This window comes from Patiria miniata, unplaced genomic scaffold (genome assembly GCF_015706575.1).
Source record: "Patiria miniata isolate m_02_andy unplaced genomic scaffold, ASM1570657v1 HiC_scaffold_1, whole genome shotgun sequence".
In the NCBI taxonomy this organism is placed as follows: domain Eukaryota; kingdom Metazoa; phylum Echinodermata; class Asteroidea; order Valvatida; family Asterinidae; genus Patiria; species Patiria miniata.
Window position 1 is genome coordinate 12247610 of NW_024037047.1, and position 144179 is coordinate 12391788.

At 40.0% G+C, this 144179-nt stretch overlaps 4 protein-coding genes across 4 annotated transcripts; 2 read left to right on the forward strand and 2 right to left on the reverse strand.

The window, feature by feature from the left end:
• Nucleotides 1-347: 347 nt before the first annotated feature.
• LOC119723473 (versican core protein-like) lies at nt 348-25729 on the forward strand. The gene is made up of 8 exons (XM_038194149.1): nt 348-387; nt 933-990; nt 1870-1899; nt 2157-2318; nt 2834-2922; nt 7494-7638; nt 7803-7913; nt 24961-25729. Exons 2-8 carry the CDS (start codon nt 939-941, stop codon nt 25041-25043), a joined length of 672 nt encoding a protein of 223 aa, XP_038050077.1. The 5' UTR covers nt 348-387; nt 933-938; the 3' UTR covers nt 25044-25729.
• Nucleotides 25730-37764: 12035 nt separating this feature from the next.
• LOC119723481 (versican core protein-like) lies at nt 37765-54558 on the reverse strand. Its single transcript, XM_038194161.1, has 8 exons — nt 54509-54558; nt 46185-46267; nt 45860-45889; nt 43666-43836; nt 43276-43361; nt 40896-41046; nt 40584-40715; nt 37765-39923 (listed from the first exon to the last, which is right to left on the reverse strand). The coding sequence occupies exons 2-8, from the start codon at nt 46234-46236 to the stop codon at nt 39847-39849; spliced, it is 699 nt and encodes a 232-aa protein (XP_038050089.1). The 5' UTR covers nt 46237-46267; nt 54509-54558; the 3' UTR covers nt 37765-39846.
• A 32338-nt stretch (nt 54559-86896) lies between these two features.
• Nucleotides 86897-99454, reverse strand: LOC119730319 (versican core protein-like). Its single transcript, XM_038203161.1, has 6 exons — nt 99391-99454; nt 99087-99248; nt 98480-98568; nt 93578-93722; nt 93303-93413; nt 86897-87783 (listed from the first exon to the last, which is right to left on the reverse strand). Exons 1-6 carry the CDS (start codon nt 99452-99454, stop codon nt 87701-87703), a joined length of 654 nt encoding a protein of 217 aa, XP_038059089.1. The 3' UTR covers nt 86897-87700.
• Nucleotides 99455-140898: 41444 nt separating this feature from the next.
• LOC119730329 (lactadherin-like) lies at nt 140899-143595 on the forward strand. Its single transcript, XM_038203169.1, has 3 exons — nt 140899-141039; nt 141274-141445; nt 143449-143595. Exons 1-3 carry the CDS (start codon nt 140927-140929, stop codon nt 143593-143595), a joined length of 432 nt encoding a protein of 143 aa, XP_038059097.1. The 5' UTR covers nt 140899-140926.
• The last annotated feature ends 584 nt before the right edge of the window (nt 143596-144179 follow it).

Below are 144179 nucleotides of genomic sequence, written 5' to 3' on the forward strand. Positions count from 1 at the left end.
TTTTTATATCAAAACTACATAAGTAGTACATAGCACATGAAATATGGCTACCATCACAGACATAGGCCTGTCGGTATGCGCTATTCACAACTTCACCATTACTTGCAAAGACACGATAGTAAATTGCTGCTCCTACTTTAATACACGCAAAATTACTATAGACACCTACGACTGTAAATAAGGACCTATCGTTGCAATTGATAGACCTTTAATGGAAAGCCGCTTATATCTTGCTGTCGCTCACTGATTGGCTACAGTAGACCACGCCAATCATTCCCTGGACAGCTAGCCGGATGAATTGTGCGCATGCGTCTCCTATATTCCTCTTTATTAAAGACCCTGCCGTTGATACAGCTGAGCATATCTGGCGATACTACAAACTCTAAGGTAAGTCGGTCGGTCGACTTTTCCGATTCTTGATAGTCTTTAATTGTTGAGTCTGGACTACATGTTAAATTGTTGCATTGTTTTCTTCTTTTAAATTCAACGTTGCTTTAGTCTACTGAGGTTCCTATGTTCCATGTGCTGGAAAATGACTAGCTTATCTATACTATCACAATACATTGCCTGCAGAGAGAAGATCCTTATACAAACCACTTAAAATGAATCAGACATCATATTCATCTTTTCAACTGGACGCTTATTACAAACTTGTGCCTTCTAGAGAAAATGTAATAGTGTTCCTAAAAAAATTCGATGAATAAAAGAAGAAAAAGAGTATGTACATGATGGCAAAATTCGTTTCGGAATGGAAATTATTTTCAGGCGGAGTGAGTTAGGGCGAAAAGCCATTTTCCTCCGTCCCACCCCAGTAGTCCAAAGCAAAGCACTGTACATGTATACCTTATTAACCCATCCGACCAGTGCAAGTATATTACTTGCTTTGATAATCTGCTGCTAGGTTGCAAAATTCGTTCTCCTTAACCCTTCAGACCATCATGGAAGCACCATTGGTTCTTGCTATCATCGTGGGCTGCCTCTTGACTATAGGCAAGTAAACGTTTCATGAATGCTTTGTTTTCAGTAAATCATGCAGTTTTTTATGTCGGGCTCTACTTAACGAATATCAGTTATGACAGACAGTAACGTAACAGTCACGTAACCGATCATGCCACCACTGAATGCTTGGTTACAAATGGGGTCGAAGAAGTGACAATCAGATAAAAGCGAGACTTCTATCCCTACCAATCCTCCTTTGTGGGGTATAAATATTTAAACACAGATACTGAAATTTGTATCCTTGTGGTGACATTTCTTTGTTCTCGTGGTACTTAAGTTTTTTTCGAGTTTGAAAGTACAGTTTTAAAATTCTCATTTTAACTAGAATTAATTTCCTTGGCTGAAATTCGGACTTAATATCCCTTTTCTAAAATTCTGCCATTTGCAACGTATCAACATACCTTGGAAATTCCTAGTTTTTGAGTAAAATCCATATATCTTTTTCGTGAAAACCTTGTGGAGACGCATTCATCTTTAGAAATTGCCCTGTAGAGACGTATACAATCTTTGGGTCCCTATTGTGTGCATGCATCCAGAGGGCACGGTGTATCAGATCGTGTAGAATTGTAGACGTTTACGTCTTAAACATTCAAGGGGTGGAATTTACGGAATGTTATCAGGCTTCGGTCACAACGTTTCCATATTCTGGCTACAACCACGTCGAAAAGATCTAAGCATTTACTCTGATTGGTATACGTGTCATTCAAGTAATGACGAATTGGACTAGATGTGTGTGTTGTCAGTGAGATCACCGAGATGCACTTTGATTAAACAGACGTGTCCTCTCTAATTGATTAATCCTCACCGAATACAGTTATATCTTAGCATCTCTATGCCAATTCTGGTGTTTTACTTTTGCTTCAATTTCAGGTAGCAACCCTGTTGAAGCTAATAACCCTGGTAAGTGATAAAAAGTTCAAGCAGGTTTGGTTGGTCTTGTATTTAACGTTGATGTTGTACTTTTTTTTCATCAACTTCATAAACTTCATCTTTGAAAAGGTAAATTGGTAAATTAAAACCGCAAAGCCGCAATTATCTACACCTAACATTTAAATTCAAGTAATCCAACATTTAAACAAAATTGTACTTCGCCTTTTTTTCTTCACAGCTTTTCAATACTAATTATTTCGTTGAAATTGCTTAATTTTTCTGTGCAGATCCCTGCAACACCGGCTGGCATCACTTCCAGGGCAGTTGTTACCTGTTCTGGACCAAGACTCTAACGGACCGCACTTTTGATGGACATCAGAAGAACTGCATAAACAAAGGTGGCAACTTGGCCAGCATTCACAATCACGCCGAGAATCAATTCATCTATGGTATGTTCCTTTTGCGATCTAGGGATCTGTTCCATTTATGATCAATCGCAAAAATACTAACTTTATTTCTTTTGCATTCTAATGATTTCTCTCGTTGATTAGGTTCACGATGTTGAGCATTTGAACATTCGTATTTACCCTAACTTCTACATCTCTCCAAATTCTTTTAATTTGCCCGATTGATTTGCCACATGGTAGCAGCAGGATTCGTTTGATTGTACATCGGTCGCTACAGCTCATAAATATATTGATAGTGTTGACAAATTTTCTTTTTAATAGTCCAAAGCAATTCCTCAATTTCCCCAAAGTGATAACTTTTCCACCTCTACACTGTTTGTTCAATGTTTGGGTTGAAGCCATCCCTTTTCAATTTCACTGCTAAAACATCCCAATGGCAATCTTCAGGCGGTGGCAAATACACACCAATGACTCTGGGCGGGGTGTATACCTATGTTCCCAAGTACCGATGTTCCCCAACCCAAACCCTAACCTTTGTTTGTTATTGTTCCGTACAGATAAAATAAGGGCTATCGGTGGTTGGTTCTGGCTCGGATTCGAGGACCACAATGGCGATAAGGTCCTGCAGTGGACGGATCGATCGCCGGTAAGCAGTGATCGGCCTACTCTGGAGGCCCGTAAATTAACATCATGGCAATCTCAACAATACGTTTCCGGCAGAATCCTACTCGAATAGATAATGTTAACGTTTGCGGTTAACTCAACACAATACAACACATCATGTACATTAAATGGAATGACAATATAATGTCGTTCCCCAAAAATGGTTGGGCTCCCCTGTTGACTCACTTTCAAGTGGGTACAAACAGATTTTATTTCGATTGCAGTGTAACTCAGGGAATGTAGCATTCAAATTTCACCAAGTTTCGGGAAATTATCTCATGTTGGGATTGGCGTTGAATTGAAAAACCACATTGTTTTTTTAAAACTCATTCTCGCGCTTTGGTCATTCATATTGAGTTCTTGCGAGACTGTATACTGTAACGGACACTTTGTATATCACTTGTTGTTGCTTTGTCCAATAGCCGCCGTCGGAGGGCTTCGGCAGCACATTGCTGGCGCGCGGCGTTAGGTCACAGGTGCGCTGACCTGGGCCCGGCGTTGGGTCACAGGTGCGCTGACCTGGGCCCAATTGGACGGTGCTGCTAAGCACATGATTTTCTGCTAACAGAGCCTCCGTCTATTTCATGGAAACCGTAAGCATAAGCACAGCAAAAGGCACGCTTAGGCCAAAAATAAAGTCTCCCGTTTCTGGTATAAAAAAGTGCCCAAAAAAGTGGTGCGCCGACGCGGCTTTTTTTTTTTTTACCTGACTTTTTTGCTTCAAATGTCGGCTGATGACTGCAAATGGTGCCCGACTAAGCTTAGTGCAAATATATGGGAGTCCAGAGAGGCCACATAAAGCTTATTCTCGATCATAACCTCATTTTAAAACACGTTAAAACTGTGCAGTAGCAGGATTCCAGTCAAACCAGTGAGTTTGGCGGTTTTGAGACATCATCTTTCATTGAAAAACTTTTTCATTTTGTCGACGCAAATGTCTACGGCGACGCGCGCGCATACCAGAAACCGGAGACTTTTTTGGGGGGCCTTACCTCAGAGGAAAAATTTGCTTAACTTAGTGACGTAACAATAGAAATCTCCATGCACGCGCGACCGTTAACACACACGCCGTGAAATAGTGCTTAAGGTTAGCAAATTTTTCTGCTATGCTAAACACAACTTTTCTGCTAACTGTTAAGCAGCGCCTTGAAATCGGGCCCTGGTTCGTTTGTCTGGCTACTAGCGCGCTCTCCGGAAACTGCCTATAAGTAGGTTTCTTTCGTATGCGTGTGTCCCCCTTTCTAGCGTTTTGCTTGACTCGGAGGACAAGAGCCCAAATAGGTTCCCGCTACAATACGTTAAAGCGGAGTAACAGGGCAATGGCTTTGTATCGCTTGGAAAGGCATGAGTAAACTTGTGCATTCGTTGATACTGAAACAACAAAAGCACACCCTCTAAAATACCTGCAACTCATCAGGTCTTTTCATGCCTTTAAAACACAATAATGGAACTTTACAGGTGTTAACGTTCATGCGTGATTTCGATGTTCCTAAAAATAAAATGAAGCCACGAACCAAGACCACGCTCTTTATCCAAGCAAATGAGTCGCACATTCAGCCTGATTCCATGGCCATCTGCACATTGAGAGGTGCAACAAATTAAGAGTCATAACAATAGATTACATTTTTTTTATTCAATAAAAAACCGTAAATTATTTCAAAAACTGTACTTACACTCGAAGAAAAAATAGGCAATATTGGGTAAAATCGTACTCCTTATGACAGTAAGAAGGGAACATGGTCGTTGTGAGGGTAATCTTGACAGAGCTGCTGTTGCGTCAAATTTTAATCCCACACTGTTTACCCATTTTACGCAGAAAAGACGTGAACTTTTACTAAAAAAAAGTGTTTAAAATTTCAGTATACATTCCTAAGTGCACATACAAGTCATTTCTGGCTTGATAACGTCATTAGTCAAAAACGGGAATCGAATACTGATTTAGTTCTGAGTGGATGTTCATTGTAAAGTTAAATAACGTATGAACATTTGGAAAATATAAGTGTATATATTCATAACACCGAACTTCCCGTTTGCTGACGTCACAGTATTTGGAAGCAAAATGTGAACATTGTAATGGTATCGTTATTTGGGCTAAGAAAATTATACGACATGGATCAAATGATAGAATTGAATTTAAAATATGATCGTTGGCAAATTCTCATAGAATTAACTTCCTGTCTGATGACGTCATGAATTTGAAACCGTCCCAAGTTATCTGTGGTTAATCAAAGAATATCAAGGGGCGATTTGGCAAAATTTGAACCTAAGGTTTTAAAATTAAAGAAAGCAAACACTATTTTATGTGCCATGGGGGCGCCCTTTTGGATGATGACGTCATCACACTGTTTTTTGTGTCTAGCATTCGTCACAAAACACTTTCATAATATATATGTCTGTAGTAAAATGCTTCCGCTTTTGAGTTATGTTCGGTTTCTATTGCACTTTCGGTATGATCAAGCGGTTTTGTGTCCGGCTACACGAAATGTTTCTCACGGCATAGTCTACAACCTCACGAAAAGAACGAAAAGAAAATTCTATTTAGTTCAAAAGATATAACGCAAACTATTTTGTCAAAATTTGCCCTTAAATCGCTTGTTATTCGATATCTGATGACGTCGTGATGACGTAACAAAATTTACAACATCTTCGAAACATGGTACAAGTTCACACAAGGTTTTGTGATCATACCGTTAACCGCTCAGAAGAAATTGTGCTTTGTTTTGACTTCAGGCGAACGTCTTCATTTTGAATTCACCTAACTTTGACCTTCTGGTAGACCCGGAAGTAAAGGTCAAGCGAGTTTACGTACACGACAAAAAATGTTAAGCAGTTAAATGGTCTGATTACAGAATACCACCATCATTGATTATTGAGTTCAAGATTTATAAGTGAAAGTAATTGGTCACTTTTCCAGCTAAAATCACTTGTAACTTGACACCCGATGACGCCATTATAACCACTTAGGTTGATGGTCGATATATATTTCAAGTTACAAATCCATACTATAAACCGTTTAGGAGAAACCCGCGTAAACGTGCAGTAGGGAAAAAAGAAAAAAAAATATCGTTACAACTCCAAAGAGTGGTCGGGTTGTGCCCGACCACTCAAATATATCCTTCCATTTACAAAGACTAGCCAGTTTATTGCCCTTTAGATCTTTCTTGCACACGAAAATGTGATTGATAAATGGTTACGCACATTATTACAGTGCGACTCACCAACACACCGGTTTCGCTGTACGTGTTGGATGCCTTCGGTACCTGTGTTGCATTATACACAGCACCGACAGACTGACTCTATTTATATGAGAGTATGGAGTTTTAAGTCATTGCTCTTCAAAGAGCAATGAAAATGAAAACATGGGTAATTAGCATGAAGAATACATGATGATCGCACGTTCACCACGCCAAAATAGTCTACGATGGGTAGAAGGTTACATGTCGTGAGCTAAAACTCTTGTAGTTCAAACTTTCCTTTAAACATGGGGACCAGTTCTGCCAATCTCCACGACGTCAAAGTCTCTCGTTCGTCCTCCATCTTGAACAATCCGCATGCCCCTACAATGCGATGCATACATGACACCGCGAAGTAACACTCCACGTGTTAAACCATATTTTTTCGATATTAAGTTGTTTGCATTTTTAAGCATTATTCATCAAGGCGTACCATTGCACGAAGTTTCAAAGCTTCAAGAGCTTTACTTTCATAATTAAGCTAATTATCCATAACAACTTTTGCTTAAAAGTGACAATTTTTGTTTTCACGAAGTAAACACTCAAGTTCATTTACCAATGCAATGCATGGCGCGAACTCTCCTCAGATGTGAGCAAAAATGTTTTCACGAAGTAATACTCTCTTTGTATTTGTTTGAAACACAAACGGGTGAAAAACAGCAGATTTTATAAATTCAACTCATCAAGTGTCCACAACGAGAAAATCAACTGAAAATACTTTGCCGTTTTGACGCAGTGTTGTTTTAGAAAGCGTTCAACTTTAGATGCCGTTTTCTCCGACTGGTAGTTTTACTGGTATGTGGGAGAGTGTTACTTCGTGGTGTTGGTGACGACATGCAGCGTAAACTTCTGCCCAACTCGGAGTAGGCCTAAACAACAACGCGTTTATCAACAGGCTACGCATTATTAAGTAAAATTTACCTTGTGGAGGGGTAATACACTTGTTTTGTTATTACACAAGCGATGCGTAATAATGTTTTGGGGTTTAAAAATGTACTCAATTTTTAAAAGAAAGTCGAAGAATTTCAAAACTTATCTGACCACATCAAATGACTGATAAAAACAAACAAATTTGCTTTCTGAATTCAACACCAATCTCCGCTTTATAACGAATTCCTCGAAACTTGGACGAAACAAATTGCTATATTGCGAATGACACTGGACTAAATTAGAATGGAACCCAAATGCGTTCTTGAATGAATTTAAAGTATCTTCCCATGTAATTTGAATGATACAGGTCGTCAGGTTAACATCGAAAGACCAATTGAAGGACCTATTTTATTGAAATCTCAAAGACGGGACTGTCTCTTTGTGTTTGTAGGCAGATTACTTGAATTTCGGGAGTTCCAACTTGCCCTCTGGTCGCAGGCTGTGCTCGAACATGCAGTCAAACTCTGACAAATGGAGTGTTTCTCAGCATTGTACGAGCAACGCACAAAGCAGCGTATGCAAGAAACCAGCAAACCGTAAGTTTTATCGTAACTTCTTTCTCAAATCACATAACGTTGACATTACGCATTCATCACTTTTCCACACGTCAGTTTAGTTGTGCTTACGTGTTTGATTTTGATTAACGTGGAAATAATAACTCAATGCTGAGCATAAAATAATGATTTGGATTAAACTGCAGAACTGCCTTGTGAAGCCGCCATTTGCCTGAATGGAGGAATCTGCGTGCCAAGTGGTTCAAGCTACACTTGCAAATGCGAGAAAGGCTACACTGGCAAGTACTGTCAGAAAGGTAATGATAACTAGAGCTAGTCGGTTTGAAAACAGAACACAGGGCTTTTTCGCATTTTACTAATGTTTATGTGTTGTTGGTCCTTTTGCAGTCACTTTGTAGAGTGCTTCATGCAGTTAAAGGTTGTTCAAAATGCTTAGAATAATGTCTAGAATAAAATTTTATTACATGACGCCACATGCCCTGCAATGACGTCATCTTTACAACACTTGTCAATGCACATTTTGTCATTGTGGTCCTGGTTTGTATTAAGTTTGAAGTCAATCCGATGAAAGGAAGTGTTTAATTTGAAAAGCGGAATGTAATTGTAAATATTAAAAATAATCGTAAAATAATCAACTGATGACGTCATGATGGCGTCATTTCAGATTTTGCATACTAGTACCATTATCTAGCTATCTACCAAGTTTCATGACGATCGGACTTTCTCTTATATGTGTTTTCGGAAATCGCATTTTTGATGACGTCACGATGACGTCACACATTTTTCAAAATGTTGTGCATAAACTTATTACATAACAAACCAAATACAAAAAGAGTTTTGAATTTTGCAAGTTGCGTTCGTGAGATATGGCTTCAAGGTCCAACAAATCAAATATTCATATAAAATCACATGATCTTGTCATCATGACGTCACCTTATTTTTCACCTATTACACATCCCGGTCTACCCACATACCAAGTTTCAACCCAATCAGACTAACAGTTCTGTAGATATAGGACTTCAAAATATGCACGTTCATGATGACGTCACGTGTCCCATGATGACGTAATCATGACGTCACTCTTCGGGACATCCACCCATCCACCAAGTTTTATGACGACTGGGCATTACCTTATATTTGTTTTAAAAATTCGCATTTTTGATGACGTCATCATGACGTCACACATTTTGCAAAAATGTGTGCATTATACATTTTCCTAAAATTAAAATGCAAAAAGAATTTTGATTTTAGCATATTGCGTTCGAAGGATGTGGGCAAAGACATCAACATGTTAAAAATATATATAAAATAACATGTTGACGTCATGATGACGTCACTTCAATTTTTATGTAACACATTCCGGCCTACCCCATTCCATGTTTCAACCCAATCAGACTTATCGTTCATGAGATATAGGGGCTTAAAGTATGCACGTTTACGATGACGTCACTTGTGCCATGATGGCGTCATTGTAAAAATACTTGGCAGTCATTAAAGTTTGCACATTTAAGATGACGTCACGTGACCCACGATGACGTGATCATGACGTCAACTCAGTTTTCATCTATAACACATCCCGGTCTACCTACATACCAAGTTTCAACCAAATCAGACTTACAGTTCTGTAGATATAGGACTTTACAATATGCACTTTTTAAATGACGTCACGTGACCCATGATGTTGTCATGATGACGTCTCTCTTTGGGACACAACTTTGCTATGATCTCCGTGCGCTACCAAAAGAGGGCGCCCTTTCACCTAGCAACGACGTCCCAAGGGCGGAACTTTTCGCTGGTTGACGCGCACCGTTCCTGGTGTGTGACGCGCGTACACCAAGGGATTTGTTCTATGTACACGCAGTGGCCGCGCACCCCCAACTGTACTTCCTTTGCCGGTGAGGGGGTACGGATAGGGACTATGGCTGTGGTAACGTTCAATGATGTATGACAAAGATTAATGCCAACAGTGGCACTGAGAAAAAACGTGTACAAAGTGTATGGGATGTAGGCGTCAAAAAGAAATGTAAACTAGAACTGTATGTCTGTCGAAACAGAACACAGGGCTTTTTCGCTCTGGAACCATGTGAGTGTAGCGAGCATAAGGCCGGTGTGGACGGTAATTCTGTCCCCCGGTAAAAGTGTCCGGGGGACACAATTACCTAGGTAAAAGTGTCTCCCCTGTCCCGTTAATTCTGTCCCCCTCCAGGTAATTCTGTCCCCTCCAGGTAATTCTGTCCCCCCTGGTTTTGCACGCATAAATTGTTATATTGATGTTATTATAATAAATTCAGCGCACAGGGTATACATTTTTAGATTTTTCCACCCTTCCTCAATGATTATCAAAATGAAATTAACGTTTAGATGTTAATCAACCGATCTATGTTTCTGCAAGAAAGCAGAAAAGGCACGCGTAGTAATACTCAACCTATCGCTAGCGCGCACGCCCTCCGTAGGTGCGGTACACTCGCGCGCACGCCCACCATGCAAATCGCTCGCTCCCGAAGTCGTCATCAAAACGGGAGTTTTTTGCCGCGCAAAAACAGTTAATAACTTTACTAATAAACAGTCTGGGTGCTAGACTTGTGACGTTGCACGGGGACACATTTACCAGGGGGACACATTTAACGTCGTGCAAGGGGACAAATTTACCTAGAGGAGGGCAGGTTTACCTAGGTAAAAGTGTCCCCCCGGACAGATTTACCGGGTCACGACCCGGTAAATCTGTCCGGGGGACACATTTACCAGGGGGGACAGAATTACCTGCCACACCGGCCCTATGAAGAACGCGAAGTGCTTGTTTTTGTATGAACATATACGTACTGCCACTAGAATGAAAACGTCTTGCAGCACTTCTATTTTATCGTACTGCCACTATTTTACTAAAGCCTACCAATGAAAGAATGAAAACGTCTTGGAGCACCTCTATCTTATTGGTGAGTTGTTCAACAAGGGAAATTAATATTCATGAGTTGACAATGTGGCGCTTGGTCCGTCCGCGCCCTCACGACCACGTGCATGTGTGGTGTATGGGAAGCAGGCGATGCCGAATCTGGTCAATGTATACCCACTTGCGGTTTATGCTTGCTTTGGATGAGTCGGCATTTTTTACTCTCTCTGCCGCAACTCGCGCAAGGCTATTTTTTTTGCCGACGCCGTGTCAACTGTGTGAACAATTTGACAAGCTGGGAACTTGGCACTGTTGAGGCAAATGTTTACGCTATCATTTAATGGGCAATTCAAGATTATATCTGTACGGATTGATTTGTTAGCAATTTTTGAAAAAGAAAAGGTCTTTTCAACGGAACTTCCGATCTAATGACGTCACACGCCTAAAACTTCGCACACGTCTTAAGTGGGTCTAGGTCATCATATACACCAATATTAAGGCGATTTCGACAAACTTCGCCACAGACATCTATTAAAAAAACATTTTTGAAAAGTTTCCACCTTTCGCCAGAGGGCGCTCGAAGATTGCATGACCTCATCGGTAAATGATTTGAAAAATACTATCAGCAAAGAGACTAACACCCTTAAAAGCAAGTTCATATCTAGTACCACTTTTAAATAATAAGCCAGTTCCGGTTTTGGTCTTTTTCGACCGGAAGCAAGGGTCACGTGATTTCACGCACACTAAATGAAATACAGTCCTCAACCTACTCTACCACTTGCCGGCAACAGAATGCTGCGGACGCGTACGGTGGATTTCTTATGCATTTTCAAATATTAAAAGTGTCACAATTTAATTGCCTATAAATAAACACCGGATGACGTCATCGTGACGTCATCATTACTCAATATTGTTTGAATTAGGGTCTTTGCTTGGACAAAGAGTGGTGTAAATGAATTACTGGCAAAGAGACGAAAATGCCCATTGAAAATAGACAATTTTTTTTAAATTTCTGTGTACAAAGTCTATGGGAAAAATTAATATTTGAAATTCTATAATAAATCGCGTGATGACGTCAGCATGACGTAGTGATTCGGCATACATCTGCAGGTGATGTTCTAAGTGTGTGCCTTATGTGCCAGGCTAAGTATGTGCCACGTGTACAAAGTCTATGAGATTTTGTGCAAAAAAGATGTGGAAGAAGAAGAGGAAGAAAGAAAACTAGAAATGTGTTTGTGTACAAACACAAGCTGTTTCGGATATTTGAAATACTCTGTGCACGTGACGAACAATCAGTGACGTCACTATAAATGTCATCTATAACAGCACATTATAATACGTACATGTCAAGTTAAACCAAATCCAACATTATAGTTCTGTAGATATAGGCCTATAAAAGAATAAAATGCCTCTTTAAGCGACGTCATTTGACATTTGATGATGACGTCACTTCAATTTTCATCTATAAACCATCCCTGTGAATGTGCATACCAAGATTTAATCAAATCGGACTTGTACTTTCGAAGTTAAAGCGATTCGAAGAAATGCTAATTTAATGTCACGGCACGTGACACATGATGACGTCATCGTTATGAACTCACTGGGGACCACCTCAGGCTGCTGCTCTTACTAGTGTCTGACAAGTGTAAAGTCAATCAGACAAACATGTATATAAGTAAAAAAGTGTATCAGTTTGAAGAAAAATGTATACAAAACCAATAGGGAAACAATACATCTTTAATATGATGTAACCTGACACCTCATGATGCCACGATGACGACTTTCTTCTAAGACCATCTGTGGGTGGTAGTCTAAGTGGGTTCCAAGTCTAACATGGATTGTATTTACGAAAGGGCCAAAGTATAGTGTTTTAAAACGTGTACAATTAACCCTATGGGGAAAATGCATCTTTAATGTGACGTAACCTGAAACTCACGATGACGACTTTCTTCTATGACCATCTATGGGTAGTGGTCTAAGTGTGTACCAAGTATAAAGTCGATCGAATTTACGAAAGTGCCAAAGTGGAGCGTTTTAAAACATGTACTAAACCAGAGGGGAAAATGTGCATCTTTAATGTGAAGTAACGTGACACCTGATGACGTCACGATCACAAATTTCTTCTAGGACCCTCTGTGGGTGATGGTCTAAGTGTGTATTAAGTGTAACGTCGATTGGATGTACGAAAGTGCCGAAATGGAGCGTTTTAAAATGTGTACAAACCCTATGGGCAAAAATGTATCTTTAATGTGATGTAATCTAACATCTGATGACGTCACGGTCACGAATTTCGTCTAGGACCATCTCTGGGTGGTGGTCAAAGTATGAATTAAATCTAAAGTCGATCGTATTTAGGAAGATGCCAAACTGGAGTGTTTTAAAACGTGTACAAAACATATGGGGAAAAATGCATCTTTAATGTGACGTAACCCGACACCTGATGACGTAACGATCACGAATTTCTTCTAGGACCATCTGTGGGTGGTGGTCTAAGTGTATGCCAAGTCTGAAGTCGATGGCATTTACGAAAATGCCAAAGTGTATGGGTAGAAGAAAAACATGTACAAAACATATGACAAAAAGTGGACAAATAAGAAACTAGAAATGTGTTTGTGGACAAACACAAGCTGTTTCGGATATTTGAAATACTCTGTGCACGTGACGAACAACAAGTAACGTCACTGTAAATGTCATCTATAACAGCACATTATAATACGTACATGTCAAGTTACAACCAAATCGAACATTATAGTTCTGTAGATATAGGCCTATAAAAGAATAGCAATTCAAAGAAATGCTCATTTAATTGTCATGTCACATGACACATGATGACGTCATCATTATGAACTCACTGGGGACCATCTTTGGCTGCGGTCTTACTAGTGTCTGACAAGTGTAAAGTCAATCAGACATATAGAAGTGGAAAAGTGTTTGGTTTGAAGAAAAATGTGTACAAAACCAATAGGGAAACAATGCATCTTTAATGTGACGTAACCTGACACATCATGACGCCATGATGACGACTTTCTTTTAGGACCATCTGTGGGTGGTAGTCTAATTATGTTCCAAGTGTAATATCGATCGGATTTACAAACGTGCCAAAGTAGAGTGTATTAATAAAACGTGTACAATCCCTATGGGGAAAATGCACTTTTAATGTGACGTAACCTGACACCTGATGACGTCACGATGACGACTTTCTTCTAGGACCATCTATGGGTAGTGGTCTAAGTGTGTACCAACTATAAAGTCGAATTTACGAAAGTGCCAAAGTGGAGTGTTTTAAAACGTGTACAAAACCTATGGAGAAAATGTGCATCTTTAATGTGAAGTAACGTGACGGCTGATGACGTCATGATCACAACTTTCTTCAAGGACCATCTGTGGGTGATGGTTAAGGTGTGAACCAAGTGTAACATCGATCGGATTCACGAAAGTGCCGAAAATGGAGTGTTTTAAAACATGTACAAACCCTATGGGGAAAAATGCATCTTTAATGAGACGTAACCTGACACTTGATGACGTCACGATCACGAATTTCTTCAAGGACCATCTGTGGGTGGCGGTCTAAGTATGAATTAAGTTTAAAGTTGATCGGATTTACGAAGATACCGAACTGGAGTGTTTTAAAATGTGTACAAAACATATGGGGAAAAATGCATCTTTAATGTGACGTAACCTGACACCTGATGACGCCACGATCACAAATTTCTTCTAGGACCATCTGTGGGTGGTGGCCTAAGTATGTACCAAGCCTGAAATCAATCGGATTTATAAAAGTGGCAAAGTGGACTGCCAGAAGAATCGTGTGTTAAACCTATGGAGAAAAAGTCTGAAAAAGGAGAAAAAAAAAAAGAACTAGAAATGTGTTTGTGGACAAACACAAGCTGTTTCGGATATTTGAAATACTCTGTGCACGTGACGAACAATCAGTGACGTCACTGTACATGTCATCTGTAACAGCACATTACAAAATGTATAATACGTACATGTCAAGTTACAACCAAATCAAACATAATAGTTCGGTAGATATAGGCCTATAAAAGAATAAAATGCTCTTTTAAGGGACGTCAAATGACATTTGATGATGACGTCACTTCAATTTTCATTTATAAACCATCCCTGTGAATGTGCATACCAAGTTTTAATCCAATTGCGCTTGTACTTTCGAAGTTATAGCGATTCGAAGAAATGCTCATTTAATGTCACGTCACGTGACACATGATGACGTAATCGTTACGAACTCACTGGAGACCATCTTAGGCGGCTGATCTTACTAGTGTCTGACAAGTGTAAAGTCATTCAGACTTACATGTATAGAAGTGGAAAAGTGTATCAGTTTGAAGAAAAACGTGTACAAAATCAATAGGGAAACAATGCATCTTTAATGTGATGTAACCTGACACCTCATGACGCCAAAATGACAGCTTTCTTCTAGGACCATCTGTGGGTGGTAGTCTAAGTGTGTTCCAAGTCTAACGTGGATCGCATTTACGAAAGTGCCAAAGTAGAGTGTTTTAAACGTGAACAAACCCTATGGGGAAAATGCATCTTCAATGTGACGTAACCTGAAACCTGATGTCGTCATCTCTGGGTGGTGGTCAAAGTATGAATTAAGTCTAAAGTCGATCGTATTTAGGAAGATGCCAAACTGGAGTGTTTTAAAACGTGTACAAAACATATGGGGAAAAATGCATCTTTAATGTGACGTAACCCGACACCTGATGACGTAACGATCACGAATTTCTTCTAGGACCATCTGTGGGTGGTGGTCTAAGTGTATGCCAAGTCTGAAGTCGATGGCATTTACGAAAATGCCAAAGTGTATGGGTAGAAGAAAAACATGTACAAAACATATGACAAAAAGTGGACAAATAAGAAACTAGAAATGTGTTTGTGGACAAACACAAGCTGTTTCGGATATTTGAAATACTCTGTGCACGTGACGAACAACAAGTAACGTCACTGTAAATGTCATCTATAACAGCACATTATAATACGTACATGTCAAGTTACAACCAAATCGAACATTATAGTTCTGTGGATATAGGCCTATAAAAGAATAGCAATTCAAAGAAATGCTCATTTAATTGTCATGTCACATGACACATGATGACGTCATCATTATGAACTCACTGGGGACCATCTTTGGCTGCGGTCTTACTAGTGTCTGACAAGTGTAAAGTCAATCAGACATATAGAAGTGGAAAAGTGTTTGGTTTGAAGAAAAATGTGTACAAAACCAATAGGGAAACAATGCATCTTTAATGTGACGTAACCTGACACATCATGACGCCATGATGACGACTTTCTTTTAGGACCATCTGTGGGTGGTAGTCTAATTATGTTCCAAGTGTAATATCGATCGGATTTACAAACGTGCCAAAGTAGAGTGTATTAATAAAACGTGTACAATCCCTATGGGGAAAATGCACTTTTAATGTGACGTAACCTGACACCTGATGATGTCACGATGACGACTTTCTTCTAGGACCATCTATGGGTAGTGGTCTAAGTGTGTACCAACTATAAAGTCGATCGAATTTACGAAAGTGCCAAAGTGGAGTGTTTTAAAACGTGTACAAAACCTATGGGGAAAATGTGCATCTTTAATGTGAAGTAACGTGACGGCTGATGACGTCATGATCACAACTTTCTTCAAGGACCATCTGTGGGTGATGGTTAAGGTGTGAACTAAGTGTAACATCGATCGGATTCACGAAAGTGCCGAAAATGGAGTGTTTTAAAACATGTACAAACCCTATGGGGAAAAATGCATCTTTAATGAGACGTAACCTGACACTTGATGACGTCACGATCACGAATTTCTTCAAGGACCATCTGTGGGTGGCGGTCTAAGTATGAATTAAGTTTAAAGTTGATCGGATTTACGAAGATGCCGAACTGGAGTGTTTTAAAATGTGTACAAAACATATGGGGAAAAATGCATCTTTAATGTGACGTAACCTGACACCTGATGACGTCACGATCACAAATTTCTTCTAGGACCATCTGTGGGTGGTGGCCTAAGTATGTACCAAGCCTGAAATCAATCGGATTTATAAAAGTGGCAAAGTGGACTGCCAGAAGAATCGTGTGTTAAACCTATGGAGAAAAAGTCTGAAAAAGGAGAAAAAAAAAAAGAACTAGAAATGTGTTTGTGGACAAACACAAGCTGTTTCGGATATTTGAAATACTCTGTGCACGTGACGAACAATCAGTGACGTCACTGTACATGTCATCTGTAACAGCACATTACAAAATGTATAATACGTACATGTCAAGTTACAACCAAATCAAACATAATAGTTCGGTAGATATAGGCCTATAAAAGAATAAAATGCTCTTTTAAGGGACGTCAAATGACATTTGATGATGACGTCACTTCAATTTTCATTTATAAACCATCCCTGTGAATGTGCATACCAAGTTTTAATCCAATTGCACTTGTACTTTCGAAGTTATAGCGATTCGAAGAAATGCTCATTTAATGTCACGTCACGTGACACATGATGACGTAATCGTTACGAACTCACTGGAGACCATCTTAGGCGGCTGATCTTACTAGTGTCTGACAAGTGTAAAGTCATTCAGACTTACATGTATAGAAGTGGAAAAGTGTATCAGTTTGAAGAAAAACGTGTACAAAATCAATAGGGAAACAATGCATCTTTAATGTGATGTAACCTGACACCTCATGACGCCAAAATGACAGCTTTCTTCTAGGACCATCTGTGGGTGGTAGTCTAAGTGTGTTCCAAGTCTAACGTGGATCGCATTTACGAAAGTGCCAAAGTAGAGTGTTTTAAACGTGAACAAACCCTATGGGGAAAATGCATCTTCAATGTGACGTAACCTGAAACCTGATGACGTCACGATGACGACTTTCTTCTAGGACTATCTATGAGTAGTGGTCTAAGAGTGTACCAAGTATAAAGTTGATCGAATTTACGAAAGTGCCAAAGTGGAGCGTTTTAAAACGTGTACAAAACCTATGGGGAAAATGTGCATCTTTAATGTGAAGTAACGCGACACCTGATGACGTCACGATCACGAATTTCTTCAACGACCATCTGTGGGTGATGGTATAGGTGTGTACCAAGTATAACGATGATCGGATTTACGAAAGTGCCGAAACGGAGCGTTTTAACACGTGTACAAACCCTATGGGGAAAAATACATCTTTAATGTGACGTAACCTGACACTTGATGACGTCACGATCACGAATTTCGTCTGGGACCATCTGTAGGTGGTGGTCTAAGTATGAATTAAGTTTAAAGTCGATCGGATTTACGAAGATGCCAAACTGGAGTGTTTTAAAACTGTGTACAAAACATATGGGGAAAAATGCATCTTTAATGTGACGTAACCTGACACCTGATGACGTCACGATCACGAATTTCTTCTAGGACCATCTGTGGGTGGTGGTCTAAGTATGTACCAAGTCTGAAATCAATCGGATTTTAAAAAGTGGCAAAGTGGATTGGTAGAAGAAACGTGTGTTAAACCTATGGAGAAAAAGTCTGAAAAAGAGGAAGAAAAAAAAACTAGAGATGAGTTTGTGGACAAACACAAGCTGTTTCGGATATTCGAAATACTCTGTGCACGTCATGAACAATCAGTGACGTCACTAAAAATGTCATCTATAACAGCACATTATATGTACATGTCAAGTTATAACCAAATCGAACATGTAGGTCTGTAAATATAGGCCTATAAAGAACAAAATGCCCCTTTAAGGGACGTCACATGACATTTGATGATGACATCACATGAATTTGTCTATAACCCATCTTGGCATTGGTACGATCACAAATTTCTTCTAGGACCATCTGTGGGTGGTAGTCTAAGTGTGTACCAGGTCTAACGTCGATCGCATAATTTACAAAAGTGCCATAGTAGAGTGTTTTAAAACGTGTACAAACCCTATGGGGAAAAATACATCTTTAATGTGATGTAACCAAACACCTGATGACGTCACGATCACGAATTTCTTCTAGGACCATCTGTGGGTGGTGGTCGAAGTATGTATCAAGACTGAGGTCGATCGGATTTACGAAGGTGCCAAAGTGGAGTGTTTTAAAATGTGTACAAAACATATGGGGAAAAACGCATCTTTAATGTGACGTAACCCAACACCTGATGACGCCATGATTACAATGGACCATCTGTGGGTGGTGGTCTAAGTATGTATTAAGTCTGAGGTCGATCGCATTTATGAAGGTGCCTAGGTGGAGTGTTTTAAAACGTGTACAAAACATATAGGGAAAATGTGCATCTTTAATGTGAAGTAACGTAACACCTGATGACGTCACGATCACGAATTTCTTCAAGAACCATCTGTGGGTGATGGTCTAAGTGTGTACCAAGTGTAACGTCGATCGGATTTACGAAAGTGCCGAAATGGAGCGTTTTAATACATGTACAAACCCTATGGGGAAAAATGCATCTTTCATGTGACGTAACCTGACACTTGATGACGTCACGATCACGAATTTCGTCTAGAACCATCTGTGGGTGGTGGTCTAAGTATGAATTAAGTTTAAAGTCGATCGGATTTACGAAGATGCCAAACTGGAGTGTTTTAAAACGTGTACAAAACATATGGGGAAAAATGCATCTTTAATGTGATGTAACCTGACACCTGATGACGTCACGATCACAAATTTCTTCTAGGACCATCTGTGGGTGGTGGTCTAAGTATGTACCAAGTTTGAAATCAATCGGATTTCAAAAAGTGGCAAAGTGGAGTGGTAGAAGAAACGTGTGTTAAACCTATGGAGAAAAAGTCTGAAAAAGGAGGGGGGGGGGTAAAAAAAAAAAAAAAAAAAAAAAAAAAAAAAAAGAAAAAAAAAAATCTTAACGAAAACAAGAGCTGTTTCGGTGTGTTACCGAAACAGCTAACTAGAAATGTGTTTGTGGACAAACACAAGCTGTTTCGGATATTTGAAATACTCTGTGCACGTGATGAACACTTGATGAAGTCACTTCGAATGTCTAAAGAGAAAAGTCAATCAGACATAATTATAGTCCAAAGTATGAATTGAAGAAAAACGTGTACAAACCCTATATGGTAAAATGCATCTTTAATGTGACGTAACCCAACACCTGCTGACGTCTTGATCACAAATTTCTTCTAGGACCATCTGTGGGTGATGGTCTAAGTGTGTGCCAAGTCTAAAGTACATTGAATTTACGAAGTGCCAAAGTGGAGTGTTTTAAAACGTGTACAAAACATATGGGGGAAAATGAATCTTTAATGTGACGTAACCCAACACCTGATGACGTCACGGTCACAAATTTCTTCTAGAACCATCTGTGGGTGGTGGTCTAAGTACGTATTAAGTCTGAGGTCGATCGAATTTACGAAGAGGCCAAAGTGGAGTGTTTTAAAACGTGTACAAAACATATGGGGAAAATGCATCTTTAATGTGACGTAACCCGACACCTGATGACGTCACAGTCACAAATTTCTTTTAGGACCATCTGTGGGTGGTGATCTAAGTATGTATTAGGTCTGAGGTCGATCGGATTTACGAAGAGGACAAAGTGGAGTGTTTTAAATCGTGTACAAAACATATGGGGAAAAATGCATCTTTAATGTGACGTAACCCGACACCTGATGACGTCACGGTCACGAATTTCTTCTAGGACCATCTGTGGGTGGTGGTCTAAGTACGTACCAAGTCTGAAATCGATCAGATTTTAAAAAGTGGCAAAGTGGACTGGTAGAAGAAACGTGTGTTAAACCTATGGAGAAAAAGTCTGAAAAAGGAGAAAAAAAAAAGAACTAGAGATGTGTTTGTGGACAAACACAAGCTGTTTCGGATATTCAAAATACTCTGTGCACGTGATGAACAATCATTGACGTCACTAAAAATGTCATCTATAACAGCACATTATACGTACATGTCAAGTTATAACCAAATCGAACATATAGGTCTGTAAATATAGGCCTATGAAGAACAAAATGCCCCTTTAAGGGACGTCACATGACATTTGATGATGACATCACATGAATTTTCATCTATAACCCATCTCGGCATTGGTACGATCACGAATTTCTTCTAGGACCATCTGTGGGTGGTAGTCTAAGTGTGTACCAGGTCTAACGTTGATCGCATAATTTACAAAAGTGCCAAAGTAGAGTGTTTTAAAACGTGTACAAACCCTATGGGGAAAAATGCATTTTTAATGTGATGTAACCCAACACCTGATGACGTCACGATCGCGCATTTTTTCTACGACCATCTTTGGGTGGTGGTCTAAAAATGTATCAAGACTGAGGTCGATCGGATTTACGAAGGTGCCAAAGTGCAGTGTTTTAAAACGTGTACAAAACATATGGGGGAAAATGCATCTTTAATGTGACGTAACCGAACACCTGATGACGCCACGATCACAAATTTTCTTCTTGGACCATCTGTGGGTGGTGGTCTAAGTGTGTACCAAGTGTAACGTCGATCGGATTTACGAAAGTGCCGAAATGGAGCGTTTTAATACATGTACAAACCCTATGGGGAAAAATGCATCTTTAATGTGACGTAACCTGACACTTGATGACGTCACGATCACGAATTTCGTCTAGAACCATCTGTGGGTGGTGGTCTAAGTATGAATTAAGTTTAAAGTCGATCAGATTTACGAAGATGCCAAACTGGTGTGTTTTAAAACGTGTACAAAACATATGGGGAAAAATGCATCTTTAATTTGTTGTAACCTGACACCTGATGACGTCATGATTACAAATTTCTTCTAGGACCATCTGTGGGTGGTGGTCTAAGTATGTACCAAGTCTGAAATCAATCGGATTTAAAAAAGTGGCAAAGTGGACTGGTAGAAGAAACGTGTGTTAAACCTATGGAGAAAAAGTCTGAAAAAGGAGAAAAAAAAAAAAAAAAAAAAAAAAAAAAAAAAAAAAAAAAAAAAATCTTAACGAAAACAAGAGCTGTTTCGGTGTGTCACCGAAACAGCTAAAAAGAAAAAAAAAAATCTTAACGAAAACAAGAGCTGTTTCGGTGTGTACACCGAAACAGCTAAAAAGAAAAAAAAAATCTTAACGAAAACAAGAGCTGTTTCGGTGTGTACACCGAAACAGCTAAAAAGAAAAAAAAAATCTTAACGAAAACAAGAGCTGTTTCGGTGTGTACACCGAAATAGCTAAAAAAAAAAAAGAAAAAATTTTTTTTAACGAAAACAAGAGCTGTTTCGGTGTGTACACCGAAACAGCTAAAAAATAGAACTGTATGTCTGTTGAAACAGAACATAGGGCTTTTCTGCATTTATGTTAATTATCAATTTCAAGGCTTCTAATGCAAAAAGAATTTTGAACTTTGCATGTTTTGTCAGTGTGATATGGCAAAAAATATATTTAAAAAATCAAAAATATACATAAATCGTAAAAAATCATAACAAAAAAGGTTATGGCGTCATCATTATCTCATGTAATGATGACGTCATAACATTTATTTTTGCATCTGGGTCTAGCCACATACTAAGTTTCAGCCCAATCAGATTCGCCATTCATAAGATATAAAGGCTAACAGTTTGCCCCTTTAAGATGACATTACATGCTCTGTGATGATGTCATCGTAACAATGCTTGCCATTGCACGTTATTTTATTGTGCTCTTTGCTTGTATCAAGTTTAAAGCCAATCAGATGAATAGTAGTGTAAAATTTGATGAGCAGAATAAAAACTGTAATTTTCAAAAAAAAAAAATTCAAATAATGACGTCATTGTGACGTCATTTCAGATTTTGTGTACTGGTGCTATTATCTACCTACCCACCAATTTTCATGACAATCAGATCTTCCCTTATTTGTGTTTTAAAATATCGCATTTTTGCTGACGTAATCATGATGTCATCCATTTTCCAAATTTTGTGCATATATCTGTTGTTGCCCAGCGAACCTAATACAAAAAATATTTTGAACTTATCATATTGCGTTAGTGAAATATGGCAAAAATCTTCGATGACATGATGATGTCATGATGACGTCATCTCAAATTTTATCTATAACACTTCCCGGTCTAACCACATGTTGAGTTTCAAACCAATCGGACATACCGTTCAGTAGATATAGGGCTTTGAAATATGCAACTTTGCGATGACGTCACATGACCCATGATGACGTCATTATGACGTCGCTCGTCCGCATACATCTATGCTGTATGGACTATGCCTATGCAAACTTTGAACGATATGCAACAAAGTTTAATGACAAAAGTGGCGTGTAAAATAAACGTGTACAAAGTCTATGGGGAAAAAAAAGGGGAAGAAGAAGAAGAATCAGAAACAAAGTTTAATGACAAAAGTGGCGTGTAAAATAAACGTGTACAAAGTCTATGGGAAAAAAAGAAGAGGAAGAAGAAGAATCAAAAAAAGAAAGAAAGGCTTTTCCGCAACAATGTGGAATAGCCAAAAACCAGAACAAAAATAACGGCTTTTTCGCAAACTTGCGAAAAAGCCAATTATATATTCAGTTCATTTTTTCCTTTCAGATTTTAGTAAAAATGTGAACACAAAGGTTTGGTAATACTATGTTTGTTAGGGGTGCATACATATGTTCCCCAATACCGATGTTCCCCAACCCTAACCCTTAACCTAACCCTTTATACCTAACCCCAATCCTAAGGATTTTGGGGAACATCGGTATTGGGGAACATCGGTTAGACCCCGTTTGCTAGTATACAAGTAGCCTTTCGCCAAGGCCATCGTGGCTTAACTTGCATGTCGGCATAAGACAAAGCAGCGAAAGAGGGGAAGCGACTGGAGCGGGAGACCACACACGCGAGTGGCGAAGCCAGGAGGCTTTTCCAAACTTGTCAAGAATTTCTTGTGTGTTTCTTTATTATCTCGATAATTGCTACCCTAAAATTCCAACCAATCTTTAGCCTTTTAGGACACGCGTGCATGGCTACTACCTGGACGCGTCGACGCGCCCGGTTGCTTGCACAACATTTAAAAACAAAACATGCGAGTCTCGTTTTCCACGAGATCGTGACCGCGTAATTGTTCTTTCATAATCTTACTTTAATATTACTAATTAAAGTATTGCAAGAAATTATTAAATTTTGATTGTATAAACTATTTTTTTTTCATCCGAACTTATTGTAAGTTGCTCTTACGCCTTCCTTACTAACCCTTCTTTCACAAATGGAAGCAACTATGCAAAATCCACGTTATGATTGGTTAACCTTTCAACACTCTACTTATTTGTATAAACAATAGGAATGATTCCACAAAATCAAGTTAGAAAAGGCCTCGTGGCTTCGCCACTCGTGTGTGTTGACTTAATCTTTGCTCCAGTCGCTTCGTGATTTCGCAGCTCCGCCGATCTAAGCCATGGCCTCGGCGAAAGTCAAGTATACGAGTCTATTTTGCATGTCAGGGGGCGAACGCCCCGTGCAAAGCAGTGAGTATCCGCACCTTGCAGTCACACGCTGGCTTTCGCAATTATGAGTCTTTTCGTGAGAAACTGACCTAAACTTGTCGATAAAACAACGTTTTCATGAAAATTGACACGTAAGTAAGTGGCATTGTGGTAGTGTGTCTTTATGTGCATAAGGTTGATTTCGAAAAAGCTCAGACGAGGTTATGCTGTAACCCCATGCAACTTGTAGCCCTGCAAATTGTCGGAACCCCATGCTAATTGTTGTAATCCAAGGCAACTTGTTGTTACCAATCGCAACTTGTTGTAACCCCAGGCAAATTGTTGTAATCCCACGCAAAGTCTTGTTACCTCTAGCAAATTGCTGTAACCCCAAATAAATTGTTGTATTAACCTCCCCCAAATTGTTATAACCCAGGGAAAATGGTTGTAACCCCAAGCAACTTCTTGTTATTCCAGGCAAACCTTTGTAACCCCCATTCTTATTGGTTTTGAAGATCCCTCCCTTCGCTTTCCCTCCGTTTATGAAGTTTCACCTATTTCTTGAACCACTGTCGGAATTGACAGGTGACAGGTCTTGCCCATAACAGTTTTAATGGTCTTCCTGTATGCTTAGAGAAGCAGCATTTTGTTTGATTCTGGGTGGACCGATGCCTTTGAAATCTGTTGTACTTTTGGTTTTGGCCTGGTTTTCCTTACTTCTTTGCGGAATGAGATGAAGTCTTTTCAGTACCTTGATGATCATTTCAATAATTCACAAATACAGTACTTGCAATGGCAATTGTACAAGATTGAACTAAAACACAAGGAGTTTAAGATAATTTTTTTGGAACTTTGTTACATGGTGAGTAAATGATACCTTTAATAGTATTAGCATCCCATATGGTGGTTGGATCACTCGATAAGAAGCACTAGGTTTTATTCTCCTGCCACATGCAAGTTTTCTGCAGGCTTTCCAGTGTGTTCAAGTAACGCCTGATAAAACATACGAAAAACCTATCAGAAAACATAGAGCATAAAGTCCTCGTATTCAATGTTATCTTTTGATTTTTTTTCTTTAGATGTTGACGAGTGCAATACGGCCAACTGTAACTCCTCTCATTGCATTGACGGCCTTGGCTCGGCCAAATGCCTGCCGCAGTAAATAAAACCAGACCGCCTTGATATTCAAAATGACGCATTAACATTATTAGGGTCTCGGTATTTGGTTTTTCGTATTTTATTTGTGGATAAGTCAGTGTCTCAACTTTAACTATTTATGTAAAAGGCAAAGTAAGGAAAAGTATATATTGAGCTTGACATTACATCACCCATTTACTAATTCAGAACATTTGCAGATACTCAAAAGAGCAACTGCCAAATTAGGACTTAATCGTCACTGTGAAAACACATTTTTTTCAAATGCTACGTCAGCAAGCGCAAGCCAATGACCTCAAGAGCATTGGGGTACGGTTTGCGATCACAGGATTTTAAGACAGACAGATTCAGCAGGCTTCATTTTGATTAAATTCAGTCCATGTAGGGCCTAAACATTAGTTTGTTTGTTTAACGGAACAATAATAAACAAAACGCGGGTTTAGCATTGTGCATTATTCATTTCCTGAAAGCCCAAAGATTTACCCAGTGTAATTTCTTTTCTCAGTTCGGTTGAATCGGTTTTAGGGTTTATTTTCGATATAATCTTCTGTAATTGATTTTTCATTCAGATTTGTTTGCAGGTATGTTAACAATATCTTAGTTTCAATAGGATGTGGTTTTTCGGTTAATACTACACAGATATAATTTCCAAAAAACTAAATGATAAAGCTCGTTGCAGAGATGTGAAAGGATATGCACAATAGCAAAAATGTGTTGGGTTTTTAACAACGTCTGTAAAAGCTGCGTCTATTTGTTCTGAATATTTGCGAAGCCGGTTATGACTTCAGTGAATAATTCAATACAATAAAACTGCACATTACAAACATGGTGTTCGGATGAGTTCATGCGCGTTCGCTGATAGGCGGCTTTTTAATGGAAGCTGGTGCTGATGTTACGGCTGATGTACAGCGCCTCCCAAACTGCCCGCAACATTTTTGGAAACACGTACTCCCATTATTTTTTTATATCATTTTTAAGCTTGGAATCTTAACTTCATTCCTGGTAAGTTTTGGTATTGAAATTATTTGTGTTCAAAAAAGGGCATGCCAAAAACAAACACAACCGATTTCAAGAAAATCAATCATTCGCATTTTTTGCTTCATTATGTTCATGATGTTAAGATCTCGTTGTCCGTTACCTATCGTGTTTCCTGTTCTTTTTAATCCACGTAGAGTACACCTTAAATTAATTCACAATCTTGTTCTTCGTTTCAAGAGCGATGTATTTTTTAACATAAATCAACTTTTTTTTGTAATTCCAACAGCTTGTTGACTCGAGTTGGCATCTGATGTACCGCATCATCGATTTTCTTTGAAATCGGTTGAGTTTGTTTTCGACATGCCTTTATTTGAACGATTCAAAACTCTTTAAATATTAAACCAATATTCGCCAAGGATAAAGTTACAATTTCAGGTTTTTAAATGGTACAAAAAAATGACGCTGCAGCCTCGCACAAAAAAAAACGTTTATCATTGCAAGCTTTGTGCTGGGAGTGCTGAGTCTGTACAAGAAGGCTGTTGCCAATACATGTCCATAATGTGCAGCTTCCACTTCACCAAATGCCTTGCAGCCATGGCTCCTAATGGTTCAAATCCCTTCTCCCTTTTCAAGAAAGAAGTCTCTCATGGTCCTCTCTGTATTGGACATGGTGTCGGTATTTCTAACCCTTCCCCTTCACACCGCGGTATAAATGCGTCCCGCGTTGCCCATCAGACTTCACCGGAAAGCCCAACCTGCGCAGATAACCGAGCTTGTGATGGTGACGTGCTCGATTATCCATGGAATTGGTCCGGAAAGAAGATCAGCATACCAGATAACTAATCGTTTCACCAGGGTGAGACTGAGAGAGCAGGTAGTGATGGGAACGTACTATTCGACACCGTGTTGTAGGACTCGAGTCCAGGACTCGGACTTGAGTCACATTTTTCGTGACTCGGACTAGAATCGAATCACATTGGAAAATGATTCGGTCTCGGACTCGACCATGATGACTCGGACTCGAGCTTGGTGACTCGTTTCGCGTATTTTCATCAAAAGAAACAAACACAACGTTCCATATTTGTGCGACGAACGTAGCATTATTTGTTACTCGTAGACAAAACACGGCGCCGCGGAAAATTGTATCCGGGGGCCGCGCACGCACGCCTTGCGCCTGCACGACAAGCACCAGCCTAAGGGCCCGGTGTCATGCCAAAATAGTGTCTGGAACCGAAGCGTGTCTGCCTACAGACAAAATGGATTATTAAAAAATAATTAAAAAAAAATTGATTAGTTTGGTGAACAACTAAGAACAAGTGACTCGTGACTCGGACTCGAGGTTTGTAACTCGGGACTCGACGTTGCGCTGGTGACTCGACTGCAACACTGTTCGACACCATGAGAACGAGTTTGGTAAGAGAGATTGGATTCAAAATGTTAACCTTCTGAAACGCTTTGGTGATCGTGACAACTATGACTTTCTTCGCATTAAAGCTTCAATCTTAGAAATGCAAAATTTTCTTTCAATAATTGGACTAAATAATTGGCCTAATTTGAGCCTTTTTTTTCTAGAATACGCCGTGTTCGGAAAGGGGGGGGGGGGTCGGGGCGCTAAATGTTGTAGACCACAAGATGGTAATGGTTGGGTAGATCATTTAAAACTTAAATTAAAACTAAAATCTTACTAAGCAAGTTTCCCCGCAACGATCGACCAATAAGAAAACGACATTTAAGGTCAGCTAAGGCTATTAACATAATGAGCACCACCCCCAAAACTTCACATGGACGATTGAACCAAGGCGCTATATTGGGTCCAACTGATTTGCATAAAAATAGTGGCCGCGTGAGGTCGCTGTTCGCGGTGTATTTTTAATGCACTGTACTGCATGCATAGCGCATAAACATTATGACTGCATGCATTACCGCGCTACGGACGGATAAAATAAACAACTAGCGCCTTGACCAAGGCTAATCATGACTATATGGGAGTCCAGAGAGGCCGCATAAATCTTATTCTCGATCATAACCTCATCTAAAAACACGTTAAAATTGTGCAGCAGCAGGATTCTAGTCAAACCAGTGAGTTTGGCGGTTTTGAGACATCATCTTTCATTGAAAAAAAAAACTTTTTTATTTTGCCGACGCGCATGGCTACGGCGACGCGCGCGCATACCAGAAACCGGAGACTTTTTTTTTTGGCCTAAGCCGTTTGAATTCGACATTCTTCTAGAATTAATATCCACTTGAAACGTTGATTTGAAATTCCTCTAAATGCCTGTATGCAAATTAGTTATACTCAATTCTATACAGGGTGAGTCCAAAAGAAAGTGACCGATTTAGAAATGTTATTATATGGCTCATAGGGATAACATAGGGATGATAATTAAATATTATTATATAATACAAACAACAATGTGGTGCTAATAGCGCCACGTGAGTCGAACACCGTACCATTGGACCACATCGATCAACCTATTGACTATAGTAATTGTGAAACGTAATTTGCATACTGTATTTCCAAATTATGGCTATTTTAAGAAAAGGATCAAACAAATTCAGCTGTCCACCACTGATCATTTGTTCGACGGATGAATACTTATTAGATACAATAGAACATTGACGAATGAATGGACGTTTTCCAATCTTCATAAATGAATGAGAACTTGAAAAGCAAAACCTCCAAAAATTGCCATCAACATTTCTGGGAAAAAATAGTTGAATGGACTCATATTACAGGTATAAAATCTGACAGTAAACAAATATGTTTCGGTCTTGATTTAAATGATTAAAATCTCGTTGGTATTCGACTGTGTGCAATTTGTAATTCCCACTCAGCTCAATAGCTTAGAATAGCATTCCGTGGACAGCTATAAAAATGGGATCTTTTACACGTGCATAACGTATGATAGCGTGGATAAATTTCAGTAATTCTTTTTTTTTAGAAGAAAGGAAGAACATGCTGTTTAAGACATGCTTCATTGCTTCAAATTTAACTGCTTAGTATAGACTGAGAGGACATACATGTGCAGTATAAAGAGACAGATTGATGAGGATCAATGTAGGTATAGGGCTTAGAAAATTGCACCTTTAATGTGACGTCACTTCTTGTGTGATTTCATCCATCATGACGTCACTTCAATTTCCATCAATAATACCAAGTTACGACCAGTAAGGACCTATGCAGATATAGATTATAGAAAAATGCGCATTTAATGTGACGTCACATGATGTGTGATGACGTCACTTTAAATGAATTAACAATTCATACTTAACACGTCCCTATGTAGTACACACCACGTTACACCAAGTTGGGCCTATAGTTCTTTCGATATAGGCCTTAGAAAAATGCATTTTAGTGTGACGTCATCATGACGTCACATAACTTTTATCTACAACACACCCCGGTCTACGTACATACGAGCTTTCAACCCAATCAGACCTGAAGTTCAATTACAATGCACTTCCAGTTTCAACCGGAAGGAAGGGTCACGTGATTTTGCACGTAATAAGCAGTGCGTTCGATTACTTTCCCCAGCTTACTCGCGCCTGGCTCCTCGCGTAATGACAGACATGCGCAGTGGAGCTAAATAAACGAACAATTTCGGGTAAAGTTTCGTATAACAAGAGCTGGAAACATGGGCGCCGCCAGGATTTTTTTCTAGAGGGGGCAAAACATACTTTTAAAAAAAGATCCTGTCTTTCTCAAAACATTCTCTATTTATCAGTTTTAGAGGGGGGGGGGGGGGGTAAGGGACTTTTTGCCCCCCCCCATTACATTTACACCAATATGACTTCTTGCCTCTTTTCTTTTCCCTTTTTTTCTCTCTTTCTTATCCTTCCTTTTTTTTCCAGGGGGTGTGAATGTTGCAACATGACGCTATTATTTTCTTCACATATCATCTCAATAAAGGTCCATCATTGCAAAAATGATGATAAGACATGAATCTTGGGCTGAGAAATATTTCCAATTTTGTTCGGAAAAAAGATTTCTTGACTCATAGGCTTTGTTCACAATTACGGAAGTGGCGTCAGGTTGCAACATATTCCCCAGTGAAAATACGCGGGGACGCGCTGACAATAATTCGAGCCGAAGTTCCGTGCATAGAGCTACATAGAGTTTTTAGCTCAATGCTCCGTGCACGTGGAAGCCCGTTCGGACTAGGCCTGAGGCACCAACTGGACGTTACACAGTGACGTAGCCATGGCATTATTATATCTTGCACTCTATTGTTCTCATGGTATGACGTAAGGAATAATTAATGAGGTAATTTTGTTGTTCGGGTACAACGACAATCTCTAGTTTTTTTTTCAATGGTTAATATTTGTAACTGCTTGTTGCTGCTATTTGTATTTAAAAAGTGACTGAAATGTCATTTCAATTTATTTAACTAACGTCAGAAAAGCCAGACAATGTCTTGCCAGTTGCCTTCGCATTCGCATACGAAGTTCAAAGGGACCAAATGTGCCTTACCTTGCTAATACGTTTGAACAAAGTTGAACAGGTAAATCTATATTGTGTTCGATTACTTCCCCGCGCATACTCGTGTAAGCGCGACTGCGTTCGATTTAACTCTCACGTGACTTCTTACGCTTACTCGAGCCTAGCCTGGCCCAAGTAACCGACCCGCTTAGCCGGTTATTTGGGTAACTTATAATGCCATGCTAAAAGATGGCTGCCAGCGTACAGTGACGGCCACGTCCAGCTATGCGCAAACGGTGGGAAGTTCAAAAACGATTTTCCCAAAAAAATATTCCAGGAGATGGGAGGAAAATTGCCACATTGTAATGACAGTGTGTCTGAAGCAACATGGGTTCAGTCAAGCATATCACCTTCAATATAATTATTTAAAACCAATCCACTTTAAAAAGAGGCTCCAATATTTAATGCTTATTATTGATTGTGGCCGTACGAGAGTGACCCGAGAATATTCGTTTACTCTCACGTACTGCGCAAGTGCAAAGTTCCCCGAGTTAGAGGCACGAGTAAGCACGGGGGGGGGGGGGGGGGGGGGGAGTAATCGAACACGCTCCTGTAAATTTATTATTCATCTGATTCTTGTTTATTATAAACGTTACTATAGGTTTTCCCGGCTATTTACAAAAAAATCATTCAAATGTACAAACTCTGTCATTCAATTTTGTCCACAAAATGTTCACTCGCTTTTAACAAATCCAATTTAGTCATGTTCCATTCAACTATAAAGTTTGGTCTTATTTACCGGGTCGAGAATATTCGTCTTTACAAATCAAATTCGTCTAAGATGTTGCCGATGGGCAGCGTTCAGAGCTGAAATTCGCCTTATATAAATCAATTAGACGAATTTGATTTCTGAATCACACGAATCGGCGTAGACGAGAAGAAATCGAATACTCCGGGTCGAAAACGTGTGTTCATTGTTTGAATTTGTTTGGACTAAATTTGAAAATTTGTGACAAAAGATGAAATTAAACATTAGAATTGCACTATTAAATCGATGTTGTTGGACGAGTTTGAATATAAGAATCGGTGAATTCGAACGATAAAAAAAACCCAAATAGTGGGGAAAACCTTCATTTTGTAATATAACATCAAAAGGTGCTTTTGTCTATATATGACTGGCAGAAGAAATGATTTGTAGGAAGGTTTGCCAGCAGGCCATGATGATACGAATGTAACTCACCTTCAGCAATTTCTAGTTGTATCAGCAAAGCCCAATGAATGAAGGATCGACACATTTTCGTATATTCCCAGTGCATGCAGTGAGTCTCCGTTCGTTCGTATAGGGGGTCGTTCGAAGCACACCGTTACCGCGTCTCTACGATAAACTACGTTAGACCAGCAACACCTATCTGACCCGAAAACCAGACACGCAGGTACTCATAGATGCCTACATAGGTTTGTTCAAGTTTTTCTTGTTTTAGCAACAATTTCGACGATTTCGTACACGTGATGCTTTCCACCATTGCGCATGTTCAATAAAGGCTCTAGGTACCGCCTTTGAAAGATACAGTTGTTTACAATGTGCGCTCTCGCTGTCCTGGATTATTAAGGCAACACGCCACTCCAACCTCGTCCCAATGGCATCGAGCAGTACGCTACCATTAGTTGCCCTCTCGCCCTGGTACTTAATTTTGGCCAATCAGAAACTCTTGGATATCATAAGGACGGTGCAGAATGGTTGGATGCCTTTTCCAGTACTTCTCGTCAATACTAAAAACAAATCTTCGAAGTTGCAAGGTTACAGTCTGTTTTAATTGTTTGTTTGTTTGTTTGTTTTGACCTACTGAGTGCCCCCCTCCACCCATCCCAATAAGTCGCCACCGTTTTGAAGAAAATAGGCCGCCTTGTCAGTCCCTTCAGATCGGACCCCTGGCCTAGACAATCTAAAAAATTCTCAAATTTCTCGAGGACTAATTAAGATCAAATACGTAAAGGAGTGGAAGGGATGACATCGCTTTGTCAGCGCATTGAATTTGCATTGCCTATATCTATCATGTAACAGGCATGGGAAGTGACGACTGACTAGCAGGGCCGGAACGGGGGGAAATAGAACGATTCTGCAATCACCAATTGAGGCCCAATTTGCATGGCCTGCATATTGGCCTATTTTGTCCACACACTTGAAACAGTCAGTATTATGAATAACGCGGTCTCAGTGTGACAATAACGTCCCAATAATAACCGAGGTATCAAAAGGCGCAAGCGCAGTTCATTTCGCCACTAATGTCTTCGACAAAATTACCTTGGCCGTGAAAGAAAGTCTGGCTATGTGACCACGCAATATTGCAATGGCTTTTCATTTCAAATATAGAACACAAGAGTTATCTGCGCGCACGTTTCCTTTGAAATAGGCCTACGTCTTCTTCGAAGAGCAAGATGTTGGGTTTTTATTTTTACATGGCTTTGGCAAATGCATTGATCGGCAATTTAGTAAGCCACGTTTTGTCTTAATAGCCTTGAGAAGATATAACAGGTTTATGTTACATTGGCCCTCCCTTTGCTTTTGTTTTTGCTCCCATAGCGAACATAACTAACTCCATAGTATTTTCACTGTTGACTAACAGTTAATATCCTTACACCAACTTTGCGCGCAGTTTGCATGAAGCGTAAGTCCTTTTGATAATTATTTCTATGCATAAGCTGCAATATTTAAATTAAAGCGCCTGCCTTTCAAATGTATAAATTTACATTGAAAACGAAATTTTCCATGAAAATATGCATAAACTGTTTGGAGGCTTGTCCTTCATCTTTGACGGGTTAAAATTATAACTTAGTAAGTACATTAACTGTACATTTTACTTTTAAAGTTGAACTTGTCCCATTGAAAAATCCATTCAAAATAATCAACATAATTATCAATTCATATTATTTGTAAAACAAGTTAAAATTGGAGTTTAGGGGATGATTTTGAGCGGAAACTATCAATAGCATTCATTTTCCGTGACGGTCCGTCGGCAAACTTGATGATGGCATGGCAGGTTGAGACTTTTTTAGATTGTTTTTCAATAAAAAACAGTATTCAAAAACGTATTCAAAATCTAGACCGTCACGGTCAGAGTGTTAATTTATTGTGTTGAAAGCGTCTTTGTTTTACTAAGATAGGTAAACTAGGGAGCTGGTATAAATGGCCATCGAGAAGATATCGCGATGGATTGTGTTTTCGAACTCATGCTGTCACTTTAAGCGTATCCGAAGCGTTGAAAGATTCAGATATATGAAACGGCGCCCGAATAATTCATCAAAGACATGGATGTGGAACCGGTCTCGTGAACCTTCAACTCAGCTGCGTCGTAAATGGCCATCGCGATATCTGGGTCCGGCCGCAACGACAACTGCACAGCATATTTGGCGTTCCTGGGTCTTGTTATTAAAGTGCATGTACATTTGGTCGAGTAATGTCGGACACTAATTTTGACAACAAACTAGCCTGATAAACAGAGGTAGTAGCTAAGGAAACTTACAGATCGTGCGTTGTCAAGGGCATGAAACAAATGATATGTAAGCTGCTAACTGCACTATTATTTTGAGCAAGGATTTTCTAACGTTACGTGCATCACATGGATTTAAAAAAAAACGCTGGATAAGTTTAAAAATCAATAACACCAGAGGGCGCTTCACGAGTGGACCAACAGTCTCGAGGGCAAAATAATGTTTTTTTGAAACACCCCTCTAGCTATGTGACGGTATGTGCCTGTCGTGATTAGTTGGAAACAACTCCTCATATGGAGATTGGCCCGCAGCTGTGCCGATGCAGTGTGAATTTAGGACAATGAAACTTACGGACCCATTGGTAGTATTGCGAATGCCTAATCGATGATTTTGAACGCTGAACCAATGAAAGGGTATACAAATGATTGGATTCTAAATTTTATGTAACTCTGGAAAAGTGTTTAAGACCAGCCAGCTTGTGTTTTAACAAACGTGACGGGCTAGTTTGGAAGGAGTTATTCCATATGAATGACATGAGGCTGCTTCCTAGTCCCGCAATCATCGATTCTCACTTCGAATGTTTGGGTTTGGAACGCAATTCTTTTGTTCTCCTTCCAGGTATACTCAAGGGTCATGATGCGCATGTGTCATTTGGCAGGAGATTGTATCTTGGACTTTACTTTAAAAAATCCTCCAGAGCCACGAATCAGAAAAAGAAGTAAAATGTAAGTTCATCAATTATTAGGAATTGATTAAAGGCTAAAAAGTTCACTTCTGGGCTCGAGCCCAAACCTGCACCATTGTAACCAGTGACTTTTAGCGCAGCTGGCCACATTATCTGCAACGATCTCCCTCGAGAGGCTAGGAGATGCTATTCAAATCACATGATATTTTAAATTAATCAATGTGATATGTTTCACGCACGGGTATTAAGATACTTGACTTGACTAGCCTGCAGCAGAAAAAAAGCGCGACCGGAATTGCCTTAATTACGACAGAGTGTCATGGACTCTGCGCTCGAGGCAAGAAAGAAGACTCAACTCCTACCTCATGGGCTGCCTGTGGCGCATTTTGGGGATCTCTTGGAGGGATAAAATACCCCAGAACTCCTTGCTCTGAGAGGGTCGGGACAATCTCCATGTACACGTATTACCCAAGCAGAGGCGTTTCCGTTGTCTCGGTCATGTAGTCTGCATCGAGGAAGGCCATTTGCCTGAGGACCTTCTGTATGGAGAACTGGCAACTGGAAAGAGGCCAATTGGGAGACCCAAGCGGCGCCTTTAATGACATCTGCAAGCGCGACCTCAAGGCGCTGGCTACCAATACTAACACATGTGAAGGACTCGCATGTGATAGATGTACTTGGAGACAGGAGGTGGTAGGGGATTCTCTGCATTGGAAACACAGGCAGAGGAACAGAGAGCCCGCAGAAAATCCTACCCAAAGACAGACACACCAGCTTCGACGTTCGGCTGCGCAGTGCGGTAGACTGCATATTCCGCATTGTTCCTATACAGCCACATCAGACCCTGTTCCCGGTGTCACGGTTTCACTTTTCCGGCGTGCTAGCTTCTCCAAGTTGGAAATTTCGCTTCAACACGCATGCACAAAATTGCGCAGCAGTGTTCACTTTCGCCAACTTTATGTGTGTGCTGAGTTCTTTGGGGTTGTACTGGTTCACGTAAGAAGTTAGGATGTTTGTATGTATACGTCACAGGGTACAATCGAATCCAGACCTAGGCATGGCGGGGCGCGCAATTAACTCCCAACATCCTAATAACCAAAAAGACTTGAAGGATGCACATTTATTTTAAACCGAGGTTGAACGTGGTTGCAAATTGGACATGCACGTGATGGACCACGACCGCTCGAACACACTTCTTAATTTTTCCTCAACGCAAACACAATGACGATGGGAACACAACTTCAGAATGCTTGCAATATGACTTGACCCACAGGAAGTGTTACATATAACGCATTCTTGGGTGTCCCTCACTGTCTGTATGGACCGATAGACTTTACAGCAACAACAACACAGCCCGAGGAAAAGTTAGCACAGCGGACACGAGCATGGATAGTGCTCATGTAACGTGCACTGTAACGTGCTCAATTATCCGCCAAATCCACCCGGAGAAGCTAGCACGCCGGAGAAGTGAGACCGTGACACCGGCTCGGCTTGTTACTAGTCACGCAGACTCTATAGCATCTATAGCCTCTATAGTCTAATATGCCGCACCGTCCAAACTCGCCGACAGAGGGCGTTATTTATACCGTCACAAAGACAGCGCCATTTGTATACCCTGTAAAATCACCTTGTTAGATTTGACTAGTAAACGGTCACACTTGCCTACTAAAGCTAGGATAAACTGAGTGCAAGTGTGACTAGTTTTTAGTCAAGTGTCATCATCATCATCGGGCGGCCGCAGCCGAGATGGATGCAACCAAACTCTTCCAGACTCTCTTGTCAGCCATGGCCGTGGTGATGTCACCAACGTGCTGGCTCACATCATGGCATAAAGTCAGTAGCGTATCCAGGGTTGGATGTCAAGGGAGGGGGGGGGGGGGCAACCGCATATCCGCGCCGATATGTAGACATGTTTTTTTCTTCCGGACACAGCCTCCGTTAAATAAAAAAAAAAGGGGGGGGGGACCCACGGTACCCACCTTCCAAATGGAAGCGCTTTTCAACGCCTCCAGTGTTAACGTAGTTGAGGGGTCTACTCCCTCTGTTGGGGAAAGGCAATCTCCGGCAGATGAGGTCGGAGACAACTTGGTCTTTGGCTGTATAGCAGTGGCCGGCACGGCGGGCTCTGCGCCTTGCAACTGTAGTTGAGATAGGTGGGATGCTGCCGTATATTTTCACCTTTGTCTTATGTTCCTTCCAGGAAGTATTTTGCGCTCTCATGAGGAGGCGAGTGTAGGTGGCATTTAGTCTTTGTTTAAATTGCTCTTTCATAGACCATGTCTTGGCGCCGTATAGTTTATTGTAACTGGAGTGTTTTCAGAGCATAGCGATTAGGAGAATAATGCTTATATATGTGGAGAACTTAAAAAGGGACTATTTTTTTTGGAATGTTTGCATCAAATTACCTGGTCAATCTATCCTTTCGCAAGTGTTTATTAACAGATAATCGTATGTGGCCCTTTCTCCTGTTGGATTACTACTGCTATAGCGCGCTACGGTCCTAATCCGATTGAAGCATAATACCAGTCAAGAGAAGAAACTTCTTTTTACCCTTCATATTTTCCCACTCCAAAAAAGTATGAGAACCGGTAGCCCACCGCCCGCCAAATGCAAGAGCGCCCTCACATCAAAACTTTGAAAAATTCTCCATTCCGAAAAATTATCCATTCCAACTTACAAAAATAAAACTGCCAGTGTCCACACTTTAAAAAAGGTTTGATCGAAATCTGATGTCGTTTTGAAGCGAAAGCAACACACAAATGTGGTCTTAAAATAATGTGTCAAATTAAAGCTTAGACTTTGTTTTATTCACAGCAAACTGTTACTCCGTGCCTTATGAATATTACATCTTAAAAGATGTAAGGTCTTATCATTAGGTCTGAAAACAAAAGAAATATGTTGAAAGCGAATATTAGGTGCACGCTGGTGATAGTAAGTGTGAGGACGTTCGATTTTGTGGCTACGCGACCTGTTAAAAATGTAAATGGTGTGCACGGTTCCCTGTGCATTATTCCGTTGAACCTTGCCCTCAAAGTTGGATCACCTCCGTCATCTTAAGCACGCTTCTCATGACCGCAATAGAATGAGTAGGGAACCAAAGAAAAATTAAATTTCAAGAAAGTTCCACTTTTTTGAACACAATTCTGACACCGGAAATTGTGCATTTTATAGGAATGAAACTTTATTGCATTTAGTCATAGTTGTCACGCTTGTTCATAAACACGTTACGGAATGACAAAATATGTTTGACTGTATGGAATGTCCCATACCCATTGTCCTCCAGTTCATGTTGAAGCCAACGTGGGCTTTATAGGTATACTGCTTCAATGTTTACACGTGTCATATGCATGACTTGTATTCTTATCAGCATGATATCACTATTCGTGCGACCACGCATGGGCTATAGGGGCTACTACTTTGCTACTATAGAGAAGCAATAGAAATATGTTAACTAAGAAGGTTAAAATTGCTGTAAAAAATAGATGTCCTTTATTTTGGACCATCCTGTATATTTTGAAACATTTTCTATTTATGGAAAATATATCACGACTGCGCACGGGCACTCAACTTCCGTATTTTAATTAGACTAATATTGATTTTCCGATTCCTTTTGTGTGGAAAACAAATCGTGCAATGTGAGTAAATAAATACAATTGAAAAATTCAACAATATTACGACACCAAGAATATAACTACTATTAAACCTTCTAAAATGTATTCGAATCAGTTTCAGATTTATCTAAATCAAAACCATGAACCATAAAATCAATTTAACTTAAAAGATAGCAGAAAATGCTTGGGTGCAATCACAATGCCTTTCTGTTTTCTCTTTCTCGCTCCGATTTTTCATCCAACTAAACAAAGAAATGTTTAAATCAGCTCCAATCAGCAGACATCGTTCCACTGAACAGTTAAATGCCAGAAAATATAAACAAGCAAACATGCTTTTCGATTTCAAAATCAAAATGCAGCTTACCTAATTTCTCTTGTAATAAAACCCATTTGATTGTGATTTCACAGGTTCATCCGTCTGGTTGCGAAGGCTGATTTCTAATGGTTACAAAATACTTTATTTTGAATGAAACAACATGCACTCAGAAATGTTCACACTGGTGGGCGAAATCTTTGGAAATCAATTTCTCCCCCTTTGGAACACCGTTATCGTCATGCAAATTTCAGAGTTTGTTTCCTTATCAACGATCCAACTTTGTGCTAAAAATCGTTTTGATATGTCTAGTACTTTTCGTTGAAATTGGAAAAATAGGCCTAGCTACGTACATTTTAATAAGTTGTAACACTGGTGTTTGTAATATCTGTCAATCTTTTCAAGTCACACAAATATATTAATACACTTCCTATCCATTATGGTGTGCAGTAAAATTTTGCAGAATAGCCTCCTTTACAAGTTAATTAATAAATATCATCCTTTTTGCCGGCTTCTATTGGCCGAAACAATAGAGAATACAAAGACGACACGGAGATCCACGCGCACGCTTATGAATATGCTTATTATGTTGCGCCCAAATTAGCCAACCTGAAAACTATGCAAGTGAGTAAATATGGTTGAAAAAAACCGCAACATTTCGTCGAAATTTACCTTACCTTAATTTAACGACTTGAAGGTCAGCTTTACCAGTAACTAGTATTGACGTTTCAGCATCGAGGACGGTAATTTTTTTTTCGCTGACATGAAGTTTAGAATTTCTACTCGTTATTAATTTAACATTTCAATGACACGGAGCATAGGCTGCTTTCTGAGAACCACAACGTTCAAAAGGCATTTTTTTTTGGAGGGGGGTGCACAAATTGCATTGCTCTGTTATAGTGTCCAAGTACGTAATCGGTTTAATTTCGTTTCACAACGTCGACGCTTAAGGCTTCGCAACCAGCCGGCTGGGTAGTGCAAGAATTCTCTAAATGTAGTATTTGTTCCAAACCAATATTATGGTAATTCCTCTTAATGACAGCATACCAACGAAGTTCACAGAATGCTTGAACCTATATTTACCCTCAGTGAATTAGGCCATTTTATAGTCAAGTTTTGAATGTTAGAATATGTACCATTTAGGGTACGGGTGATATACTGATGGAGTTTATTCTAAATGCGTCCTTACTTTGTGGCTTAATTAAGTCACTAAAGTTGAGACACTGCCTTTTCTTCGAACAAAACACAAAAACAAATACCGATACCGCAATATGTTTAGTGGATGAACTGAATATCAAGCCGGGTAGAATTGATTTACACGCATTCGTAGGAGCCACGACCATCCACACATTTGCCGGAGGCACACGATGCCGTTTTGCACTCGTCAACATCTGAAGAAAAACAATAAAAAGAGAGCTTTGAGGAATATAAGTGTCCTCTCAATTATCTGCGAGAAATCAATTGAGAACGAATGTGATTTTATGAATGAAACAGGTGCAGCGAATTTTGGCAGCATTCAAATCTGATAAACTTTTCGAATTTGGCGGTAATTATGAACAAGACATACCCAGAATTTGAGTTGCAATATGACAGTATATCTTTAAAATATTCAGCTTCGTCAAAACCTGCAACTTCCTGCCTCAAAAACATTTCGACGTGAGACAATGGCTGCCGTAACCTCTCCTGAACTGTTCCAAGATTACACATTTTATGGCCATCGCTCCCTTATAATCGGTTAGTCAAGCTTCCTGGACATGTGGTGTTTTTTGTCAAAATTAACTCATCATCTCACTAATTAGCCAGTAGTGATTATTAGTAGACATATCTCCAATATGCCTATCACTGCAAAAGCCAGGGGGCAACATTGTGGTTCGTTACCCGAGTGTTTCGTGTCATTTCACATACTGAACCCAGCCTACCTTATAAACTTTTCATCGCCGTGTGGCTTTTCTTCCGAGTGGGTGGAGGTCTGGTATTTGAGACACATTTGCTAAAACTTACCAAACTCATGCGTTCACAAGGAAAAAAAATAGTGTAATGATTGTCATTACCTAACTCACAGTTCTTGCCACTGTAACCTTTTCGGCACGCGCAAGTGAAATCGGATGGCTCCTTTCCACCATTCCATTTTGGTTCCACGCAGTTTCCACCATTCAGACAGCGGCTGGCTGCACATGGCAGTTCTGCGGTTAAAAAAAAAAGATTAATTTTTCTGGGGGTTAGCTTTGTAAAATCAATTGAAGGTTAATAGTTAACCAAATGAAACTGGCATGTGGAAATTACACTGGCGTATTTAAATTTGTTTGTGATAAAAGAGTCATGTGAACGTTATGTGATTTGAGAAAGAAGGTATTATGACTTACTGGTTGATGGTTTTTTGCATACACTGCAGACTGCGCGTTGATCACATGTATAATCAATACGCCAGTAAAGATCCGTAGCCTGCATGGTAGTGCAGGCCCTGCGACCAGTGACGGTAACATGGCCATAACCCCAATTCGTGTATTCTGCCCGCTAAAAAAAAGAAACAGTAGTCTTTAAACTTTGCATTTTATGTTGCAACATATGTTCTTTAAACACATCAAGAAAGTAAACCTTTATCGGTGGTCTTACAACATTCTATAAAAACATTCTGCAATTCTTCTGCCATTTTGTCATTTCCAGCATATGGAAAACTTTGTATAGGGTAACGTGAGCACGTTGCGTTGCATGTATGAACAAATAGCATTCTGCTTTTACTACACATTTTTAGCCTCCGCTTATAAGTTTGTAAAAGCAATCACTAGTGCGCCCCACGTATGTATGTCGGGGATCATAGTCACTTGAATTTTGGCCGAGGGGTGGGGATTTTGTGACTTCAAAAGTGACAATCCCCACGTCTTGGATAGGGCAGCGTGGGGTGAGGGGCGGGGGAAACAGTTGATAGGTGCGTTACTGCTGCAGTCATTGGTGAGTTTTATTATGAATGCTATTTAATTATTGTATAGTCATATTCTGGGTTTTATTACATTTTTTTGTATTGATATTTGACTTAACCATGATGGGGTCAGTGATTAAGATTTGGTACAATTATGATTTTTTCCTTACCTTTTTGATATTTGAAGTCAGGACCGAGTACTATTTTATACGAATTAAGTTTTCTTAGACTTGTATTAAGGTTGGAAGAATGAATTTATGAGTTTACATTTATCAATATTTATCAAATTAATCAATTTTGGTTCCTCTTTTAAAGATGACATGATCCGCTTAGAGAATTGATTTTTGTTGAGGACAATATTTACCCCTAGAACATGTAGATTGAATGAATTTTTGATTGTGTCTACCATTAGGAAGTTTGACTTTCCCACAGATCTACTCCCAAGTGCATCCTTCTCAGAAGATCACAAGATGTTTATATTATATTAGACTTATCTCAGTCCCACTTCCTTCACTGCATTTTCTATTATGTTTATCTCCACTTTCACCACTTGTTTACAACCCTGAGGCTTAGTTTGACTGTCTTAGACTGGGTAAAGTCTAACTGCAATTTATGTGGAACCGATATGGCCATGGATTTGTACTCATTAGATATTCAGTAAGAAACTTGTGTTGCCATTGCATATGTTGGGTTTAGTGATCTTGTGTAACATGATGTACATAGAGTTAGACTGTACTATATAACCAATGTAACTTTCTTTGATGTTCGTTTTGAACACCTTCTTTTGATATATTTCTAAATTGTACTCTTTCTTTTTTGTCTTTTCTTGATTCTTAGGTTTCAGTCCAAAAAGTAACTGGCGAAATTATTGTTGAAAAGCATACTTCGTTTATAGATAGTAATGGCACTAAACTCCTGTGACATTATTCTTTCTGGCAAGCTGTCATTTGAAGAACTGGAGGTAAGAAGGCACCCCCAACGATGCGTCTTAAGAAGCATCGTTGGAACTTCTATAAGAAGTTCGTTTATAATTCGGCGAAGCGTGCACAAGCGTTGAAATGACGCATACGCGCGCTGGGTTGCTAAGATTCGTCGGTTCAGTGTGCGACATCACGTAGCTGCGATTGGCTGAATGAGAACGCTGAATTCGAGCCCTATTCAAAACATGACTCGGCAACTTTTGATTTGAAATCGAGGTCCTAGAATATTGTTTTTCTTGAAGTACACAACATTCTATGAGCTGAAACTTTATCAGGTTAGTTGTTCAGCACCCTTCTTTAGATTTTGCGCGCTTTTGTTGGTTCAAACGAACAAAATGCACAAATTACAAATGATGGACTGTACCCTTCAGATCAATTATTTTGACGCTCTGTGTTGGTTTTAGGTAAACCTCGATTTTACAAAGTTTTAACTTTTGTTGTTTTCTAAGTTTTAACTTTTGTTGGTTTTTACCTCGGTTCTACATAGTTTGAAATTTTTGTTGGTTTTTAAAAAGGTTTTTTATTTTAGTTTAAGGTTTGGTTTTTGTTTTTCAAGGTTTTTGTCAAGCTTTGATCTCGAATTTGTTTCATTTCAAAATCCTTTTCTGAAAAAGTAGTCCGCAACTGGATCTTATTCTTAGATCCTGGTCTCGTATCGTTAATTCGTCGAGTTAAATCCCCGTAGTGATTCAATTGTCCAGGTTAATGTGCGATTACTGTACCGTTCCAGTGTAATGTATAATGTTAGTCCCTTTTGACCGACCAAACCAATATAACCATTTTTTTAAACTAGAGTATTAAATGATTTCAACATTGAGGGCTCCACAGTACCCCATCATTACTTACTGATCCATCCAACCACTGGAAGGCCTTGCTGCCATCTTTGTCTTCGAAGCCGATCCAGCACGCTGCTTTAAAATTACGTATGCTTTCTATATGGGATGGTACCAAAACAAATGCCAGAAAACTGGCAGTAAAGAATAAACAACTCCAGGAGCTCCTGATGTATATTGCTTGCGCCAAACGTTTGTCTTGTTTTTCAATGAGTAATATTGATAAGAGAAGGCTTCTATTTCAATAAGAAAGAAAGTTACGTTTCAACTGGCCATTTCCATATGCAGCGCTTCTGCTGATCTTTTTTCTGAAAATTTATCGCTGATATTGATTGACCGAGTCTGTAAGATGACGTCATTAAATGGATTAGACATTCAACCACAGTCGCACACTGATACTTACGCCCGATGTAATTATTCTCGTCATAATCGTGAATGCTGGCTAAGTTGCCGCCTTTGCTTTTGCAACGTTTCTGATGTGCATCAAAAGAAGCGTCGCCACCCCAAAGATGAAGATTATACTGGAACAGGTAACAATTGCCCTTGAAGTGTTTCCAGCCATTGTTGCAGGGCTCTGCACAGAATACAATAACATCAATCACACATTGAAGAGCTGTGAAAGAAAATATACCGGCCACCAAGCTTTCCGGGTACTCTCTTCGTTTTCTTTGTTTTAACAAATATTTCAAAACAAAAGGTGTTATTAAAATCGGTTAAGTGTATTTTTTCCCCATTTTTTTTGTAGAGGTTAACGTGGAAAAAGTTTCTGCCAAAGCTTAGCAACACCTTATCCTAGGCGATATGAAATTGAGGCAGGCGTGTAGGCAATAACTAGCTCTTTTATTCGAGGGAAACAATTACAAACGCTCAGGTCTGAAGAGTTGTCTGGTTTACGTCATTGCATGAGGGCATTAGATAAACTGCAGTGAGCAGACGTACGCTGGTGGGGCTGGTCAAACTCAACATAAAAATTGACTTGAATTAAGAAATGATCTGCCGATTCAGTGTCATAGCGTTCAATTACTGAAATGTTGAAATTAGGTTACACTGAAATGTTAAAGACAAGATAAGGATATCATTTGCGACATAACGATTATACAGCGGATCTCAACGGGATACATGGTGATAGTAAATGAAATTCGACATTTAAAATGACCCCACTAAAACTAAACAGCCTTGTGGTTGCAAAGGCCTAAGCGTCACCGTTGTTAAACAAAATCAATCTGCTACCATCAGAGCGGTGAAATTCATGCAGCCCAAAAATCATGGCTTTTTGAATGTGATTTTTTCTCTCAGAAAATATGTTCAGTATGATTGCAATGTTAAATAATAACAGAAGAAGAAATTCTTAATTTCATGTCAGTGAAAAAAATCGCCGTTATTGATGCCGAAACGTCATTCATGGTCAATGTTCAAGCTGACATAAAAGTCGTGGAATAAATCGTTCGAAAAGGTCCCCAATTCTATCAATTTATCTCAATTTCTAGATAAATGGAGTAGTCAACGAATAGTTGGACACTTATATCATCTAAGTAAATACCGAGTTTTAACTTAATGTGGAGTGCTGTGGCTGATTCGCGGTCTGCGAGTCAAGCTGCAGGTTGTGGGTTCGAGTCCTGGCGGGGTCATGGTGCGTGTGCCCTTGGGCAAGGCACTTTGTCACTCATTGTTTCTCTCCACCCAGGAGTAAATGGGTACCAGTGAGGGCAGAGATGGCTATGTAATTGATTTAGCTTGATTGCGCCAAATAGGCGGCAGCGAGCTGTATACTTCCCAGGGATCTGAGATGGTATTTGGAATGTTTTATTGGCCCAATGATCAGGGGTAATAATAATACTGTAAGTGCCGTGATTTAGTTTACTAAAAGGGCGTTCTTAAATGCCGATTATTATTAATATGTTGTTGCAAACTGAATCTGTTGTTACACCTTGACTACACCTTGACAATCTCCAAGGACATTTCGATGCTGATTTTTTTGGCCAACCGATGTTACGTGTATGGTTTTCAGGTTGGCCGATTTTGAGGAAACAACGACGAAGTGCATATATTAGCATATTCATTAGCGTGATTCTCTGTGACTTTTTGTCGGTGTCGGTATCGACCAATGGAAGCCGGCAAAAAGGGTCATGTTTATTAATTAATAAATCGTGTAGGAGACGATACTGCAATTTTTTACTGCATACCTTAATGGATAGGAATCTTATTAATATTCACGAGACATGAAAAGATTGATAGATATTGCAAACACCATGAAGCTTTGAAAAGTGGATGTGCCCAAGCCTAATTTTATATTTCAACGAAAAATATTAAACATATCAAAACGAGTTGTATTTTAGAGTTGGATCTAGGAAACGAACCCTGAAAGTTGCATGACAATACGGTCTTCCAAACGGGAGAAATTAATTTTCAAAGATTTCGCTGGCGAACATCAACATGTCTGTGTGCATGTTGTTTCATTCAAAATAGAGTATTATGTTACCGTTAGATATCGGCCTTCACAACATAGGGCTGTAAAGTAAGATGAAGAAAAAAAAAAGCCAAACATAACCATGCCTCACTAACCAAACATAATTATACTTGATAAGTTTCTTACTTACGATAGGTATAAGCTTCAGCAGGGTTGCTAACTGCAAAGGAAAAAAAAAACCCGTAGAACAAGATATTAACATAGGAGTGCAAAGATGGACCTGTAAGTAAAGACACTTAGTTCTGCATTTGTTTATCCTCGTGCACGTCTCACTGACTAACTCTCACAGGCAACTTTCCTCATTTCATTTTTCTAGTTGATTGAATGGCTCTTACTAATCACAACAAAACATAAAACTTTACCATGTGGTCGGAAGAAGGGGAAAGCTGGTATTACAAACTGTATTTGTAATGTTACGTTCGCTGCCAAATTTCTTCGTTGAAACATTTACTTACCAATTGTCAAGAGACAGCCCAAGATGACAGCAAGAAGCAATGGCGCTTCCATGACGCTCGGGAGAGAGAGGTTTGCAACAAATCTAGAAGCAGATTATCAAAACAAGGAATATAATACACATTGCAAACATGAACAGCGTGGTCGAAATCACGAGAAAGCTCGAATTGTCGCGAAACTTCTCGCACAACCGCTTGGACCGTTCCGCGAGCACTCCAAAGCTTATGTTGAACAGGCTCACTGAGCGATTGCCATTGCTCTGAGTGATCAGTGACCATGACATAAAGTTCCATAAGCGTAATTCCAGCGTTAGGAAAGGCAGTGTCATGTCCCGTAACAGAGCCAAATATGATATCTAATTTAACGATATAGAGAAATGACCCAAAACGTCCAGCTTGTCTCCTTGAAAGTTAGATAATGGATGTAGAAGATTAGAAAAATACATTTTCAGATTTATTCACTGAGCTCTTAAAACTCTGCTAGGACATAGCCATGGAATTACCATTACGAACCAATTAGAATTTACAGCCATGCTGAAATGTGTAGGTGGACAGTTTGAAATGCTGTCATGTAATGATGTATGATACTCGTTCTAAGTAGTCGTAAATGACCATGGCTTCGTGGTTTAGGGAAGACAACGATGGGTCTGGAGGTGGCTAATCAGCCAATCCGATCCCGGAAAGTCCTCCCACATAATCATGTGGGACACGTGGGCTGGTAGTGTGTTGGTTAGGGCTGACGGTCTAGCCTTCCACATGGCCCGCTTCTGCTCTGCTGCTGCACTGCGGTTGGTTCCAGCTGCAAGCGCTCCCTTGGTAAGCATGCTGCGCCGGGTTAGACGGTCGAGGGCAAGGGCTTCCCAGTTCCCTACATTGATGTTCAGTGATTTGAGGCTGGATTTGCGGGAGTCTTTGAACCTCCTCTTCTACCCCAACCCTCAATTTGATATTGAATTATCAGAATTCACGCATGTTGAATGGAGAATTTGAAAGTAATCAGTTTTTCTTTAGGTCATTTCTTAATTTTTCACTTGAGAAAGCCCTTGGACCTAACGTCTCCGGCACACCCCCGGCAGTAACCCCTCTGGGTCCGCCCTTGAATTGGACTAATAAGGTCTATGCAAAGGGACCATTTTCCATCTCGAGAGGGGCAAAATTTTATTATTGCGAGAGGGCTGTTTGTGCTATAGGGATAGTTTTTTTTTATCTCGAGAAGGTTCACAATCTTGCTAATGCGCGAGGGTTTGTGTGTTTCTGGGGGGCACTTTTGCATTACAAAAGAGGAGACAATTTTAAGCTCGATCATAATGCGTTCTCGTGTGCGTTTGAGGGGCAGTTTTGTTTTCATGACCGCCAGAGGGGCCCTTTTGTTGGCCTCGGAATATCTGCCCCTGACCCCCCCCCTTCCGCCGCACATGGTGTTATCTATACGTACGATTAAACTTCATTTGCTATGATGCTATTTTCAGAGGTTCTTTTAATTGTATGATGAATATGCGTCCTCTCTGAAATTATAACTTGGGCGAATCCAGCATTTTTGGAATCGATTCCGATTCCGTTTGGGAATTGCGTTTCCATTCGGAATCGATATCATAATTTTTTTAAAAAAATATAAAAAAAAGAATTTCAAAAAAAAAAAAATTCAAAAAAATAATAATTCAAAACCAAAAAACCCCAACAAAACAAACAAACAAACAAACAAACAAACACATAACAATAAAAACGCAAATAATGAGGTCACTGTGGGTGTAATGGCTTTCTTATAGTCATTTAATTATAAAACGAAAGTCACGTTTTGGGCAGGAAATACAATAAAATAAATGTTCGACTGTCGACAACAAGTTTTGTTTCCCCTGCGGAAACACGCAAGATCAAAATCAGAGCTCACCTAAGTTCGGCACTATCAATCAAAACAGTTAAAAATATTGTGGAAATCACCCTGAAAAACTGGCATTTTCCATCGAATTGGTCGCCAAACATATTAACATAATATTGTTGTTTACTCTTAGCGTGATAATCATATCGGAATACATAGAATTTCTTCGCGCGATTTCATTTTTGACGGTCACGTGTTACAACTGATAATGTAGTAACCGACCGATAAACGTATCACCAACCGATAATGTATCACAAATTGACCGATATTGTATCACTAACCGATAATGTAGCAAAAATTGACTGATAGTGTAGTAAAATTTGTATCCGATAATGTATCACGTGTCGACGGATAATGTAACTACAAAATAACTGTATCTGATAATGTATCACCACGGAACGGATAATGTATCAACCGATCAAGTATCAAAAATCAACCGATAATGTATCAAAAATCAACCGATAATGTATGGGGAAAAGGTGTACACGAATGTTTGTTTTATGTCCTATGTATCCCGCCCCACTTTTTGACCGGGGAGGGGGGTCTGGGCTATTGGATCACTTTCTCATTCAGAGAAAAAAAAGGGCAGATTTTGAGGTATTTTTAAAACTTTCCAACCGCCGAAATATATTAAATAGTACTGAGAAAGGGAGAAAAAACACAAAAAGCTTGAAATGCGCTGATACATCTGTATCATGAACAGCGCCCCCAGTGTCATGTGCAGGTCTCCAGCCCCCCTTCAGTTTTTGATTTTACCATGGAGCTATGGGCTCCGTGCACAAGTGGCCCTCCAACGGCCAGAAACGGAGAGTTGTGGAGGACCTAGACTGGTTCTCGGTCCATCCACTGCGTATTTTAAATGATGCAAAGTCATTGGGGGAGTGGGAGACCATCGCAAGTTAAATTGAACGTATGCGCGCGCTGACGTTGCCTGACGATCATGCGAAGACGCTGCGGCTAATAGCCTTGGCACATTCTGGAAGTGGTGTGTAACTGTGCGCGCGAACCAGTACAGTACAGTACAGTACGCACATGCTGTGTCCCGTCCATTGATCTCCATAGTCGCGTCCATGCATGGTGCTCTCAAAATTGGTAAAACGCGCCCTCTTGATTGGAGCACGGAGCCCCTACGAAGGCCAAGTGTCCGGAGAAAAGAACTTGTCCACATTTCGGCGCGGATGTTCGAGTGCGGTCACCCCCCCCCCCCCACATCAAAAGCTGGATACGCCACTAGCCTAGGCCCACTTGGAAGTAGAGCGTCTCCAAACCAGAGCAACTCCCTCCCAAATTAAAATAAAATATTCTCAATGAGACTCATCATGGTAAAGGCACTTATTAGACTTTAATTAATTTGCAATATTTCCACCTTTTCCAAATATACTGATACATTATCGGTTGATTTTTGATTCATTATCGGTTGGTACCGTATCCGTTCCGTGGTGATACATTATCGGATACAGTTATTTTGTAGTTACATTATCCGTCGACACGTGATACATTATCGGATACAAATTTTACTACACGATCAGTCAATCTTTGCTACATTATCGGTTAGTGATATAATATCGGTCAATTTGTGATACATTATCGGTTGGTGATATGTTATCGGTTGGTTACTACATTATCAGTTGTAACAGAGCTACGCGTGACACAGCAACTGACTGTTGGTAGACAATGCTCAGTGCACGTACGTATCTCAGTGCACGTGGTTACGTCTCGATAGTCCAAAGTACCATTGTTCCTATTGTTCCGAAGTCCCATTGGTCCGAAGTCCCATTGGTCTGAAGCCTTATAGGTCTGAACCCAACCTCGTCCCCAGTGCTTACTTTATTTCCAACCGCGTTTCCAATAGTAAACCCTGGATAGGAAACTTTCTTACTGTATCCTGATTGGATACCGCAATTGGCTAGTAATGGATTTTTATCGTGTACTTGGTGCTATATATTCACAACGTGCAGTACGTGTTTTCGCGATCATTCGTCCACGCCTTCTCGAAAATACTAATTTCCTTTCTAATTTGCTCATATTAATATGAAATATGATACTGCATGTTGTCTTGATAAGATCGTAACAGTTTGATTTCAAAAATCGTGTTTTCGTAACTCACGCCGTGCTCGCGCTGCTACGAATTGACTCTGTTTTTACCCCAGACACCGCATACAAAAACAAACGCTAATGTGTAACGCATATCCAGGCACCAGACTGTTCCTCATTTGCATACGTGTGCAAAAATCTTGCACATGCAAATGATCCAATACCAGGGTGAGAGAGCAGGTAGTGTTGGGCGCGTACTGCTCGACACCCTGGGTCGAGGTTGGTCTGAACCCCCATTAGTCCGAGGTCACAATTTTCCCCAATTTTGAGAGCACCATGCATGGACGCGACTATGGAGATCAATGGACGGGACACAGCATGTGCGTACTGTACTGTACTGTACTGGTTCGCGCGCACAGTTACACACCACTTCCAGAATGTGCCAAGGCTATTAGCCGCAGCGTCTTCGCATGATCGTCAGGTAACGTCAGCTCGCGCATACGTTCAATTTAACTTGCGATGGTCTCCCACTCCCCCAATGACTTTGCATCATTTAAAATACGCAGTGGATGGACCGAGAACCAGTCTAGGTCCTCCACAACTCTCCGTTTCTGGCCGTTGGAGGGCCACTTGTGCACGGAGCCCATAGCTCCATGGTAAAATCAAAAACTGAAGGGGGGGGGGGCTGGAGACCTGCACATGACACTGGGGGCGCTGTTCATGATACAGATGTATCAGCGCATTTCAAGCTTTTTGTGTTTTTTCTCCCTTTCTCAGTACTATTTAATATATTTCGGCGGTTGGAAAGTTTTAAAAATACCTCAAAATCTGCCCTTTTTTTTCTCTGAATGAGAAAGTGATCCAATAGCCCAGACCCCCCTCCCCGGTCAAAAAGTGGGGCGGGATACATAGGACATAAAACAAACATTCGTGTACACCTTTTCCCCATACATTATCGGTTGATTTTTGATACTTGCTCGGTTGATACAGTATCCGTTCCGTGGTGATACATTATCGGATACAGTTATTTTGTAGTTACATTATCCGTCAACACGTGATACATTATCGGATACAAATTTTACTACACTATCAGTCAATTTTTGCTACATTATCGGTTAGTGATACAATATCGGTCAATTTGTGATACATTATCGGTTGGTGATACGTTATCGGTCGGTTACTACATTATCAGTTGTAACAGTCACGTTATCGCGGCATGGATCGCTGGTGAACGATTCAGCACTACATTCACGATCGATCACTAAGTACCAGCCACTTCATGCCATTCATAAAAACACAATTTTCTACTACGCAGTTCTCATTCACGTACGGACCCTGGAAACTTTTGAGGTCGATTCGACTTGACTTTGCCGCTCTTGGACTTTGAATGTAGCTTCAGAAGTTGGGACATTGCCAATGAATCCATACATACATGTACCTACAAAATTTACAGGAATATTTTGAATATTTTAATTTATTTTCCCCGATCTTTTGCCGATCCACCAGTCCGACTATTTTACAAGATTGTGTCTCATAGCATGTGAATTGCGATTGCACAAGCAAGATTTATAAAATCGAACCACGCCCTCGCGGCACGATATGTGCACATAAAAACATCACGTGGTTGGGTGGTGAAAGGGGAAAACGAGACCAACTTGCCCATCAAATGACAGCATACACAGGCCCTCAGCACGTGCTCATCTACAAAGGGAATTCCCGCGATGAGAAATACAGCTTGGTTGTCAAAACACGTGACGGCTCCACATTATACAGTACATGGGCGCCCCAGATTTTCCCCTCGCTTACGCTCGGCTGGTGTTTTATTCACAGCGGTTTTTAGGTATGAAATGCTTTTATGGGAATGATTTTTCACCCCGTATGCATGTAGAACTTTGCAGTTCATATTTGTCATATTTAATGCAGGGATTTGTTTTTCGAAAATAGCCGGCGATTCATAGCCACTTGCCGGTTGTTTCAAACAACGTAAGTGCAGGACTGTATTGGTTATTGACGGGGAAGGATAAAATAATCCGAGACAAACTTTTTTCTTCCTGGATTTTACAACAATCTTTTCAAATTTTCGGGAGCTGCATTCCGTTTCCAGTGGCAGTAAAAAAAATCCTGTGATGATAGGAAACCTGATTTGCTGAGACAAATGAAAAGTTTTACGTCAAAGAAAGAAAATCATTTCGTGAGAAAATGTGTAGCAGCAGGCAGGCGCGGCCACGTCGACTTAATATGCCGTTCCGGCGCGGCGCCGGCTGCCTTTGTATTACAATAAAATAGCTCACTTTGTGATATTTAATATGCCGATGAGTTGTTAAAGCTTTTTGTAAGAGGACGGCTTCATCAGAGAGATGTACTATCAGTTTGTCTTTGACGCACTGCATACTTTTAAAACTGTAAAGGGGCCGTTTTGTTAAAGAATCGGATGTTCTTTGAAGGCGCGTTTGAGTTGGCCGGTCTTCAAAATCGTCGCGCGAAGACTGGAATCGACGCTCGGGGAACTTGAATCGGCTACATCAGAGAATCGATTCCTCAGAAAGAGGAATCGCGATTCCGATTCCGAGGTCGGGGTCGATTCTATTCGATTCCGGCGTGGATTCGCCCAATAGTAGAAGATGGCATTAAATCGGAAATAAGGTGTACGTGTAAGTAAAATGTATACTGAAATGTATTAAACTCCAAACCTGCATTGATATATTTTACTATTTTCAATTATTTTTGTCATTAAAGGGAAAATACAACATTTGCAAACATCAAAACATAAAACTACCAAATCATTTTGAAATACCTTGCTGGACTGTTAGTAAATGACAGTGTAAAGCATCCTGTAAAATCATGGCACCTGGTATACTGTTATTTTCAAGAAAAGTGGTATTTTTGTATCAATTTCCAACGCTGGTCGGCCGACCAGCGTTGGAAAAGCTTTTTTTTCTTCAAATACTGGCCCCAATTGTCCATCGCACTTGTTTGCAATCGATTACACACCTATTAAAGGGTACAAGCCAGCTAGACTGGTTCCCTGACCTTACAATTCCCCAATGTATGTAAACTGCTCTGTTTCTTCTTATATGGAGTCAGGGAACCAGACTACAGGAAAATGATTGTTCTTCTTGGTTTTTATAGCATTTTCGAACCCAAAACCTCAAAAAAGTCAGTGTAACTATATATTTCCAACCCTCCAATTCCATCCAGTTCTGAAAATTACAGCAAAAGCAAATGATGTATATTCCCTTGAACAGAATGATCCTTTTTCTGTTCTGATATAAAAATAATTGGACACAATCCCATGAAATAGTTGCCTACTTAATCACCCTATGTTTGTATCCAAACGAAGGCGAATCTCTAGCTGATGGCGTTATTTTAACGGTTGTTTTTCTTTATAAAATCTCCACCGGCAGAGAATTATGATGCACTTTACAGCAGGTAAATCAGTGTTTCCCAAGATGGTGTGAAACCCGCCGAGGACTTCAGCTGTTTAAGTTGGTTTGTGAGTTGGTGGTTGGACACTTTACTCCGCCATATATTGTATTCATACAACACAAGTATTACAGCTTTGCATTCGAAGACCGGTTTTTGCAAACACCGTTGCGCATGTGCAATTTGCATAATTTTTGCTTATTAGATTACACCCCATTCCTGTTCGTTTTGTAAACTTTCGAGGTACCGGTACGGTTTATAATTTGCTCACAGCAAATTTTCCTTTTATTAACCTTTTTTTTGGTGACATATTTATCGAATTTGTTATCTTGCTGTGTACCAGATATCTTTTATTTATTGATGTTTTTCTCTAAAAGGAGTATGAAATAAATGTCTTCTAGAATTTAATTGAAAAATTCCACGGTACGGCCGCGACTTCTCTTTTCCCAAATACATCCATGTATACTTTTTTTTGAGCGCCCTCTACGATACTTTTATGACACGTACGCAGGTTTATATTACCACGAGTTTCCAGGATTTGTCGAGCAGTGCGATAGCTCAGTCGGTAGAGTCGTGAATTTGTACAGCGAGGGATCCTCGCGGTGTTGTGTGTTTTAGTCACCGTTTTGTATCCGAACTTTTTTCTTTTCTAATCTGAGGCTTAGGATGATATTTTAAAGGCAAAAATAGGTAATATTTGTCTCATGTTTTTAAGAGAAGTAAAGTTAAAAAAAAACCCAAGCGTACATCCCATGTGGATGTCGTTTGGGACAACAAAAATTCGCGGTACGGCCCGGATGCACGGACGGTGCCGTATAGCCACCGTCTTCACCCGTTACCCAGCCGCTGTCGGTTGTAACACCTATGTTATAAACACAAGGCGTATGTGCTAAATAACATAACCAAACAAATGAACAGTGTTAATACCGGGACTGAACGATACAAACGCTATTTATTGCGGTAAAATTAACCGGCCTTATTTAGCCACTCTTACCTTAAAGTTTGTTTGAAATGACGACCAACCGCCTCAATAGGACAAGATAAAACAGTACAGCTATCACGAGAAATACCAAACTGTGCAAGCGCGTGGTCTTTTATAACCATGATAAGGGGAAATGCACACGATCTAGTCGTGGTTCAATGTACCCAATCATTGGGCGACAACGTAATAAAACGTGCTTTCCATTAACGCCTATTAAAATGCAGTGACACCTCCTTAGCCATTTCGGTGTTCTTATTGCGCATGCACATCACGATTTTACTTTTTACAAGTCCCCCACTTTTTAAACGTTTGTCCCCCACACTTTTTCGTCCCTCTCTTAAAAATATTGCCTACATGATTCTATAGCTCAGAATAGCTGACTAAATTACTCAAACGTTAAAAATGATGTTTAAATTTTGATGTTTTGCTCAAAAATACGTTAAAATGATCAGAAATTGCCATAGATCGCATCACAGAGTGTCTACTCCAACATTTTTCGGGGCCCTTAAGCGCGCCCCAAACCCCACGCCGATAGGGCTTCGCGCTTCGCATTACTTCCGATCAACGAATGTCCCACCCACTTTTCAAAAGTGATTGACGCCCTTGATAAAGGACACGTGTAGATGGAATACAGATTTGTGCTGACTGTAAATATGCAAAAAAAATAAGGTATCCATTGGAAACTCATTTAAAATGTACCCTTTAAGAAGCATTTAGAAAAAAATATCATTGTCTTAGCTGTTCCTAAAGCTGGGATCTTAAATGTCACGTTAATGTATGATTTTCATTGCAATAAATTACTATTAATGAGTTATCAAACTAAATAATTGTAACGTCACTTCGTGAAAACTCAAAATTCAGATTACGCTGTGTTCGAGGTTTCACGAAGTGACGCTAACCACGTGTATTAGCTAAAACGCCAGAAGTGAGTCGCGCATATCACGTGACATTTGTGTCACTTCGTGAAAACGCAAAACCCGTTTTTGACGCGTAGTGTGCAGGCACTTTACACGCGAAAGAATGGTATAGTACACTTCGTGAAAACGCATGTTTTGACAGAACTAATTAACTATGTGCTAATAATTAGTAACTTCTTGAGGTGATAGATTATGTGTAATTAATCACAAATCAGGAAAAAAACATCTAAATCGCAAAATATCGATTTTCGAGGTTAGTGTCACTCCGTGGTGACGGTGACGAATTGTTGAATGCAATTAGGACTCTTTTTGTTGGCCTGCATTTCCTTACTGTCAACATCAAACCAGAGATACGTCTTGTCCTGAGAGTTAATGGAGTCCGGTTGTCTGAGCTGTTCCTAACGTGGGTTGCAAAATACTGTTCATTATTATTAAGTGCGTGGGGGAAATATTTGCAAATTCATAAGATGGGGTTTGGAAGGCTTGGAACATGTGGCTGATTATTGGCCATACCCGATATTTTCTATGCAACGTAATCCACGTGTCGAAAGTAAATGGTCTAGAATTTAGCAATACTTTGTTGAGGATCTACTCCTTGCATCCCGCCAACCATTTAATGCATTAAGTGGCAAGCCTTTTATTTTCCATACAAGCCCCGTTTCTCCCGCTCGGAAACATAAACAGGTGTCAAGCTTTGTCCTAATGGAACTCGGAGGCAGGATGTCTGAGCAGATTAACGTACGGATTCCAAGTAGAATTCTTCAAGAAAAACTGGTTATCGCGAATCACTTATCAGAATTTCGAGCCCAAACCGCAGGAATTCTTATTTCTGATATGGACAATTACAGCTATACCATGGGCGTAGCCAGCCGGGGGGGGGGGGGGGTGTAGGGGGATATCCCCCCCGATTATTTTGTAAAGTCTGCCCTTTTCCATGCAATTGCCCTTTTCCACCAGCAATTACCCCCCAATATCTTGTAATTTGCCTTTTTTTAAGAAGTGCCTTTTTCTGAGCAAGTGCTTTTTAAAAAGAAGGGGTGCCCTTTTTCGGACATTGGTTTTAGACGTGCTTTAAGAAGCATTTAGGAAAAAAATCAATTCGAAAACCAAATGAAATACCATGTGACATTTTACATGGCGGTATAGTGTAGGCAACAAGAATTTCTTTTGACAAGATGTGCAGATCGGAAACGACTCGGTTAGTTGTGAAACTTGACATTCCTATCAGTACACTCTGCTTGTCCTCTCATGAAGACGATCAGGCGATCACACCTTATCGGTACATCTTCTCAAGACTGTCCACATTGTGTTCCGTAAAGGAAAGTTAATGAAATACTTTGCATGGAGCCTAAAATTATAGTTTATAGTTTATTGGTCATTGTTCAATTTGATTAAAACGGAACATGACTTTTGTAACATATCGACCTCGCACGTCTTAAAGAGTATTTCCTGCCCTTGGAAAGAAAACTGTAGTATTTCCTGGGTACAAATTGTCTGCACAAAGTTGGGGGGGGGGGTCAAGTGTTTGGAACCTCTTGGGCGACTTCTTTTTCTGACCAAACTCGTTTCTTTACTCCCTAATTGCATTTACAATGAAAACCGTCAAGGTCAGAATTTACAACTTATTTTGCCAAAAGCCTTTTTTTTAAAGGGAATTAGATTGGTAAAAGCTTGTGTGATTGAATATAGTATAGCTCTCTACCAGCACAAACTTACAGATGATAAAACCTGTTGCAATTATTGCTCCATTAGTCGATGAAAACAGGTTATTTATCAGACAGTCATTTACCGTTATTGTATCTGAAGGCTTAAATGACTACTTAAACACACGCTCATCACAGCAAACTTTGTCAACAGCTAATGGAATAGTTTTAGGACTGTTATTAGTACCCTGCTAAAGGGTATACCCTGTTATTGCACCGGGACAATTGTTGAATGCATTTAGGACTCTTTTTGTTGTCCCGTATTTCCTTACGGTCAACATAAAACCAGAGATACGTCTTGTCCTGAGAGTTAATGGAGTCCGGTTGTCTGAGCTGTTCCTAACGTGGGTTGCAAAATACTGTTCATTATTATTAAGTGCGTGGGGGAAATATTTGCAAATTCATAAGATGGGGTTTGGAAGGCTTTGAACATGTGGCTGATTATTGGCCATACCCGATATTTTCTATGCAACGTAATCCACGTGTCGAAAGTTAATGGTCTGGAATTTAGCAATACTTTGTTGAGGATCTACTCCTCGCATCCCGCCAACCATTTGATGCATTAAGTGGCAAGCCTTTTATTTTCCATACAAGTCCCGTTTCTCCCGCTACGAAACATAAAACAGGTGTTAAGCCTTGTCCTAATGGGACTCGGAGGCAGGATGTCTCAGCAGATTAACGTACGGATTCCAAGTAGAATTCTTCAAGAAAAACTGGTTATGGAGAATCACTTATCAGAATTTCGAGTCCAAACCGTGGCAATTCTTATTTCTGATATGTACAATTACAGCTATACCATGGGCGTAGCCAGCAGGGGGGGGGGGTGTTGGGGGATATTAATCCCCCCGATTATTTTGTAAAGACTGCCCTTTTCCATTTAATTGCCCTTTTTTTACCAGCAATTACCCCCCCCCCCCAATAAAAGAAGGGGTGCCCTTTTCGTGACATCGGTTTGAGACATGCTTTATTAAGAAGCATTTAGAAAAAAAATATCAATTCGAAAACGAAATGAAATACCATGTGACATTTGACATAGCAGTATAGTGTAGGCAACAAGAATTTCTTTTGACAAGATGTGCAGTTCGGAAAAGACTCGGTTAGTTGTGAAACTTGACATTCCTATCAGTACACTCTGGTTGTCCTCTCATGAAGACGATCAGACGATCACACCTAACCCGTACATCTTCTCAAGACTGTCCACATTGTGTTCCGTAAAGGAAAGTTAATGAAATACTTTGCATGGAGCCTAAAGTTATAAAATTATTGTTTATAGTTTATTGGTCATTGTTCAATTTGATTAAAACGGAACATGACCTTTTGTAACATATCAACCTCGCACGTCTTAAAGAGTATTTCTTGCGCTTGGAAAGAAAACTGTAGTATTTCCTGGGTACAAATTGTCTGCACAAAGTTTGGGGGGGGGGGGCAAGTGTTTGGAACCTCTTGGGCGACCTCTTTTTCTGACCAAACTCGTTTCTTTACTCCCTAATTGCATTTACAATGAAAACCGTCATGGTCAGATTTCTAAACTTATTTTTCTAAAAGCCTTTTTTAAAGGGAATTAGATTGGTAAAAGCTTGTGTGATTGAATATAGTATAGCTCTCTACCAGCACAAACTTACAGATGATAAAGCCTGTTGCAATTATTGCTCCATTAGTCGATGAAAACAGGTTATTTATCAGACAGTCATTTACCGTTATTGTATCTGAAGGCTTAAATGACTACTTAAACACGAGCTCATCACAGCAAACTTTGTCAACAGCTAATGGAATAGTTTTAGGACTGTTATTAGTACCCTGCTAAAGGGTATACCCTGTTATTGCACCGGGACAATTGTTGAATGCATTTAGGACTCTTTTTGTTGCCCCGTATTTCCTTACGGTCAACATAAAACCAGAGATACGTCTTGTCCTGAGAGTTAATGGAGTCCGGTTGTCTGAGCTGTTCCTAACGTGGGTTGCAAAATACTGTTCATTATTATTAAGTGCGTGGGGAAAATATTTGCAAATTCATAAGATGGGGTTTGGAAGGGTTGGAACATGTGGCTGATTATTGGCCATACCCGATATTTTCTATGCAACGTAATCCACGTGTCGAAAGTAAATGGTCTAGAATTTAGCAATACTTTGTTGAGGATCTACTTCTCGCATCCCGCCAATCATTTAATGCATTAAGTGGCAAGCCTTTTATTTTCCATACAAGCCCCGTTTCTCCCGCTAGGAAACATAAAACAGGTTTTAAGCTTCGTCCTAATGGAACTCGGAGGCAGGATCTCTGAGCAGATTAACGTACGGATTCCAAGTAGAATTCTGCAAGAAAAACTGGTTATCGCGAATCACTTATCGGAATTTCGAGCTCAAACCGCAGCAATTCTTATTTCTGATATGGATAATTACAGCTATACTATGGGCGTAGCCAGCCGGGAGGCGGGGGGTGTAGGGGGATATTTACCCCCCCCCCTCCCCGATTATTTTGTAAAGACTGCCCTTTTGAATTCAATTCCCTTTTTTTCACCAGCAATTACCCCAATATCTTGTAATTTGCACTTGTTTAAGAAGTGCCTTTTTCTGAACAAGTGCCTTTTAAAAAAAAGAAAAAAGAAGGGGTGCCCTTTTTCGTGACATCAGCCGTTCCGGTTGCGCTTTTTGGTATTTCACGCATGTATCGCCCTGAAAAGCACCATATATTGTCCGTTCATGTGCATAATCGTTCGTGTGCGCACAACGCCCCTATCGACAGGTGGTACCCCCCCCCTCCCCGCTTTTTAATTTTACGTAGTTGAGGTGTCCGGACAAAAAAACAAACGTGTCTACATTTCACCACGGATGTGCAAGTGCCCTTTTCAAGAAAATTTTACCCCCAATCCAAATGACCTTGCTGCGCCGCTGTTTACCATTTTGTGCCACATGATCACATGACAGGTATTTTCCAAACACATGAGCATGCGCACCCGACCACGACATTTGCTGCGAGAAATTCCCCCACAAAAGCGCCTTTTTTTTCAAAAATATAAAAAAGCGTATAAGTTAAAGTTCTTGCTGCTTTAATGTTACCAAAGTAACGTTAGGTTAGCCTATGGGAATCAGGCATCGTTAGTACACTTAGTTTTTCGAATGATTACACAATGTTTATAACCCAAGAACACACGCACATCCTTGCATTAAAACAGGTAGAGATAGCGGGAAGGGTCGGAGACGACTATCTTCGTGTTGGAAGCAAAGTAACAGGAGCATGTGTCACAAATTAATTGTTTATATCGACTAATGCAATAATAATATCAGCAGGCGTTACCATAAACCTGTAAGTGTTTGCTCGTACAGAGCCATATTCTGACTATACCTACAAAACTACTGCGTCTAAACCAAAAAGGCTTTTAACAAAATAATTAAAGAATATGATCACAACGGTCTTCATTTTAAAAGCCATTAGGCAGTAGCGAAACTACAATTTGACCCTCATTTTTTTCCCGTCGGCAAAAAAGTTCTTAACATAATTGTTTTATGTATCCCCAACTTTGTCCAGTAAATTGTTACCTAAATAATTACAACTTACCTCCCGCCCTGAGAAATGCTCCTTAAGGCATTTGTGGTTGAGTGGTTACAGAAATCTTGTTTGGTCTTAAAAAAGTACAGACAACTACGCTCCGGGAAATTATATTGCTAGATGTTCTTGCCTCTTCTTAAAGGGGTTTTCACAAGGGTTTAGTTGTATCCTTTTTGCATCTTTATAGTCTTGGATGATCCAGCACCATCAATTTGAATAAAAATTATCTTATTTAGCTTTTCGATTCAGTGGTGAATTTATATGTGAAAATAAATCCACTTTCGCTGTGGATCATGGGATTAAGTGAACGGCATACATGTGCAAGTTGTATGAGCATGACTAAAACATCATGGTAAGGTTTAAATCAATCATTTAAGGAAGTTGGTCTAACGTCATTACTCCAAAAAAATGAATAACGAAGGGCGCAGCTACAACGCGGTTGAGCTGAAGGCAAGTAAAGTCGCTTCATATGTAGCCATAATACAAACCATGCCTTACCACGCAGCACAGCCATACCGAAAGTGCTGAGAATCAGCAAAGAGAATCAGTGGACAATTCTACTCACATATGACCCAAGCCGGGAATCGAACCCGGGCCATGCGGTGAGAGGCGAGCGCTGTACGCCATACAATAATGTACCCAAAACATTGCACGGCATCGCCCCACCTTGACAAGTCTGTTGGCTATACCGATTTGCTTATGCCCAGCCAAATCTACGTTGGAAGGAATTTTGACATGTGGATCCAGGTTTGTGATGATAAACAAATCTTTTGATTATTAATTTTTCACGGACAATATCTTGTAGCGTTTTATGAAACAACTCCTTTAAACGCACACTACTTTCTTCGGACATCTTAACCCTATTAAAGGGCCGGGTTATTTTGACCATCTCTCAGCCGGGGAGGGGGGGGGGGAGGGGTTCGCCCCCTCCTAAGATCTCGGCCATCGAGTGACGAAAAATTATGAAACTCTGCACATGAATAGAACAACTATTCATGAACACACCCGAGACATTTCATGACTATGGGTCAAAGGGTTATTCATATTGGTAATTCTGCTCTGTGTACAATACGTATAAAGTGAAATTCAGTTTTCACGGCGCGTAGCACCGGGGTCCGAATTTTATGTTTTTGTATCAAAAGATGCTCGATGCTAAAAAGTCAGAACAGCTCGGGTCGAAGAATTTTTTTAAAGCTATCGCGGAAAAAGTTGAGGGAGGGGGATTCCGCCTACTGGCCCCCTTAGGGTTAAGCCACCACTAGCCTGGAGAAAAGTTTTTTTTTTGTCATGGTCATCCTTTGCGTTTGGGATATAATTAACATACGTCATTTATTGAAAGTCTATGATCCACTCTTAAAGATCCCGATTTAATGCACCATGACCCGGAACATTCATACTTTTGCACTTGATTTTACATCAAATACTAATATGAAGTACGATCGTTAAAATATATTCTAGTGATATCTTTAACTTATTGTTTCTCTGTTAGTGTATAATTTACAGGAGAAACGTCAGTTTTAAAAAATATTTCTTTTATATCAAAACTACATAAGTAGTACATAGCACATGAAATATGGCTACCATCACAGACATAGGCCTGTCGGTATGCGCTATTCACAACTTCACCATTACTTGCAAAGACACGATAGTAAATTGCTGCTCCTACTTTAATACACGCAAAATTACTATAGAAACCTACATGTAGAAGTTTATGAAGTTGATGACAAAAAAGTACAAAATCAACGTTAAATACAAGACCAACCAAACCTGCTTGAACTTGTTATCACTTACCAGGGTTATTAGCTTCAACAGGGTTGCTACCTGAAATTGAAGCAAAAGTAAAACACCAGAATTGGCATAGAGATGCTAAGATATAACTGTATTCAGTGAGGATTATTGTTATTTATTATCCGCGGTCTCGGTCTCGGACCATTTCGGTTTCGGTCTCGGTCCGCCTTGAAGGGGCTGGTCTCGGCCTCGGTCTCGGTCTCGGTCTCGCAACTTCAGGTCTCAGTCGTGGTCTCGGTCTCGGACTATCCGGTCTCGACTACAACACTGAAAGGGGCCGGGTTATTTTGACCATCTCTCAGCCGCCCCCCCCCCCCCCCCCCCCCCCAAGATCTCGGCCATCGAGTGACGAACATTTTTGAAACTCAGCACATGCATAGAGCAACTCTTCCTACATAACCAAGAAAGTTGATGACTATAGGTCAAAGGGTTTTGGAATTATGGCTAATTAATTATTCATATGTACGAATGGCAATTCTGCTCTGTGTGCACGACGTATATGCGAAAATTCATTTTTCACGGCTCAGAGCGCCGGAAAATTTTTCGCTACGCGGCAACCCGTGGTCCGATTTTTATGTTTTTGGTATCAAAAGATGCGCAAAGCTCGAGGCTAAAAAGTCATAACAGCTCGGGTCGCGAAAAAGATTGTTTTAGAGGCTATCGCGGAAATTGGTGAGGGGGGCGGATTCCGCTTCGCCCCCCCGGCCCCTTTAGGGCTAAAGCACCTGCGCATGCAGACCAGACAGCTGATTACAGTGATGATTTCGCAGCAGACGTTGCAGCAAACGTGAGCATGATAACCAGATGGCCGGCCTCAAATGCCAAACTGACAAAAATCACACATGACAAATTTAGTATTGTCAATTATATCGTCGTCAATGAAAGACGGCTGGCCGAAGGACGTACATCCCGATGTCAAGCGATACTGGGAGAAACAGAATAAGCCAGATCAACGGCATACTGACATATGGGGACCGCATCATCATTCCACAGAATATGCAGCCAGAAATGCTGGAGAAACTCCACGAGGGTCACCATGGGGTCACCCAGAGTCGACTTCGTGCCAATCAAGCCGTATGGTGGCCCAGCCTGGAATCGGTACTGAAATTGTGCAGCACATTCAAATATGCGTTCAACTGAGGATGTTAAAGTGATAGCCTGACTCCCGGTTGACTTAAATTTATAAATATTGGTGAATGTGGATTGGCGGATAACGCAATGTAAATACTCATCAATTTGTGTTCATTCTGAACAGAGTTGCAGAAAAGCTTTGATGATAACTCTAGTGAAGGAATGGGGTATACAGCTTTCAAAGAGTGCCCGCCTGACTGGACAGCACCTCCGATTCTTTATCAGTTTGTGTCTTATGTGCATGATTTTGGCTTATTTCCGCTTTGAAGAAAAGTTTGATCCAGTGCGTTACTTAGAATTAAACTCCAGCCGTAACGTCACCCTATTGTCCAACGGTTCCATTGTTTTGCAGGAAAGGAGCGTTGGACACAATGCGCCCTGAAGAAGGTGCAATTTTCTCCATTCGTGCAACATAATGGAGTAAAAGAACAATGTATTAACAGAACATAAAACGCAAGCGACGATTATCGACAATTTTGATACAAATCTTGACGACTTTGAAAATTGTACACAGTTCTTGACGAATTTGAACATTGTACACAGTTCTTGACCAATTTTAAAATAGTACACTATTCTTGACCAAATAGCACACAGTTCTTGACCTATTTGAAATTGGGACATGAATGGGGACATGTGAGGGCACAGAACCGCTGGTGAGGATAGACTGAGGTGTGCATTTGTATAATTGTGTTGTTTTAGTCTATCCCCCAGCGTTACTGTTATTGGCTGTTTCGGCACTTTTGCCGAAACAGCCTTTGTTTTTGTTAAGATTTTTTTTTTTTTTCTTTTTTTTTTTTTTTTTCTTTTTCAGTCATTTTGCCCATAGCATATGTACACGTTTTTTGTTACCGGCACTTTGGGCACTAAAATCAATCCGATTAATCTTATACTTGGCACACACTTAGACCAGCATCTGAAGTTGTGTGCCGAACATTGACATCATCGTGACGTCATCATGAGTCACGTGAGGTCACATTATATGCGATTTTTCTGTTGTGACCATTTTCTAGCAGAATTCGGCTAGATCTGACAGATTGGGCCATATCTCCAGAACTACAGGTCCGATTAGGTTGAAAGTTGGTATGGACCTAAACCGGAATGTGTTATAGATGAAAATTTAAAAGACGTCACGATGATGTCATCATCTGACACGTGACGTCACAATATAGGTGCATATTTTGAAGGCCTATATCTCCATGACTACAGGTCCGATTAGGTTGAAAGTTGGTATGTACCTAAACCGGGATGTGTTATAGATGAAAATTTAAGTGACGTTACGATGACGTCATCACGTGACATGTGACGTTATATCAAATGTGCATACTTTCAAGGCCAATATCTACAGAACTACAGGTCTGATTGGGTTGAAACTTGGTATGAACTTAAACCGGAATGTGTTATAGATGAAAATTGAAGTGACGTCATGATGACATCATCACGTGACATGTGACGCATAATCACTCTTAGAATCAGAGACATGTGTCCTGAATCACAAAATCTTACACAAGTCAGATGTAACTCGGACACCAAAATTGGACCCTACATTTATGGAATCACCCACCTACGCTTTGCACGCGCACCCGTTCCCAATCGCAAAGAAAAGAGGACTGCGCACACATTGAACCACGTGGATTTAGGACGTCTGACATAAATCGACTTCACACACTTGGCACACACGGCTAAAACTTGGAATCCCCACACAAAGGTTCTGGGTTTGATAGCCGCCGATGGCCACGACAATCTTTTTCATTCAAAGACAGAAAAAAACACCGAAACAGCTCGGTGTTTGTTTTACCTACAAACACAACGTCCGTCTAGTTTTTATTTGCTGATGTAATTGTAATATAAACCATGTTTCTTCTGTTGTTGATATTTCATATTCTATGTACTTTTTGGTCTGACCCAAACATGGCTAGCAAGTACTATTGCAATTTTAAAGATACCTATTCTTTTTCTGAAGACCTTGATCTCTTTTTGAGTAGATTTGATAGTTATGCAAAGTTACGAAATTATGTCAATGACAAGTCCTGTCATTAGGTTTACGTTTGTCAGGTCCTGCTGCATTGTGGTTTGCAGATTTGCAAAATAGCATAAAAACAGACTGTAAAAAAAAGTCGTTGAAGAGCTAAAATCAGTTTTCGAAGGCAAAAGTGTCCGCTGGGTGCAGGAAGCCAAATTAGCTGAGCGCCAACAAGGTGAAAGTGAATCACTAGAGCTTTATTTCACTGACATTGTTCACCTAACTAGGCAACTGCATCGCTCAGAAAATGAGCAAATGGCCCTATTTGTTCGAGGCCTTAGACCATCAGTTATGAGCTTTTGTGATTTCGAAAGAGTCTGAAAACATGGCGGATGCTATCAATCATGCTCGTCTTGGCGAAAATGTCGAAAAATTCTCGACAACACCAGAAAAGTCAACAACATTGCCCATATTTCTTTGGTCAATGAAAATTGTGACAAGCTTGACCAGCTGCAAACTCAAAAAAAAAAACCTAAGACTAAAGTTCGATGGAGTCGAGCACCACAAAGTAAGGGTTACCGGCAACGCCCAAACCACACTCCAACAGCATCCAAATATTTCAAAGGTTATTGTAATCGCTGTGGAAAAATTTGTCATAAAATAGGCTGACTGCTACTCTCAATTCCACAAAGATGGTCATCCTTTAAACTGAACAAACCGTCTGGTAGTATAGGGATCAATGTAGATGGCTTTGAAATTCGTATGACCCCATTGAAATTGATTTGGACTAGGGTAGTACAATTTCAGTTACTATTGGTAAAGATACTTTGAAATTTCTTATAGATACATGTGACGCCAGTAACTTAATTTCAAAAATGTGGGCCGGTGCAGGTAGCGCCATAACAGTTCGTACGGTATCCCGGTGAGTCTGCCTGTTCGCAACAACTTGCGACAGTTTGTGACGACCAAGCTGTTGTCCTGTGTACCACACCTGACCACGCGGTTTGGCAAGTGGGCGAAGGTAAAACGCATTTGTTGCTTTATTTCCAGGGCAGTGTTGGAGACATGTCTCATACAGTCTCATGACAAATCGGGATGGGTTCATAATGTTCTCAAAGGCATCAACGATTTTAGGCTTAACCTTTCTGTGTTTCAGTCTTCCCTGGTTGGCTTTCAAGACATCCTCTGTGTATCGAAGAATTTTCCCTCCGTTCTTGTCAGCAAGAACTGTAAGTTGAGAACTCACATGCCGCAAATTTCTATGTTATTGGCCTCCACGTAAAGCAAAGTTTAGCCCAAGTAGGTATGTAAACGTGTTTAGTAGTTGTGTTGGGTTGTCACTCCCGATAACTCGCGAAGACGACATTTGTTCTTCCTCCTCCGTCGTTATAATCTCCGCTGGCTTTGGCTTGGATGCTAATCCAGTTGATGCCCGATCCTTCATCAGCCCGTCCAAGTGTTCTTTATCTGGATGAAATCTGGGTTCTGAAGAAACTTGTACGAGCTGCTCAATGTGTCAAAGTACAGTTGGAACTGATCACCAGTTCATTTAGGGTTTGTCCGGGATAGTCCTCACCATTTTGTTTCCCCACTTCACACACAAATCGAGCTATGGAGTAGTTCAACTCGTACTCCAACCTCACGTTGATAAGGCTGTATTAAGCGAGGGATCATTGATTTCTCTCTTATTCCGTTGAGCTTGTCACTGACGAAAAAGATCCAAGGCCCACTTGACCTTTTCATAGTAGTGTCTGCCAACCTGCATACAAACAGAAAAGAAATGCATGTATTACAACCACAGTCACCGACATCACTTAAAAAAACACAACCTTGTCAGTGATCATTTCGTTTGAATAAAATTAATTGCCAAACTTTAAATTCAGCAGAAATTTGAATTTGGTGAACTTGTACCCAGGTCACATCAAACCCATGCAATCAGCTTGTGTAGTCATCTAATTATACGGTCTGTTATTTTTCTTATGAATTTTTTTTAAAAAAATCTCACACTTTCATATCTGTTTCAAGGGAACGACTCTAAAGAGCATAACCAACAAAAGTACTTTTCACAAGATTTAAAACTAGCAAAGTTGTTATTTACACAAAACAAATTATCCAGATTACTTCAGGCTTCGTACACTTATTTCCACGGCTCTGTAACGACCAGCACAGATGTTCTCGCCAAAAAAGTAATTATACTATTCATGTATTTTTATGATTCGTCACTTTTCACACAAAAAAATGTATTTTCTGGGCTATAATTTTTTTAAACTTTTCGAAAACATGCTCAAAAGAAATAGTTCCTACCTTCTTCGTGTGATTTCTGACATTGCTTTGTCACCCTTCGGCTTTTCAAAGCGTTCGAAAGTATGTCCTTGTACGTCTTTTGGCTCAGCAAGCCCACCAGAACCCGAAATACCAGCAGCTTTTTGCTCTTCAATAGCCGATGTCTGATACAATTGACTGATAAGAAAATTTAATCAGATCAACGCGGAGTTTTTTGCCGGCTTCAAAATCTAATTCAAAATCATCTTCCACTGTACCAGAACTACCAATCTCGTCCTTTTGGGACAGTGGGAGCATTAAGTATTCAGTATATAAGGCATCTTCTGATGTCCCATCACTGTCTGACGGCGGAAAGGTCGATCGTGTTAGGAAAAGTTCCCTATCACTAGCACTGCTACACGCCATCGTTTCATATAAAATGAACCAAGAAAAGCCCTTCTTCCTTTTGTTTTACTTGATGTATCATTGACTGCACGTAGTTTGTGTCTTGTTAGTATGGTACGAACGTAAACTGAACATTTTACTTTAAAATGTTTTTTGCTTTTTCAAAAGCTTTCTAAAATGCGAGGTTTGCATAAAGCTATAGCTTATTATGTTGATTTGTATTATTTCAAGCCAATCCCGTAATAAGCAGTTTGCAGCAGTTTTTTATTTAAAGTTATTTAAAGTTCACTTTTAAATCATATTTTGTATGGTTTGATATCAAATCCTCAGGAAACCATTTAAAATACAGTATCGAAGCCCGATATTTGCAGGCGCTTACCACGTATTTATAGTTTTGTACCTACAGAATCATCTGAAAGGGGCCATGACATGAATTCTACAATCTAACTCGTTATTTGCTAACATAAATGTTCACTGTACTGTGTAAAAACGAATACGACCCTTTTTATTGAATTTCATAAAAGTGTCCTTTTTTTTTCTAAAGTTCAATTATTTTATATTGTTGCCGACAACTAAGGGCACTTTGCGGTGATGTCACTTGATCTACGTGTAACGTTACCTTTGAAAACGTTTTGCATCGACTGTTTACTAAATAATTGACTAAATAACCAAAGAAACACTAATAAGTCGACCACTATAATACCCTGATTTCTGGCAACTTTTGGTAATGAAGCAGGTGTGACACTGACGCTCTGCCAAAAACAGATACTAAGCCTTTGCTCATGAATATTGAAATTCTCATCAGCACATAAAAGCAAATAAGGCCAGGAAAACCCTCAAAAATTGCAATGCGAAGATTGAAATAAAAATGAAATGGAACACAAATATATAGTTGGCCTACAGGGGCCCTTAAAAATGTAAACCGTACAGTATGTCTAGCGTCACGGGCTAGGGACAGACAATAACACCGGATGCGATATAGATTTAATGAGAGCCATATATTCATCGAAACATCATTTTCTGTGTCAAAATAAACGTATTCTATTATTTATTTTAGAGAAAAATGATATCCGATCATTTATAATTTATTAACTGCGGGGATACAAAATAAACACAATCTCTAATATTCAACTGGCTACCATCTGCCTTGTCAACCGCTGCAACAACGTTAATGAATTTGCATTCAAAACTAGAAAGCACTCAGAGAGCGCAAAACTCCGCAAACGCTAAACTATTCCCCGCCATAATTGTCAATAGACCCAAAAGAAACACTCGCATAAATGGTGAAGAATCCTTTTAAAAAAATCCTGGAGACCAAGATCTGGATCACTTCCAAAATCAAATGAATTCTTACTTGTAGCAAGGACCACCCCTTAAAATATTTTCATGCAAATCCGTCCATATTTTTTTGTTATCTTGTTAACAGACAATCAACCAACCAACAAACAAATAAACACCGATGAAAACATAACCTCCTTGGCGGAGGTAATAAACTTAGTTGATTCTGATTCAGCATATGGACGTGATATTGCAATAGCAAAGGGATGGGCTAGTCTATTCCAATCATCCGAGAGGGGACATGACATGTATTGTACACTTATACCACTTTGACTGTGTGCGGGTACATACCATTTGATTGTTTTCGGGTTAATGTTTTAAAGCACACCTTACAATGATTTAAGGCGGTTGTATCCTCATCCAGTGACGTAGCCACGGTGGGGGGGGGGGGGGGGTTGGAGATCCTAAAATTCCGTGACCCCCAGCCGAGTTCCACAGGTTTTTTCATAATAACATTACCGGAGTCTTATGTGGCGCACGTATCTACCAACAATTAGGTACTCAAGGCGCTGGTAATTATGTCCATTTTTAAAGACAGGTAAATGAAGTTTATGAGAAATATGAGACCCACTATGTAGCACCTTTATAAGGATTTTCGAAGGTACTGCGGCGCATATTGCTTATGGTGTAAATCGAGGATTTTCTATTGTTCCTCATCATCGGTCTTTTGTTTAAAATCTAACAAACGATATAACACACTTGGTTATATACCTTATTTGGTATATGATTTTTCACCGGAGAGTATAGCTTACCTGTGAGTGCTGATACCACTAGAAGAGAAAGCATCGTTCCGTCTATTTTCCCGGATGCAAGTAACGAGGATCTTGGCTTGATTGTATGGAACGCGCTGATCGTTAACGTTAATGAAAAAAATGAACGTCGACCACGAGACAGTCTGACGTCACTTTGAACGAGCCCACGGTGGAGCCACATCAAAGAGAGATGGGCGGTGCCATGATAATGCTATTACAGTGCCAACAGCTGATATTCAATTTCAGCTTCGACTTTGAAAGCCCAAAAATCCCCATGATATCAACAGAGATTCCTTGTTTTCTGGGGTGTCGCTTGAGAGAGAGAGGGGGATGGGGGTTGACACCCTCATTATTCAGGTTTTTTTTACCCTGTCTGACTTTAGGGGCGCTGTTGAAATATATGTAATCATACGAGAACATAATCCCGCGTTTTAACCAAATACCCCACAACTTGTTTACCTTTTTGACGGAATTCCGAAAGGAAGAGCGGAAATCGGTTCATAAATGTACTTAATCATTATAAGAAAGTCAAAGAGATTGGAAACATTATGTAACTGTCACGTTTCAATTTGCTACACTTACAAAGATTAAATGACCGAAGTGTTTAATGAATAATGAAAAAGACCTTGCTTTTTCCAAATCAACGTAAATGTGCACATGTGACGCGCCACACTACTGACTTACAAAACATCAACAATCAACAAAGAAGCCCACCCACGTTCTGGAACTAAATTAAAGAATCAAACGAGCGTTAAAGATCAGCAAGTCAATTAAGAAGAAATTATTTACTTCAAAACACTTCAAATAGACAAATCTCAACCTCTAGGCACGAATCCATGGCGATTGTATATCGATACCACATAGATACTGCAGCGCAGTTCAGAGACAACATCTGAGGGCCCAATGCCATGGCTCTGCTTACCATTAGCAAAGATCCGTGCTTAGCAAAGAATCCGTGGTTACTTTAGCATAAAGGGTTAGCGCATTTTTTTTTTCTGCTAGCAATACTAGCACAAAATGGTGATCGTGAGCTCATAATTATGTGGTTAGCGTGTTGCAGGTTGAAACCATAGCGGTTGAAAAATGCCATACCATTTTGCATTTAGCACAAGCGGTAAAACAGGAACATTAAAAGGTTGGTTTGTAATTTCGCGGTCCGTGAATAATGGTAATCAGTTGTTTCATAATAGCCATTGTCTGCCTGGTTCGTGACTAGAAGCAGGCAGGCTTGAATAAGGCATTTTTACCTCGTGGAGATGAAATCGATATCATACCGAGATGAAACTGTGAAGTCTGGAAGTTGCCTATTTTTATTATCTTAATTAATTTCCACAAAGAAAATTGCAATAATTAATGCCATGCCATCGAGTCTGCTTTATCGGCAGCACAGTCGCCAACTCTGGGCATTAGGAGGGGCCAGAGTATCACCTAGGAGGGGTGCACCTCAAGAAAAAAACATAATTGTATCTCACTTTACGCTAAGCCTTGCGTTGTTTACGATTGCGGAGGGGGGGGGGGAGGTTGCGGAGGTTGTGGGTGGCCCCTTGGCCCCCTTAGCGACGGGCCTGTTTGGATCGGTTCGGATTGCATTAAAATCAGGCGTAACATGCATGACTCACTTAATGTGCATTTCCAATTCCTTAAAACAGAGGCCAGTGGAGGTTAATGTTCTTTCATTACAAGGGACATCGAAATCCCGCGTGAAAATGACATTATTTTCAAATAGGAATTAGCTAGTTCAATTCAAAGCAGTACTGTGTTAAAGTTAAGGGAACCTAAATTTGCATCCCAATATTCAGCGAAAGCGCACCACCTACATAATAAAGCTGAGTGTCTCCCTCCCCCACCCCCCAACAAAGTTTACCCACAAACAAAGGAATAATATGATCAAGCTATGAACTTACTGTGGGGATCTGTGGAACTTCCTAGTGGGGGTAATCTTTGTTCTATGTTCAGGATTTTCAAGCGTGATCGGAACTCTCTGCTCTCAGCTGCTGACTCACAAAACATTTGTGATGACAATCCAGTCGGCCGGAAGTGACTTACGTAAGGCGCTGTGGTCCAATGGTTAAGGTGTTCGACTCGTGTGCCGTGGTACATGGGTTCGAATCCTGACCGTGGGAACATGGTGCTGGTGCTCTTGAGCAAGGCACTTTACCATTATTGCTTCGTCCTTCGGATGGGACGTAAAGCTGTAGGTCCCGTGTGTTGTGTAATGCACGTTAAAGAACCCAGTCACACTTGTCGCTAAGAGAAGGGGTTTGCCCCGGTGTTTCTGGCAGTGGCAGCAATATGCGCCGCAGCACCTAGCAAAAAGGTGCTACATAATGGGTCTCATAATTATGTTCATACACTTCATTACCTGTCTTTCGTTGCATTCTCCCCCAGCGCTTTGTATCCTTTGGAAAAGGCGCTATATAAATACGATTGAAACTACAAATGTAGCATTAGGAGACACGTTTTCGTAATTTCTTCGACAAAAGGGAGACACCAGTCATAAGGGAGACATTTTCACGTCTCCCTAATTCTACAGCCCCCTTCAGAGGCAAAATTAGGTGTCGCAATCGGGTTATATTTTTTGCTCGTGGTCTAAACACACCGAAAGTCGCCGGAAAAGGACCAGGGAATATCGGGTTGGGGCACATTTAAGTGTGAAAAAAATTGCTCACAAGCCTACGGGAATGTCTCCCTATGGTCCCATTTTCGGTAATTATTATTAGTAGTAGTAGCATTCCTAAAAATGTACTTTAGGTTTTCTCGGCTATTTTAACACTTGTATCACTCGAATTCCCTATATCGATACTTTAATTTCGTCCCCGATCATCGCAAAGCTCACTTCTCAATTTGAATTTCAGAAAGCCACCACTAGATTTCATTTAAGGTTCAGTATAATTCAAATTGTTAGCATTCCGATTCGTCCAAAATCTTTCAAATTCGTCTCGTGAAGCCATCGGCGTTGAATTGACAAAGCAAATTCGTTTTTTGTCATTCGTTTTCATGTTGTTGTCATTACATTTCGTCCCGGTGACTTAAATCGTATACGATTAGAAAATGCGCCCAATGTTTAGACTTATTTGAAGAATTATGCGTATTAAAACAATGATAATTCGACATATATTTCCTTATATGTATAAATAAAAGTAGTTAGCTGTATTAAAGGTATGAATTTTTATTTCTGTGTTTCACAATTAACATTAGAGTCAGGAATTGACATTTCACAATATGCACTTATGACATGGACACTAAGCATACATTTAAGTTCAAAGACCTTCTTACATGTAATGTTGTTCTTTGATAGATATACCTTATTTCTGTTGTTTTATTCATATACATATATCAAAGAGCAACATTACGAAGGCGTTTGATCTTAATGCTTAATTTTCATATGCTAAGCAAAGAGCATATTTATTGGGAAAGTTCAATTTCTTATTTTAATGTTAATTGTCAAAGAAAACTCAAAACCTACAGCTATACTTTCATTTATACAGAAATATTTGTTACAAATTAAAAGTTATTTAATGCGCAAACAAGTCCAAAGATTGGGCACATTTTTAATGGTAACGTTTTAAGTCACCAGAGACGAAATGTGACGACAAGAACATTAAAACGAATGACAAAAAACGAATTTGCTTTTTCAATTCAACGCCGATTGCTTCACGAGACAAATTTCAAAGATTTTGGACGAATCAGAATGCTAACAATTTGAATTATACTGAACCTTAAATGAAATCTAGTGGTGGCTTTTTGGAAATTCAAATTGAGAATTGAGCTTGGCGATGTTCGGGGACGAAATTAAAGTATCGATATAGGGAATTCGTGTGATACAAGTGTTAAAATAGCCGGGAAAACCTATATTAGGGAGACACGTTAGCGTAGAAATTTCGATAGTAGGGAGACACGGGCTTAGTTGGGAGACACCTAGGTGTCTCTCTATTGGCGCAGCCCCCCTTTAGAGGAAATATTTAGAGGTTATATTTGTTGCTCGTGGTCTAATAAGTAAAAATACCGGAATTCGTGGAAAAAGGACAAGGGAATATTGGGTTAGGGCACATTTAATTCGGAAATTTTTTGTGCACAAGACTATGGGAAACTCCCTATTACCCCATTGCCGGTAATTATTAGTAGTATTATTGTATACATTGTAGTCATTGTGTTACGTTGCACTTGCAAAGCTAGCTTTGTTCTTTTTCGGAGCAAAGCCTGGCCTCTATGCCGTGATCACCACTTTCAGAATTACTTCGATTTGGGATCTATTTGAGATTTTTTGGCCAGCTTGCATACGTCAGTGTAAGAAAATAGTAAGTAAATTTTAAATATTGTTACTTTGTTCGGAATAATATGGCTTACCTGCGTAAGTTATGGACGCTTGTCGTTGATTTCATAACTGGGCCGTATCATAAGTCCGACGCCTCATAATAGGTCCGACGCCTCATCCGAAATTTCAAACTTATGAGGCGTTGGACCATTGAGGCGTCGGACTTATGAGCGGACCCCACTGCAACTCAATAGTAAAATGTAGGGGTCATTTTTGGTGATCTTACTAGAAATCATTGCCGTAATAAATCAACCAATTAAGAGCAAACTACGGAGAAGTGTCCGAAGTGCGATGATTGCTGTGTTCAGTGAGCCTCCCACCACGGATCCTACACACACAAGGATAAACGACTGTTCTGAACTCCAGTATACAAAATACACTGAGCGGACTTGCCTTAATTGGTTAGACGCGTGATAACGGGCATTAATACCCGTTGGCTTGCAATCGCGAATTTTCCAGGTGTGCCATTGTGTCGGTTTTTTTCCATGAACATCTTAAACAGAAAAATTTATACAACTGTATGCAAAACTACTCCTTATGTAGGAGAAAATTCTTCCAAAATGTTTGAAACATAAATACTTCAGGTTATAACAGATGGTATTGTGCACTTTTGTCGTCATAGATGAAGCATTTACCTGGAAAATAAACATCAAATTTCAAGAACACCGTTCACCCAAAGTTTGTTTTTAATTAGGCTTTCATTAAGAAGTTTAAGACAGATGTGGTCTCGAACCGATGAAACAAAAGCGACATTTCATTGTTCATTCTAAAGCTTAAGGTATAAAAAGTAAAGGTAAAGGGGACGAACCTGTGTTCAAAGGAACGGAGTGCCCATCTCTCTTTCATTAGCGATTTGGCCAGACTCATATGCTGCTGTGGGGGGATCGCCACACCTCCTCCACAGCGGGTCTGTTACCTTCCCATCATTGAATAATTCCGGTACCCATTTAACACCAGAGTCCACGATGGGACTCGAACTCACAACCTCACGATCATGAATTATGTGCTCCACCACCAGACCACACGTGCCCACACGTGCAAGATATTATGCTCGGTATTAACAGGGTTTTGCAGTTATCACTTATCAGAATTCAATAATAAAGACCAAAAACGTAGACTCATGAATATTCCAAAATATAATTAACTGGCTTGACAGACTTCGACACCAGATTGGACGTAGATCCATGCAAATCTGAAAGCCACCGCGCCCAGGGGTCTTCGTTGACAAGTAACCATGGTAGTTGCCACCAGTAGGGGCCGTTATTACGCGTCTAACCAGGAGTTAGGCCGAGTCGTTGATCCTTGTGTGTGGGATCCGTGCTCCCACCCTCCTCAACTTGTGGACGGACCGTCTCCTCTTACTAATATATACAGCAGAACCGACCACAATGAATGACTATAATTATGGGTTTATCAAAACTAGGATAGAATTAAGCTTTCCTTAGACATTTTGGATGCATTCCTCGAGTCATGTATGACTGAGTTCCATTGTTTGAAAATTGCACATGTGTTTTTTTTTCCGAATAGTTTTGGGTAAACCATGTTCAACACCGCCAGACGTAAAACAAGTTCCGGGGGGTTTAAAGAGCAAGGGTTTTAGTAGTCCACCTCCCAACTTTCAGGTCTGCTTTGGCATGAGGTGGGCAATGTACATAATCAACTTGCAATGGTAAAATGGGTTATAAAGATGTGCGCCACCGCTGAAATCTTTGTGTTGTGCAGAAGATAACGATTATCAATTGACATGTTTCATTTGAACTATTTTCTCAATTAGGAGCTGAACTTGTCTAATGTCTGTCTGTGCTCTTAACGTTTCAGCGAACACTGCATACAATAGAGTTTTGCATACCATTTTTAAACAAAGAACTCGTTAATGATGCATGACCAAGATGTCAATTGATAGCTTTTAACGCCCATAGTTCATTTTAAAACTATGACGGTCTTTGCAAATAGCCAGATGCCTTCCGATACACCAAACGATACCCTGTCAATAACGAAGTTATTCTAGGTTTCAAAACTCGGACCTTACCTGTCATTGCTGGTATCATCAGAATCCAAGGACCAGTTCCCTCCATTCTCCCAGATTATAGTCCAGAATCTGTCCGACGGTTTGACAATTTTAGGAGCTCAGTTGGAAACAGCGCTAAATTCCTGGCTTCTCCAATTGTCTCGTGAAGTCACCCAATGAAAGGACTATACCTGGTTTTAAAGAAAAAAGTGTCCACATTGAACAAGAATTTTGACAGCAATGTCGTATGAATCCAAGAAACAGAATGGTTCAGCAGTGCGTGTATTCGCTTGCTTCGAATTGACCCATTTGAACTCTGTCACCAACGAAGTTTAATTAATATTTTAATCGTAATACAACTCTATACAATTAGCGACCTGGACTCAAAGCGGTGGAAGTAAGGCTTGCAAAATTAAATTATTCACAATTTCGAACAATACCTTCCAGAACTGTTTTGTTGCGAGGATCGATATGCTACAGAGAAGTACCGCAACCATTAAAGCCTGCCCCTGGTTCAATTAACCGCAAAAGCCATAATGTATTGACGCTTGGGCCCGGCTTCGAAGTATTACAGCGTAAATAACACGTACGCCCATCCACGCTTCGAACATTGAAGTTATTAAAATTGCACTATTTACGTTAAGGCCAAAAAAAAAGTCTCCGGTTTCTGGTATACGCGCGCGTCGCCGTAGCCATGCGCGTCGGGAAAATGAAAAAGTTTTTTTTTCAATGAAAGATGTTGTCTCAAAACCGCCAAATTCACTGGTTTGACTGGAATCCTGCTACTGCACAATTTTAACGTGTTTTTAGATGGGGTTATGATCGAGAATAAGCTTTATGTGGCTTCTCTGGACTCCCATGTATTTGCACCAAGTCTAGTCGGGCACCATTTGCAGTCATCAGCCGACATTTGAGGTAAAAAAATCAGGTAAAAAAAAAACTTTTTGGGCAAGCTCCATACCAGAAACCGGAGACTTTTTTTTGGCCTAAACAGTCGAAGTGTTAGGCAAGTAATTGAATTGATATTCTTTCTTCAAGACGTTGTTGTATTTTTCAGGGCGTTATTGTAAAATATCGCTTGAAATAAATGATCAATAATTGCATACGACAAGTACACAAGTAAATACGTTCAAAAAATTAGAGTGGCCTAATATTTCATCCTTAGCAAGGACTTCTTCAGAGGCAAATGACAGAAGAATGAGAAACAAACATGTAGGGGACACACAAGCATGCAGGAATGGAAGGAGAAACACAAAAGAATTGGGGGTGCAGACGAGTGTGGGTGAAGATCAAAGAGGATGAGGGAACAAAGATCAGAAGGGGTTAGAACTTAGAAGGAGGGAATAATGCAGGGGAACAAATGAGAGTAGTAATGAATGTGGCATTAGTGTGAATGGGGGGAGAGGGGGTAAACACATCAATTGCTTTCATGTATTTGTTCTTGGGCACAACTTGATACATTGTGGTTTGCTGCTTAAGTGAAGACTAATTTTCTGTAAATATTTTCCTCAAAGGTATCGCATCACTAGTTATGTTTATCAAAACTCTTCGTGCACGGTTTGCTATGAAGTTTCAATAAGAGGACAATGTTGTAATTGAGCATTTATACAAGAGCGGTAGACCTGGTTTCTGACTTGCTCCCTGATAATGGTACGAGCCGAAGCGTAAACACGTATTGTTTAGTTGGACTGAAGGTCAAGTTAGCTTACCCTATAATCAGACATTTATTGTTGATATACTTCGCATTTGGCTGATTACACAATGTACATAATAATAGCCATTACGAAAGTGTCCATACTGTAATGAATTTATGCACTCATATGGTTCATTGAACTGTACCAGTAATTATGCACAGCCTCTATTGTCTGAGCAATTCCGTCGGAATTTGTTTGGCCGAAGCTTTGTGGTGGAGACTGATCATAAACCGCTCGAAGCAATCACGAAGAAATCTTGAGCAAACATCACAACGACTCCAACGCACACACTTAAGTTGCAAATATATCAAGAGGATAATTTTTTTTTCCTGCTTCAAATTATTGAATAAGGCAATTTCATTTAAATTTCCATGCTTGTGTGAAAAGTTTGTAATCAGGAAAAATGGAAATTTTAATCAGTTAGAAGTGAAAAGTTTGAAATAGGATCCAGTGATAGGTTTTTCAGTTAGCATTTGTTTGTGAAAACCGACAAGAGTTAAAAAAAAAAAAAAAAAACATGTTTGATAAAGAAGTTGTTTTAAAAGTTGTACTTATAGCCATCTTTAAGTGATTTTCCTTCTCATAAGTGTTTAAGTGCCTCTATAATAATTTTGGCTTAAAAGGTGAGATGTAATGAATATATGTCTTCATAAGGTTCATGGAACAGTACCAGTAATTACCATAGCGCCCTCTATTGTCTAAGTACACAAAACCATGTCGGTCTCTATGTGGGTTTCGCTCGTACCCCCTCCCTTTAAACAGGACGCTGGGAAGGGCTGACAAATTAACGCTCTGATTGGATAGATTTTGCGTGACATGTGACCTGCCAGTCATCACGGCCACGACCCTGCAAGGTTTGAATCCACCGTTAAGACTGAGTCATTCATCACTCTCTTATTTCCATTCATAAATGCGGCGACCTTTTTTGGTTGAAGCATAATAATGCAGGGAAATCTGTACAACTTATCTGTTTTGTAAATTTTCAACCACCGTCAGTTGCTCAGGCTCCGTTTCGAATTCACGAAGGGTCGAAATGCATATCATTCGACGCTCGAAATTTGTCCACATGGTCTGCATGACTTAACAGGTGTCAAGCTTTGTTATTATGGATCTAGCAGGCATGATGTCTGAGCTGCTCCTCGCATGGATTTCCAAAGTATTCTTCAGGAACAACTGGTTAAAGTGATCGCTGTTCAGAACTTCGAACCAATACCATATTTTTTTTTTCATTTTTGAATGTGGATGATTTCAACCTAATGCACTGAAAGACGCGTCTCCTAAACATGAAGGACGCATCTTCCACAATGCGCGAACGTTTGCATTTGATCACAATTTTGCTGCGAGAAATTCCCCACAAAAACAAAAAAAATGGCATTAATAACGTCCTTCCCAATTAGCTTATAGTTAGAGTGAATACTGTTTCGGTGTCATCGTTGTGACGTTAAAGCTGAGCATATGATAATCAGGCATCGTTTAAAATTTGCTTTTTAAATTTTACTTTTTAAGAAAGATCTAGAAAAATAGCAATTTAAAAACCAAATTAAGTAAAATTTAAAATTTTGCATGGCAGTAGTGTAGACTAGAAGAATTTCTTTTGACAAGATGTGCAGTTTGGAAAAAAACTCGGTTGATTGTGAAACTCAGCATTTCTATCAGTGCACTCTGCTTGTCCTCTCATCAGACGATCTTAACTAACCGGTACATCTTCTCAAAGAAGATTTGTCCACATTGTGTTCCGTTAAAAAAAGTTAATTGAATTCGGTGCACGGAGCATAATAGTTTCTGTCAAAGTTCAATTTTGTTATATAGAACATGATTTCCGTAACCTATCAACCTCAAACGTCTTAAGGAGTATTTTTTGCAGTGGGATAGAAAGTTGTATCTCTTTGGCAGAAATTGTCCGCACAAAGTTGAGGGTAAACCTGTTTGGATCTCTGGGCCACCGGGTCGAAATGTTTGCAGGGAAAATATTGTTCGTAACATTTTTTCATATTTGTGATTACCAAACTCCTTTCCTTACTCCCTAATCGCACTCAGATTTTAAAGACCGTTATGGTCAGATTGTTTAATTACTTTACTAAAAGGCTTTTTTTTCTGGTTGAAGCGCAGTAGATAGGTAAAAGCTTGCTCTCTCTACCAGCAAAAGTTACAGATTACAACGCCTGCTACAATTATCATTCCATTAGTAGATGAAAGTAGGTTTTTACGCGAATTGATACTCAGCTAAGTGATGACGCCATGCCATGTGAGCATTATAATTTGCTTTTGGAATATGACAGCTTCTGATGTCACTGTTATTTTCCACAAATTACCAAAGCTAATACACAACAATAGATTTAAAACCAACCGGATTCCGGTTTAGGTTGCAGCTAAATAATGAAGGCTCAAGTGTCAGAGAATTACTTTGCTTCCAAAATAAAAATGGTTGCTTTCAACCCTTTCCGTTCTCTCTACCTATTTTGATATCAGGATAGGTTGGGACTTTGGCTATTTACATTGAGTACCCATTTAATTAGAAAGCTAATTCTCAACGATTTCTGATTATCATAGGCTCAGCTAACATAAAGCAGAATTCACTCTAACTATACGCTATAGGTGAAGGAGGTGATTAATGTCATTTTTTTTAATATTGCGGGGAATTTCTTGCAGCAAATAGTGTGATCAGATGCAAACGTTCGCGGATTGTAGAAGATGCGTCCTTCATGTTTGGGAGATGCGTCCTTCAGTACGTAAGGTTGAAATTATTCACATTCAAAAATGAAAAAATAAAAGTTATGGTTTAGTCCGAAGTTCTGAAAAGCGTTCACGATAAAAAGCTTTTGCTAAAGAATACTTTTCTGTTCACCTGTATGGAAAATAAAAGACCTGCCACTTAACTTAATGCATTAAGAAAAAACCCAATGAAAGGAGTAGGTCCACCAAAAAAGTGATGCCAAACTCCAGAACTGTCCCTTGCCATTCCACAGGTGAATTATAGTACATATAAAATATGGTTTATATGTCTATAATGAGCCTCAAGTTCCCACCCTTCCAAACCTGATCTTATGAATTGTGTTGTCTATATTTCTCCACGCTTGCAACATACATGAACAATGATTGTTGTAGAATTTTATTTGAGCTTCTTCAATTGACACAGTTTATATTGGTTAAAGAGTGAACAAGTGTCAGGTAGAAAATTGTTCGGACTAGTGATTGGCGTCAAATTCGCAGAACCGCGAATTGGGGAACATATATGCACCGTCAAAGAGGGAACTACAGCTAGTTTCTTTGAAAAATCTCGTGAGACCTCTCCTATTCAGTGGTCTTTCATCGAGATCAACGGAACACGTATCGTTAACATCTACTTACCACATCCAGCACATGTCTCCTTTCAGTCATTACCAACCTTCGCCTGCGGCGACTTCAATAGCAGAAATACGAAATGGTGATACCCTGGCACTAAACAGGACGATACTGCCATTGGTCTTGCGGATAAAGTCCGTCGAGTCCACCTTCAAGCAGATCTCCAGGCTCTAAGCAGCTACTTGAGCAGATTGCATCTGAAACTTAGCAAACCAAAGACAGTCTGCCCAGTCATTCATCTTGCAAACCGCAATGCCAAAAGGGAACTCAACATCGTCCTATATACGGCTCACAACTCATCGACCCTACACCCACCTATGGTTGGGAACCAGTTTAACCACACTTCGAGCATCTGCATTTTCTCTAGCTTTCTCAAGAAGCCCCGGCATGGAGCCCCAGCACTCACACAGAGTCAGGTGACTCAGTCTTGAACGATGCCATTCGTCTAATATTTGGTTCCATAAAACCCTTGCCAACAGAAAACCTTTCCATCCTGTATTCATGACTGCAAAACTTGCTCAGAACGGCCTTTATCCAGACAGCCTAGTGCCCTCCGTCTTTGATCCGCAAATTGGCAGCAGGCTCAACCACAAGCAGTTTGCCTCAGAAGCACTCCGCATCATCACCACTCATCCTCTTTCCCCATCATCATGGACTGGTAAAAGGAACCTTGGTCAACGTCCTCAACATGAATTCATTCAAACTCCATTCATTCATTCAGACCTACAGGCTGGGGTCTTCCTCGTAAGGGCTGGGTCCAACTCAATTGTCTCCAAACTGGTTTGGACCGTAGTGACTCATTCCTCCACAGAATCGGAGCTTTAATGTGTTTCAGTGTGGCAGACCACTAACCATCAACCACATCATTCATGACTGCCCTGACTTCAGACCATCGAAAGGCGAGGAAGGACTTATAGACCTCGCCAAAGACACCATCGGATACCAATTACCTATCTTACTATGATGTTCACCTTGGTGACCAAGGCTTGGTCGAGAGTTCATACGAAAGAAGAAGAAAAGTGTCATTGCGGTTCAACCCTGCTTAAACATGCCTCACTTTGGAGGTCTTTGGGATTGCAAGTTGAGATCGGCCAAGGGTGCTTCAAGGATGTCCTCTGAGATCGCCAAATTTCTGAACTGTAAATACTCCGGACGATGCTTTCTGAATGAGAGGGCATCTGAAATTCTAAGCCGTTAGGTTGTAATTTGTCTGAGTTTTTAAACGTGTCTCCATTGTATATGCGTGTAATGTTATGACTGGGCTATTGGGCACATCAGTGGATATTTTGGGGGAGAATTTACATGTTCTTATCTTTTTTATTGCAATCTCTTCTGGGTATCCTTCCGAACTTTGTCTAGTTCAGTAGATATGAATATGTGGGGAAAATACATGGTCATATATTCCTGTGTGGGCAATTTTCTGGGGGCAATATTAAATCAGGTTAATATGGAGGGACTTGTTCTCTGTTTTTCTAGATGTGGATTCATACTGGTTATAGGTGGCTTATGGGTTTTCAGTGTTGACATACTATTATGTTGGGGTAGACTTGTATTAGTCCTCAGGCTTCTTGCACGATAGACAAACGTTGTCAGTGTTTTGCTCTTTATCGAAAGGGATTATTAACGTACCAGTTGACCTGAAATGGTTGTTGTTATAGCCATTCATAGTAAGTTGAAATTACACATGCATAAACTTCTTCATTCATTCACTCATAATGACTTGATGAATTGGGCCCATCTGTCCAAAGCATAAACTAGAAATGGGATTAAGTACAATTTGCAAGAAAACGTGATATATTGTTGCAGATTATTAGCTATAGTGGTTTATTTCCTAACTCAAATGTATTTTGGATTGTTTGTTAACAGTTTCACACTGCTTCCATTAAAACGCCTAAAGTCAATTCCTGTCTCTGGCTACTTTGGGAGATTGTTTAACCTCTGCATAGCTATGTCAGTGCACAGTGAGAGCAGAAGAAACATGAAGTAGACTTGTTGGACCAAATTGTTGGAAATGTATAGTTTTTGACTTGTTTGGACTGTTTGACCGAAAAGTTACTTATATATGGGAATTAATAATGTGCTTGCCCGGTATTAAACAAAATGTTAAAGACCAGTTTGGAGATTGAATGCTCCAGCATCCAGACTCCACTGGTCTTAAACATAGTGTTTGAAACCGACCAAGCGCACCTCAATAATTTTCATGCCGTGCTTAGGACACTCGTCATTCCATTAATTTGAAATATGCGGGGAAGGGAGCTAAATTTAAATCCTCATCCAAAAGCCCTTATGCACGAGGTAGCCATTTTCGATCATGTTCCCTGACTGTATTTTATAAATCTAAATTGTTTAATGGGATGGTGCCAGACTATTTATGCGTTCCAAGTCTCACTTTCAATTTGTTTTAATGTGGCTTAAAAGGTAGGGTATGTTTAATTACACATTTTTAATTATTCATCAGAGCAGACTGGTATTTATTTGTGATGAACTTTAATTATTGCTGTCATTTCTATTCGCAAGCTCCCAAAAAGAAGATTTCACCTCGCTTTCAATTCATGGCCGACTCGTGAATAAAGCCCATAGGCTGGTAAGCGGGATTTTAAGGGAGATTAGGTAAATCAAGACATCTGATCGTGCACCTTGACAAAGGGTGTGTCACTGAAAGGTACTCTAGAGGGAGCTGTTCCAAATGCACGTATATATGTGGGGAATCGGAAAAAATCATTGAAGCTCCATACTAATTTTGTTATTATATGCGCCCCATACTTCTTCAGCCCCACGAAATGTAAACAATTGCCCCAATATGTATACATTTGGGACAAAACAGCTACCACGTTTTATAGTCAGTTCGACTATCGTTTACAGACGAATATAGGCCTTTTTGCATTGTCGGGCTGCGGTTTTCAAGCCTTTTATGCGCCTATCACTTGTTTTGAATTGAGCTGTAGGAGCTGTCCACCATATCCTTTTGTAGAACCTGATACTGGGGTATGTATCTGTATTGTATATATTTCGAAATCTAATTCTTAAAACAAACTTTAGTAATAGAAAATTGTGTAAAAAAATGCCCTAGCTCGTTAAGTTGTTTACTAATTGTAATTTCAGGGTTCTTCTTTTTCTTCATCATCATACATTACTAAGCCTTAAACACGTAAGAGCCCTGCACAATAAAGAATAAAGAAACTTAGGAGATGAGAAGAACTTATCATCCGTGTTTTAATTAACCGGCGAGGCCTGCCGACGAGGCGACCCTGCACTGATGTGTGGCTTCACCGCTACACATGGCTGCCTCCAAAGATAGTTGCAAAGATATTGAAAAATGTAGTGCTTTAGGTTGCTTTGAACCATAAATTGTTCTCTCATTTAAGGGAAAAACTTTTGAATCGGCTTGTTTTTCGCGCGACACCTAAATTTTAGTTTTAAATGATCTACCCAACCATTACCATCTTGTGGTCTAAAACGTTTAGAGCCCCGACCCCCCCCCCCACCTTTCCGAACACGTCGTATTCTAGAAAAAAAAGGCTCGAATTAGGCCAATTATTAAGTCCAATTATTGAAAGAAAATTTTGCATTTCAAAGATTGAAGCTTTAATGCGAAGAAAGTCATAGTTGTCACGCTCACCAAAGCGTTTCAGAGGGTTAACATTTTGAATCCAATCTCTCTTACCAACCTCGTTCTCATGGTGTCGAACAGTGTTGCAGTCGAGTCACCAGCGCAACGTCGAGTCCCGAGTTACAAACCTCGAGTCCGAGTCACGAGTCACTTGTTCTTAGTTGTTCACCAAACTAATCATTTTTTTTTAATTATTTTTTAATCATCCATTTTGTCTGTAGGCAGACACGCTTCGGTTCCAGACACTTTTTCGGCATGACACCGGGCCCTTAGGCTGGTGCTTGTCGTGCAGGCGCTAGGCGTGCGTGCGCGGCCCCCGGATACAATTTTCCGCGGCGCCGTGTTTTGTCTACGAGTAACAAATAATGCTACGTTCGTCGCACAAATATGGAACGTTGTGTTTGTTTCTTTTGATGAAAATACGCGACACGAATCACCAAGCTCGAGTCCGAGTCATCATGGTCGAGTCTGAGACCGAATCATTTTCCAATGTGATTCGATTCTAGTCCGAGTCACGAAAAATGTGACTCAAGTCCGAGTCCTGGACTCGAGTCCTACAACACGGTGTCGAATAGTACGTTCCCATCACTACCTGCTCTCTCAGTCTCACTCTGGTGTAACGATTAGTTATCTGATATGCTGATCTTCTTTCCGGACCAATTCCATGGATAATCGAGCACGTCACCATCACAAGCTCGGTTATCTGCGCAGGCTGGGCTTTCCGGTAAAGTCTGATGGGCAACGCGGGACGCATTTATACCGCGGTGTGAAGGGGAAGGGTTAGAAATACCGACACCATGTCCAATACAGAGAGGACCATGAGAGACTTCTCTCTTGAAAAGGGAGAAGGGATTTAAACCATTAGGAGCCATGGCTGCACGGCATTTGGTGAAGTGGAAGCTGCACATTATGGACATGTATTGGCAACAGCCTTCTTGTACAGACTCAGCACTCCCAGCACAAAGCTTGCAATGATAAACATTTTTTGTGCGAGGCTGCAGCGTCATTTTTTTTGTACCATTTAAAAACCTGGAATTGTAACTTTATCCTTGGCGAATATTGGTTTAATATTTAAAGAGTTTTGAATCGTTCAAATAAAGGCATGTCGAAAACAAACTCAACCGATTTCAAAGAAAATCGATGATGCGGTACATCAGATGCCAACTCGAGTCAACAAGCTGTTGGAATTACAAAAAAAGTTGATTTATATTACAAATACATCGCTCTTGAAACGAGGAACAAGATTGTGAATTAATATAAGGTGTACTCTACGTGGATTAAAAAGAACAGGAAACACGATAGGTAACGGACAACGAGATCTTAACATCATGAACGTAATGAAGCAAAAAATGCTAATGATTGATTTTCTTGAAATCGGTTGTGTTTGTTTTTGGCATGCCCTTTTTTGAACACAAATAATTTCAATACCAAAACTTACCAGGAATGAAGTTAAGATTCCAAGCTTTAAAATGATATAAAAAATAATGGGAGAACGTGTTTCCAAAAATGTTGCGGGCAGTTTGGGAGGCGCTGTACATCAGCCGTAACATCAGCACCAGCTTCCATTAAAAAGCCGCCTATCAGCGAACGCGCATGAACTCAATCCGAACACCATGTTTGTAATGTGCAGTTTTATTGTATTGAATTATTCACTGAAGTCATAACCGGCTTGGCAAATATTCAGAACAAATAGCCGCAGCTTTTACAGACGTTGTTAAAAACCCAACACATTTTTGCTATTGTGCATATCCTTTCACACCTCTGCAACGAGCTTTATCATTTAGTTTTTTGGAAATTATATCTGTGTAGTATTAACCGAAAAACCACATCCTCTTGAAACTAAGATATTGTTAACATACCTGCAAACAAATCCGAATGAAAAATCAATTACAGAAGATTATATCGAAAATAAACCCTAAAACTGATTCAACCGAACTGAGAAAAGAAATTACACTGGGTAAATCTTTGGGCTTTCAGGAAATGAATAATGCACATTGCTAAACCCGCGTTTTGTTTATTATTTTGCCGTTAAACAAACAAACTAATGTTTAGGCCCTACATGGACTGAATTTAATCAAAATGAAGCCTGCTGAATCTGTTTGTCTTAAAATCCTGTGATCGCAAGCCGTACCCCAATGCTCTTGAGGTCATTGGCTTGCGCTTGCTGACGTAGCATTTGGGAAAAAAACGTGTTTTCACAGTGACGGTTAAGTCCTAATTTGGCAGTTGCTCTTTTGAGCATCTGCAAATGTTCTGAATTAGTTAATGGGTGATGTACTGTCAAGCTCAATATAAACTTTTCCTTACTTTGCCTTTTACATAAATAGTTAAAGTTGAGACACTGACTTATCCACAAATAAAATACGAAAAAACGAATACCGAGACACTAATAATGTTAATGCGTCATGTTGAATATCAAGGCGGTCTGGTTTTATTTACTGCGGCAGGCATTTGGCCGAGCCAAGGCCGTCAATGCAATGAGAGGAGTTACAGTTGGCCGTATTGCACTCGTCAACATCTAAAGAAAAAAAATCAAAAGATAACATTGAATACGAGGACTTTATGCTCTATGTTTTCTGATAGGTTTTTCGTATGTTTTATCAGGCGTTACTTGAACACACTGGAAAGCCTGCAGAAAACTTGCATGTGGCAGGAGAATAAAACCTAGTGCTTCTTATCGAGTGATCCAACCACCATATGGGATGCTAATACTATTAAAGGTATCATTTACTCACCATGTAACAAAGTTCCAAAAAAATATCTTAAACTCCTTGTATTTTAGTTCAATCTTGTACAATTGCGATTGCAAGTACTGGATTTGTGAATTATTGAAATGATCATCAAGGTACTGAAAAGACTTCATCTCATTCCGCAAAGTAGTAAGGAAAACCAGGCTAAAACCAAAAGTACAACAGATTTCAAAGGCATCGGTCCACCCAGAATCAAACAAAATGCTGCTTCTCTAAGCATGCAGGAAGACCATTAAAACTGTTATGGGCAAGACCTGTCACCTGTCAATTCCGACAGTGGTTCAAGAAGTAGGTGAAACTTCATAAACGGAGGGAAAAGCGTAGGGAGGGATCTTCAAAACCAATAAGAATGGGGGTTACAAAGGTTTGCCTGGAATAACAAGAAGTTGCTTGGGGTTACAACCATTTTCCCTGGTTATAACAATTTGCAGGAGGTTAATTCAACAATTTATTTGGGGTTACAACAATTTACTAGAGGTAACAAGACTTTGCGTGGGATTACAACAATTTGCCTGGGGTTACAACAAGTTGCGATTGGTAACAACAAGTTGCCTTGGATTTAAACAATTAGCATGGGGTTCCGACAATTTGCAGGGCTACAAGTTGCATGGGGTTACAGCATAACCTCGTCTGAGCTTTTTCGAAATCAACCTTATGCACATAAAGACACACTACCACAATGCCACTTACTTACGTGTCAAATTTCATGAAAACGTTGTTTTATCGACAAGTTTGGGTCAGTTTCTCACGAAAAGACTCATAATTGCGAAAGCCAGCGTGTGACTGCTAGGTGCGGATACTCACTGCTTTGCACGGGGCGTTCGCCCCCTGACATGCAAAATAGACTCGTATACTTGACTTTCGCCGAGGCCATGGCTTAGATCGGCGGAGCTGCGAAATCACGAAGCGACTGGAGCAAAGATTAAGTCAACACACACGAGTGGCGAAGCCACGAGGCCTTTTCTAACTTGATTTTGTGGAATCATTCCTATTGTTTATACAAATAAGTAGAGTGTTGAAAGGTTAACCAATCATAACGTGGATTTTGCATAGTTGCTTCCATTTGTGAAAGAAGGGTGAGTAAGGAAAGCGTAAGAGCAACTTACTATAAGTTCGGATGAAAAAAATAGTTTATACACTCAAAATTTAATAATTTCTTGCAATACTTTAATTAGTAATATTAAAGTAAGATTATGAAAGAACAATTACGCGGTCATGATCTCGTGGAAAACTAGACTCGCATGTTTTGTTTTTAAATGTTGTGCAAGCAACCAGGCGCGTCGACGCGTCCGGGTAGTAGCCATGCACGCGTGTCCTAAAAGGCTAACGATTGGTTGGAATTTTAGGGTAGCAATTATCGAGATAATAAAGAAACACACAAGAAATTCTTGACAAGATTGGAAAAGCCTCCTGGCTTCCCCACTCGCGTGTGTGGTCTCCCGCTCCAGTCGCTTCCCCTTTTCGCTGCTTTGTCTGATGCCGACATGCAAGTTAAGCCACGATGGCCTTGGCGAAAGGTACTAGATATGAACTTGCTTTTAAGGGTGTTAGTCTCTTTGCTGATGATTTTTCAAATCATTTACCGATGAGGTCATGCAATCTTCGAGCGCCCTCTGGCGAAAGGTTGAAAATTTTCAAAAATGTTTTTTGAATAGATGTCTGTGGCGAAGTTTGTCGAAGTATATGATGACCTAGACCCACTTAAGACGTGTGGGAAGTTTTAGGCGTATGACGTCATTAGATCGGAAGTTCCGTTGAAAAGACCTTTTCTTTTTCAAAAATTGCTAACAAATCGATCCGTACAGATATAATCTTGAATTGCCCATTAAATGATAGCGTAAACATTTGCCTCAACAGTGCCAAGTTCCCAGCTTGTCAAATTGTTCACACAGTTGACACGGCGTCGGCAAAAAATAGCCTTGCGCGAGTTGCGGCAGAGAGAGTAAAAAATGCCGACTCATCCAAAGCAAGCATAAACCGCAAGTGTGTGCGTGTATACATTGACCAGATTCGGCATCGCCTGCTTCCCATACACCACACACGCACGTGGTCGTGAGGGCGCGGACGAACCAAGCGCCACATTGTCAACTCATGAATATTAATTTCCCTTGTTGAACAACTCACCAATAAGATAGAGGTGCTGCAAGACGTTTTCATTCTTTCATTGGTAGGTTTTAGTAAAATAGAGGCAGTACGATAAGATAGAGGTGCTGCAAGACGTTTTCATTCTTTCATTGGCAGTTTTTAGTACCGCAAATAGTGGCAGTACGTATATGTTCATACAATAACAATCACTTCGCGTTCTTCATAGGGCCGGTGTGGCAGGTAATTCTGTCCCCCCTGGTAAATGTGTCCCCCGGACAGATTTACCTGGTCGTGACCCGGTAAATCTGTCCGGGGGGACACTTTTACCTAGGTAAACCTGTCCTCCACGAGGTAAATTTGTCCCCCTGCACGACGTTAAATGTGTCCCCCTGGTAAATGTGTCCCCGTGCAACGTCACAAGTCTAGCACCCAGACTGTTTATTAGTAAAGTTATTAACTGTTTTTGCGCGGCAAAAAACTCCCGTTTTGATGACGACTTCGGGAGCGAGCGATTTGCATGGTGGGCGTGCGCGCGAGTGTACCGCACCTACGGAGGGCGTGCGCGCTAGCGATAGGTTGAGTATTACTACGCGTGCCTTTTCTGCTTTCTTGCAGAAACATAGATCGGTTGATTAACATCTAAACGTTAATTTCATTTTGATAATCATTGAGGAAGGGTGGAAAAATCTAAAAATGTATACCCTGTAAGCTGAATTTATTTTAATAACATCAATATAACAACTTATGCGTGCAAAACCAGGGGGGACAGAATTACCTGGAGGGGACAGAATTACCTGGAGGGGGACAAAATTAACGGGACAGGGGAGACACTTTTACCTAGGTAATTGTGTCCCCCGGACACTTTTACCGGGGGACAGAATTACCTTCCACACCGGCCTTATGTTCGCTACACTCACATGGTTCCAGAAAGCGAAAAAGTCCTGTGTTCTGTTTCGACAGACATACAGTTCTAGTTTATATTTCTTTTTGACGCCTACATCCCATAGACTTTGTACACGTTTTTTCTCAGCTCCATTGTTGGCATTAATCTTTGTCATACATCCTTGAACGTTACCACAGGTATAGTCCCTATCCGTACCCCCTCACCGGCAAAGGAAGTACAGTTGGGGGTGCGCGGCCACTGCGTGTACATAGAACAAATCCCCTGGTGTACGCGCGTCACACACCAGGAATGGTGCGCGTCAACCAGCGAAAAGTACCGCCCTTGGGACGTCGTTGCTAGGTAAAAGGGCGCCCTCTTTTGGTAGCGCACGGAGCTCATAGCAAAGTTGTGTCCCAAAGAGAGACGTCATCATGACATCATCATGGGTCACGTGACGTCATTTTAAAAGTGCATATTGTAGAGTCCTATATCTACAGAACTGTAAGTCTGATTGGGTTGAAACTTGGTATGTAGGTAGGCCGGGATGTGTTATAGATGAAAATTGAGTTGACGTCATGATCACGTCATCATGGGTCACGTGACGTCATCTTAAATGTGCAAACTTTAATGACTGCCAAGTATTTTTACAATCACGCCATCATGGCACAAGTGACGTCATCGTAAACGTGCATACTTTAAGCCCCTATATCTCATGAACGATAAGTCTGATTGGGTTGAAACATGGAATGGGGTAGGCCGGAATGTGTTACATAAAAATTGAGGTGACGTCATCATGACGTCATCATGTTATTTTATATATATTTTTAACATGTTGATGTCTTTGCCCATATCCTTCGAACGCAATATGCTAAAATCAAAATTCTTTTCGCATTTTAATGTTAGGAAAATGTATAATGCACACATTTTTGCAAAATGTGTGACGTCATGATGACGTCATCAAAAATGCGAATTTTTAAAACACATATAAGGTAATGCCCAGTCGTCATAAAACTTGGTGGATGGGTTGATAATAGTACTAGTACACAATATCTGACTTGACGTCACGATGTCGTCTTCGGTAGCTTTTTTACGATTTTTAAAAAAATTTACAATTTTATTCTGCTTACAAAATGTAGCACTTTTATTCATTCGACTGGCTTCAAACTTGGTACAGACTTAAACCACAATAAAAATTACGAGCACAGACAGCTGTCGTTCCTTTATTGGTATAGATACAAAATCAGAAGCCATGATGATGTCATAATGAGTCCCAGTGCATCATCTTAAAGGTGTACAGTCTTTAAGTCCTAAATCTATATGACAAAGACGATAACAGCGCATAAAATAATTATAATGCATTTAAAACAGCAAAGACATAACCTCATTTAATTGTCTAGTCTTTCTTCTTTTTTGTCGCTTAAACCCCGTAGACTTTGTACACGTTTTTTCTGTAGACCACTTTTGGCATTAATCTTTGTCGTACGTCATTCAAAGTCAGCATTGCCATAGTCCTTATAGCAAAGTTGTGTCCCGAAGAGTGACGTCATGATTACGTCATCATGGGACACGTGACGTCATCATGAACGTGCATATTTTGAAGTCCTATATCTACAGAACTGTTAGTTCGATTGGGTTGAAACTTGGTATGTGGGTAGACCGGGATGTGTAATAGGTGAAAAATAAGGTGACGTCATGATGACGTCATTATGTGATTTTATATGAATATTTGATTTGTTGGACCTTGAAGCCATATCTCACGAACGCAACATGCAAAGCCATAGTCTTTTTGTATTTAGTTTGTTATGTAATAAGTTTATGCACAAAATTTTGAAAAATGTGTGACGTCATCGTGACGTCATCAAAAATGCGATTTCCGAAAACACATATAAGAGAAAGTCCGATCGTCATAAAACTTGGTAGATAGCTAGATAATGGTACTAGTATGCAAAATCTGAAATGACGCCATCATGACGTCATCAGTTGATTTTTTTACGATTATTTTTAATATTTACAATTACATTCCGCTTTTCAAATTGAACACTTCCTTTCATCGGATTGACTGCAAACTTAATACAAACCAGGACCACAATGACAAAATGTGCATTGACAAGTGTTGTAAAGATGACGTCATTACAGGGCATGTGGCGTCATGTGATAACATTTTATTTTAGACATTATTCTAAGCATTTTGAACAACCTTTAACTGCATGAAGCACTCTACAAAGTGACTGCAAAAGGACCAACAACACATAAACATTTGTAAAATGCGAAAAAGCCCTGTGTTCTGTTTTCAAACAGACTAGCTCTTGTTATCATTACCTTTCTGACAGTACTTGCCAGTGTAGCCTTTCTCGCATTTGCAAGTGTAGCTTGAACCACTTGGCACGCAGATTCCTCCATTCAGGCAAATGGCGGCTTCACATGGCAGTTCTGCAGTTTAATCCAAATCATTATTTTATGCTCAGCATTGAGTTATTATTTCCACGTTAATCAAAATCAAACACGTAAGCACAACTAAACTGACGTGTGGAAAAGTGATGAATGCGTAATGTCAACGTTATGTGATTTGAGAAAGAAGTTACGATAAAACTTACGGTTTGCTGGTTTCTTGCATACGCTGCTTTGTGCGTTGCTCGTACAATGCTGAGAAACACTCCATTTGTCAGAGTTTGACTGCATGTTCGAGCACAGCCTGCGACCAGAGGGCAAGTTGGAACTCCCGAAATTCAAGTAATCTGCCTACAAACACAAAGAGACAGTCCCGTCTTTGAGATTTCAATAAAATAGGTCCTTCAATTGGTCTTTCGATGTTAACCTGGCGACTTGTATCATTCAAATTACATGGGAAGATACTTTAAATTCATTCAAGAACACATTTGGGTTCCATTCTAATTTAGTCCAGTGTAATTCGCAATATAGCAATTTGTTTCGTCCAAGTTTCGAGGAATTCGTTATCAAGCGGAGATTGGTGTTGGATTCAGAAAGCAAATTTGTTTGTTTTTGTCAGTCATTTGATATGTGGTCAGATAAGTTTGAAATTCTTCGACTTTCTTTTAAAAATTGAGTACATTTTTAAACCCCAAAACATTATTACGCATCGCTTGTGTAATAACAAAACAAGTGTATTACCCCTCCACAAGGTAAATTTTACTTAATAATGCGTAGCCTGTTAATAAACGCGTTGTTGTTTAGGCCTACTCCGAGTTGGGCAGAAGTTTACGCTGCATGTCGTCACCAACACCACGAAGTAACACTCTCCCACATACCAGTAATACTACCAGTCGGAGAAAACGGCATCTAAAGTTGAACGCCTTCTAAAACAACACTGCGTCAAAACGGCAAAGTATTTTCAGTTGATTTTCTCGTTGTGGACACTTGATGAGTTGAATTTATAAAATCTGCTGTTTTTCACCCGTTTGTGTTTTAAACAAATACAAAGAGAGTATTACTTCTTGAAAACATTTTTGCTCACATCTGAGGAGAGTTCCCGCCATGCATTGCATTGGTAAATGAACTTGAGTGTTTACTTCGTGAAAACAAAAATTGTCACTTTTAAGCAAAAGTTGTTATGGATAATTAGCGTAATTATGAAAGTAAAGCTCTTGAAGCTTTGAAACTTCGTGCAATGGTACGCCTTGATGAATAATGCTTAAAAATGCAAAAAACTGAACATCGAAAAAATATGGTTTAACACGTGGAGTGTTACTTCGCGGTGTCAAGTATGCATCGCATTGTAGGGGCAAGCGGATTGTTCAAGATGGAGGACGAACGAGAGACTTTGACGTCGTGGAGATTGGCAGAACTGGTCCCCATGTTTAAAGGAAAGTTTGAACTTCAAGAGTTTTAGCTCACGACATGTAACCTTCTACCCATCGTAGACTATTTTGGTGTGGTGAACGTGCGATCATCATGTATTCTTAATGCTAATTACCCATGTTTTCATTTTCATTGCTCTTTGAAGAGCAATGACTTAAAAGTCCATACTCTCATATAAATAGAGTCAGTCTGTCAGTACTGTGTATAATGCAACACAGGTACCGAAGGCATCCAACACGTACAGCGAAACCGTTGTGTTGTGGAGTCGCGCTGTAATAATGTGCGTAACCATTTATCAATCAGATTTTCGTGTGCAAAAAAGATCTAAAGGGCAATAAACTGGCCAGTCTTTGTAAATAGAAGGATATATTTGAGTGGTCGGGCACAACCCAACCACTCTTGGGAGTTGTAGCGATATTTTTTTTTCTTTTTTCCCTACTGCACGTTTACGCAGGTTTTCTCCTAAACGGTTTATAGTATGGATTTGTAACTTGAAATATATATCGACCATCAACCTAAGTGGTTATAATGGCGTCATCGGGTGTCAAATTACAAGTGATTTCAGCTGGAAAAGTGACCAATTACTTTCACTTATAAATCTTGAACTCAATAATCAATGATGGTGGTATTCTGTAATCAGACAGACCATTTAACTGCATAACATTTTTTGTCGTGTACGTAAACTCGCTTGACCTTTACTTCCGGGTCTACCAGAAGGTCAAAGTTAGGTGAATTCAAAATGAAGACGTTCGCCTGAAGTCAAAACAAAGCACAATTTCTTCTGAGCGGTTAACGGTATGATCACAAAACCTTGTGCGAACTTGTACCATGTTTCGAAGATGTTGTAAATTTTGTTACGTCATCACGACGTCATCAGATATCGAATAACAAGCGATTTAAGAGCAAATTTTGACAAAATAGTTCGCGTTATATCTTTTGAACTAAATAGAATTTCGTTTTCGTTCTTTTCGTGAGGTTGTAGACTATGCCGTGAGAAACATTTCGTGTTGCCGGACACAAAACCGCTTGACCTTTGTTACCGAAAGTGCAATAGAAACCGAATATAACTCAAAAGCGGAAGCATTTTACTACAGACATATATATTATGAAAGTGTTTTGTGAGGAATGCTAGACACAAAAAACAGTGTGATGACGTCATCATCCGAAAGGGCGCCCCCATGGCACATAAAATAGTGTTTGCTTTCTTTAATTTTAAAACCTTAGGTTCAAATTTTGCCAAATCGCCCCTTGATATTCTTTGATTAACCACAGATAACTTGAGAAGGTTTCAAATTCATGACGACATCAGACCGGAAGTTAATTCTATGAGAATTTGCCAACGATCATATTTTAAATTCAATTCTATCATTTGATCCATGTCGTATATCTTAGCCAAAATAACGATACCATTACAATGTTCACATTTTGCTTCCAAATACTGTGACGTCATCAAACTGGAAGTTCGGTGTTATGAATATATACACTTATATTTTCCAAATGTTCATACGTTATTTAACTTTACAATGAACATCCACTCCGAACTAAATCAGTATTCAATTCCCGTTTTTGACTAATGACGTTATCAAGCCAGAAATGACTTGTATGTGCACTTAGGAATGTATACTGAAATTTTAAACATTTATTTAGTAAAAGTTCACGTCTTTTCTGCGTAAAATGGTTAAACAGTGTGGGATTAAAATTTGACGCAACAGCAGCTCTGTCAAGATTACCCTCATAACGACCATGTTCCCTTCTTACTGTCATAAGGAGTACGATTTTACCCAATATTGCCTATTTTTTTCTGAGAGTGTAAGTACAGTTTTTGAAATAATTTACGGGTTTTTTATTGAATAAAAAAAATGTAATCTATTGTTATGACTCTTAATTTGTTGCACCTCTCAATGTGCAGATGGCCATGGAATCAGGCTGAATGTGCGACTCATTTGCTTGGATAGTCCCTTTAAATAAAGAGCGTGGTCTTGGTTCGTGGCTTTATTTTATTTTTAGGAACATCGAAATCACGCATGAACGTTAACAACTGTAAAGTACCATTATTGTGTTTTAAAGGCATGAAAAGACCTGATGAGTTGCAGGTATTTTAAAGGGTGTGTTTTTGTTATTTCAGTATCAACGAATGCACAAGTTTACTCATGCTTTTCCAAGCGATACAAAGCCATTGCCCTGTTACTCCGCCTTAACGTATTGTAGCGGGAACCTATTTGGGCTCTTGTCCTCCGAGTCAAGCAAAACGCTAGAAAGGGGGACACACGCATATAGATTATGACTCCAAAGTAACTGAAGTCTTATTTATTTCGCCCAGACTCTGCGGTCAACTCGCCGCACCGCTATCAAAACTGCAACTGTTCAGCTTCACAAAATGTATTACATTGTAACATTTTGGCGTCTGGCCAAACCCTTCCCGCGTGTCTGAACGAAAGAAACCTACTTATAGGCAGTTTCCGGAGAGCGCGTTAGTAGCCAGACAAACGAACCAGGGCCTAATTTCACGGCGCTGCTTAACAGTTAGCAGAAAAGTTGTGTTTAGCATAGCAGAAAAATTTGCTAACCTTAAGCACTATTTCACGGCGTGTGTGTTAACGGTCGCGCGTGCATGGAGATTTCTATTGTTACGTCACTAAGTTAAGCAAATTTTTCCTCTGAGGTAAGGCCCCCCCCCCAAAAAAAGTCTCCGGTTTCTGGTATGCGCGCGCGTCGCCGTAGCCATTCGCGTCGACAAAATGAAAAAGGTGTTTTTTTCAATTAAAGATGATGTCTCAAAACCGCCAAACTCACTGGTTTGACTGGAATCCTGCTACTGCACAGTTTTAACGTGTTTTTAGATGAGGTTATGATCGAGAATAAGCTTTATGTGGCCTCTCTGGACTCCCATATATTTGCACTAAGCTTAGTCGGGCACCATTTGCAGTCATCAGCCGACATTTGAAGCAAAAAAGTCAGGTCAAAAAAAAAAAAAAGCCGCGTCGCCGCACCACTCTTTTGGGCAAGCTCCATACCAGAAACGGGAGACCTTTTTTTTTGGCCTAAGCGTGCCTTTTGCTGTGCTTATGCTTACGGTCTCCATGAAATAGACGGAGGCTCTGTTAGCAGAAAATCATGTGCTTAGCAGCACCGTCCAATTGGGCCCAGGTCAGCGCACCTGTGACCCAACGCCGGGCCCAGGTCAGCGCACCTGTGACCCAACGCCGCGCGCCAGCAATGTGCTGCCGAAGCCCTCCGACGGCGGCTATTGGACAAAGCAACAAGTGATATACAAAGTGTCCGTTACAGTATACAGTCTCGCAAGAACTCAATACGAATGACCAAAGCGCGAGAATGAGTTTTAAAAAAACAATGTGGTTTTTCAATTCAACCCCAATCCCAACATGAGATAATTTCCCGAAACTTGGTGAAATTTGAATGCTACATTCCCTGAGTTACACTGCAATCGAAATAAAATCTGTTTGTACCCACTTGAAAGTGAGTCAACAGTTGAGCCCAACCATTTTGGGGGAACGACATTATATTGTCATTCCATTTAATGTACATGATGTGTTGTATTGTGTTGAGTTAACCACAAACGTTAACATTATCTATTCGAGTAGGATTCTGCCGGAAACGTATTGTTGAGATTGCCATGATGTTAATTTACGGGCCTCCAGAGTAGGCCGATCACTGCTTACCGGCGATCGATCCGTCCACTGCAGGACCTTATCACCATTGTGGTCCTCGAATCCGAGCCAGAACCAACCACCGATAGCCCGTATTTTACCTGTACGGAACGATAACAAACAAAGGTTAGGGTTAGGGTTGGGGAACATCGGTACTTGGGAACATAGGTATACACCCCGCCCAGAGTCATTGGTGTGTATTTGCCACCGCCTAAAGATTGCCATTGGGATGTTTTAGCAGTGAAACTGATATAAGATGGCTTCAACCCAAACATTGAACAAACAGTGTAGAGGTGGAAAAGTTATCACTTTTGGATAATTGAGGAATTGCTTTGGACTATTAAAAAGAAAATTTGTCAACACTATCAATATATTTATGAGCTGTAGCGACCGATGTACAATCAAACGAATCCTGCTGCTACCATGTGGCAAATCAATTGGGCAAGTTACAAGAATTTGGAGAGATGTAGAAGTTAGGGTAAATACGAATGTTCAAATGCTCAACATCGTGAACTTAATCAACGAGAGAAATCATTAGAATGCAAAAGAAATAAAGTTAGTATTTTTTTGCGGATAGATCATAAATGGAACAGATCCCAAGATCGCAAAAGGAACATACCATAGATGAATTGATTCTCGGCGTGATTGTGAATGCTGGCCAAATTGCCACCTTTGTTTATGCAGTTCTTCTGATGTCCATCAAAAGTGCGGTCCGTTAGAGTCTTGGTCCAGAACAGGTAACAACTGCCCTGGAAGTGATGCCAGCCGGTGTTGCAGGGATCTGCAAAGAAAATTTAAGCAAATTCAATGAAATAAATAGTATTTAAATGTTAGGTGTAGATAATTGCGGCTTTGCGGTTTTAATTTACCAATTTACCTTTTCATGCATTGGTCGTTATGAGGGTAATCTCATTTTGATTAACGTGGAAATAATAACTCAATGCTGAGCATAAAATAATGATTTGGATTAAACTGCAGAACTGCCATGTGAAGCCGCCATTTGCCTGAATGGAGGAATCTGCGTGCCAAGTGGTTCAAGCTACACTTGCAAATGCGAGAAAGGCTACACTGGCAAGTACTGTCAGAAAGGTAATGATAACTAGAGCTAGTCTGTTTGAAAACAGAACACAGGGCTTTTTCGCATTTTACAAATGTTTATGTGTTGTTGGTCCTTTTGCAGTCACTTTGTAGAGTGCTTCATGCAGTTAAAGGTTGTTCAAAATGCTTAGAATAATGTCTAAAATAAAATGTTATCACATGACGCCACATGCCCTGTAATGACGTCATCTTTACAACACTTGTCAATGCACATTTTGTCATTGTGGTCCTGGTTTGTATTAAGTTTGCAGTCAATCCGATGAAAGGAAGTGTTCAATTTGAAAAGCGGAATGTAATTGTAAATATTAAAAATAATCGTAAAAAAATCAACTGATGACGTCATGATGGCGTCATTTCAGATTTTGCATACTAGTACCATTATCTAGCTATCTACCAAGTTTTATGACGATCGGACTTTCTCTTATATGTGTTTTCGGAAATCGCATTTTTGATGACGTCACGATGACGTCACACATTTTTCAAAATTTTGTGCATAAACTTATTACATAACAAACTAAATACAAAAAGACTATGGCTTTGCATGTTGCGTTCGTGAGATATGGCTTCAAGGTCCAACAAATCAAATATTCATATAAAATCACATAATGACGTCATCATGACGTCACCTTATTTTTCACCTATTACACATCCCGGTCTACCCACATACCAAGTTTCAACCCAATCGAACTAACAGTTCTGTAGATATAGGACTTCAAAATATGCACGTTCATGATGACGTCACGTGTCCCATGATGACGTAATCATGACGTCACTCTTCGGGACACAACTTTGCTATAAGGACTATGGCAATGCTGACTTTGAATGACGTACGACAAAGATTAATGCCAAAAGTGGTCTACAGAAAAAACGTGTACAAAGTCTACGGGGTTTAAGCGACAAAAAAGAAGAAAGACTAGACAATTAAATGAGGTTATGTCTTTGCTGTTTTAAATGCATTATAATTATTTTATGCGCTGTTATCGTCTTTGTCATATAGATTTAGGACTTAAAGACTGTACACCTTTAAGATGATGCACTGGGACTCATTATGACATCATCATGGCTTCTGATTTTGTATCTATACCAATAAAGGAACGACAGCTGTCTGTGCTCGTAATTTTTATTGTGGTTTAAGTCTGTACCAAGTTTGAAGCCAGTCGAATGAATAAAAGTGCTACATTTTGTAAGCAGAATAAAATTGTAAATATTTTTGAAAAATCGTAAAAAAGCTACCGAAGACGACATCGTGACGTCAAGTCAGATATTGTGTACTAGTACTATTATCAACCCATCCACCAAGTTTTATGACGACTGGGCATTACCTTATATGTGTTTTAAAAATTCGCATTTTTGATGACGTCATCATGACGTCACACATTTTGCAAAAATGTGTGCATTATACATTTTCCTAACATTAAAATGCGAAAAGAATTTTGATTTTAGCATATTGCGTTCGAAGGATATGGGCAAAGACATCAACATGTTAAAAATATATATAAAATAACATGATGACGTCATGATGACGTCACCTCAATTTTTATGTAACACATTCCGGCCTACCCCATTCCATGTTTCAACCCAATCAGACTTATCGTTCATGAGATATAGGGGCTTAAAGTATGCACGTTTACGATGACGTCACTTGTGCCATGATGGCGTGATTGTAAAAATACTTGGCAGTCATTAAAGTTTGCACATTTAAGATGACGTCACGTGACCCATGATGACGTGATCATGACGTCAACTCAATTTTCATCTATAACACATCCCGGCCTACCTACATACCAAGTTTCAACCCAATCAGACTTACAGTTCTGTAGATATAGGACTCTACAATATGCACTTTTAAAATGACGTCACGTGACCCATGATGATGTCATGATGACGTCTCTCTTTGGGACACAACTTTGCTATGAGCTCCGTGCGCTACCAAAAGAGGGCGCCCTTTTACCTAGCAACGACGTCCCAAGGGCGGTACTTTTCGCTGGTTGACGCGCACCATTCCTGGTGTGTGACGCGCGTACACCAGGGGATTTGTTCTATGTACACGCAGTGGCCGCGCACCCCCAACTGTACTTCCTTTGCCGGTGAGGGGGTACGGATAGGGACTATACCTGTGGTAACGTTCAAGGATGTATGACAAAGATTAATGCCAACAATGGAGCTGAGAAAAAACGTGTACAAAGTCTATGGGATGTAGGCGTCAAAAAGAAATATAAACTAGAACTGTATGTCTGTCGAAACAGAACACAGGACTTTTTCGCTTTCTGGAACCATGTGAGTGTAGCGAACATAAGGCCGGTGTGGAAGGTAATTCTGTCCCCCGGTAAAAGTGTCCGGGGGACACAATTACCTAGGTAAAAGTGTCTCCCCTGTCCCGTTAATTTTGTCCCCCTCCAGGTAATTCTGTCCCCTCCAGGTAATTCTGTCCCCCCTGGTTTTGCACGCATAAGTTGTTATATTGATGTTATTAAAATAAATTCAGCTTACAGGGTATACATTTTTAGATTTTTCCACCCTTCCTCAATGATTATCAAAATGAAATTAACGTTTAGATGTTAATCAACCGATCTATGTTTCTGCAAGAAAGCAGAAAAGGCACGCGTAGTAATACTCAACCTATCGCTAGCGCGCACGCCCTCCGTAGGTGCGGTACACTCGCGCGCACGCCCACCATGCAAATCGCTCGCTCCCGAAGTCGTCATCAAAACGGGAGTTTTTTGCCGCGCAAAAACAGTTAATAACTTTACTAATAAACAGTCTGGGTGCTAGACTTGTGACGTTGCACGGGGACACATTTACCAGGGGGACACATTTAACGTCGTGCAGGGGGACAAATTTACCTCGTGGAGGACAGGTTTACCTAGGTAAAAGTGTCCCCCCGGACAGATTTACCGGGTCACGACCAGGTAAATCTGTCCGGGGGACACATTTACCAGGGGGGACAGAATTACCTGCCACACCGGCCCTATGAAGAACGCGAAGTGATTGTTATTGTATGAACATATACGTACTGCCACTATTTGCGGTACTAAAAACTGCCAATGAAAGAATGAAAACGTCTTGCAGCACCTCTATCTTATCGTACTGCCTCTATTTTACTAAAACCTACCAATGAAAGAATGAAAACGTCTTGCAGCACCTCTATCTTATTGGTGAGTTGTTCAACAAGGGAAATTAATATTCATGAGTTGACAATGTGGCGCTTGGTTCGTCCGCGCCCTCACGACCACGTGCGTGTGTGGTGTATGGGAAGCAGGCGATGCCGAATCTGGTCAATGTATACACGCACACACTTGCGGTTTATGCTTGCTTTGGATGAGTCGGCATTTTTTACTCTCTCTGCCGCAACTCGCGCAAGGCTATTTTTTGCCGACGCCGTGTCAACTGTGTGAACAATTTGACAAGCTGGGAACTTGGCACTGTTGAGGCAAATGTTTACGCTATCATTTAATGGGCAATTCAAGATTATATCTGTACGGATCGATTTGTTAGCAATTTTTGAAAAAGAAAAGGTCTTTTCAACGGAACTTCCGATCTAATGACGTCATACGCCTAAAACTTCCCACACGTCTTAAGTGGGTCTAGGTCATCATATACTTCGACAAACTTCGCCACAGACATCTATTCAAAAAACATTTTTGAAAATTTTCAACCTTTCGCCAGAGGGCGCTCGAAGATTGCATGACCTCATCGGTAAATGATTTGAAAAATCATCAGCAAAGAGACTAACACCCTTAAAAGCAAGTTCATATCTAGTACCTTTCGCCAAGGCCATCGTGGCTTAACTTGCATGTCGGCATCAGACAAAGCAGCGAAAAGGGGAAGCGACTGGAGCGGGAGACCACACACGCGAGTGGGGAAGCCAGGAGGCTTTTCCAATCTTGTCAAGAATTTCTTGTGTGTTTCTTTATTATCTCGATAATTGCTACCCTAAAATTCCAACCAATCGTTAGCCTTTTAGGACACGCGTGCATGGCTACTACCCGGACGCGTCGACGCGCCTGGTTGCTTGCACAACATTTAAAAACAAAACATGCGAGTCTAGTTTTCCACGAGATCATGACCGCGTAATTGTTCTTTCATAATCTTACTTTAATATTACTAATTAAAGTATTGCAAGAAATTATTAAATTTTGAGTGTATAAACTATTTTTTTCATCCGAACTTATAGTAAGTTGCTCTTACGCTTTCCTTACTCACCCTTCTTTCACAAATGGAAGCAACTATGCAAAATCCACGTTATGATTGGTTAACCTTTCAACACTCTACTTATTTGTATAAACAATAGGAATGATTCCACAAAATCAAGTTAGAAAAGGCCTCGTGGCTTCGCCACTCGTGTGTGTTGACTTAATCTTTGCTCCAGTCGCTTCGTGATTTCGCAGCTCCGCCGATCTAAGCCATGGCCTCGGCGAAAGTCAAGTATACGAGTCTATTTTGCATGTCAGGGGGCGAACGCCCCGTGCAAAGCAGTGAGTATCCGCACCTAGCAGTCACACGCTGGCTTTCGCAATTATGAGTCTTTTCGTGAGAAACTGACCCAAACTTGTCGATAAAACAACGTTTTCATGAAATTTGACACGTAAGTAAGTGGCATTGTGGTAGTGTGTCTTTATGTGCATAAGGTTGATTTCGAAAAAGCTCAGACGAGGTTATGCTGTAACCCCATGCAACTTGTAGCCCTGCAAATTGTCGGAACCCCATGCTAATTGTTTAAATCCAAGGCAACTTGTTGTTACCAATCGCAACTTGTTGTAACCCCAGGCAAATTGTTGTAATCCCACGCAAAGTCTTGTTACCTCTAGTAAATTGTTGTAACCCCAAATAAATTGTTGAATTAACCTCCTGCAAATTGTTATAACCAGGGAAAATGGTTGTAACCCCAAGCAACTTCTTGTTATTCCAGGCAAACCTTTGTAACCCCCATTCTTATTGGTTTTGAAGATCCCTCCCTACGCTTTTCCCTCCGTTTATGAAGTTTCACCTACTTCTTGAACCACTGTCGGAATTGACAGGTGACAGGTCTTGCCCATAACAGTTTTAATGGTCTTCCTGCATGCTTAGAGAAGCAGCATTTTGTTTGATTCTGGGTGGACCGATGCCTTTGAAATCTGTTGTACTTTTGGTTTTAGCCTGGTTTTCCTTACTACTTTGCGGAATGAGATGAAGTCTTTTCAGTACCTTGATGATCATTTCAATAATTCACAAATCCAGTACTTGCAATCGCAATTGTACAAGATTGAACTAAAATACAAGGAGTTTAAGATATTTTTTTGGAACTTTGTTACATGGTGAGTAAATGATACCTTTAATAGTATTAGCATCCCATATGGTGGTTGGATCACTCGATAAGAAGCACTAGGTTTTATTCTCCTGCCACATGCAAGTTTTCTGCAGGCTTTCCAGTGTGTTCAAGTAACGCCTGATAAAACATACGAAAAACCTATCAGAAAACATAGAGCATAAAGTCCTCGTATTCAATGTTATCTTTTGATTTTTTTTCTTTAGATGTTGACGAGTGCAATACGGCCAACTGTAACTCCTCTCATTGCATTGACGGCCTTGGCTCGGCCAAATGCCTGCCGCAGTAAATAAAACCAGACCGCCTTGATATTCAACATGACGCATTAACATTATTAGTGTCTCGGTATTCGTTTTTTCGTATTTTATTTGTGGATAAGTCAGTGTCTCAACTTTAACTATTTATGTAAAAGGCAAAGTAAGGAAAAGTTTATATTGAGCTTGACAGTACATCACCCATTAACTAATTCAGAACATTTGCAGATGCTCAAAAGAGCAACTGCCAAATTAGGACTTAACCGTCACTGTGAAAACACGTTTTTTTCCCAAATGCTACGTCAGCAAGCGCAAGCCAATGACCTCAAGAGCATTGGGGTACGGCTTGCGATCACAGGATTTTAAGACAAACAGATTCAGCAGGCTTCATTTTGATTAAATTCAGTCCATGTAGGGCCTAAACATTAGTTTGTTTGTTTAACGGCAAAATAATAAACAAAACGCGGGTTTAGCAATGTGCATTATTCATTTCCTGAAAGCCCAAAGATTTACCCAGTGTAATTTCTTTTCTCAGTTCGGTTGAATCAGTTTTAGGGTTTATTTTCGATATAATCTTCTGTAATTGATTTTTCATTCGGATTTGTTTGCAGGTATGTTAACAATATCTTAGTTTCAAGAGGATGTGGTTTTTCGGTTAATACTACACAGATATAATTTCCAAAAAACTAAATGATAAAGCTCGTTGCAGAGGTGTGAAAGGATATGCACAATAGCAAAAATGTGTTGGGTTTTTAACAACGTCTGTAAAAACTGCGGCTATTTGTTCTGAATATTTGCCAAGCCGGTTATGACTTCAGTGAATAATTCAATACAATAAAACTGCACATTACAAACATGGTGTTCGGATTGAGTTCATGCGCGTTCGCTGATAGGCGGCTTTTTAATGGAAGCTGGTGCTGATGTTACGGCTGATGTACAGCGCCTCCCAAACTGCCCGCAACATTTTTGGAAACACGTTCTCCCATTATTTTTTATATCATTTTAAAGCTTGGAATCTTAACTTCATTCCTGGTAAGTTTTGGTATTGAAATTATTTGTGTTCAAAAAAGGGCATGCCAAAAACAAACACAACCGATTTCAAGAAAATCAATCATTAGCATTTTTTGCTTCATTACGTTCATGATGTTAAGATCTCGTTGTCCGTTACCTATCGTGTTTCCTGTTCTTTTTAATCCACGTAGAGTACACCTTATATTAATTCACAATCTTGTTCCTCGTTTCAAGAGCGATGTATTTGTAATATAAATCAACTTTTTTTGTAATTCCAACAGCTTGTTGACTCGAGTTGGCATCTGATGTACCGCATCATCGATTTTCTTTGAAATCGGTTGAGTTTGTTTTCGACATGCCTTTATTTGAACGATTCAAAACTCTTTAAATATTAAACCAATATTCGCCAAGGATAAAGTTACAATTCCAGGTTTTTAAATGGTACAAAAAAAATGACGCTGCAGCCTCGCACAAAAAATGTTTATCATTGCAAGCTTTGTGCTGGGAGTGCTGAGTCTGTACAAGAAGGCTGTTGCCAATACATGTCCATAATGTGCAGCTTCCACTTCACCAAATGCCGTGCAGCCATGGCTCCTAATGGTTTAAATCCCTTCTCCCTTTTCAAGAGAGAAGTCTCTCATGGTCCTCTCTGTATTGGACATGGTGTCGGTATTTCTAACCCTTCCCCTTCACACCGCGGTATAAATGCGTCCCGCGTTGCCCATCAGACTTTACCGGAAAGCCCAGCCTGCGCAGATAACCGAGCTTGTGATGGTGACGTGCTCGATTATCCATGGAATTGGTCCGGAAAGAAGATCAGCATATCAGATAACTAATCGTTACACCAGAGTGAGACTGAGAGAGCAGGTAGTGATGGGAACGTACTATTCGACACCGTGTTGTAGGACTCGAGTCCAGGACTCGGACTTGAGTCACATTTTTCGTGACTCGGACTAGAATCGAATCACATTGGAAAATGATTCGGTCTCAGACTCGACCATGATGACTCGGACTCGAGCTTGGTGATTCGTGTCGCGTATTTTCATCAAAAGAAACAAACACAACGTTCCATATTTGTGCGACGAACGTAGCATTATTTGTTACTCGTAGACAAAACACGGCGCCGCGGAAAATTGTATCCGGGGGCCGCGCACGCACGCCTAGCGCCTGCACGACAAGCACCAGCCTAAGGGCCCGGTGTCATGCCGAAAAAGTGTCTGGAACCGAAGCGTGTCTGCCTACAGACAAAATGGATGATTAAAAAATAATTTAAAAAAAATGATTAGTTTGGTGAACAACTAAGAACAAGTGACTCGTGACTCGGACTCGAGGTTTGTAACTCGGGACTCGACGTTGCGCTGGTGACTCGACTGCAACACTGTTCGACACCATGAGAACGAGGTTGGTAAGAGAGATTGGATTCAAAATGTTAACCCTCTGAAACGCTTTGGTGAGCGTGACAACTATGACTTTCTTCGCATTAAAGCTTCAATCTTTGAAATGCAAAATTTTCTTTCAATAATTGGACTTAATAATTGGCCTAATTCGAGCCTTTTTTTTCTAGAATACGACGTGTTCGGAAAGGTGGGGGGGGGGGGGGTCGGGGCTCTAAACGTTTTAGACCACAAGATGGTAATGGTTGGGTAGATCATTTAAAACTAAAATTTAGGTGTCGCGCGAAAAACAAGCCGATTCAAAAGTTTTTCCCTTAAATGAGAGAACAATTTATGGTTCAAAGCAACCTAAAGCACTACATTTTTCAATATCTTTGCAACTATCTTTGGAGGCAGCCATGTGTAGCGGTGAAGCCACACATCAGTGCAGGGTCGCCTCGTCGGCAGGCCTCGCCGGTTAATTAAAACACGGATGATAAGTTCTTCTCATCTCCTAAGTTTCTTTATTCTTTATTGTGCAGGGCTCTTACGTGTTTAAGGCTTAGTAATGTATGATGATGAAGAAAAAGAAGAACCCTGAAATTACAATTAGTAAACAACTTAACGAGCTAGGGCATTTTTTTACACAATTTTCTATTACTAAAGTTTGTTTTAAGAATTAGATTTCGAAATATATACAATACAGATACATACCCCAGTATCAGGTTCTACAAAAGGATATGGTGGACAGCTCCTACAGCTCAATTCAAAACAAGTGATAGGCGCATAAAAGGCTTGAAAACCGCAGCCCGACAATGCAAAAAGGCCTATATTCGTCTGTAAACGATAGTCGAACTGACTATAAAACGTGGTAGCTGTTTTGTCCCAAATGTATACATATTGGGGCAATTGTTTACATTTCGTGGGGCTGAAGAAGTATGGGGCGCATATAATAACAAAATTAGTATGGAGCTTCAATGATTTTTTCCGATTCCCCACATATATACGTGCATTTGGAACAGCTCCCTCTAGAGTACCTTTCAGTGACACACCCTTTGTCAAGGTGCACGATCAGATGTCTTGATTTACCTAATCTCCCTTAAAATCCCGCTTACCAGCCTATGGGCTTTATTCACGAGTCGGCCATGAATTGAAAGCGAGGTGAAATCTTCTTTTTGGGAGCTTGCGAATAGAAATGACAGCAATAATTAAAGTTCATCACAAATAAATACCAGTCTGCTCTGATGAATAATTAAAAATGTGTAATTAAACATACCCTACCTTTTAAGCCACATTAAAACAAATTGAAAGTGAGACTTGGAACGCATAAATAGTCTGGCACCATCCCATTAAACAATTTAGATTTATAAAATACAGTCAGGGAACATGATCGAAAATGGCTACCTCGTGCATAAGGGCTTTTGGATGAGGATTTAAATTTAGCTCCCTTCCCCGCATATTTCAAATTAATGGAATGACGAGTGTCCTAAGCACGGCATGAAAATTATTGAGGTGCGCTTGGTCGGTTTCAAACACTATGTTTAAGACCAGTGGAGTCTGGATGCTGGAGCATTCAATCTCCAAACTGGTCTTTAACATTTTGTTTAATACCGGGCAAGCACATTATTAATTCCCATATATAAGTAACTTTTCGGTCAAACAGTCCAAACAAGTCAAAAACTATACATTTCCAACAATTTGGTCCAACAAGTCTACTTCATGTTTCTTCTGCTCTCACTGTGCACTGACATAGCTATGCAGAGGTTAAACAATCTCCCAAAGTAGCCAGAGACAGGAATTGACTTTAGGCGTTTTAATGGAAGCAGTGTGAAACTGTTAACAAACAATCCAAAATACATTTGAGTTAGGAAATAAACCACTATAGCTAATAATCTGCAACAATATATCACGTTTTCTTGCAAATTGTACTTAATCCCATTTCTAGTTTATGCTTTGGACAGATGGGCCCAATTCATCAAGTCATTATGAGTGAATGAATGAAGAAGTTTATGCATGTGTAATTTCAACTTACTATGAATGGCTATAACAACAACCATTTCAGGTCAACTGGTACGTTAATAATCCCTTTCGATAAAGAGCAAAACACTGACAACGTTGTCTATCGTGCAAGAAGCCTGAGGACTAATACAAGTCTACCCCAACATAATAGTATGTCAACACTGAAAACCCATAAGCCACCTATAACCAGTATGAATCCACATCTAGAAAAACAGAGAACAAGTCCCTCCATATTAACCTGATTTAATATTGCCCCCAGAAAATTGCCCACACAGGAATATATGACCATGTATTTTCCCCACATATTCATATCTACTGAACTAGACAAAGTTCGGAAGGATACCCAGAAGAGATTGCAATAAAAAAGATAAGAACATGTAAATTCTCCCCCAAAATATCCACTGATGTGCCCAATAGCCCAGTCATAACATTACACGCATATACAATGGAGACACGTTTAAAAACTCAGACAAATTACAACCTAACGGCTTAGAATTTCAGATGCCCTCTCATTCAGAAAGCATCGTCCGGAGTATTTACAGTTCAGAAATTTGGCGATCTCAGAGGACATCCTTGAAGCACCCTTGGCCGATCTCAACTTGCAATCCCAAAGACCTCCAAAGTGAGGCATGTTTAAGCAGGGTTGAACCGCAATGACACTTTTCTTCTTCTTTCGTATGAACTCTCGACCAAGCCTTGGTCACCAAGGTGAACATCATAGTAAGATAGGTAATTGGTATCCGATGGTGTCTTTGGCGAGGTCTATAAGTCCTTCCTCGCCTTTCGATGGTCTGAAGTCAGGGCAGTCATGAATGATGTGGTTGATGGTTTGGTCTGCCGCACTGACACACATTAAAGCTCCGATTCTGTGGAGGAATGAGTCACTACGGTCCAAACCAGTTTGGAGACAATTGAGTTGGACCCAGCCCTTACGAGGAAGACCCCAGCCTGTAGGTCTGAATGAATGAATGGAGTTTGAATGAATTCATGTTGAGGACGTTGACCAAGGTTCCTTTTACCAGTCCATGATGATGGGGAAAGAGGATGAGTGGTGATGATGCGGAGTGCTTCTGAGGCAAACTGCTTGTGGTTGAGCCTGCTGCCAATTTGCGGATCAAAGACGGAGGGCACTAGGCTGTCTGGATAAAGGCCGTTCTGAGCAAGTTTTGCAGTCATGAATACAGGATGGAAAGGTTTTCTGTTGGCAAGGGTTTTATGGAACCAGATATTAGACGAATGGCATCGTTCAAGACTGAGTCACCTGACTCTGTGTGAGTGCTGGGGCTCCATGCCGGGGCTTCTTGAGAAAGCTAGAGAAAATGCAGATGCTCGAAGTGTGGTTAAACTGGTTCCCAACCATAGGTGGGTGTAGGGTCGATGAGTTGTGAGCCGTATATAGGACGATGTTGAGTTCCCTTTTGGCATTGCGGTTTGCAAGATGAATGACTGGGCAGACTGTCTTTGGTTTGCTAAGTTTCAGATGCAATCTGCTCAAGTAGCTGCTTAGAGCCTGGAGATCTGCTTGAAGGTGGACTCGACGGACTTTATCCGCAAGACCAATGGCAGTATCGTCCTGTTTAGTGCCAGGGTATCACCATTTCGTATTTCTGCTATTGAAGTCGCCGCAGGCGAAGGTTGGTAATGACTGAAAGGAGACATGTGCTGGATGTGGTAAGTAGATGTTAACGATACGTGTTCCGTTGATCTCGATGAAAGACCACTGAATAGGAGAGGTCTCACGAGATTTTTCAAAGAAACTAGCTGTAGTTCCCTCTTTGACGGTGCATATATGTTCCCCAATTCGCGGTTCTGCGAATTTGACGCCAATCACTAGTCCGAACAATTTTCTACCTGACACTTGTTCACTCTTTAACCAATATAAACTGTGTCAATTGAAGAAGCTCAAATAAAATTCTACAACAATCATTGTTCATGTATGTTGCAAGCGTGGAGAAATATAGACAACACAATTCATAAGATCAGGTTTGGAAGGGTGGGAACTTGAGGCTCATTATAGACATATAAACCATATTTTATATGTACTATAATTCACCTGTGGAATGGCAAGGGACAGTTCTGGAGTTTGGCATCACTTTTTTGGTGGACCTACTCCTTTCATTGGGTTTTTTCTTAATGCATTAAGTTAAGTGGCAGGTCTTTTATTTTCCATACAGGTGAACAGAAAAGTATTCTTTAGCAAAAGCTTTTTATCGTGAACGCTTTTCAGAACTTCGGACTAAACCATAACTTTTATTTTTTCATTTTTGAATGTGAATAATTTCAACCTTACGTACTGAAGGACGCATCTCCCAAACATGAAGGACGCATCTTCTACAATCCGCGAACGTTTGCATCTGATCACACTATTTGCTGCAAGAAATTCCCCGCAATATTAAAAAAATGACATTAATCACCTCCTTCACCTATAGCGTATAGTTAGAGTGAATTCTGCTTTATGTTAGCTGAGCCTATGATAATCAGAAATCGTTGAGACTTAGCTTTCTAATTAAATGGGTACTCAATGTAAATAGCCAAAGTCCCAACCTATCCTGATATCAAAATAGGTAGAGAGAACGGAAAGGGTTGAAAGCAACCATTTTTATTTTGGAAGCAAAGTAATTCTCTGACACTTGAGCCTTCATTATTTAGCTGCAACCTAAACCGGAATCCGGTTGGTTTTAAATCTATTGTTGTGTATTAGCTTTGGTAATTTGTGGAAAATAACAGTGACATCAGAAGCTGTCATATTCCAAAAGCAAATTATAATGCTCACATGGCATGGCGTCATCACTTAGCTGAGTATCAATTCGCGTAAAAACCTACTTTCATCTACTAATGGAATGATAATTGTAGCAGGCGTTGTAATCTGTAACTTTTGCTGGTAGAGAGAGCAAGCTTTTACCTATCTACTGCGCTTCAACCAGAAAAAAAAGCCTTTTAGTAAAGTAATTAAACAATCTGACCATAACGGTCTTTAAAATCTGAGTGCGATTAGGGAGTAAGGAAAGGAGTTTGGTAATCACAAATATGAAAAAATGTTACGAACAATATTTTCCCTGCAAACATTTCGACCCGGTGGCCCAGAGATCCAAACAGGTTTACCCTCAACTTTGTGCGGACAATTTCTGCCAAAGAGATACAACTTTCTATCCCACTGCAAAAAATACTCCTTAAGACGTTTGAGGTTGATAGGTTACGGAAATCATGTTCTATATAACAAAATTGAACTTTGACAGAAACTATTATGCTCCGTGCACCGAATTCAATTAACTTTTTTTAACGGAACACAATGTGGACAAATCTTCTTTGAGAAGATGTACCGGTTAGTTAAGATCGTCTGATGAGAGGACAAGCAGAGTGCACTGATAGAAATGCTGAGTTTCACAATCAACCGAGTTTTTTTCCAAACTGCACATCTTGTCAAAAGAAATTCTTCTAGTCTACACTACTGCCATGCAAAATTTTAAATTTTACTTAATTTGGTTTTTAAATTGCTATTTTTCTAGATCTTTCTTAAAAAGTAAAATTTAAAAAGCAAATTTTAAACGATGCCTGATTATCATATGCTCAGCTTTAACGTCACAACGATGACACCGAAACAGTATTCACTCTAACTATAAGCTAATTGGGAAGGACGTTATTAATGCCATTTTTTTTGTTTTTGTGGGGAATTTCTCGCAGCAAAATTGTGATCAAATGCAAACGTTCGCGCATTGTGGAAGATGCGTCCTTCATGTTTAGGAGACGCGTCTTTCAGTGCATTAGGTTGAAATCATCCACATTCAAAAATGAAAAAAAAAATATGGTATTGGTTCGAAGTTCTGAACAGCGATCACTTTAACCAGTTGTTCCTGAAGAATACTTTGGAAATCCATGCGAGGAGCAGCTCAGACATCATGCCTGCTAGATCCATAATAACAAAGCTTGACACCTGTTAAGTCATGCAGACCATGTGGACAAATTTCGAGCGTCGAATGATATGCATTTCGACCCTTCGTGAATTCGAAACGGAGCCTGAGCAACTGACGGTGGTTGAAAATTTACAAAACAGATAAGTTGTACAGATTTCCCTGCATTATTATGCTTCAACCAAAAAAGGTCGCCGCATTTATGAATGGAAATAAGAGAGTGATGAATGACTCAGTCTTAACGGTGGATTCAAACCTTGCAGGGTCGTGGCCGTGATGACTGGCAGGTCACATGTCACGCAAAATCTATCCAATCAGAGCGTTAATTTGTCAGCCCTTCCCAGCGTCCTGTTTAAAGGGAGGGGGTACGAGCGAAACCCACATAGAGACCGACTCACATGGTTTTGTGTACTTAGACAATAGAGGGCGCTATGGTAATTACTGGTACTGTTCCATGAACCTTATGAAGACATATATTCATTACATCTCACCTTTTAAGCCAAAATTATTATAGAGGCACTTAAACACTTATGAGAAGGAAAATCACTTAAAGATGGCTATAAGTACAACTTTTAAAACAACTTCTTTATCAAACATGTTTTTTTTTTTTTTTTTTTAACTCTTGTCGGTTTTCACAAACAAATGCTAACTGAAAAACCTATCACTGGATCCTATTTCAAACTTTTCACTTCTAACTGATTAAAATTTCCATTTTTCCTGATTACAAACTTTTCACACAAGCATGGAAATTTAAATGAAATTGCCTTATTCAATAATTTGAAGCAGGAAAAAAAAATTATCCTCTTGATATATTTGCAACTTAAGTGTGTGCGTTGGAGTCGTTGTGATGTTTGCTCAAGATTTCTTCGTGATTGCTTCGAGCGGTTTATGATCAGTCTCCACCACAAAGCTTCGGCCAAACAAATTCCGACGGAATTGCTCAGACAATAGAGGCTGTGCATAATTACTGGTACAGTTCAATGAACCATATGAGTGCATAAATTCATTACAGTATGGACACTTTCGTAATGGCTATTATTATGTACATTGTGTAATCAGCCAAATGCGAAGTATATCAACAATAAATGTCTGATTATAGGGTAAGCTAACTTGACCTTCAGTCCAACTAAACAATACGTGTTTACGCTTCGGCTCGTACCATTATCAGGGAGCAAGTCAGAAACCAGGTCTACCGCTCTTGTATAAATGCTCAATTACAACATTGTCCTCTTATTGAAACTTCATAGCAAACCGTGCACGAAGAGTTTTGATAAACATAACTAGTGATGCGATACCTTTGAGGAAAATATTTACAGAAAATTAGTCTTCACTTAAGCAGCAAACCACAATGTATCAAGTTGTGCCCAAGAACAAATACATGAAAGCAATTGATGTGTTTACCCCCTCTCCCCCCATTCACACTAATGCCACATTCATTACTACTCTCATTTGTTCCCCTGCATTATTCCCTCCTTCTAAGTTCTAACCCCTTCTGATCTTTGTTCCCTCATCCTCTTTGATCTTCACCCACACTCGTCTGCACCCCCAATTCTTTTGTGTTTCTCCTTCCATTCCTGCATGCTTGTGTGTCCCCTACATGTTTGTTTCTCATTCTTCTGTCATTTGCCTCTGAAGAAGTCCTTGCTAAGGATGAAATATTAGGCCACTCTAATTTTTTGAACGTATTTACTTGTGTACTTGTCGTATGCAATTATTGATCATTTATTTCAAGCGATATTTTACAATAACGCCCTGAAAAATACAACAACGTCTTGAAGAAAGAATATCAATTCAATTACTTGCCTAACACTTCGACTGTTTAGGCCAAAAAAAAAGTCTCCGGTTTCTGGTATGGAGCTTGCCCAAAAAGTTTTTTTTTTACCTGATTTTTTTACCTCAAATGTCGGCTGATGACTGCAAATGGTGCCCGACTAGACTTGGTGCAAATACATGGGAGTCCAGAGAAGCCACATAAAGCTTATTCTCGATCATAACCCCATCTAAAAACACGTTAAAATTGTGCAGTAGCAGGATTCCAGTCAAACCAGTGAATTTGGCGGTTTTGAGACAACATCTTTCATTGAAAAAAAAACTTTTTCATTTTCCCGACGCGCATGGCTACGGCGACGCGCGCGTATACCAGAAACCGGAGACTTTTTTTTTGGCCTTAACGTAAATAGTGCAATTTTAATAACTTCAATGTTCGAAGCGTGGATGGGCGTACGTGTTATTTACGCTGTAATACTTCGAAGCCGGGCCCAAGCGTCAATACATTATGGCTTTTGCGGTTAATTGAACCAGGGGCAGGCTTTAATGGTTGCGGTACTTCTCTGTAGCATATCGATCCTCGCAACAAAACAGTTCTGGAAGGTATTGTTCGAAATTGTGAATAATTTAATTTTGCAAGCCTTACTTCCACCGCTTTGAGTCCAGGTCGCTAATTGTATAGAGTTGTATTACGATTAAAATATTAATTAAACTTCGTTGGTGACAGAGTTCAAATGGGTCAATTCGAAGCAAGCGAATACACGCACTGCTGAACCATTCTGTTTCTTGGATTCATACGACATTGCTGTCAAAATTCTTGTTCAATGTGGACACTTTTTTCTTTAAAACCAGGTATAGTCCTTTCATTGGGTGACTTCACGAGACAATTGGAGAAGCCAGGAATTTAGCGCTGTTTCCAACTGAGCTCCTAAAATTGTCAAACCGTCGGACAGATTCTGGACTATAATCTGGGAGAATGGAGGGAACTGGTCCTTGGATTCTGATGATACCAGCAATGACAGGTAAGGTCCGAGTTTTGAAACCTAGAATAACTTCGTTATTGACAGGGTATCGTTTGGTGTATCGGAAGGCATCTGGCTATTTGCAAAGACCGTCATAGTTTTAAAATGAACTATGGGCGTTAAAAGCTATCAATTGACATCTTGGTCATGCATCATTAACGAGTTCTTTGTTTAAAAATGGTATGCAAAACTCTATTGTATGCAGTGTTCGCTGAAACGTTAAGAGCACAGACAGACATTAGACAAGTTCAGCTCCTAATTGAGAAAATAGTTCAAATGAAACATGTCAATTGATAATCGTTATCTTCTGCACAACACAAAGATTTCAGCGGTGGCGCACATCTTTATAACCCATTTTACCATTGCAAGTTGATTATGTACATTGCCCACCTCATGCCAAAGCAGACCTGAAAGTTGGGAGGTGGACTACTAAAACCCTTGCTCTTTAAACCCCCCGGAACTTGTTTTACGTCTGGCGGTGTTGAACATGGTTTACCCAAAACTATTCGGAAAAAAAAACACATGTGCAATTTTCAAACAATGGAACTCAGTCATACATGACTCGAGGAATGCATCCAAAATGTCTAAGGAAAGCTTAATTCTATCCTAGTTTTGATAAACCCATAATTATAGTCATTCATTGTGGTCGGTTCTGCTGTATATATTAGTAAGAGGAGACGGTCCGTCCACAAGTTGAGGAGGGTGGGAGCACGGATCCCACACACAAGGATCAACGACTCGGCCTAACTCCTGGTTAGACGCGTAATAACGGCCCCTACTGGTGGCAACTACCATGGTTACTTGTCAACGAAGACCCCTGGGCGCGGTGGCTTTCAGATTTGCATGGATCTACGTCCAATCTGGTGTCGAAGTCTGTCAAGCCAGTTAATTATATTTTGGAATATTCATGAGTCTACGTTTTTGGTCTTTATTATTGAATTCTGATAAGTGATAACTGCAAAACCCTGTTAATACCGAGCATAATATCTTGCACGTGTGGGCACGTGTGGTCTGGTGGTGGAGCACATAATTCATGATCGTGAGGTTGTGAGTTCGAGTCCCATCGTGGACTCTGGTGTTAAATGGGTACCGGAATTATTCAATGATGGGAAGGTAACAGACCCGCTGTGGAGGAGGTGTGGCGATCCCCCCACAGCAGCATATGAGTCTGGCCAAATCGCTAATGAAAGAGAGATGGGCACTCCGTTCCTTTGAACACAGGTTCGTCCCCTTTACCTTTACTTTTTATACCTTAAGCTTTAGAATGAACAATGAAATGTCGCTTTTGTTTCATCGGTTCGAGACCACATCTGTCTTAAACTTCTTAATGAAAGCCTAATTAAAAACAAACTTTGGGTGAACGGTGTTCTTGAAATTTGATGTTTATTTTCCAGGTAAATGCTTCATCTATGACGACAAAAGTGCACAATACCATCTGTTATAACCTGAAGTATTTATGTTTCAAACATTTTGGAAGAATTTTCTCCTACATAAGGAGTAGTTTTGCATACAGTTGTATAAATTTTTCTGTTTAAGATGTTCATGGAAAAAAACCGACACAATGGCACACCTGGAAAATTCGCGATTGCAAGCCAACGGGTATTAATGCCCGTTATCACGCGTCTAACCAATTAAGGCAAGTCCGCTCAGTGTATTTTGTATACTGGAGTTCAGAACAGTCGTTTATCCTTGTGTGTGTAGGATCCGTGGTGGGAGGCTCACTGAACACAGCAATCATCGCACTTCGGACACTTCTCCGTAGTTTGCTCTTAATTGGTTGATTTATTACGGCAATGATTTCTAGTAAGATCACCAAAAATGACCCCTACATTTTACTATTGAGTTGCAGTGGGGTCCGCTCATAAGTCCGACGCCTCAATGGTCCAACGCCTCATAAGTTTGAAATTTCGGATGAGGCGTCGGACCTATTATGAGGCGTCGGACTTATGATACGGCCCAGTTATGAAATCAACGACAAGCGTCCATAACTTACGCAGGTAAGCCATATTATTCCGAACAAAGTAACAATATTTAAAATTTACTTACTATTTTCTTACACTGACGTATGCAAGCTGGCCAAAAAATCTCAAATAGATCCCAAATCGAAGTAATTCTGAAAGTGGTGATCACGGCATAGAGGCCAGGCTTTGCTCCGAAAAAGAACAAAGCTAGCTTTGCAAGTGCAACGTAACACAATGACTACAATGTATACAATAATACTACTAATAATTACCGGCAATGGGGTAATAGGGAGTTTCCCATAGTCTTGTGCACAAAAAATTTCCGAATTAAATGTGCCCTAACCCAATATTCCCTTGTCCTTTTTCCACGAATTCCGGTATTTTTACTTATTAGACCACGAGCAACAAATATAACCTCTAAATATTTCCTCTAAAGGGGGGCTGCGCCAATAGAGAGACACCTAGGTGTCTCCCAACTAAGCCCGTGTCTCCCTACTATCGAAATTTCTACGCTAACGTGTCTCCCTAATATAGGTTTTCCCGGCTATTTTAACACTTGTATCACACGAATTCCCTATATCGATACTTTAATTTCGTCCCCGAACATCGCCAAGCTCAATTCTCAATTTGAATTTCCAAAAAGCCACCACTAGATTTCATTTAAGGTTCAGTATAATTCAAATTGTTAGCATTCTGATTCGTCCAAAATCTTTGAAATTTGTCTCGTGAAGCAATCGGCGTTGAATTGAAAAAGCAAATTCGTTTTTTGTCATTCGTTTTAATGTTCTTGTCGTCACATTTCGTCTCTGGTGACTTAAAACGTTACCATTAAAAATGTGCCCAATCTTTGGACTTGTTTGCGCATTAAATAACTTTTAATTTGTAACAAATATTTCTGTATAAATGAAAGTATAGCTGTAGGTTTTGAGTTTTCTTTGACAATTAACATTAAAATAAGAAATTGAACTTTCCCAATAAATATGCTCTTTGCTTAGCATATGAAAATTAAGCATTAAGATCAAACGCCTTCGTAATGTTGCTCTTTGATATATGTATATGAATAAAACAACAGAAATAAGGTATATCTATCAAAGAACAACATTACATGTAAGAAGGTCTTTGAACTTAAATGTATGCTTAGTGTCCATGTCATAAGTGCATATTGTGAAATGTCAATTCCTGACTCTAATGTTAATTGTGAAACACAGAAATAAAAATTCATACCTTTAATACAGCTAACTACTTTTATTTATACATATAAGGAAATATATGTCGAATTATCATTGTTTTAATACGCATAATTCTTCAAATAAGTCTAAACATTGGGCGCATTTTCTAATCGTATACGATTTAAGTCACCGGGACGAAATGTAATGACAACAACATGAAAACGAATGACAAAAAACGAATTTGCTTTGTCAATTCAACGCCGATGGCTTCACGAGACGAATTTGAAAGATTTTGGACGAATCGGAATGCTAACAATTTGAATTATACTGAACCTTAAATGAAATCTAGTGGTGGCTTTCTGAAATTCAAATTGAGAAGTGAGCTTTGCGATGATCGGGGACGAAATTAAAGTATCGATATAGGGAATTCGAGTGATACAAGTGTTAAAATAGCCGAGAAAACCTAAAGTACATTTTTAGGAATGCTACTACTACTAATAATAATTACCGAAAATGGGACCATAGGGAGACATTCCCGTAGGCTTGTGAGCAATTTTTTTCACACTTAAATGTGCCCCAACCCGATATTCCCTGGTCCTTTTCCGGCGACTTTCGGTGTGTTTAGACCACGAGCAAAAAATATAACCCGATTGCGACACCTAATTTTGCCTCTGAAGGGGGCTGTAGAATTAGGGAGACGTGAAAATGTCTCCCTTATGACTGGTGTCTCCCTTTTGTCGAAGAAATTACGAAAACGTGTCTCCTAATGCTACATTTGTAGTTTCAATCGTATTTATATAGCGCCTTTTCCAAAGGATACAAAGCGCTGGGGGAGAATGCAACGAAAGACAGGTAATGAAGTGTATGAACATAATTATGAGACCCATTATGTAGCACCTTTTTGCTAGGTGCTGCGGCGCATATTGCTGCCACTGCCAGAAACACCGGGGCAAACCCCTTCTCTTAGCGACAAGTGTGACTGGGTTCTTTAACGTGCATTACACAACACACGGGACCTACAGCTTTACGTCCCATCCGAAGGACGAAGCAATAATGGTAAAGTGCCTTGCTCAAGAGCACCAGCACCATGTTCCCACGGTCAGGATTCGAACCCATGTACCACGGCACACGAGTCGAACACCTTAACCATTGGACCACAGCGCCTTACGTAAGTCACTTCCGGCCGACTGGATTGTCATCACAAATGTTTTGTGAGTCAGCAGCTGAGAGCAGAGAGTTCCGATCACGCTTGAAAATCCTGAACATAGAACAAAGATTACCCCCACTAGGAAGTTCCACAGATCCCCACAGTAAGTTCATAGCTTGATCATATTATTCCTTTGTTTGTGGGTAAACTTTGTTGGGGGGTGGGGGAGGGAGACACTCAGCTTTATTATGTAGGTGGTGCGCTTTCGCTGAATATTGGGATGCAAATTTAGGTTCCCTTAACTTTAACACAGTACTGCTTTGAATTGAACTAGCTAATTCCTATTTGAAAATAATGTCATTTTCACGCGGGATTTCGATGTCCCTTGTAATGAAAGAACATTAACCTCCACTGGCCTCTGTTTTAAGGAATTGGAAATGCACATTAAGTGAGTCATGCATGTTACGCCTGATTTTAATGCAATCCGAACCGATCCAAACAGGCCCGTCGCTAAGGGGGCCAAGGGGCCACCCACAACCTCCGCAACCTCCCCCCCCCTCCGCAATCGTAAACAACGCAAGGCTTAGCGTAAAGTGAGATACAATTATGTTTTTTTCTTGAGGTGCACCCCTCCTAGGTGATACTCTGGCCCCTCCTAATGCCCAGAGTTGGCGACTGTGCTGCCGATAAAGCAGACTCGATGGCATGGCATTAATTATTGCAATTTTCTTTGTGGAAATTAATTAAGATAATAAAAATAGGCAACTTCCAGACTTCACAGTTTCATCTCGGTATGATATCGATTTCATCTCCACGAGGTAAAAATGCCTTATTCAAGCCTGCCTGCTTCTAGTCACGAACCAGGCAGACAATGGCTATTATGAAACAACTGATTACCATTATTCACGGACCGCGAAATTACAAACCAACCTTTTAATGTTCCTGTTTTACCGCTTGTGCTAAATGCAAAATGGTATGGCATTTTTCAACCGCTATGGTTTCAACCTGCAACACGCTAACCACATAATTATGAGCTCACGATCACCATTTTGTGCTAGTATTGCTAGCAGAAAAAAAAAATGCGCTAACCCTTTATGCTAAAGTAACCACGGATTCTTTGCTAAGCACGGATCTTTGCTAATGGTAAGCAGAGCCATGGCATTGGGCCCTCAGATGTTGTCTCTGAACTGCGCTGCAGTATCTATGTGGTATCGATATACAATCGCCATGGATTCGTGCCTAGAGGTTGAGATTTGTCTATTTGAAGTGTTTTGAAGTAAATAATTTCTTCTTAATTGACTTGCTGATCTTTAACGCTCGTTTGATTCTTTAATTTAGTTCCAGAACGTGGGTGGGCTTCTTTGTTGATTGTTGATGTTTTGTAAGTCAGTAGTGTGGCGCGTCACATGTGCACATTTACGTTGATTTGGAAAAAGCAAGGTCTTTTTCATTATTCATTAAACACTTCGGTCATTTAATCTTTGTAAGTGTAGCAAATTGAAACGTGACAGTTACATAATGTTTCCAATCTCTTTGACTTTCTTATAATGATTAAGTACATTTATGAACCGATTTCCGCTCTTCCTTTCGGAATTCCGTCAAAAAGGTAAACAAGTTGTGGGGTATTTGGTTAAAACGCGGGATTATGTTCTCGTATGATTACATATATTTCAACAGCGCCCCTAAAGTCAGACAGGGTAAAAAAAACCTGAATAATGAGGGTGTCAACCCCCATCCCCCTCTCTCTCTCAAGCGACACCCCAGAAAACAAGGAATCTCTGTTGATATCATGGGGATTTTTGGGCTTTCAAAGTCGAAGCTGAAATTGAATATCAGCTGTTGGCACTGTAATAGCATTATCATGGCACCGCCCATCTCTCTTTGATGTGGCTCCACCGTGGGCTCGTTCAAAGTGACGTCAGACTGTCTCGTGGTCGACGTTCATTTTTTTCATTAACGTTAACGATCAGCGCGTTCCATACAATCAAGCCAAGATCCTCGTTACTTGCATCCGGGAAAATAGACGGAACGATGCTTTCTCTTCTAGTGGTATCAGCACTCACAGGTAAGCTATACTCTCCGGTGAAAAATCATATACCAAATAAGGTATATAACCAAGTGTGTTATATCGTTTGTTAGATTTTAAACAAAAGACCGATGATGAGGAACAATAGAAAATCCTCGATTTACACCATAAGCAATATGCGCCGCAGTACCTTCGAAAATCCTTATAAAGGTGCTACATAGTGGGTCTCATATTTCTCATAAACTTCATTTACCTGTCTTTAAAAATGGACATAATTACCAGCGCCTTGAGTACCTAATTGTTGGTAGATACGTGCGCCACATAAGACTCCGGTAATGTTATTATGAAAAAACCTGTGGAACTCGGCTGGGGGTCACGGAATTTTAGGATCTCCAACCCCCCCCCCCCCCACCGTGGCTACGTCACTGGATGAGGATACAACCGCCTTAAATCATTGTAAGGTGTGCTTTAAAACATTAACCCGAAAACAATCAAATGGTATGTACCCGCACACAGTCAAAGTGGTATAAGTGTACAATACATGTCATGTCCCCTCTCGGATGATTGGAATAGACTAGCCCATCCCTTTGCTATTGCAATATCACGTCCATATGCTGAATCAGAATCAACTAAGTTTATTACCTCCGCCAAGGAGGTTATGTTTTCATCGGTGTTTATTTGTTTGTTGGTTGGTTGATTGTCTGTTAACAAGATAACAAAAAAATATGGACGGATTTGCATGAAAATATTTTAAGGGGTGGTCCTTGCTACAAGTAAGAATTCATTTGATTTTGGAAGTGATCCAGATCTTGGTCTCCAGGATTTTTTTAAAAGGATTCTTCACCATTTATGCGAGTGTTTCTTTTGGGTCTATTGACAATTATGGCGGGGAATAGTTTAGCGTTTGCGGAGTTTTGCGCTCTCTGAGTGCTTTCTAGTTTTGAATGCAAATTCATTAACGTTGTTGCAGCGGTTGACAAGGCAGATGGTAGCCAGTTGAATATTAGAGATTGTGTTTATTTTGTATCCCCGCAGTTAATAAATTATAAATGATCGGATATCATTTTTCTCTAAAATAAATAATAGAATACGTTTATTTTGACACAGAAAATGATGTTTCGATGAATATATGGCTCTCATTAAATCTATATCGCATCCGGTGTTATTGTCTGTCCCTAGCCCGTGACGCTAGACATACTGTACGGTTTACATTTTTAAGGGCCCCTGTAGGCCAACTATATATTTGTGTTCCATTTCATTTTTATTTCAATCTTCGCATTGCAATTTTTGAGGGTTTTCCTGGCCTTATTTGCTTTTATGTGCTGATGAGAATTTCAATATTCATGAGCAAAGGCTTAGTATCTGTTTTTGGCAGAGCGTCAGTGTCACACCTGCTTCATTACCAAAAGTTGCCAGAAATCAGGGTATTATAGTGGTCGACTTATTAGTGTTTCTTTGGTTATTTAGTCAATTATTTAGTAAACAGTCGATGCAAAACGTTTTCAAAGGTAACGTTACACGTAGATCAAGTGACATCACCGCAAAGTGCCCTTAGTTGTCGGCAACAATATAAAATAATTGAACTTTAGAAAAAAAAGGGACACTTTTATGAAATTCAATAAAAAGGGTCGTATTCGTTTTTACACAGTACAGTGAACATTTATGTTAGCAAATAACGAGTTAGATTGTAGAATTCATGTCATGGCCCCTTTCAGATGATTCTGTAGGTACAAAACTATAAATACGTGGTAAGCGCCTGCAAATATCGGGCTTCGATACTGTATTTTAAATGGTTTCCTGAGGATTTGATATCAAACCATACAAAATATGATTTAAAAGTGAACTTTAAATAACTTTAAATAAAAAACTGCTGCAAACTGCTTATTACGGGATTGACTTGAAATAATACAAATCAACATAATAAGCTATAGCTTTATGCAAACCTCGCATTTTAGAAAGCTTTTGAAAAAGCAAAAAACATTTTAAAGTAAAATGTTCAGTTTACGTTCGTACCATACTAACAAGACACAAACTACGTGCAGTCAATGATACATCAAGTAAAACAAAAGGAAGAAGGGCTTTTCTTGGTTCATTTTATATGAAACGATGGCGTGTAGCAGTGCTAGTGATAGGGAACTTTTCCTAACACGATCGACCTTTCCGCCGTCAGACAGTGATGGGACATCAGAAGATGCCTTATATACTGAATACTTAATGCTCCCACTGTCCCAAAAGGACGAGATTGGTAGTTCTGGTACAGTGGAAGATGATTTTGAATTAGATTTTGAAGCCGGCAAAAAACTCCGCGTTGATCTGATTAAATTTTCTTATCAGTCAATTGTATCAGACATCGGCTATTGAAGAGCAAAAAGCTGCTGGTATTTCGGGTTCTGGTGGGCTTGCTGAGCCAAAAGACGTACAAGGACATACTTTCGAACGCTTTGAAAAGCCGAAGGGTGACAAAGCAATGTCAGAAATCACACGAAGAAGGTAGGAACTATTTCTTTTGAGCATGTTTTCGAAAAGTTTAAAAAAATTATAGCCCAGAAAATACATTTTTTTGTGTGAAAAGTGACGAATCATAAAAATACATGAATAGTATAATTACTTTTTTGGCGAGAACATCTGTGCTGGTCGTTACAGAGCCGTGGAAATAAGTGTACGAAGCCTGAAGTAATCTGGATAATTTGTTTTGTGTAAATAACAACTTTGCTAGTTTTAAATCTTGTGAAAAGTACTTTTGTTGGTTATGCTCTTTAGAGTCGTTCCCTTGAAACAGATATGAAAGTGTGAGATTTTTTTAAAAAAAATTCATAAGAAAAATAACAGACCGTATAATTAGATGACTACACAAGCTGATTGCATGGGTTTGATGTGACCTGGGTACAAGTTCACCAAATTCAAATTTCTGCTGAATTTAAAGTTTGGCAATTAATTTTATTCAAACGAAATGATCACTGACAAGGTTGTGTTTTTTTAAGTGATGTCGGTGACTGTGGTTGTAATACATGCATTTCTTTTCTGTTTGTATGCAGGTTGGCAGACACTACTATGAAAAGGTCAAGTGGGCCTTGGATCTTTTTCGTCAGTGACAAGCTCAACGGAATAAGAGAGAAATCAATGATCCCTCGCTTAATACAGCCTTATCAACGTGAGGTTGGAGTACGAGTTGAACTACTCCATAGCTCGATTTGTGTGTGAAGTGGGGAAACAAAATGGTGAGGACTATCCCGGACAAACCCTAAATGAACTGGTGATCAGTTCCAACTGTACTTTGACACATTGAGCAGCTCGTACAAGTTTCTTCAGAACCCAGATTTCATCCAGATAAAGAACACTTTGGACGGGCTGATGAAGGATCGGGCATCAACTGGATTAGCATCCAAGCCAAAGCCAGCGGAGATTATAACGACGGAGGAGGAAGAACAAATGTCGTCTTCGCGAGTTATCGGGAGTGACAACCCAACACAACTACTAAACACGTTTACATACCTACTTGGGCTAAACTTTGCTTTACGTGGAGGCCAATAACATAGAAATTTGCGGCATGTGAGTTCTCAACTTACAGTTCTTGCTGACAAGAACGGAGGGAAAATTCTTCGATACACAGAGGATGTCTTGAAAGCCAACCAGGGAAGACTGAAACACAGAAAGGTTAAGCCTAAAATCGTTGATGCCTTTGAGAACATTATGAACCCATCCCGATTTGTCATGAGACTGTATGAGACATGTCTCCAACACTGCCCTGGAAATAAAGCAACAAATGCGTTTTACCTTCGCCCACTTGCCAAACCGCGTGGTCAGGTGTGGTACACAGGACAACAGCTTGGTCGTCACAAACTGTCGCAAGTTGTTGCGAACAGGCAGACTCACCGGGATACCGTACGAACTGTTATGGCGCTACCTGCACCGGCCCACATTTTTGAAATTAAGTTACTGGCGTCACATGTATCTATAAGAAATTTCAAAGTATCTTTACCAATAGTAACTGAAATTGTACTACCCTAGTCCAAATCAATTTCAATGGGGTCATACGAATTTCAAAGCCATCTACATTGATCCCTATACTACCAGACGGTTTGTTCAGTTTAAAGGATGACCATCTTTGTGGAATTGAGAGTAGCAGTCAGCCTATTTTATGACAAATTTTTCCACAGCGATTACAATAACCTTTGAAATATTTGGATGCTGTTGGAGTGTGGTTTGGGCGTTGCCGGTAACCCTTACTTTGTGGTGCTCGACTCCATCGAACTTTAGTCTTAGGTTTTTTTTTTGAGTTTGCAGCTGGTCAAGCTTGTCACAATTTTCATTGACCAAAGAAATATGGGCAATGTTGTTGACTTTTCTGGTGTTGTCGAGAATTTTTCGACATTTTCGCCAAGACGAGCATGATTGATAGCATCCGCCATGTTTTCAGACTCTTTCGAAATCACAAAAGCTCATAACTGATGGTCTAAGGCCTCGAACAAATAGGGCCATTTGCTCATTTTCTGAGCGATGCAGTTGCCTAGTTAAGTGAACAATGTCAGTGAAATAAAGCTCTAGTGATTCACTTTCACCTTGTTGGCGCTCAGCTAATTTGGCTTCCTGCACCCAGCGGACACTTTTGCCTTCGAAAACTGATTTTAGCTCTTCAACGACTTTTTTTTACAGTCTGTTTTTATGCTATTTTGCAAATCTGCAAACCACAATGCAGCAGGACCTGACAAACGTAAACCTAATGACAGGACTTGTCATTGACATAATTTCGTAACTTTGCATAACTATCAAATCTACTCAAAAAGAGATCAAGGTCTTCAGAAAAAGAATAGGTATCTTTAAAATTGCAATAGTACTTGCTAGCCATGTTTGGGTCAGACCAAAAAGTACATAGAATATGAAATATCAACAACAGAAGAAACATGGTTTATATTACAATTACATCAGCAAATAAAAACTAGACGGACGTTGTGTTTGTAGGTAAAACAAACACCGAGCTGTTTCGGTGTTTTTTTCTGTCTTTGAATGAAAAAGATTGTCGTGGCCATCGGCGGCTATCAAACCCAGAACCTTTGTGTGGGGATTCCAAGTTTTAGCCGTGTGTGCCAAGTGTGTGAAGTCGATTTATGTCAGACGTCCTAAATCCACGTGGTTCAATGTGTGCGCAGTCCTCTTTTCTTTGCGATTGGGAACGGGTGCGCGTGCAAAGCGTAGGTGGGTGATTCCATAAATGTAGGGTCCAATTTTGGTGTCCGAGTTACATCTGACTTGTGTAAGATTTTGTGATTCAGGACACATGTCTCTGATTCTAAGAGTGATTATGCGTCACATGTCACGTGATGATGTCATCATGACGTCACTTCAATTTTCATCTATAACACATTCCGGTTTAAGTTCATACCAAGTTTCAACCCAATCAGACCTGTAGTTCTGTAGATATTGGCCTTGAAAGTATGCACATTTGATATAACGTCACATGTCACGTGATGACGTCATCGTAACGTCACTTAAATTTTCATCTATAACACATCCCGGTTTAGGTACATACCAACTTTCAACCTAATCGGACCTGTAGTCATGGAGATATAGGCCTTCAAAATATGCACCTATATTGTGACGTCACGTGTCAGATGATGACATCATCGTGACGTCTTTTAAATTTTCATCTATAACACATTCCGGTTTAGGTCCATACCAACTTTCAACCTAATCGGACCTGTAGTTCTGGAGATATGGCCCAATCTGTCAGATCTAGCCGAATTCTGCTAGAAAATGGTCACAACAGAAAAATCGCATATAATGTGACCTCACGTGACTCATGATGACGTCACGATGATGTCAATGTTCGGCACACAACTTCAGATGCTGGTCTAAGTGTGTGCCAAGTATAAGATTAATCGGATTGATTTTAGTGCCCAAAGTGCCGGTAACAAAAAAACGTGTACATATGCTATGGGCAAAATGACTGAAAAAGAAAAAAAAAAAAAAAAGAAAAAAAAAAAAAATCTTAACAAAAACAAAGGCTGTTTCGGCAAAAGTGCCGAAACAGTCAATAACAGTAACGCTGGGGGATAGACTAAAACAACACAATTATACAAATGCACACCTCAGTCTATCCTCACCAGCGGTTCTGTGCCCTCACATGTCCCCATTCATGTCCCAATTTCAAATAGGTCAAGAACTGTGTGCTATTTGGTCAAGAATAGTGTACTATTTTAAAATTGGTCAAGAACTGTGTACAATGTTCAAATTCGTCAAGAACTGTGTACAATTTTCAAAGTCGTCAAGATTTGTATCAAAATTGTCGATAATCGTCGCTTGCGTTTTATGTTCTGTTAATACATTGTTCTTTTACTCCATTATGTTGCACGAATGGAGAAAATTGCACCTTCTTCAGGGCGCATTGTGTCCAACGCTCCTTTCCTGCAAAACAATGGAACCGTTGGACAATAGGGTGACGTTACGGCTGGAGTTTAATTCTAAGTAACGCACTGGATCAAACTTTTCTTCAAAGCGGAAATAAGCCAAAATCATGCACATAAGACACAAACTGATGAAGAATCGGAGGTGCTGTCCAGTCAGGCGGGCACTCTTTGAAAGCTGTATACCCCATTCCTTCACTAGAGTTATCATCAAAGCTTTTCTGCAACTCTGTTCAGAATGAACACAAATTGATGAGTATTTACATTGCGTTATCCGCCAATCCACATTCACCAATATTTATAAATTTAAGTCAACCGGGAGTCAGGCTATCACTTTAACATCCTCAGTTGAACGCATATTTGAATGTGCTGCACAATTTCAGTACCGATTCCAGGCTGGGCCACCATACGGCTTGATTGGCACGAAGTCGACTCTGGGTGACCCCATGGTGACCCTCGTGGAGTTTCTCCAGCATTTCTGGCTGCATATTCTGTGGAATGATGATGCGGTCCCCATATGTCAGTATGCCGTTGATCTGGCTTATTCTGTTTCTCCCAGTATCGCTTGACATCGGGATGTACGTCCTTCGGCCAGCCGTCTTTCATTGACGACGATATAATTGACAATACTAAATTTGTCATGTGTGATTTTTGTCAGTTTGGCATTTGAGGCCGGCCACCGACTGGTTATCATGCTCACGTTTGCTGCAACGTCTGCTGCGAAATCATCACTGTAATCAGCTGTCTGGTCTGCATGCGCAGGTGCTTTAGCCCTAAAGGGGCCGGGGGGGGGGGCGAAGCGGAATCCGCCCCCCTCACCAATTTCCGCGATAGCCTCTAAAACAATCTTTTTCGCGACCCGAGCTGTTATGACTTTTTAGCCTCGAGCTTTGCGCATCTTTTGATACCAAAAACATAAAAATCGGACCACGGGTTGCCGCGTAGCGAAAAATTTTCCGGCGCTCTGAGCCGTGAAAAATGAATTTTCGCATATACGTCGTGCACACAGAGCAGAATTGCCATTCGTACATATGAATAATTAATTAGCCATAATTCCAAAACCCTTTGACCTATAGTCATCAACTTTCTTGGTTATGTAGGAAGAGTTGCTCTATGCATGTGCTGAGTTTCAAAAATGTTCGTCACTCGATGGCCGAGATCTTGGGGGGGGGGGGGGGGGGGGGGCGGCTGAGAGATGGTCAAAATAACCCGGCCCCTTTCAGTGTTGTAGTCGAGACCGGATAGTCCGAGACCGAGACCACGACTGAGACCTGAAGTTGCGAGACCGAGACCGAGACCGAGGCCGAGACCAGCCCCTTCAAGGCGGACCGAGACCGAAACCGAAATGGTCCGAGACCGAGACCGCGGATAATAAATAACAATAATCTAAATAAACAACAAGACACTAATTACAGATGAACAGTCTGTCCTTGAGATGTTGATGTTCATGGGGATGTGAAGGAAGTGATTGAAAGTTAGGAATCACTTGTACCTGCTTAATTGTGTCATGCAAGTGCTCTTCGTGTTTGCTTCATGCCATAAATTACAACATGGCTACAGAATTTGTTATTGTCACAATCAATTAAAAAAATTGGAAACAACCTAATTTAAAGAAGGGGAAAACCTTATTTGATGAACTCCATATATTTTTGCCACTTTTTAAAAAATATTTAAAAAAATTAAAATATTGTTTAACTACTATAAAGTGTAAATCTGATGAAGAAACTCTAACTTAGGAGTACGACAATTTGTACTAGTTTTTGCAAAACTTGAACATGTTGAGACTTGACAAAAGTGAAAGTTAAAGGTGGATGTTTCATCTGTTATAGACACTCGGACCCTTAACTCCACTGCCACCCCTTGGTTTCAGCAATGACCACTAACGGATATTTAAATGCAACTTTAATTTTACATTGGACCTCCTTGTAAACCTGATTCGAAAAAAATTTGGAGCAAGAAAATATTGATTTACTTTTTAAAATTTCAGTCATGGAATATAGATTTGTACATGTAGACCAAAAAATTGAGAGATGGTAGCCAGATATGGATTGGTCTGCCCCCCATCCCTCTTTGTGATTCTCCTTCCAACCCTGCATGTTTGTGTGTCCCCTACATGTTTGTTTCTTGTTCCTCTGTCATTTACCTCTGAAGAAGGCCTGGCTAAGGCTGAAATGTAATGCCACTTTATTTTTGTTTAATGTCAATATTAAACGTTACATATACTATAAAAGATTGATGAACCATATTTGCCTGATCTATCTTCTGTTAATCTGCCCGCCGTAATCATCACCATTAGCCTATTTGAGAATATGGCCGACAGTATAGAAAGGTGCTATCACAAACTGAATGTGGTGGGCGAGATGTACTTTTAGGATTCATGGCTCAGTGCGCACGCCTCACTGCGTTTTGTACCGTGCCATCGTATAACCCGCATCGGCTACTTTGCTGGGCAATTTACTTGAATATTTTAGTGATTAACAAGTACGACATATTGCCAATATATTAATAGTTTATTGTGATGGCCGTAAACAGCATATAGCGATTAATGGAACACAATTCTTCTCGACTCATGCAAATGCAATTGACATTTAGGAAGGAGACGAGGCAGGCAATTAGACTCTATTTTTGTGTGACCATGGCAGTAGCTCAATTTGTGTTTGTTACAGATGAAAAGATAAATACATGGCGAGTCAAAAAGAAAGTGACCGTATGATAAAAAAAATGTCACGCTCCATTTTGTAAAAAATATAATTGGGATAAAGAACATGTTATTGAGTTGTAACTGTGAACATTTCACGTAATTTGCATACTCTATTCCCAAGTCGTGTATATTTTAATAAAGATATCACAAAATTCAGCTGTCCACCACTAATACCAATTTAACGGTCTACGAATTGATGAATATCCATTAATAAATATAATAAAAACAAAAACGTTTTCCCGCCTCCACGAATAAAGGAAAAATTGAAAAGGAAAATAGAAAAAAAATCACCAATATTTCTAGGGAAAAAGAGTTGAATTGTTCGCCATATTTTTAAATCTCAGTTGTATTTGGAATCAATGAGGATGGCTATAAAGTGCTTGTTTCAACAGATCATCCCACAATAAAAACGAGAAATAAGAAGAGGAGCAATGGTAATTGGACTATGCCTCACTCACTAGAAAGTGAAGAGAGACATGTCCATTAGCATCGCACTGCAGTCACATTTGCCCTAAACTGATTCTTTACTTAACCCTAAAAGGGCCGGGGGCGGAATCCGCCCCCCCCTCACTTTTTGGCTGGTCTCGACTCGAGACCAACGAAAATATCGAGACCAAAGGGGACCGAGACCGAGATCAAGACCGAGACCACAGCTCCCGAGACCGAGACCGAGACCGGCAAAAAGTGGTCTCGAGACCGAGACCGAGACCGGTCTCGAGACCTACAACACTGGCCCCTTTAGGGTTAGACAGGGCATCTGCAAGGACTAGTGTCTTGCCTGGTGAGTAGACAGCCGTACAGTGGAACTTCATTATGTGCATCAGTAATCGCTGGAATCTCAGTGGCACATCACAAAGGTCCTTTGAATTGACCAAAGCTACAGGGGTTTGTGTTCGGTTTGTAATGTGGCGTGCTTTGTCTTCTGATATAGACAAAGAACCTCTCGCACGTCCATACGCTGGCAAACAACCATTTCTCGATTTGGGCGTACGTGTACTTCCTTTCGGTTTTCAGCCCGATAGTCTGAAGGTTCGGTAGTCCGAAGGGGTAATTAGTCCGAAGGTTCGTTATTCCGAAGGTTCTTGTAATACAAAGGGTCGATAGTCCGAATAGACGATAGGGTGCGATAGTCCGAATCGACAATAAGGTTCGATAGTCCAAATATACGGTAGGTTTCGATAGTCCGAATTGACAATATAGTCCGAATTGACTATAAGGTTCGATAGTCCGAATGGACAATACGGTTCGTCATTCTGACACTTCGGACTATCGGACCATACCGTTGATTCGCACTATCGGACCTTATTGTCGATTCGGACTATCGGACCTATTGTCGATTCGGACTATCGGACCTGATAGTCTTTTCGGATTGATTAATCTTAATTTCGGACTACCGAACCCTCAGATAAATGAACCTTCGGACTAATGAACCTTCGGATTAATGAACCTTCGGACTATTGCATCAAATGTTCGGATTAATGAACCTTATTACATTTTCGGACTAACGAACCCCCCTCTTATGACATTTTTGTGTGTTCGGACTATCAAACCTTCGGATCAAAGAACCTTCGGACTATCGGGCGGCTCCCTTCCTTTTAGGGTGCCGGAACAGTAAGGAACTGGCTTTCATGTCTCATCATCTTGATGCTGCAGCAAGCATTCTCAAAGCCCATAGCGAATAGCATCTGCACAAGCAATGGCAGGTTTAGGAGCATCACAGAAGGCCAGTGAAGTCGATCTGGTGGGCAGCGTTTTGAGTTGTCGGAGTGCATCCTTCTGTTGTGCTCCCCACATCCACTCAACGTTATCTTTCAGCAGATCTGTGATTGGGGCTGCTACTTATGCCGCATTCGGGATGAAGTGGGACAGCCAATAGATCATGCCCATCAGCCACTTGACTTTATCCTTTGATGGCGGTGGGGCCATCTGAACGATTGCTGAGACCTTTGAAGAATTAGCATATACACCATAATTATCTACCTGTAAACCAAGAAAGGTAGCCATCTCTTGAGCAACCTTCGATCTACTAGTTACAAGCCAGATTTGTGTAGGATTTGGATGACACGATGCACTTGTTGATCGTGCTCTGCCTGTATTCAGCCAGTAAATGAAAATGTTTCCATCCATATTCACAATTAGTTACACATAATATGCTGCTCTAACTTAGGCGCCGATGTGATGCCGAAAGGAAGGAGTGTACAACAGAATCGCACAAATGGAGTTATGACTGTTGCCAATTTCTGATTGTCTCTGTCCAAAGGTATCTACCAAAATCCGTGAAAGGCATCGAGTAAGGACAACACTTGTACATCTGCTTTGTTTCCCAGAACATCTTCCAGGCGGGGGATAATGAAACGCGCTCTCTGCACAGCTTTGTTCAGTTGTCTCAAACTGTTTGAATAATATTATTGTTACTTCTTGCAAATATCATGGTATTGTTAGTGACCTACTACTTATACATTTCTATTTACACTGACTTGAAGTACTAGTATTTGGCCCGATTCTCCTTTTATCATAATTCACACAAGCAAATATGGTATATAAATTAAGAAAAAGTATTCCATCCTTATTTGAATTAGTCATTAGCAATGGCAAGAAACGTGGCAGGAAACAATATACCAATTTGAATAAACAAAGTTTCTTTGCATATGTTCCCATGGATAACAGTGTAAAAATATATTTTTTTGTAACAAAAGAAATCAAATGGACAAAAGAAAAAACACGGAACACACAGAAGACATACAAAACAAAACACACTAATCCATATAGGTACTAATTTATTTGTATTTTTCCGAAGTGTTCATGGGTGGTGTGGAAAGCAGCTGTAGTCAGGCCAGAGTGGGTTACTTTGGTCCGCCACCGGAGCCTGATCCAGAGGATCCGTACTACTGGGTGAGGCATGTCATGCGAGAGGCACGGGAGCGTTGCCCGGGAAAGATGGGACCCACCCAGCAAGTAAGTTACCTAAAATATTTCGTATCGGAAAATGTACCGTCACTCGATGAATAATGTGGACGGAACATTTTGATTTCAAATGTATCAATTCATGTGACGGCTTAGGCGACTTAATGCAGAATAGTTTGGATAGTGCTTATATGCCCTTTTCCTGTCCTATCACTTATTCATATGTTGGTATATGAGCTTATTAGGAAGCACTGACTGTTGTTGTAGATTAATGAAATTATCGCAGCTTCTTCAGTCCTCATGGGAGTCACTTGCGAGCAATGGAAAGTTTTCTACCGCAGCGTACGCTTCTTTCGCTCGGGCCTCGCTCCCTGAAGCCCGGTTCATACTTCATGCGAATGCGAAGCGAATTGACGTCATGAAACATTCGCTCCGAAATTCCCCCGAGTTGAAATATGTTAAACTTTTACGAATTCGCAGCGCGAATACTTGCCACGACGTCACAAATTCGCGTTCGCCTTCGCTTTCGCGCAGAGTATATGAACCGGGCTTGGTGCATTGAATCCCTACATGCACAATAGGCCTACAAAATAATGTGTGGAAGTGCGAACAACAGTCATCACTTGTGTTTTGGTGCTAGCTGTATATGATAAGTATTGTTCAAAAGGAGACTTATTTCAGGTTACTTATTTCAGGTTCAAAATACATTCGTATACCTCAAAACAGCCGCCGCGGAAGAAGTCAGCAAACATTGTTTGTATTCTTTATCTTTTCTCAACCAGACCTTTGGAATATCCAGAATGATGTTCCCCTTTAAAATCTGATGGATACTGTGCAAAATTCTCATGCTTCTTGGGTCGTGGGTCAGAGTATCGTAGCAAACCTGCGAGCGTGCACATTGGGACGATAACAATGATTGTTGGTGGTACCATACTTAGATGAAAACTTGATGTGTATGAGTTGTAATAAAAGCAGCATAGTGTAAAGGGGGGGGGGTTTGCAATATTACCAGTCCTTTTGTGTTGACTAAATTTGACTACCTCGCTATGCTAAGAGATTGAGATAATCAACTCCATCAACACGTCAGGAACAGATACATTTGACTACCTTTCCTTCAAATCAGGCGGTCGTCTGAATAAAATTGACCTGTGGGTCATTCCATGTCAGACCAACGCACTTTTTTACCTCATGTCTTCCGATTTTGATAAAAATTGCTGTGCTTGTAGGTCCTGATGAGCAATGAATGCACACCAATTTTTAGCCCGATCAGACCTATTATGTGGTCAGGGCAGAAACCACAAAAAACGGACATTTTTAGAGTAAAATACCACCCTTTTGGTAGAAATATGTTAAAACCATGTTAATTTCCATCGAATATATGCAAAATTTGGTATCAAAATAATGAGAATTGCATGCTCAAAGCAACTCTTTTGTCGAAATTAAATTTTGTGAAAGGGAGGTCACGTGACCTGTAATATGTTTTCGTGACCTTTGACCCAATTTATGTACTAATGTATCATTCCAAAATTCAACGAAATAAAAATGACTCAATAGAGCAAGTCTTCCTCTATCAGAATCTACTACAAATCAATTGGTGTCTTCAAAATTTACAAATTTATGACTATTTTTGTACAGTTGGTAGGTTACAAATTAGTCAATTTATAGACTTTACATTAGAAATCCACCAACACAACTTACTATTCTGTTTCTAAAGCTACTTAAAATAATCTTGGTTTGGGAATTTCTCATGTTTAGGGCTGATGAGGTCTAACCAGACTCATAATATAAATTATCAGCAGTGGCGCACCCAGGATTTTGCTTTTTTTGGGGGGGGGGGGGGGCTCATAGCTTTTTGTTGTTAAATTTCTGTAGGAGATTGAAATAAAAAATCAAACAAACAAATTGACAACCTTGGAGGGGGTGGGTTCAAGCCCCTCAATGCTCCCCCCCTGCCACTGATAAATAGTTATCCCACGAGCGCGCTTGGAATATTGGAAAATGAAACAATGCAATGCTGCTGTGACCCATATGCCACCCGACGCACTACATTATTCCGTGTTCCACGAGCCATAACGCATTTATCTTCAAGCAAACTTGACGTCGAATGTGTACATTGCACGTGCCGAGGGATGTACATGTAGGTGCATAGTGTATCGGACCATTCAGCAGCAATTAAAAAAGAACACAATACATACATGTACATTCGATATCTGGGGTGCAATATAGCTGTGCAATATTATATCAAATCACACTGTTGCTATAGAAGGACTAATCAGGGTTTAGGATTCAAGTTTGCTTGAAGATAATACTAAATATCCCAATCAAAGTTACCTTACTCATTCATCACTGCGCTTCTTGAAATTTAATGAGTCTCACAGACTCACAGGCAATTTTTTCCTTCGAGATAAATTTCAAATTTGGATGTGTGTCCGCTGTACTGGGTCCGGGTAGAAAGCATAGAGCTGATGCGTACCCTAAACAGTGACTGCTGATGACAATCGACTCTCAAGCATTGGACGTCAAGTTTGCTTGAAGATAAATTCGTTAGCTTGCGCTCGTGGAACACAGAATAATGTAGTGCGTCGGGTGGCATATGGGTCACAGCAGCATTGCATTGTTTCATATTCCAAGCGCGCTCGTGGGATAACTAATTATCAGTGGCACCCCGGGGTGGGTAATTTTTGTTTTTTAATCGTCTACAGAAATTTGAAAACAAACAAATTATGAGCCCCCCCCCCCCACACACACACACAAAAGCAAAATCCTGGGTGCGCCACTGCTGACAATTTATATTGAGTCTGGTTTGACCTCATCAGCCCTAAACATGAGAAATTCCCAAACCAAGATTAATTTAAGTAGCTTTAGAAACAGAATAGTAAGTTGTGTTGGTGGATTTCTCATGTAAAGTCTATAAATTGACTAATTTGTAACCTACCAACTGTACAAAAATAGTCATAAAGTTGTAAATTTTGAAGACCCCAATTGATTTTTAGTGGATTCTAATAGAGGAAGACATGCTCTATAAAGTCATTTCATTTTCGTTGATTTTCGGAATGATACATTAGTACATAAATTGGGTCAAAGGTCACGATAACATATTAAAGGTTACGTGACCTCCTTTTCACAAATTTTAATTTTGACAAAAGAATTGATTTGAGCATGCAATTCTTATTATTTTGATACCAAATTCGCATATATTCGATGAAAAATAACATGGTATCGACATATTTCTGCCAAAAGGATGGTATTTTACTCTAAAAATGTCCGTTTTTTTGTGGTTTCTGCCCTGACCACATGGTAGGTCGGATCGGGCTAAAAATTGGTGTGCATTCATTGCTCATCAAGACCTACAAGCACAGCAAGTTTTTATCAAATTCAGAAGACATGAGGTAAAAAAGTGCGTTGGTCTGACATGGAATGACCCATGTTCAACATTGTACTCTAGGAAAAGCCGTACGAATATCTACACTCTCACAAAAAACTTACACAAGTTGTGTAAAATTTTACCATGTTTTATATGTCTACGAACTCGCTTGCAATTGTGTAAATATTTATAAAATACATGTTGGGTAAAAGTTTTCTTGACAGTTGTGTAAAAGTTTACTTGATGTATAGGAAAATATGTTTACACATTTATTAGATAAGACAATTAAGTAAACTTTACTAAACTTTCAGGTAAAACAATACTATATTATTGTGGTTTTTAAACGTAAACAACTGCGGAAGTCCATCAAAACACGACCTGTTTCATTTTGATTTTATTTTTTTCTCTCTTCCCGAACTGTGAAGCATACCAAAACATATAGCTATAAGTTGGAGAAACCATGACGTATGTGACAACAGGTTTTTGAAGATAGCATGTTCCTCAAGCTCTTTATAATTGTCATACCGTCCCCAATCCAAAGCAGTTCTTGGACACTTAGCAAGATAAGATACAGAAGTACAGGATGCATAACCCATGGCCCACAGCTCGGCCACGGCGAGTATGCACGCATGAGTGTATACGTGTACATAGGCCGAATACAGGTCAACTCGTACGCGAACCAACTCGTACGCGACCAACTCGTACACATGACAACTCTGCAAAGGATGTTGCAACCTGACGCCACTTCAGTGGTTGTATACAAAATCTATGGAGAGTCTAGACATTTTCTACGTATTTACTAAAAAAACGGAAATGTTTTTCAGTCCCAGATTTATGTCTTATCATCATTTTTTCAATGACTGACCTTCATTGAGATGATATATCAGTTGTAACATTCTTTCCACAACTCGTACCTGGACAAATTCGTACGCGGTCCAACTCGTACACAGAATTAAACTCGTTAACAAAAATATATGTGGTCGACGATTCTTGACTGTGTACTGGGAACGGTGTATCGTTCAATTTTTATTAAATTGACTAATTTTGGCCGGCATACGAGTTGGCTGGCGTACGAGTTGGCCCGCGTACGACATGTACGAGTTGTCTCGCTACGAGTTGGTTCACGCACGAGTTGTATAATACGCGCAGTGGCCGAGGTAAACACTACTAATATTAGTTTTTATCGTACAAAGTGTCCAGGCATTTCTGGGGCTTGAGGACGGTAAAACAATCGCAAGAGGTTTAGAAAATGTTACCTTCAAAGACCGAAATTAGCTGCGGCACATCCCCTCATTGTTACAGACGTCACGGTGTACTCCATTTTCTCTTATGCTGTGCTGTGCTAGCTGCGTCGCGTCACCGCGTGTACGTTTTTACCTTATTTGTAGTGCGTTTTACCTAATTGCAGTACGTTTTTACATAATTAAGGTAAACTGACTGCTTTACTTTTTCAATGTGTGTTTTTCAATTTACATGTTTTCGAGGTACTTTTTTCCGGCAATTTCTACCGAAATTGTTTATTATTTTACATAACAAATTTTACCTAACTATTCTTTACATATCTTTTTGAGAGTGTATTGTTTGGATGTGCTAATTTCCTGGTACCTATGTATTCGTTCTATCTGCCTGGCATGTCATCAGTCCTGAACACGTGTAGCCTATATTTCACGTTGTCACTTGCTGTGCTAAATTTGATATTTAGCGTAATGCTCAGTATCTGTATTCGAAGGGATTGTGCCTGAGGTATAAATTATATGCACTCAGACGAGGGCAAACTGATTTCCCCCGACATGTTTCGTCAGGTCTGGGACATATAGTATACAAATATTGAGTGGCTCAGCGTGGAATGGGATGAATATTATCGCAAGATAAATCTGGACTTTTCCATTTCACGAGGCGAAGCCAAGTGAACCGGAAAAGTCCAGATTTTACCGAGCGATAATATTCTTCCCATTTCACAATTTAAAGCCACTCATTTGATATATTTGAACCTTTTTTTTTTCAATACAAAACTTGAGTAAAATGTACTTCTCTCTTCCAAACCACCCCTTAACAAAATGTTTCAACCCAACGCTGTAGCGCTGGCTCTTTGGAACAATACGCGCTACGCGCAACGCTGACCGCGCGCACCAGCATGCATTTGCACACAAATACCGCGTCATGATCCTAACTGTTGAATAGTATACAAATATTGAATGCTTCAAATGGTGTAGTAAAACTAGCCTCCCGAGGTGATCCATGGACCATTCTATTTTCCCGAGGCGAAGCCGAGGGAAAATAGAATGGTCCATGGATCACCACGAGATAAAGCATTCAATATTTGTTTTATAACACTTCACCCACAGATTCTGCTTGATTTTAATATTTTAAATTATTCAAATCTGAACACAGTTGAAATAAACTTCAATTTCAATACAACATTGGTGGAAAATGTATTTCTCTCTGAATAATACGCGCTACGCACAACGCGCAACGCGCACACCAGCATGCATTTGCACACAAATACCACGCCGTGGAAATAGTACTTTGGTTGCTAATGGTATAGTACTTTGGTTGCTATGCGCATAGTACTTTTGGCCGTGCACAGAAAGATAGCAAAATTAGAAAGTAACATGTGACTCGCTCTCGGCCAATCAAGACACAGAATCTGTGGGTGAGGTGTTATAATATTTCCCATTCCCCATCGGCAGATAGTACTTTTTGAGCCGTGGCGTGAATGGGAGCAATAACGAATGTCACGTGATGTGAGTTCCACCTATCAAATGACAAGGATCTGTATGTCGGTTATATAACCATAGTTATTTACTTCTCATATTACGACCCGCTGCACGGCACATATCACACCCAATACCTTATACAAATAAGATCATCTGTGGCAATTTTTACACTTTGAAAATGTAAAACAAATTAATAAGATTTGAAAAGTATCCAATAAAACTACTCTCTCGGAGGGTTATTTTATGAAACATTTTCGTTTATTTTTTGACTTGCTGCTAACGGCCGAGTGTTGTAGTCCGGAGCCCCTTGGTATGGAAGACATGACAATCGCTGATGGTCAGATCAGGGCGTCCAGCAGTACTGCCAATGCTCCTGCCATTGAGGCACGTCTCAATAACATGAATGGGAAATGGAATCCTAAGAGGTAAGAACAACACCAACCTAGCACTAAACTGACCTAACAATATTGTCTGCAAATCAACGCTTCAAAGCATTAGAATAGTTTAATAGAAACGACAAACCTTACAACCAATTCTAAGCATACAGCAAGTCAGTATTTATAACTGAGTAGTTTTGATTGCATTCGCTCCAAAACTGCTTGCGGATATGTTTTCCGGATTATTGCACTGTTCTTAACACTACGTTACTATGTGTACAGTACCGATGCAAATCCCTGGATTGAGGTAGACCTCGAGAAGAGTACAGTGGTGTATGGTATCATCACACAAGGAGGCTTGATCGATTGGTATGTGAAGAAGTACACAGTGGCATACCAGAAGCAGCCCTCAACTGTCTACGATCATGTATCAGATGGAAACGGAGATATCAAGGTAGTCTTTTACATAGTATTCCTGCGTATCATAAAGATTCAACTAAGATTTCAACAAGCTTGATATATTTGTTGAATTATTTTTTATGTTATTTATACGGTAGGGAATAAGTTCGATACATCTTTTCATTTGTCTTATGAGTGAATTTGTTTGTCTCGAACTAATTCTGAAACCAATTTCAATAGCATTTACGCATTGGGTATCATTCGAGACTATAGTCAATGTGGACTCCCTGCACGAGTTTTGCTAGAGGTAGTGCTAAGACCGGTTTTTACTTGCACAAATATCAGTATACGAGGCCTTTTCTTTAGTGTAACGGATCACGTAACTACGAAACTTGATAACTCGTCATGCAGGTCTGTTTGCCTACGCGTTGTGTATGTACCGGCTTTGCATAGTATTGATACGAAAACTGAAACCAAAATATTGATATCTCGGCACGGTATTAGACATTAACACGGAATTGTGTAAATTTGCTGAATTGAAAATATTGATATCTCGCGGTAGTAAACATTTACACGGAATTGTGTAAATTTGCTGAAACGAAAGTATTGATATCTGCGGTATTCAACTTAACACGGAGTTTATTTTTGCTGGGTGACGTCATCGCTGATTATTCATCATTGCGTTGTTTGTTCAAAAAGAGTGAACAAAAGCAAGCTTGGTTTTCTAGGCACATCGATTCACACATGTATCCCGTGGGGGTGTCGAACCCATACCAGGTCTTGTCTGAGTGACGGAAACCTGTATGGTGCGAATTCGATCAGCAATGGGTTGGGTCTTATTGCGACAAATAGAGCCGCTTTTTAATGCAATATCTCATCATACTTTGTCGCAATATTAAATTAGGCATATTTATCTGACGTTTTTACGCTGCGGTGACAGCTGATTTAAATGAAGCAATAAGTCTCCAATCTATAATCAACAACACTTATGTTTCATTAAATCAATCACTTGTGATAATGCCTTTGGGGCTTAAGCTCACTATAACTTAATAGTAGACTGGATAGTTGGTAGATTACCAAATGGACAAAATTTTCAACAAAAAACTTACAAGAAAATCATTACTATAACAACAACGCTTGAATATGGACAACTTAATGTACATGTATGTCACTTCCTAAGCAATGCTGCATTACATTCTGCGACACCTCTCCCTTAACCATAAAAGTGCCGGGTTATTTTGACCATCTGTCAACTGGAGGGGCGGGGGCGGATTCTGCGACGAAAAACTCGGAACATGCATAGAGCATCTCATCATGAACATAACCAAGAATTTCATGACCATAGGTCAAAAGGGTTTGGAATCATGGCTAATTAATTAATTGTTTATATGTACAAATGGGAATTCTGCTCTGTGTACACGACGTCTGTGGGAAAACTCAGTTTTCCCGGCGCGTAGCGTTGTAAAATTTTCCGTTGCGCGGCAACCCTTGGTCCGATTTGTATTTCTTTTTGTTATCAAAAGATGTGTTCACGACGTCAGTGGGAAAACTCAGTTTTCCCGGCGCGTAGCGCTGTAAAACTTTCCGTTGCGCGGCAACCCTTGGTCCGATTTGTATTTGTTTTTGTTATCAAAAGATGCGCAAAGCTCCAGGCTAAAAAGTCATTATAGCTTGGGTCGCGAAAAAAATTCAAGGCTATTGCGGAAAAATTTAGGGGGGTGGGGAGATTCCGCTCCGGCCCTTTTAGGGTCAATGCACCCAGGGCCGTCTCAGTGTCTGGTCCCCGGTGCTGGAATTCCTTATCGCACAATATTCGTAATATCAGTTCTCTTGACGACTTTAAGGATATATTGAAAACTGATCTGTTCTCTTCTCGTATTCTCTAACTTTGCCATCTGGAGTTGTCCTTAGTCGCGAATTGTTACTTGCGAGAATACGTGCTATAAATTGTGTTATCATTATTATTATTAGGGCCCATAGCCACAAATCTGAGACCCTGTAGAATAATATCGGCGCATCGAGTATCTTAATATTTGATTGTATTTGTTTTAATTCCAGGTGTTCGTCGCTAACACCAATATTCACAGCCCGGTCACTAACCTATTTGATGAGAGTGTGGTGGTAATGGTGGTGCGTATTGAGCCCACTTCATGGTCTGGTGGTGTTGGTCTGCGATTAGAGTTACTTGGATGTCGTCGTAATTAATCAAGCTTAATCGCCTACTACGATTCTGACTGCATTTGCAGGCAACATGTTAATTGGCGACAAGATCACTTTAATAGATTAGCATAATAGTCTAGGCAAGTAAACAGAAATACATACGATATTGAGAATTGATAATGTAACTTATTTGTTTTACCTGACATCCTCTGACCTCAGAAAGAAGTGAAAAAGCAGAATATGTAGTCTTTCACCCTAAAATTAGGGACGCAAATGGTAATAACAAGTGCAGACGACGTAACGAAATTCATAAAGCCAAATTAGTAAGGTCCCTAAAAACATTTGTGTCCTCACAGTATGTGCATTGCACCTGGGATTCATACTTGGATAAGATTGAGTCTGGTGCACCTATTGTATCAACGTTAAGGTATTCATTCTACTTGGTGAAAGTTCACCACGATAAATGTGTCCTTTTTGTGTACAAACGATCGCGTTCAGAGAAAAGGCAAGAATGTTTTTGTTTATTTTTTTCGAAGGATTTGATATGTATTTTGGGTGTGTTAATGTCAGTTTTGAAGAATGTAAGACCTCACAGTATGTGCATATTGCATTTTGGATTCAGTCCTGGA

Bases quoted from the DNA above. Each gene is read 5' to 3' on its own strand.
- LOC119723473 (XM_038194149.1), top strand. From the start codon at position 939: ATGGAAGCACCATTGGTTCTTGCTATCATCGTGGGCTGCCTCTTGACT. The intron at 991-1,869 runs GCAAGTAAACGT...CTTCAATTTCAG, and splicing joins GGGCTGCCTCTTGACTATAG to GTAGCAACCCTGTTGAAGCT. The intron at 2,923-7,493 runs GTAAGCAGTGAT...TTGTGTTTGTAG, and splicing joins AGTGGACGGATCGATCGCCG to GCAGATTACTTGAATTTCGG.
- LOC119723481 (XM_038194161.1), bottom strand. From the start codon at position 46,236: ATGGAAGCGCCATTGCTTCTTGCTGTCATCTTGGGCTGTCTCTTGACA. The intron at 45,890-46,184 runs GTAAGTAAATGT...TTTCCTTTGCAG, and splicing joins GGGCTGTCTCTTGACAATTG to TTAGCAACCCTGCTGAAGCT. The intron at 40,716-40,895 runs GTAAGTCATAAT...TTTTAACCGCAG, and splicing joins ATGCAAAAAACCATCAACCA to AACTGCCATGTGCAGCCAGC.
- LOC119730319 (XM_038203161.1), bottom strand. From the start codon at position 99,454: ATGGCAGTTCTGCAGTTTAATCCAAATCATTATTTTATGCTCAGCATT. The intron at 99,249-99,390 runs GTTAATCAAAAT...TTTTCTTTGCAG, and splicing joins CATTGAGTTATTATTTCCAC to ATCCCTGCAACACCGGCTGG. The intron at 87,784-93,302 runs GTAATGATAACA...TTTTTTCTTTAG, and splicing joins TGGCAAGTACTGTCAGAAAG to ATGTTGACGAGTGCAATACG.
- LOC119730329 (XM_038203169.1), top strand. From the start codon at position 140,927: ATGGAAGACATGACAATCGCTGATGGTCAGATCAGGGCGTCCAGCAGT. The intron at 141,040-141,273 runs GTAAGAACAACA...CTATGTGTACAG, and splicing joins GGGAAATGGAATCCTAAGAG to TACCGATGCAAATCCCTGGA. The intron at 141,446-143,448 runs GTAGTCTTTTAC...TTTTAATTCCAG, and splicing joins ATGGAAACGGAGATATCAAG to GTGTTCGTCGCTAACACCAA.